General features: G+C 35.3%; 1 long non-coding RNA gene across 1 annotated transcript; it reads right to left on the reverse strand.

The window, feature by feature from the left end:
* Nucleotides 1–18,766: 18,766 nt before the first annotated feature.
* Nucleotides 18,767–95,732, reverse strand: LOC141514419 (uncharacterized). Its single transcript, XR_012476028.1, has 4 exons — nucleotides 95,602–95,732; nucleotides 93,633–93,739; nucleotides 24,731–25,066; nucleotides 18,767–18,925 (listed from the first exon to the last, which is right to left on the reverse strand). It is a non-coding gene; the product is annotated as an uncharacterized LOC141514419 (long non-coding RNA).
* Between the last annotated feature and the right edge of the window lie 48,447 nt (nucleotides 95,733–144,179).

Here is a 144,179-nt window from a genome sequence, read left to right on the forward strand (position 1 = left end):
TGATCATCACCCCCATGTTGCTGTTAGGGAGTAAAATGTTTTACTGCTTCTGCTCATCTTGCAGCATCAGTTCATTCATGCAAATCCTTTCAGGCTTCTCTGAATTCCCATCCCTCCTGGTTTCTAATAGAACAATAGTGTTCTGTAGTATACATATTCCATATGCCATTTCCCATTCACTCAATTTACAATTCTTTGTTATCACAAAGAGAGCTTCTGTGAATATCTTTGTACTATGAGGTTTTTACCATTTTTCGTGAGGATGAAATCTTTTAACTATTAGGTCTATGGGTTTAACTTTGATTTCTGGGGGAAATTGTGAAACTTACTATTAAAGAGACATTCTGTGAACATTTTGAAATGCAAACAGTGATCACTAAAAATCATCATTGATTCATCATGTATAGATTATGTCAGACTGTTTGTTTTAACAGGGTTAGTAGATTAAGGTAATGATACAAATGTAGTATAATTACTCAATTAGGTGGCAAAATGGAGAGAAGACCTGACCTAGAGATAGACATTTAACCTCTGTCTGTCTCAGTTTTCTTACCTGAAATAAGGGAATAACAATAATAGCACTTGACTCTCAGAGCTGTTGCCAGGATATAATAAGACAATATTTGTAAAGCACTTTGTAAATCTTAGTGTTCTAAATAAATGCTACTTGTTATAATATCTATATATTTACAAAATATTATCTTTTAATTTTAAAAATAGTATTTGCAAGGTATTTGACAGAAGCTTTAGCTATATTCTTATAGATAAGTTAGCTGATCTTTATAGCAAGTTGAATTTGGAACAGCTCAAGTTGTTATTCATTTTTTTGTTCTCCAAAAGGTCATCAGGAGGATGATGACTTGCAAATGAATTGGATCTAAGGGAGGCAGAGCTATGCAAAGTCATTAGTCTTACTCTGTCCTCCAAAGTAAATGGAATCCAGTGGCAAGACAAGGTCAAGAGGACTAGAGATGGCCCAGAGTAGCTAAATGATTAGAATTACCAAGGAGGTAGATGAAAAAAGTTGAGAAAGAAGAATATTGATAATGAGAGATACATTGACAGAGTACATAGAGAGTCAGCTTCAAGACAAGAAGGCTTGGTTTCTATTACTTCTCAAACCAACTAGCCTTGTGGCCATTAGTCCCTTCACTCTATATTGTACCAGGCAAGTCCTTAAGACTTTAATTTGCAAATTTACATGAGTATTGAAGGTTTCTTCATTACTATTTTTCTACAACTAAGAAATAACATAGGGGCAGCTAGGTGGTACAGTGGATAGAGAACTGGCCCTGGAGTCAGGAGAACCTGAGTTTAAATCCGGTCTCAGAAATATAATAATTACCTAGCTGTGTGACCTTGAGCAAGTCATTTATCCCCACTGCCTTGTAAAAGCTAAAAAAAAAAATCACAGGATTGGACCAATAATATTGAGAACATTTATATATCACTTTATGTTTTACAAGTTCTTTCTTCACAACAACCCTATGAGTTGTATAGTACAAATCTGATTCATTTTAACCAAGAGTAACCTAAAGATCTAAGAAGTTAAGTGAGTGACTTGCAGTAGTCAGATAACTAATAAAGATCATATACTTCATTACAAGGCAATTATCATTTAGTTAATATAAATCTAAGAATATTAATCTAGTTGAGTGACCCTATACCAAGGTAACAGTTGGGTGAAGAGGGATTATACATAGAAGATTCTGTGAAGACAAAAACAGTCAATGTGGCAAATGATTAAATATGTAAGGTAAAGGAGATTGAGAAGTCTAGAAAAATGACCAGATTACACAATTGAAGTTGGAAGAATGGCAATGTTTTTGAAAGAAATAGGGAAGTTTGGAGGGGAAGAGCATTTGAGGGAAAATATCAAGAGGTCAATTTTGGACATGTTGATTTTTAGATGTCACCTTGACATGCAGGTTGAAATGACTACTAGTCAATTGGTAATGTACAACTGAAGCTCAGGGGAAAGAATAGGGCTGGTTATAGATGACAGGTAGATAGATAAAAAGACAGCTAGATAGACAGATAGACAGATAAACAGATATATATATATATTTATAGCTATATAAATATACATATGTACACATGTATATATATGGAAATAATTACATACACATATATGTAGATATACATGTAGAAATCATCTTCATAGAGATGATGGTTAAATTCTTGGGAGCTGATAAGGTCACTATGAGAAGGTATAGGGGTAGGAGAGAATTTTGAGGAACTCATATTCTTAGAGGGTATGATATGGGTGACGAATCAGCAAAGGAGACTGATAAAAAGTCAAACAGGAAAATCAGGGGAAATGGTATTATAAAAACTTAAGGAAAAATTATATAGGAGAGTGATTAACAAAATAAGATGCTCAGATAGCTTAAGGAGGTTGAGAACTGAGAAAAGACCTTTAGCTTCATGAGAAAATGATCATTGGTAAATGTAGATACAGTGGTTTAACAAAAATGTTTTTAGAAGACAAATACAAAAAGGTGAAAAAGAATTGAGAGATAAATTACAGATAGTAAGTGTAGACAATATTTTCATACATAAATATTTTTTACAACTACATACAATGGTAGTTTTACCAATCATTTTTGCAAGTTTTTGAGTTTTTGAATTTTTCTCCCTCCCTCCCTCTCTTCCCTTCTCTCTCCCCCCAATAGAAAGCAATCTGATATAGGCTCTACATTTGTAATAATGATAAACATACATCAATATTGAATGTGCTATGAGAAAAGAATCAGATCCAAAAGAAAGAAGGAAAACATTAGAAATAAAAAAATTATATAATACATTAGACAACTTTTAAAAATTGAAGATAATAAGCTTTGGTCTTCATTTAAACTCCATAGCTCCTTCTCTGGATATGGATCATATTTTCCATCACAAGTTCCTTAAAATTGTCTTTGATTATTGTACTGTTGAAATGAACAAGTCCATCATGTTGAACATCACCCCATGCTATTGTTAATGTGTAAAATGTTCTTCTGGTTCTGCTCATCTCATTCCACAGCAATTCATTCAAGTCTTTCCAGGCTTTTCTGAAATTCCATCCCTAAAGATTTATTACAGAACAGTAGTGTTCCATCATATACATATACCACAATTTGTTCAGTCATTCCCCAGACATCCCTTGAATTTTCAATTCTTTGCTACTATAAAAAGAGCTGCAATGAATATTTTTGTATATGAAGGAATTTTACCCTTTTTCATGATCTTTTCAAGATATAGATCCATTAAGTGGTATTGCTGAATCAAAGGGTATGCATATTTTTATTGCCCTTTAGGAATAATTCCAAATTGATGCCAGAAAGGTTAGATCAGTTCACAACTTTTTGCTAGCTATTTTAAGGAATTTGTCTGAGAACTGGATGAGAAATTCAGGATGAAAGTTTGAAGGACTGATAAGGTCTAGTGAAAGTGTGTTAATAACAGGGAGATTTTTATTATGCTTGTAGGCATTAAAAAGAAAAAAAGGTAGAGAATGATTAACAATTAAGGAGATTAAGGATGCAATCTCTTGGAGAAAATGGGAAGGGATGGGATTAAGGATACATATACATACAAATACATATATGTAGAGAGAGAGAGAAGTGGGGGGGGGTTGGCCTTGACAAGGACAAGGATCACTTCTATACAAGAGACTGACAGAAAGATGAAATTGGTAGATGATGTTATGGGGTTTTGAGATGAGAATAGTAGAAAAAAGCTCACAATAAATGACTTCAATTTTATTAGTAAAATAAGAGTCAAGGGTTTTAGTTAAGAGAAGGAGATTGTGTGAGAACAGAAGGGGGAAGAGAAGGATTGGAAAAGCTTCAATGATTACCGGGATTAGGGATCAATTAGGGAGAAATAAAAGAACTTTTTTTTAACTGTAATGGACTCCAAGTTGAGACTGGATAACATAAATTTATAATGCACCTAGTTAGCATGGTCTTGGAGATTTTCAACAGTTCTGTTCAATAGTTCACGAGTAAGACAAGAGGAGGCAGATGGTGCTAATAATCCACAGCTGAGGTTTTTGCAAGATATTTGTGGAAATAATGATGTTTATCTTTCATTCTTGAAGAAGATCATGTCAATGGGAAGTGATGCCATGACAAGTACATGAATTAGATCTTAGTGAGGGAGAGACTGTGCTAAGTTATTAGTCTCACTTTCTCCTCCAGAGTCATCTGAGTCCAGTTGCCAGATGTGAATTGGGGCAACTGGAGATTGTTCTGGATGTGAGGCAATCAGATTTAAGTGATTTGCCCAAGCGTCACACAACTGCTAAGTTTCAAGTGTCTGAGACTGGATTTGAACTCCATTCCTCCTGGCTCCAAGGTCAGTGGTCTATCCATTGTGTCACCTAGGTGCTCATGTGAAAATAGGATAAGGGAATAAGGGAGAAAAATCTGAGAATAGTACAGAGCTGAAATATCTTACTATTGGATTGGATTGAGGTTGGAGAGAGAGAGAGAGAGAGAGAGGGAGGGAGGGAGGGAGGGAGAGAGAGAGAGAGAGAGAGAGAGAGAGAGAGAGAGAGAGAGAAGAATATGAAGATATGAAGTCAAGGTTTGTGTAATGGCTTGAGAAAGTACTAAAGGGTTGAGAGATTTGAAATCTGGTAAGGTCAAATGACAGGTTTAGAGGGCGGAGCCAAGATGGTAACAAGAAGGGATCAAGTCTTAGGAGCTCTCTGATAAAACTCATGGGCTAAGGACTCTAACTAAACTTTCAAGAGACAGAACCCACATAGGGACCGAGTGAGGCAGTTCTCCTACTCAAGGTAACCTGGAAAAGAGCAGAAAGGCTCTGCTCCCCAGGGTTGGAGGGGTGGCCCACCAGAGCGAAAGAGTTTCAGCCTCCCAGAGGCAGCCCCAGGGCACTGGAAGCCATGGCTCACAGCAGCGGGGGAGTCTCCTGAGCTGCACCCTGGGGAGCACCGGCACAAAGTGTGGGAACAGCTGGGAACCCCTGCCAGAGCGAGCACGTGGAGCCCAGCCCTCAGGGCACACAGCTAGCAGCTTGGTCTTTTAGCAGCCCAGACCTGGAAACAGAAGCAGGCGGAGCCAGTAAGCAGGAGCCCCCAGGGCATGAGTCCATTGAACCTAGGAAGGGGAGTGAAGAGAGACTGCAGAGCTCTGTCCTCTGCCTCTGGAACAGGACTCTGGGGCTCTGACCACATTCAGATCCTGGTCGCAGTCTAGGGCCCTCCATAGAACAGGAGGGCCCCCCCACCTCAGCCCCGTGGCAGAGGGAGGTGCTTATGGTCATTCACAGACCAGGAGGGAGGACAGAGCCTCACACACTGAGAACCTTGTGGGAGTGTCCCAAAAGCTCAGGAAGCAACCCAAAACCATGCCCAGGCTGGGAAAATGAGCAAGCAGGGAAATAAGAGGAAGACTATTGAGAAATATTTTGCAAATGAGCCCAAGAAGGATCAAAATACTCAGTCTGAAGATGAGGAAGCACAAGCTCCTGCATCTAAAGACTCCAAGAAAAACAGAAATTAGGCTCAGGCTATGACAGAGCTCAAAAAAGACTTTGAAAATCAAATGAGGGAGTTGGAAGAAAAACTGGGAAAAGAAAGGAGAGAGATGCAGGAAAAACATGAAAATGAAGTCAGCAGCTTAGTCAAGGAAAATCCAAAAAAATGCTGAAGAAAATAGCATGCTAAAAACCAGCTTAGGTCAAATGGATGAAACAGTTCAAAAAGTTATTGAGGAGAAGAATGCTTTAAAAAGAAAAATTGGCCAGATGGAAAAAGAGATAAGAAAACTCTCTGAGGAGAACACATCCTTCAGACAAAGAATAGAATTCAGGGAGATTGATGAATTTACCAGAAATCAGGAATCAATACTTCAAAAACCCCCAAAAATGAAAAATTAGAAGAAAATGTGAAATATCTCATTGAAAAAACAACTCATATGGAAAACAGACTTAGGAAAGATAATTTAAAAATTATTGGAATACCTGAAAGTCATGATCAGGAAAAGAGCCTTGACATCATTTTCAAAGAATTACTACAGGAAAATTTCCCTGATATTCTAGAAGCAGAGGGCAAAATAGAAATAGAGAGAATCCACCGATCCCCCAGAGAAAGAGATCCCAAAAAACCAACCCCTAGGAATATTATAGCCAAATTCCAGAACTCCCAAGTCAAAGAGAAAATATTACAAGCATCCAGAAGGACACAGTTCAAATTTCATGGAGTTGCAGTCAGGATCACACAGGACTTAGCAGCAACTACATCAAAAGCTCATAGGGCTTGGAATATAATATAGCGGAAGGCAAAAGAGCTTAGAATGCAGCCAAGAATGAACTACCCAGCAAGGCTGAATGTCCTCTTCCAGGGAAAAAGATAGACTTTCAATGAACCAGGGGAATTTCAAATGTTCCTGTTGGAATGGCCAGAGCTGAACAGAAGGTTTGATCTTCAGATACAGGACTCAGGTGAAGCATGGAGATTGGAGGAGAGGGGGGAAATATGAGGGACTTAATGAGGATGAACTGCATGTATAGGAAAATGATACTGATAATATTCATATGAACCTTCTCAGTTAATAGAGCAGGTAGAGGGAGCTTTGATAGTTGAAGCACAGGAGAAAGCTGAATTCGAAGATAAAATATGGTGTAAAAATGGAGTCAATAGGAAAAAAGGGAAGTGGAATGGGAGAAAGAAAAAAGGAGAGGGGGAATAGTCCAAGATATTTCACATAATAAGATTTTTTTTATTACAATGAGCTATTGCAATGATATGGAAGGGGGGAGGCAAGGGGGAATGAGGGAACCTTTGCTGTCATCAGAGATGGCTAGGAGAGGAAACAGCAAATATACTCAATGGGGTATAGACATCTGGAGTAAGAAGGAGGGGGGAGCAGGGGGAAGGGGTGGGGATGTGAATCAAGGAGGAGAGGATGGACCATGGGGGGACAGTGGTCAGATATATCACATTTTCTTTTTTACTTCTTGCAAGGGGCTGGGATTGGAAGGCACACCCAGGGCCAGGTGGATTCTGGGCCTAAGGGGTGGTATGGGGGCTCGGGGACTCTTGGCCCCAGGGCCGGGGATCTGTCTGATGCTCCACTCAGCAACCCTACAGCAGAGTCAGAGTGAAAGGAGAAAGAAAATATAGTACATGGTAGTGGAGAAATAAGAAAGGAGGGAGTTGTGATCAGCAATGGCAATGTTGGAAAAATATGGAAGTAACTCTTGTGATGGACTTATCATAAAGAATGTGATCCACCCGTGACAGAGTTGTTGGTATTGGAACAAAGACTGAAGCACATTTTTTGTTATTATTATTTGGGGGATGGTGCAGGGCAAGTGGGGCTGGGTGGCCTGCCTGGGGCCACCATAGCAGGGTGATCTTTGGGTGTCTGGGGCCAGATTTGGACCCAGGTGCTCCTGGTTCAAGGGCCAATGCTCTGTCTGCCACCCAGCCACCCCTACCATTATTACTATTTTATTTTATTTTGGGTCTTTTATTTTTCTTCTTTTTGGTTTTTGCAGGGTAGTGGGGATCGGGTGGCTTGCATGTCACACGGCTGGGTGTTTGTTGGGTTACGAGGCTGGGTATGGACTTGGGTGCTCTTGGCTCCAGGGCTGGTGCCTTGTCCATTGCGCCACCTGGCCACACCTACAATTATTACTATTATTTTTTTAATTTTAATTTTTTTCTCTCCCCTTTACTTTTTTCCCCCAAGCAAGTCTATCTATATTCATGGGGTGGAGGGGTATTTTGTTTACTTGTAAACAAGAATATTTTATCAATGTAAAAAAACATTTGTACAAAATGAGAATAAAAAATAAATTTAAAAAAATGACAGGTTTAGGAGGGATGAAGCACAGAGAGATGAAATAAAAGGAAGTTATGGTCAGATAGGGAAAAGCAAGAGTATCTAAATAGGGAAGTGTAACATCTATGGGTAATATTGACATCCAACCTGTGACCATCCCCATGGGTGACTAAGGTAGAGGGAAAGAATTGGTGCTAGAATTCAAGAAGATGGAGGAAACTGGAGGTGAGGGAATTTGAAGGAGTATCTATATGGATACTAAAGTTCTCTAAGAGCAAGAGTTGAATTCAACAAAAAGTTAGTTGCTGAACTCCTTGGATAAAAGGTAGAATGATCCAGGGGCCATTATATAAAAACCAGCATAATTTGAATTGAGTAGAAATTTTTGCTTACATGGATCCCCAAAAGAGAAAAGGTTGCTGATTGAAAGAGGGAAATGAAATTTTTTAAATGAAAGAAATGTTTAATTTAAGTGATCAAGCAGATGAGGAAACTTGAAATTCATAAAGAAAAAGAAATTAGGGAGATAGAGAATAAGAAGGTGAGGGTGTCCCTGAAGATAGGGGAGAAAAATGCCTCCAGGAGGAGGGAATCCTTGATATTGTCAAATTCTACAGAGTAGTTAGGTGAAGGAGGAAGAAAGACTATAAGGAAATGTAGGGAAAAGAAGGAAGAGAAGGAAGAGGACAAAAATGTGAAGAATACACATACTACTACTTCTACTTCTAGTAGTAGTAGCAATAGATGACATAATTCATATATCTTATCATTTCAGTTATCCTGTAAGCTTTTTGATGTCAGAGACCATTTTTTTTACAAGGCAATGGGGTTAAGTGGCTTGCCCAAGGCCACACAGTAGGTAATTATTAAGTATCTGAGGCCGGATTTGAACTCAGGTACTCCTGACTCCAGGGCTGGTGCTCTATCCACTGCACCACCTAGCCACCCCCAGAGACCATGTTGAATAGTCAGTCTCTTAGAAATTGTAGGATACTAACTCTAGAGTCTGTCTTATGATTTTTGAAAATGGGCATTGCCCTGCACCGGAATATTTCCTATGCAGTTCAGTTATTTCTTGAGAAGGAGCATTTTGTTCTTCCCCATGTTACCCACCATGTTGCACACACTGGCACTGCAGAGCAGAGTGACTTCAATTGGAATTTTGATGAACATCACTAGGGCATCTGCCACTGCAAGTCCACATCAGTAATAAAATCCCTATTGTCTTTACAAATTCAGTTTCACAGAAATGTACACTCCAAGAAAGCACCTTTGAGAACTATATAGATCTGGTTATAGACGTAAATATTTTAATAGATCTCTGAATTTGTAGTGTGGATACTCCCTTTGCCAGCTCAGGTCAAAATCCCACTTGCAGACAGTTTTCTTGCAGACAGTTCATCATGAGTTGCTATGGATTTTTTTTAAGTGCAGCCAACTTTCTGAAGAGCCTCTTGGAACCTGACTGGATAGGTCTTCAGATGACAGAGGGAATGATGGATAGGATCATTGTTATCTCTCTTGTAAAGTCTGACTTAAAGCTAACTCAGCTAGTGGTACAGAAGGTAAAGTGCTGGGCCCAGAGTTGGGAAGACTTAAGTTTAAATTCAGTCTCAGACACTATTATTTATTTGTCACTAAGCAAATCTGTTTGTCTGCTTCCTCATCTGTAAAATGGAGAATATCAATAACACATGCCTCCCTGGATGGTTGTAAGGAGTAAATGAGTTAAAGCACATAGTACAGTACACACACACACACACACACACATACACACACACACACACACACACACACACACACAGACACATAAATGTTAGGTAGTAGTAGTAGTAGTAGTAGTAATAGTAGTAGAAGTAGTAGAAGTAGTAATAGTATGTCTTAGGGTTTGTGCTCTGCTGGTTTAATCTTTAATAACATCTTAATGTTCTTACCTTAATAACACATGAGAGGAGAACTCTAGTAAAATATAAGTATATATTTATATGTTTGTAAAACCATATCTATATATATATGTGTATGTATGCATTATTTTAACATATACTCATTAAACTTATATATATATATATATATATATATATATATACACACTTATGTAGAGAGATATTTAAATACGGTTATTTTTGTGTGAGTAAAGCAGTGTGCTATGGTGGAGAAAGATCTGGTCTCAAAACCAAGGAGATCAAATTTCAAGTCTCACATTCAGGCTGTGCTACCTGAATAAGTCATTTTATCACTCATTGCTGTAGATAACTCTCCAAGATTATAAGTTGTAGAGAGAATACTTGCCTACCTTGATAGATGGAGTGTGTTCATCTGGGAGTTACTATTACCAATGAAATCATAAGATTGCCTATCCTTATTGCGTTAAACTTCAGGTCAAATCATGTCCCTTGCATACACAGCAAAAAGCCTTTCCCTTTCTTCTCTGGCAATCTAAAACTTAAGCAGAATTCATCATTAGAATGCAAGTTTACTGAGGACAGGGAATGTCTCACTTTTGTATTTATACTCCTAAGTTTTTAGCTCAGTATTTGATACATAGTAATTGTTTTTAATATATATGTATATGTGTATGTGTATGTATATGCATATGTATATGTATGTATATATGTATGTGTATATGTATATGTATATATGTGTTGATTGTTGATTTATTCAATGTACAGTTCAGTTTCTACCCACTCCCCCAAATTCTTCCCAAGAAATTAGAATCCATAACATTTCAGGAATTACTTAATTCACATAAACACATGGAACATAAAGTTTCAGAACTGGATGACTTCTCTCTCAGAGGCCATTACATTCATAGGGTTACTGTCAAAGGATCAAAGAATTTCAGAGAAGGAAAGGGACTTAGTGACATGATCAAAATTTTATGTTCTGGGTTCTTCCCAGAATCCTTTTCCCTTCTTGGACTTGAAGAAATACAGAAATCACCTATCTGTCTTGATGCTGGAAGCCAAAGAACCCATATTCTCTCTTCTTTGCTACTTTCACCAACTCTTTCTGCTCTTCACACTGGCTTAGGTCATTAAGAACTATCCACCAATGAGGAAAGAGCCCCTTGCAATTTGTTAGATATCAACTGTAAAGACTAGCAGCTTCAGGTATTATTGGAAAAATCCTCTTCTCAGTCCTAGTATAATCAACCCTTTACTTCAAACTAGCACATCTTATAGCTAAAGCAGGTCTAGAAAGGACTCTGTAGTCCAGAACAGGCACTGATGAAAAAGAACCCTGTTTTGTTTTTTCCATTTTGTGTGAGACACAATTAATTGAACAGAATAGGTAGACATTTGTGACAAGAGTATCACCATCCTTAGGGGTGGCTAGGTGGCGTAGTGGATAAAGCACTGGCCCTGGAGTCAGGAGTACCTGGGTTCAAATCCGGTCTCAGACACTTCATAATGACTTAGCTGTGTGGCCTTGGGCAAGCCACTTAACCCCGTTTGCCTTGCAAAAACCTAAAAAAAAGAGTATCACCATCCTTCTAATAAGTCAAGCTTACAGCCTTGGAGTCATTCTCAATTTCTAGGTTTGAAGGTGGCACCACAGAGACTTCACCTGGACCTGTAGTCAGGAAGACCAGAGTCTGGCTTCAGAAATCTGACTTCAGAAAATTACTAGCTGTGAGACCCTGGCCAAAATACTTAACTTCTATTTGTCTCAGTCACCCCATCTATAAGACAGACTCAATAATAGCAAATGTTTCATAAGGATATTATAAGTAACAAATAACAAAACATTGGTGAAGTATTTGACACAGTGAATGGTATATAGTCGAAGTTTAGTAAATGCTTGTTCCCTTCTCACTCAATCTATCCATGTTCTTCTTTCTACTTGAAGAGCCAGTACTGTAATTCAGGACTTCCTCATCTTCCATGGAGACTACAGCAATAACTTCCTGATAGACTAACAAAGTGATTTTCTTAAAGGATAGGACAGAATGTCACTCTCCTACTCTATAAATTCCACTGATTTCCCATTTAACCTAGGTTCAAATATTATTTGTTCTCCATAATATCCTTTAAAAAGGTCTATTCTTGTGTTTTATCAAATGCATAAGTATTACTCCAGTAGTAATAGAATCAAAGAATTTAAATGTTGAATAAAAATCTCAACAGTTAACTGCACAAAAGGAATTCTTATTATAACATACTTGACAAATGAGGAACCCACCATTTCTTGAGGAAGCCAATTCTACTTTTGGACAATTCCAGCTATTGTTTTTTTTTTTTTTTTAGGTTTTTGCAAGGCAAACGGGGTTAAGTGGCTTGCCCAAGGCCACACAGCTAGGTAATTATTAAGTGTCTGAGACCGGATTTGAACCCAGGTACTCCTGACTCCAAGGCCGTTGTTTTATCTACTACGCCACCTAGCCGCCCTGACAATTCCAGTTATTAAGGAGTTTTTCCTGGACATCAAGCTTAACTTCACCTCTTTGCAATGTCCCTCATTGTTCTTGATTATAAACTCTGGAATCAAACAAAAAAACCTAATCCCTATTATATATGATAGCCCTTCAAATACTTAGAGGCAGTAATTATGTCCCCCTGAGTATTCTTTTCTCCAGGCTGAGCATTCCAAGTTCTTTGACCTTATCTTCATAAGTCATCAATTGAGGCCCTTCCACCATCTTGATTGTCTACTTCCAGATTATTAATTTTTTTAAAACTATGTTGCTCAGAACTGAACACAATACTATAAATATGGTCTAATAAGGGCTTAGTAGATTTGGACCTCTCTATGTTTGGACTTCCCCATTGCCTTCTGTTAGAAAACTCTATTTACAAGAAAGTTTCAAAGCAGAAGTTTTGCTTCTTTCTCTCCTTGCCCTTCCTTCTCTTTCTTCTCTCTCCTCTTCCTTTTTTTTTTCCCACATGGGATAAGGATAGCTACTCTTTCCACTCCCTGCCAATAATTTCATTTTGGGTGAAGGCATTCTACATTCTTTATAAGTCATTTTCTGCTATCCTTAGTAACAACTCTCCATAGTTTTTAGAGAACCACAAGGGCAGTCAACAATATCCCAAGATTCCCACATCACAGAACAGCTACTCACTCCTTCAAGAGGGAATTTCAAACAGCTCTTCCCAAGACCTCTTATGAACAGTATAGTTTCTCTTGGCCCTTTTCCCAGACATCCCCAAACCCAGGACTGCTACTCCTGCTATGTCTGTTAACCTCACTGATGTATGGCTAAGTCTCCAGGAGGAAGAGATCCATATTCTTAAACTGAGCTGCCCCAGTAGTGGGATATTATAAACTCTCCAAACCAATTGCATTTTACAAATGAGCCATTAGTGGGCTATATGGAACATTGCATTCAACAAGCCTTGAGGGAGCTCACCTTAAATGAGATATTCATTGTGGGCCACGTGTCCCACAGATGGCTCTGTGCTAATTTTAATTCAATTTCCCTCATACTTCTCCATTCTTTTTTCCCCCCTTCCTTCTCCCACTGAACACGTTAATGTAAAATGCAGCCAGTGTTCCATTCTCTTCACTGCACTAATGTGGAAAATATATATATATATATATATATACACATATATATAGACATTTGAGGGAAAATAGAGAAGGATTGACAGCAAGAGATAAGGGGCCTTTCTCTGAACTACAAGGTCAAAAATCTCACCTTTATCATCAGTTAGATTTAAAAGAGAGGAGTCAGTAGTTGAACTGTTCTCTTCATTGTCTTGGCAGGAATTTTTCTACAACCACTAGCTACAATCACAGATGCTCCTAATACATATACACTGGTTCTAGGAAACAAGAAAAGATCCCTAGATTTAGAGGCAGTATGGTAGGGTGAGAAAGTCACTGGACCAGGAAAAGAAATCTTAATGGGTTCTCTTTAGGATAGTGTGACCTTGGCCTAGGTGCTTAATCTCTTTAGGCTTAACTCACCTATGAAAGACATAATAAATCTTGCCCTTTGGTACTTTGTGATGATAAAATAAGAGCATAGATGCAAAAGAGCTTTGAAATTTAAAAGGTGCTAGACTGCTGAGGAATTTTCATTGGAAAAATTATTTTTGGCTATGTTTAAAATGATATGTTATCAGATGACAGGAAGAAAGCAGAGTTTGATCGACTTATAGTTTACTTGTGTATTCAACAAGAAGAAGCTTCATTGTGCAAAGGACAGAACAACTATCAATTGAAGCTCAAGAATGGAGGGAAAATGGTAAGAACATCTTGCAATTTTGAATGAGTCTTCAGTCTTCAGTCCCAGATAAATGGCATTCTAGTGTTAAAATAGCTTAGACATGATCTTTGAGCTATTGCCTAGACTCTTAGCACTCCTGGGCGATTGCAAAGGACACAAAAGACTGGAAAATGTCAAATGTTCTAATTTTTGAAAAAGAGACTGCTATTTTACCAAAGAGTCAATCTTTGGTAAAATTCAGTAATAGATTACTGAATAAGTGATTCATGAGTACTTAGACCAAAAAAATGGAATGATTGCCAGGAAGTAGGATGGATTCTCTAAGAACAACTCATGTCAAATATATCCATAATCATTTTAAACAATGCAGCTTTGGAGAAGAAAAGAGGCTTACATATTGTAGGCATAACATGTTTGACTGTGTTTCATTTTATTATAGTGCTCTACTTGTAAATGAATGTAATGCTGTAGATATAATGTATATAGAGTTGATAAAGTTTTTGACAAAATTTCTCATAATTCTCTCAAAATTCTCTTATAATCTAAATAACATTATACTTAGGCATATTGATAGTTATTCATACCCAGAGTCTGTTAGTACATCATCAACTGCTCTTAGGAGGATTCCTAGCACTCTTTTATTCAATGTGTTTATCAACAATTTTGCAAGCTATGATTTAAATAAACACTAGATTTAATAAAGGAAAAGGACTTGGGATTCAAGTGTTATATGAATACTTACTAAGTAATTTTTTTTGCAACTTATTTTGTCTTTCTTGACTACAATTTGTAAAATTTGTAATTTGTAAAATTAGAGAACTAAAATTTTGATTAACCGTAAAATTCTAAATTCTATGATCCTCAGAAAACATAGAAGGCATGTTCATCATAATTGTGGGTGCCATGAAACCAAGAGGGAATAGATTAGTAGGGGTAAAATTGATATTTAAAATTATCTTGGTTGACCATGGTCAAATGGATCCAAGCTGATGAAGTGAAGTTTTACTGAGAAGGTAAAGTAGGAGAAAACAGCAATAATTTCTATATATGTATAAGATACAAAATAATCCGGAGTTTTTACTTGCTATAATTTCAAAATGAGTCAAAGTCTTAGTGTTATAAAAAATCTAATACAATTAATATATATATATATATATATAGAGAGAGAGAGATAAATGCATATATACATGTATACATACAAACATATTTGCATATATTTCAAGTAAATCTTATCATCAGCCTGCCTCTTTGATCTTGGCTAAGTTTAGAGATTTAAAACACATTCAGCCCCCCACACACACACACATACATACCATATATATGTAAAAAAAATCATGATTAATCTAATGATGACTCAAAAACAGACAATGAAGACCAGGAGGAAAATTCTATGAAAATTCCATGTAATTTAATAAGGCAGAACTATGATTGGGTCCAAATGTGGCCATTCTATTGTCATTAGTGGAGACAATAGCTAGATCTAGAAATTTTGAAAATGGTTTTCTATTTTGTTGGTTTCTTTTGTTTGTTTTTGGTCTTTTTAACTTCTTTAATTTCATCCTTAAATGTTCCTTGGAGGGATTTCCCTTAATTGTGTCATTTGTCAAATTTTCTATAAACTATTTTTCCCACCTCTCTAATAAAGTGATTCCTCACAATCTTCTATCACCTTCTTCTGCAAGATTTGTAAATGAATTAAGTTTATAGTCCAAGCTTCTATTTCCCTTGACTGCCATGTCTTTCCCTTTAATTTGCAAATCAACTACTAAGATAATTTCCAGGCTCTTTTGGTATTTTCCTTGTGATGATTACTTGATATCAGTTCAGTTTCCCTACTAAAAAGTAACAGTATGTGTTGATTTTTATTATATGGTTTCATTTTCAGATGGGTAGGGAAGCAGTGGATTGCTTATATAGTTCCTATGAAAGTTTCTTTAACTGCATATCAATATCTTCTCATTTTTATTCTTCTAATTTGGTATTGATTTTAATATTTGTTCTAACAGCTTGATCTGACAGCTGATTTTGGAAATGATTCCCGCTTTAATAAGCAACCTAGTCTTATCTTTTAAAATATAATCAAATTCATTTGGCATGCATATCTGCATATATATATATGTGTGTGTGTGTGTGTGTGTGTGTGTGTGTGTGTGTGTGTGATTCCATTTGTTGTCTTTTATATCAAGAGTATAACCATATTATAGGAATAAGTATTTCAGAAAATAATATACAAATCCAGGAATGATGCATCAAGAGCTTACTGTGTACTAGAGTAGTCGAAGAAAGATCTCTGAAGGAGATGGGGACTGTATCTTACAAAAAATTCCCAACTTCCCCTTACCATGAGAAGAATATGAGGAACCTGATCCTCAGCTATTCTTGGCTTTCCTCTGGGACTGGCAGCTTTCTCAGAGAAATGAGCTGTTTGGAGAAGGAGCGTCATTTCCTCATACATTTTGGTGTGTAGGCTATGCCAAAGCACTTAAAATAAGAGTTGCCAAGATGTTCTGTGGGTGAAGTGAACATCAACATCACCAGTTCTGTTATTAATAGGTATAGATTTTTTTAAGGTTAGTGGAAGCTGCTGTTCTATAAAAATGAAATCCTGACTCACAGGTACTCAGACTTGCAGGCCTTGCTTCAGAATGTATTTGAGATTCTTTAAATTTTAGTTTGTTTCATAGTTAGAGAGGGAAGTAGAGGTGTGTGCAAACAATGCAAGCCTAGAGGTGGATGTCTCCTTTTATCCTGTAGTGGTCCCTCAACAGCTCTTATCTGTCACACAGTGTCACTTGTATTTGACAGGGGAGCAATTAAACCAAGAGGGAAAATATATGAGTAATTTATTACTTCAGTGCTTTTTTTAAGGAATCAAAACTCCATGAATAATAGTGTTAATTGGCAGGGTCGGTCTTAACTGTAATCAGATAGATATGACCCTAGGGCATATGATAGGAGAGATCCAGAGTTATTTTATTCCCAGATTCCACTAGTTGCTCTCACTGAATTGAGAGATTTTTGATTTTGCAATGAATCAGTTTGATGGGAGTATGTTGACACAAGTGGAAGTGGAATTGTTCAAGATATTATAGACCACAGGGGGACCAAGCTCCAGAGATAAAGCAAAAAGGAATCAGTCTGTGATAGCTCAATTGGTCAGCTCCTTGATTTTTGTTTGGGGTAAATGATCAGAGAAGTCACTGATTCCTCTCTACCACAAGACTCCAAAGGCAGAGGTTTTCTAGGTGACCACCTTACAATTAATGTCTATTCTTTTGTATGAATGTTTGTGATTGATTTAGTTTAATGATATGTAATACTTTACCAATGGGGCCAGATATCAAGGGCTTCACTCTTAAGCAGGACCTTTAATTTCATTGTTAGACTTTGAAATTATGCTTTGACAAAAGTATAAGACTTGTCACATGATTGAACTGAAGAAAAATGTAAACAACTTAGTCTCACTCCTAGAAAATTACTAAAAGCCCATGTTCTACTGAGCAATAAATATATCTTCATATAATAAAAGCAACACATGATATTTCCATTACTGATAGATTTAAGGATAACTAAATATTCCCTTTCATAGGTGAAACACAATCCTAGGTCTTGTGGGGTTATACTTTATAAAAGAATGAATGAAAGAATGATAGAAACAAACAAATGGACAAGCAATCCTTGCCTTCTAGGACATTAAGTCTTTTAAAGAAGATGGAACATAAAATCAAAGAGCCAGCATTCTTCACTGATTTAAATATATATATATATATATATATATACATATATATATATAATATACATATATATACACATGAACAGACACACATGGACACACACACACACACACACACACACACATATATATATATATACATGTATATATTTATATATATATATAGATAGATAGATATGTAAAATCAATGTGATACTAGGCCAGAGTTTATAATACAAAGCAAGTGAAACAGGCCAATTTGGCTCTGTCTTTCCTTGAAAAAAAAATCTTCTTTCCTCTTAGGGTCTTAAGGCTTCACAAAAATTAAATTTGATTGAGAAACTGATATGCACACATCACTAACAGAAAATCATCTTTTAACCTTTTACTGACAAATCAGGATTGGCGTCCTGGAGGAGTTAGACTTCAAGGAAAGTATTGATCTTTGAATGAGGGAATCCTCTGAAATAAGGAATAGTGAACTAGCTGCTCTTGCTTGTATTTCCATGTATGCTTAGCCTTTTTTCTTTATTGATAATTGAAAAGAGATGACTAGCAAATGACCTTCATGGCAAAAATTATCAAATTTCTAAATGGGGGGGGGGGGGCGGAATCCCACCCAAAAGTTCATTAATATTGAATCAAGCTCTTATCATCTCTGCAAGGGCCAGCCTTATTGCTGGCACGACACTGTGTTCCTCCTCTATGTCGCCATTCTGGACATGTCTCAGGGAAATTGACACTCTATTCTTTTTTTAATATATAGTCACCTAATATTACCTTTCAGGAGGCTCACATACCTTGAGAGGAGGACAAACCCTGTCTAATGTCAAAGGGGCAAAGCAAGAGAGATAGCAATCCCATCAAGTCAACTGGGCTGAAAGAGGATAATCATCATGGCCAATTGTATCCTAACCTACCTCTGCATTACCTCTCTGCTATCTTAAGAACTGCTTAGGTCTTTATCCACAATAAAGTTATATTTTGCTTTGCTTTGCTATGCATTGTTTTGACTCATTTTGTGACCTGTTTCCATTCAAAATTGTGTCTGGTCTTGAAGTAATAGATGGATTGCCCAGAGAAGCCAGCTCTTTAATGTAAATTATTTAGCTTAATAAATAAGTTAATGTCTACAGTGTCTTCTTCTTCTCTGGCAGCTCATTCATCTCCTGTCTCCTCAGTCTGTCAAGTTGAACTGCTGCTGCCAAGGCTTCTTGGGGCTGATGGCCTTTTCCTGTCCTGTCACAACAAACAGAATTTTGTTAAAGAGAAGCATTTCAAGTAGTTCCTCCAAGTCTTTGCAATCACTCAGCAGAATCATTGGAACAAGCAACCAATTTGTGAAGCAGGGTCAGGGGGCATGGTAGCATAGCTGGAGACTGCCTTAGAGACAACTCCTTTGCTCTCAGCTTTAAAATGGGGAAGGTATCTGGGAGAATGGAAAGGGAAGGAGATTAGAGCAGCTTCCAACCCAAATTAAAAGCAGAAAAGCTTATGGAAAATTTGTAGGAGAAAAGAGATACAAAGAGCAGAGAGTATCATGGAAGTCAAGAATTTTAGAGTTGGAAGGGATATTAGTGGCCATCTAGTCCAAACCACATTAAAAGAAAATCCCAATATCCCTGGCAAGTGATTATTCACACTCTGCTTGAAGACCTTTAATGACGGAGAGTCCAAAACCAACTTCCAGAGATAATCTATCCAGTTTGCAATAGATAAGTTTGTATTAGGAAGATTTTTTGTTTGTTTTGATTTTTTATTTGATTTTTCCCTTAACATCAATATAAATTTATTTCTTTCCATTTTTTAGGATAGGATTATCACCATCTTATCAAAGTCCTTCCTAACCTGTGACATTTATAATTGAACATATTGCTCCAGATGAATGAAAGCACATACATCTGACCATGTCATTCTCTATCTCTCCTATCCCACCTCCAATAATAAAGTCCAGAAACTCCCTAAAACCTTTAGAATCAAATATAAACTCTACTGTTCTGTCATAGAAAATACTTGGAAAGGTGGCACCATCCTAACTTTTCAGGCTTATTGAATCTCACTCCCCTATTCACATAATAATGTCTAGCCAGACTGGTCTTCCTCATCCCTACCATTCCACCTTTTATTCTGCTTCTTTTGTGCTGACTGTTCTCCATGACTGGAGTGTACTCTCTCCCCATCTTCATCTCTTGAAAACTACTTTCCTTTATAATTCAGCTTAAGAAATACCTGAAAACTTCCTGGTTCTTTCAACTACTAGAGCCTTCCTAGGATCAATTTCTGCTTACACTGTAGATGGCTTTATATACATCTATATATATATATATATATATATATATATATATATATATATATATATATATATCCAATTAGAATGTAAGTTCTCTGAGGACAGAGACTGTTTCCCTTCCATCTTTCTATCTCTGTCCCTTATGTCAGTATCTATAACATAAGTAGCTCTTAAATAAACATTTGCTTGATCAGATATGATTTGAACAAGACACCTCCTTATTTCTAGAAATGGTGCCTTCCTCAATGGAGTTCAAAGGTACATCAGCTATTTTTACTTTTGGTACCGCATCACACTGTTGATTCATGGGCTTAAAATCCACTAAAATTTCATCTTTTTCAGACAAACTGAGTTTTAACCACAACCCTCCTCCCACATCCTATATGTATGAAGTTTACTTTTTGAACTCAACTGTAAGATTTCACTTATTCTCTTGAATTTAGTGCTCTAGACTAATAAGATTTATCCACAGTCTGACTCATGCTTTCTTAGTGTTCTCATCTAGTTCTCCATTATCTATAGATTTAAGAAGGATGACATTAATGCTTTTATGTAAATCATCAAGAAAAATGTTAAACATCATAGGAACAAGCATAGATTCCTCAGACCCTCCACTAAAGACCTCCTGCCAATATAATATTTACCAGTAAATCAGTTCTCTAGCTATCTGATTATAGTATACTTTACTCAGATGTTATCAAACTCAAATAGAAATGGATTCCTACAGGTTATATTGACTTAGAAAATCATATTATCTAAGTTTCATTGTATTTTATTTTGTTTTGTTAAATTCAATTTTATTTTCATGTAGTTCTGTTATATTGGAGAGTTTTGCCTACCACCATAGCCCATTAGCTGCATTTGAAACCTCTGCTCTCATCATTTTCATAAAAATTACATGAGATTTTTGGTTAAAAACCCCTTGGATAAATTCTAGTTTAAGCTTACCAACATTATCTTGATTTACTTCTTTAGTAATCTGATCAGAAAGGGAATTAGGTTAGTCATGCCCCATTTGATGAAGCCATTTTGGTTCTATTTAACCACCACCTCCTTTTCTTGATGTTCCTTAACTATCTCTTTAATGATTCATTCAAAAATTTGCCCAGGAATTAAAGTGAAACTAACTGAACTATAGATTTCAAACTCCAGTTTCTTTCCTCGCATCAGCCCCCTCCCCCAATTGGGAAAATATGTGCCTTTTCCTGTCTAACAGTGCTGTTCTTATTCTCCATAAGTTTTCAAATATCATTGATAGTGGCTCAGTGACCTATCTTCCAGTTCTTTAAGTAACTAGAATGTAGTTTAAAATTGGGGCAGATGACTTGAATTCATCAGGGACAGATGAGCGTTGGATCAATTCTCCATTAGCTATTTCTGTTTTCTTCTTTCTAATGACTTCTGGAGGGTGTAGTTTGAAATAATGGATAGTTATCAAGCCTTGAAACTAGGAAAGCTTGGGTTTATGACTTGCCTCTGACAAAGACTAGCTATGAGAAGCCGGGCAGATCATTTAACTCTCAGTGCTAGAAGTCAGGAAGCAAACATGAGATCAGAAGTTTCATCAAACAACATCCATCAGTGCATAAAACTAAATTAAAATATAATTGACCTCACCAAAAAAATCAAAAGGCAATGTAACAAAATTATAAAGGTCAAGTGTTACTCAAATGAAGATATATGAGAAGACATCTCTAATTTACTACTTCTTGGAGGTGGAAGATTCACAGGTATTACACATTTTTGCACATATTTGCAGATTTTTTTTCAAAGTAACAATTGTTTATGATTTTTTTCCTCTCTAAAAATTGTTATCTGTAATTTGTGATGACACTCTGGAAGGGAAGAAGAAGAAGGAAATATGAGTTACTATAGTGATATAAAAAAACAGAAGATAGCAATAAAATAATTTAATTGAAAAATAGTTAACAAAATAAAGTAAAATAGAACATATATGCTATAAAATACATGCTTTTCTATGTAATTATGTAAGTCACAAGGATCCTTGGGTATGATTTATGACTTCTACTTCTATTTGAGTTTGACAGCACTACTGAAAGCATCTCTCCTTAAGATGAAGTTGTAAAGAGTATGCTGATTTTCATTTGTTTGTGGGGTTTTATCACTTAACAGTTTTCCTATACCAATGAAATCACAAGTCCCCCTTTCCATATCCTTCTTCCTAGTGCAAAGGCCATTCTCCTTGGTAGGACAAAGAAGAAACAAACTAAAAATAAAGCAATTTCTTCATCTTCTCTCTTCTTATTTGTCACTGTACCATCCACCTCAAGTGGCTGTAATATCCTTTTGAGCCTCCTCTTCAGTTTAATATGACATCCTAAGCTTTTCTTACCAGTCTTACATTATTTAGGGTTTTTGTTCTTCTGATACTATTATTACAGAGCTCTGTCAGGCTCTGGAATTCTCTATTACCTATCCTTGCTTTAAGCATCTGCACATATCTTTCATATCTTTTAATAATCTAAATTACTTGCTGAATCCCCTCTGTATCCTCATTGGTCTCTTCAGATAACTTTGATTATTCCTTTCCTTTGTAATTATTTCCCTTTGTATCTTCAGAATGTCATTTTTGAGAGTGTTCTGTCCTTTCTACTCTGGTTTCCTCTATAAAATTTTAGACCAGGATAATCTACTTATCATTATGTCAAAATCTGCTTTCAAACAAACTAAAGAAGTTCACATCAGACACCCTTTCCTCTGACCTATTACATTCTTTAGGAGGAAATAGTCACTTCCTATCAAAAGTTTCCTTGTTTCATCTCAGTAAATTTTTTCCTCCCTGTTGGGGAGAATTAGATGCAAAAAAAAAAAATCCCCTTGTTAGTTCTTGTCTTTTAAAGGCTGAAATCAAAATTAAGGTAAGTCAGAAAGCTTTTTGTTGTTCCTGATTCTGACAGAAAAGTACAAGTTCTAGCAAATGTCTGAATAATTTAATCCCTGCCAGAATTGTGATATTTCCTATGTTCCTCATCTATTTCCTCTTTCTGACCAGGTGGACTATAAATATACCAAATGACAAATTGTTTGTTTCTTTCTCCACTGACTGAACTTGACAGAACTGTTTTCCACCATGCTTTCCCCATGTGACTCCTAAAGTTCTTTAGAAATATCAAATTAAATGCTACCATCTCCAGCCTATGATCTTTCATGTAGCCTATTTCTTATTAAGAAGATATACCTATCATACCTGTTATCTTAGTGATATATATAATCTATATCTATCTATTTATATATCTATCTAAAGTTAAAATTCCTTCTATATTAGACCCATTACTTCTTGCCTATACTTTTTACATGTATATATTTATATACACTTATATACATACATTCTGCATTTTTATACAGAGATTAGAGACCATGATTTGTATTATTGTCTTCTTTCTTTGATCTTTTGCTCCATTAGCTATTTTAGGTTTCAAATGCCTTCCTTTCTATAGTGTAACTATTCTCTGGTATATGACTTAGTGGGTATATATAGATAGCTATCTCCTGTCTTCATTCTTTTTGTTCAGATTTGCAGAGCAGTAGTCAAATATTACATAAAAATGAGTTCTAGAGTTGGAGTTGGGGTAAGATGTGGAAGAAAAAGATAAGGAGAGAATTATAACACATTGACATTGAATCTATCTCCCCTAAAGTAGGTAGGTGAAGTAAATGTAAGGAAAACCTGTCAAGACAATGACAAATATATACATATATTCCTTTAAAAAAGAGACATTCATAGTTTCCTGTTATTTCTGTGACTATATTTGGAATTCAAATTCCTTACTTTACATTAGCTAATTTTGCCCCAATATACTCCCTTTCTCCTTTTGGATTTAGCTGGTAACAGCTAAATCCACAATTTAAAAATTACTTTTGCTCATTTTATTAAGTATTTCACAATTACATGTACATCATTTTTAAATTTTGAAGTCCATTCCTCTTTCTTCCTTGAGAGGGTAAGCAATTTGATATTGACTATATAAACACATTAGTTTTTAAGAAAATTTTATTATCTTAATCAGCAAAGTTCTGTTTTTCTGTATCACAACACCTATCCCCATCTGAGAAAAAGGAAAACAAAATCTCTATTATAAACACAAATAGTATTGGTAAATTGTAAGAACAAAACATAACAAAACAAAACATTGACTATGTCCCTTCAAAATGTCTCATTCTGCATTTTAAATCTTTTACCTGTCTCTTATGTGATAACATGTTTCATCATGAGTCCTTTGATTGTGATAGGTGGTCACTGCACAGATCAGAAGTCTTAAGTCATTCAAAGTTCTTTGTCCTTATAATATTGTTATCATTAGAGAAATCTTTCTCCAGATTCTTCTCATAAAAAGAGCTGTCAGTTTGGACAAATTTCTGCACCCTCTACAGCTTTAAGTTCCTCTCTGCTTGTTCTAGTATACAATTTCTTCCTGGGGTGCAATGCTCTTCTCAGACCATTCTTGGTTAGACTCCTTTCTCATTGTCTATTGGCCTCTCTAGTTTTTTTTCTAGGGTGATGTACACTGAATAAAAAGATACTATGTGATATTTTTTCCCTGGATAGCCCAATGAGAACTGGGTTAGGCGAGTTTTCTATATTGATTTGGAGGAGTTTGAGGGTAGAACTCAGTTTTATGTTTTTTGAAACCTCTTTTTTTGTTAATATATTTTAATTCTAATAATGTAGAAACTGATGTAATTTAGGAAAATCTGGTGTAATGGGAATAATGAGAAGTCTTGTAATTACTTACGATTTCTCCATGAATGCCCTTGATATCATCCTTCTCCTAGTAGTCATCTTCTCTGAGAAGACATTGCAGAGATTACCTCCTCTAAGTACCTGGACCTGAGAGTTCCCGATGAATCAAACTCATGAGATTGCTACCAAGTCTAGAAACACCCAACTCAGAATCTGTCTTCAGTCATATATGTTCAAGGGAAGAAACAAGTAGCAGTCAGAGACTTAAGAGCCATTCTCAGGCTCCCTCAGATTAGCATATGTTCCTGCTGACATTCTTATGTAGTCACCATAGTTCCTTGAAGAAAGAGGAGAGATGGGGAGACTTCCCTCCCACTTTCTTGAAAATCTGAGGAAGAATTCATAGGATTCCATCATACTCAACAAAAAGAAAGAGAAATAGTAAATATCTCTTTTTTAAAAAATCTATGAAATGGGTAGTTCTGTCTGCTTAGCAACTAATTCTCTTTTACCACTGCCACAAAGCCCTCACTGAAGGGACCAACTTAAAAATTTTCATGAATTTATTTCAGTAAGAGGCAAGGTGATTTGAAACAAGAAGTGACCTAGGGTTAGAGAGCTTATTCAACTCCATAAGAAGTAACTCAATCAACGCAGATTGGGTAGTGGGGTTCCTGTTTATCTTCATTAAATATTGACCACATGATGCAGGAGCCGACAAGTAGCACAATATACAATAAACACAGGGAGCTTAAAATTTGCAGCAGGCACCATGACCTTCCATAATCAAGGCTTATCTTCCTATACCCATATCTGATATTGGAACAATGGGTTGTAGTTAGACTAGATCCCTGTATTCAGTCTACTATCCAAGCACTGTAAATCTTGGGAAAAGTCAAGGAACAGAGTAAAAATTTTCACAAATGTTCTGAGTTGGTTTTGCCCCTTGAGTTCTAGATGGTCCTATTGTAACTACATTTTTTTCAGACAGTAAAAATTTTGACTGAGAGGAAGAATATAGATTATTCTTGCTACATATGATAGATCTATAGTCTCATATTGCTGAATCTGACATTGCTTGAAAAAGGTGAGTTTCCTAATTGGGCTGTTCAGCCTGTAGCAGAAATGGGAGGAATCAGTTTTATTACTCCTCCTGGTCTAGGGGTATGCTGTTCATGCAATGATTACAAATTAGAGGAAGTTTTGTGGCTTTCTCTACCATTTTCTGTCTGTTACTCTTTTCCTTGCCCCCTCTTTTTTACCCATTCTATCTTTTTAATAGTCCTGTAGGTAGCAATGTTGACATATGCTTTGTTCATCTTCTAGGCATGTCAGTTTTAGTATCCTCTCCCAATAATGTATATTCTGCCATACAAAACCTTTTGGGAGACATAGTACAGAAAAAGAAAGTCATTGCTTTATCATACATAGGTCTTTCTCAAAGATTTATATTCTCAAATGTGATTCTTCCATTTTTTTCTTTTTTAGTATTTTCTTTTCCCCAATTATATTTAAATACATTTTTTAACATTCATTTACTCAAAATTTTGAATTCCAAATTCTTCCTCTTCCTCTCTGGCACCATCCCCCACCCCCAGAGATGGTAAGCAATTTTAGTTAGGATATACAAGTGCAGAAAGCAAGACAAATCTCCATATTAGTGATGTTGTGAAAGAAAACACAGGGAAAAAACCCCACAAAAATTAAGAAAGTGAATGATATTTTGCTTTGATCTACATTCATACTTAATCAGTTGTTGCTATGCATATGGATATCATTTTTCATCATGAGTCCTTTGGAAATGTTTTTAATCATTGTATTATTGAGAATGTCATTTCACAGCTGATCATCATATAATATTACTATTAATGTGTATAATCTTCTTCTGGTTCTACTCACTTCACTATCTATCAGTTCATGTAAGTCTTTCCAACCATTTTCTAATAAACCAGACCCTTTCAAAGTGGTAGTTCAATGCAGGGAACTTGAACATAATCCTTGGAGGTCCCGCTAGATAAAGGAAAAGTAGAAGGGACTAGACGGAAAGCGCACTCACTTTATCCATGATAGTTCTTAGCTGGTCTATTCTACCCAGAGAAGCAGAATAAATTCCACAATCAAATGAAAGTAACTGTGAGAATTAACCAAAGAGAAACAGGGGAAGAGGTGGAGAGAGGGCTGGACAGAATTCTTCAAAGAAATTGTTTCACTTTGAAAATGCAAGAAACAATTTCTCATGGAGGAAAATGAATGCAATGAATCTGAGTACTGCAGGAAATCTTATGAGAAAATAAGACTTTGGGAGGATTTATTGAAAGACATAATTGCAACAAGTATATTGATTTTACATAGATAAGAAAATAAATGTTGGCAGGGATTGAATTTGGTTGATTACATTTATTTCCCCACAGAGTTAATGCATTTAAAGACATGGTTTATTTTTCAAAAGGAGAAACATTGTTATCCAAGACCTTTACTAGGTTCTTTTCATTTCACTCTCCAAGAAAACTGGTTTGCATGGGATGACTGAGAAACTGCATTTTTTTGGCATGCCATTGGACCTTCCCAGGTGAATGAGAGGCAGCCTCAATGAGGATGAGCCTAAAGAAATAAAAATAAAGGAGATAACAATAACAAGATTTATTCATTCATTAGCTCTTCCCATTTTGTTTTTATTAGTAGAAACAGAGGTCTAGGAAGGTATGAACTTTTGTCTAGGGCCAGGAGTACTCAACCATTTTTATGTGTTGGTGCCCATTAGCAATCCAGTGAAACCTATGGTTTCTTCTCAGAATAATGTTTTTTAAATGTATAAAATAAAATACATAGAATTAAAAAAGAAGCCAGCTATATTGATTTCACATCTATTAAAATAAAATAAAATAAAATTCATATACCTCTTCTATTCAAAGAGATTCATGAGTCACAGATTAAGAAACTCTAGTCTTGTCTACCTAATGACTCAAGGACAAACAAGAAAGCAACTCTCATATCACTCCCAGTCTTTTCTTTGCTTCTTCTGGGTCTGAATAGAATGAGGTTTCAAAGGTCTCCATTGTTACAAAGAGATTCATTTCCTCCCAGGTTGTTCCTTGAGAATGTGAATGGGGATAGATAATGTATCTGAGGAAGACTCTATGCCATCCTAGCCTCCAGTTGACCAACTGGACTTGCCATAAGCTCTTTAATTGATTTTAAAAAAAGGAAGAAGGAGGCAGGGAAGAAGGAATTCAAGGAGACAGACTATTGACTCCAGTCAATGAGTGTCCAATTATCCTTCCCCCATCCAAAAACAATTGTAAGTTTTTCTTCCTTTCTAGTAAAGATTTAGGAACCTGATGCTTCATTTGGACCATCTTTATATGCTAAGGAACATGCCACCCCCACATTTAATCCACTACATCCAAGGTGTTGAGATGTCATCCCCTGGCTTTGGGTCCATCCTCAAAATGCACAGATGCACAAACCAGAGTCAATCTTTAATGCCCATAACCAAACAATTTCCCCCACTGATTCTTGTCCATCTTTTCCTTCACTGTGCACAAAGAAAAGAGGACATAAAACATTTTTATCCCCCGGTGTGATGGCTTTGGTCATGTAAATTATTCAGAATTAATCCCTCTGCTCCTAAATCTCCTGGCAGCTTTTCACAAGTAACTAATACTTGTCTTAATCACCTCCCCGGCAAGGCTTTATATGCCACTAGCAACAATACGTTCAATTATGATTGATTGGAATTTAAGTTCTGATTTCTCTTAGAACATAATCAGTCCTGAATGGAAATTTTTTACAGTGACAATTAAAATAATGAAAGTGAACTTTAAATGACATTCATACAGTGTCACCTGAGAATAGTTCCACAGTGCTGGCCTTCCTTGCTGCATTGGGGGAACTCAGCAATTTCAATAGGGAGGCTGTTGTGGTGTCACTGTTGATGTGTTTGGTATGGCAGGAGGACTGGGTTTAACCCCTCTGGAGCAGCCCTTTTATAAACCTCTGCAGGTTGACTCCTACTTAATCATGGGTTTCCAGCTGCTGATTTATATTTACATTTAAAAGGCATGCTAATTGTGCAAATTAGTAAACAGTAGCCTAATAACTTGATAAAGGGCAACTTTTGAAAGTGCTGTTCCTTGTTTCTTCTGAATCAGGTAGGGAGGGATCTCTGAAGGTAAAGATGTAAAGGGAAGGAAGAGAGGGAAGTGACCACATAAACTGCCATTGGTTATAATAAATGTGGGGACACAGAGCAGTTGATAATTTTATAGTTCTAGAAGGTTTAATGTAAGATAAAGCAGACTAGGAATCTGATCTTTTGTTCCCAGTTTTCCTGGGACCTGTTGGGTGAACTTTGATTTCTATTGACAGATTGGACAGAAAGGATAAGACTTCTTAACTATGTGAGGGTAAAGAGAAAGTAGGTCATGTGGGCAGGCTATTTGATGCATAGCAACTCTACTACCTGTGCAGTACAGTAAGTAGTTCTCTCTGCTCCTGTGGCTCAAGTTTTGCCTTCTTCAAGATGACAAGAAGACAGGATGTAATCATATTAATTATCCAGAAAGGGAGTGCAGTCTCTGAGATGCCCACCAACTGGCACTCTTCTTCTCTCCATACTACTGGTTTTATCAGTTTCTATCAGCTAGCTCAATGTTGGGGGAAGGTTTATCAAAAGCTACAATATTCCTACTAGTCACCAGAGGATATTCATCAGTTTGCTTTAGTCTTTGCAACTTGACACCAGAATTAATCTAGGATATGAATGGATATAGTAAAATATTAGAAGTTTACCTTATGACATGTTCATTCATTCTGGGGTCTCCTTTATCGGTTCTCAAGAAGCCATATTCATAGATTTAAAGATTTAATGTACCATAATCATGTAATTTGTTGCTTAGTTAAAAAAATCAAAGGAAATAGATCAAGACCTCATTTGGAGTCATATGCCATAGCCTAAGAGATTCTCCTGCTTAAACTTCTACATCTTTATATGAGGTTAGGGAAATTTCCAAACCACAAGTACCCACAACTTTTATTTTTTATTTTTTATGTTTTTTGCAAGGCAAATGGGGTTAAGTAGCTTGCCCAAGGCCACACAGCTAGGTAATTATTAAATGTCTGAGACTGGATTTGAACCCAGGTACTCCTGACTCCAGGGCCAGTGCTTTATCCACTGGGCCACCTAGCCGCCCCTACCCACAACTTTTAAAAAGAAATCAAAAGTGTATGTGTGTGTATGTGTGTGTGTGTGTGGGGGGGCATACCTCAAACCTTGTTTCAGGATCATAGACCATAAAACATCAAGGAAAAAGTATAAGAAAAATCAGTCTTCCCTTCTAGTTCTCTGACCCAACCAGATTGTCAATAGTTGAACATCCTCATGATTTTTCTTTTATCATGCTTCCCATTGCCATTGCCATTCTCAAATCAGAATCTCTCCCATGGAGAGCTATTTGAGTTATTTATTCACCCACCAGTATCATGTATGACTGCAGAGGCAGCAGCGACTGTTGGAGTCTAACTACTCCTGCCTACTTCATGGTTCCTACTTCTTTCATGTTGTCTCAGCTAAAATCTCATCTTTTGCAAAAAGCCTTTCCTAGTCTTCCTTAATCTTAGCACCTTCTCTTCTACATTATGTCCAAATTTATCCTTTTGATATCTTTATTGTACATAGGTTGCTTGCATGTTGTCTCCTCCATTAAAGTATAAACACCTTTGAACAAGGATTATGTTTTGCCCTTCTTTGTATGTCCAGCATTTAATGTAGTGCCTGGAACACAGTAGATACTTAATAAATGATACTCATAGAGATCTAGCCTTAGGATCTACTGCTGGTGACCATTTGTCTCAAAGGTCCTCATGAATTCCAATTCCAAAGTCAATGGAAGGAAGGAAAGAAGACAACCCTGGATACTGTAACAAATGGACAACATGCTCCTCTTTCCAATTATAAGGCTTCTTGCCCATTGGAAGCACTTATTCTGTGAACTCCATCTCCCCCTATGAGCTGAGAGGGTAAATCATGCTCTTTTAAAAAAAAAACACATTCTTAAGTGCCAAGATTATCCCAGACTTCTCTGTCAGTCTCTCCTTAATTAAATCATCATCACCCGAAAGGCAAGAGGTAACCAATAATCCAAAGATTTAAGGCAGAGAAGGGATATATGCCACAGACAAAGTGATCACTTATTTGAGAGTTGTAGAGAAAATTCCTGGTTGGTATGACTTGGACTGTATGTCCTCTGAAGACCCTTCTAAAAATTACATTTTGTGATTCAATGAAATTTTTGACTTGCAAAAACTTGTCTACCAGTATTATCTTCCTTATTAGGTGTCCATCCATCCTTCCTTCCTTCCTTCCTTCCTTCCTTTTTTTCCTTCTTTCCTTCCCCCTTCCCTCACTCTTACCCTCCCTCCCTCCCTTCCTTCCTTCCTTCCTTCCTTCCTTCCTTCTTTCTTTCTTTTCTCCATTCCTCCTCTTCCTTCCCTCTCCCTTCATTCCTCCCTCCACACAGCACCCAAAGTCTGCCAATATATAGCATGTGTAGGAAGCATGAAATGTTTAAAGAGTGATGAACTTGTCAAGAGACTCACATACAAATTCCACCCAACACGTGATTCATCTCTGTGAGATTCACACATAAAATAGGGGAAAGAAATCTGATCATATTATCCTCTACAATTATGTTTCTCAAATGAGATAAATTGTATAAATCAAATTTTCAAAATTTGAAGTGTTATATAAATGATACCTATTATTATTGTCCTCACAACTTTCCCAATTCATTGGTGAGAGAAAGGATGATGAGGAATAGGTGGGACATGTTCAAATAATGACAGGTGCAGAGATTTTTATCAAGCTACAAATAAGCAGAGTTATTAATGAATTGACTGATTAATACATGTCCAGGGCTGCTCTAGGAAGAGAAGTCACATAAACATTGATGTTGTCTCCTTAAAGAAAGAACCATGGTTTCTGCAAGAAAGTTTAGATCTGAGGATAGAATGAGGAAATATCCATGAATAAAATCAGTAGAGTTAGTTACCTGACCTGAGAAATCAGGATCCCTGGTTATGGCATCCACTCCCTGATTGTCCAGTTGTTGAGAATGGTGGAGGAGATGGGGCATTTGTGTCTAGTGACAGCTGGGTGGCACAGCGGATAGAACACTGGGTCTTTAGTCAGGAAGGCTTGAGTTCAAATCCTAATTCAGATAATTACTAGTGTGTGAGACCCTGAACAATTCACTTTTGTCTGCCCTAGTTTTATCAGCTGTAAAATAAAAAATGAAAATAGCACTTATCTCACAGGATTGTTATGGGGATAATTTGAAATATTTGCAAAGAAATTAGCTGAGTGCCTGGTACATAGTAGATTCTTAAAAAATGCTTACTCCCTCCTCAACCAGAATATTGGAAGTCAGAATGTCTGACTTTAGAAAGGATTATAGTTAGTGACAGGACTTACATTGTTCATCCTTAAGAAAACTCACTTGAGGGCATGGCTAGATGGTGCAGTGGATAGATCACTGGCCCTGGAGTCAGGAGGACCTGAGTTCAAATCCGACCTCAGACACTTGATCATTACCTAACTGTGTGGCCTTGGGCAAGCCATTTAACCCCATTTGCCTTGCTAAAACCTAAAGAAGAAAGAAAACTCACTTGATATGTATTCCCTTCCTGTGAAAGGGATCTGACCACCAAAAAATCAGTATATAGACACTATAAATAAAAATAATAGTGATCCTGTCATTCTTGAACATTTATTATGTACACATGTACTTTAGTCAATTGAACATATAGCATTTAATGTTTTCTTTGATCCCATCAATGGTTTGCACCAAATAATAACAATAACTATGTTTATATAATAAAATGCTTTAACAGTTAATCAAAAAAAAAATTTAGATCTTTTTTTTTGCAAGGCAATGGGGTTAACAGTGACTCACCCAAAGTGATATAGCTAGGTAATTAGTGTCTGAGGCCAGATTTGAAGTCAGGTCCTCCTGACTCCAGGTCCAGTGTTATATCCACTGAGCTACTTAGCTGCCCTACTGACCAAAATTTTAATGTGCTATCTCATTTGATCTCCACAATATCACTGAAAAATAAGTATCATTTTGATCACCCTTTTAGAAAATAATAGTCATTAGGATAACTGAAAGGAATATACTTAGGCAGAGGGTGTGAGTATAAGTCAACAAATTGTATTTCTATTAGGAAAGTTGAAAAGAACACACTTGGAGAGAAGATATAAATTGATTATGATGTGATGACACTTAAAACCCTTGAGAATTGAATTTTTATTTGGACAGTTGAAAGAATTATACTTAGATTGAGGGTGTGAGTGCAATGCAGGTATAAAACAACTAAGACATAGGAAAAAAAAGAGAATTATACTAGGAGAAGAAGACTGAGGAATAGGAGGATAAATAACACCACATGAAAAGGTTCAAAAAGCCTATTATAGTAGAAAGAGAAAAGAATGGGTATGAGCACTGAGTAAATCTTACTCTCATCATATTTTGCTCAATGAGGGAATAACACATTTGTCCTACCATAGAGGGAAATAGGAGGGGAAAGGGGAAAGAAAGAGGAAGGAAGATCATAAATAATAATAATATTAATATTCATTAAATATTAAATTAATTAAACATTAATAATATAATAAATAATAATGATGATAAAAGGGAGGAAAAAAGTAAAAGGGAAAAGGGAAAAAGAAAAGAAGGGGAATTATTAGAAGGAAGGGCAGATTGAGGGAGGCAGCAGTCAGAAAGGGGAAAGATAAGGTAAAAGGAGAGAGAAAAGAGGAGGAAAACAGGATAGAGGGAAATATGGAGCTAGCAATCATAGTTATGAATGTGAATGGAATGAACTCTCCCATAAAATGGAAGTAGATAACAGTGGACTAAAGACCAGAATCCTAAAATATGATGTTTGCAAGAATCAGAGAGATACACACCTAGTAAAGGTAAAATTATGTTTCAACAGAAATTAAAAAAAACAAACCAAAGCAGGAGAGCAATCCTGATCTGAGATAAAAAAGGCAAAATCAGATCTAATTAAAATGGATAAGAATGGAAACCACATCTTCCTAAAAGATACTATAGGAAATGAATTAATATAAATATTAAATATATACATGTATATACACCAAGGGGTATAGCCTCCAAATTCTTAAGGTAGAAGCTAAATGAGTTACAGGAAGAAATAGACAGCAAAACCATATTAACCTCAACATCCCTCTGTCTGAATTAGAGAAATCTGACCACAAAATAAACAAGAAAAAAGTTAAGAAAGTGAATAGACTCTTAAGTCTATCCTTAGAAAACTTAGATATAATAGACTTCCAGAAAAAATTAAAAAGGGATAGAAAGGAATATGCTTTCTTCCCTGTAGTTCATACCACCTCTACAAAAATTAACCATGTATTAGAATTTAAAAACCCCACAATCAAATGTAGAAAGGCAGAGATATTAAATACATCTTTTTCAGATCATGATATAATTAAAAATTATATGTAGTAAAGGGTCATAAATGAGAAACTAAAAATTATTTGTAAACTGAATATCCTAATTTTAAATAGTGAATCAAGCAACAAATTACAGAAATAATTAACAATTTTATCCAAGACAGTGACAATGATTAGATATCTTACAAAAATTTGTGGGAAAATTTTATGTTTCTAAATGCTTACATGGAAAAAAATGGAGAAAGAGGAGATCAATTAATTGGTCATGCAACTAAAAAAAGCTAGGAAAAAGAACAAATTAAAATCCCCAATTAAATACCAAATTAAAAACTCTGTAAATTAAAGAGAAATTAATAGAATTGAAAGTAAGAATTTCAACTGTGTTAGTTTTATGAAAAAAAGTAAAATAGATAAACTTTTGATTAATTTGATTTTATAAAAACAAGAAAATCAAAATTCCAGTATCAAAAATGAAAAGGGTAAACCTGATATCCAAGAGAAGGAAATTAAAGTAAGAACTAGAGCTTTTTTTTGTCCAACTGTATGTCAATAAATCTGAGAATCAAAGTGAAACAGAGGAATATTTTTAAAAATATAATTTAATTATATATTTATATTTATATATTAATAGAAGAGGAAATAAAATATTTAATTACCCCATTTCAGAGAAATAAATTAAATGTCATCATTTAATTCCCTAAGGAAACAAATTTCAGGACCAGACATTTACAAGTGAATTCTATCAAACATGTAAACAACAATTAATTCCAATTCTATACAATTTTTTTAAATTAGTGGAGTTCTGCTAAATTGCTTTTATAATACCCATTATGCTTATATTTAAACCAAGAAGAATCTAAATCAAGAAAGAAAATTATAGACCAATTTCCCAAATGAATATTGTTGTAAAAAATTTTAATACAATATTAGCAAAGAGATTACAGCAAGTTATTACTGGCAAAATACACTATGATCAGTTCAGATTCATGCCTGGTATGCAGGGTTAGTTTATTATTAGGAAAACAATCACATAATTGAGCATATCAATTCCCAAACCAACAGAAACCATGATTATCTCATTGGATGATGAAAAAATATTTAAGAAAATGCAACCCCTATTACTATAAAAACAATAGAGAGCATAGGATTAAATGAAGTTTTCCTTAAGAAATAGAGTATTTATCTAAAACTTTGAGCAAGCATTATATGTAATGGGGATAAGCTAGAAGTATTTCCAATAAAATCAAGTGGTACAAGGAAGTCCATTATCACCACTATTATTCAATATTGTATTAGAAATCTTAGCTTTAGCAATAAGAGGAGAAGAAGAAATTCATGGGATTAGAATAGGCAATGAGAAAACAAAACTCATTCTATGGATGATATAATGGTATACTTAGAGAGCCCTAGAAAAACTAATTGAAACAACAACTTTGGCAAAGTAGTAGGATATAAAATAAATCCATGTAAATCATCAGCATGTCTATATATAAAACCAATAAAAGCAGGAGAAAGAGAAAGGAAGAGAAATCCCATTTAAAGTAACTGTAGAAAACATAAAATAGGGTCAGCTAGGTGGTGCAGTGTATAGAGCACCAGCCCTGGAGTCAGGAGGACCCTTGTTCCAATCTAGCCTCAGACACTTAATAATTGCCTAGCTGTGTGACCTTGGGCAAGTCACTTAAACCACCCTGCCTTAAATAAATAAACCTTAAATAAATAAAAAAAAAATTTTAAAGTAGAAAACATAAAATATTTGGGAATCTACTTCCCAAGACAACTAACAACATGAATACAATTAACAAATGCTTTTCACACAGATAAAGTCAGATCCAAATAATTGGAAAAATGTCAATTGCTCATGAGTAGGCTAAGCTAATATAACAAAAATGACTCCTATCTAACTACATTATTTACTTCATGCCACATTGATCAAATCAGAAAAAATAGTAACAAAATTCATCTTAATGAACAAAAGACAAAAAAAATATTGAGGGAATTAATGAAAAAAATGTAAAGGAAGGTGACCTAGTCATATCAGATCTCAAACTGTATTATAAAGTGTCAGTCATCAAAACTGTCTACTACTGGTTAAGAAATGGAAAAGTGGATCAGTAGAATAGATTAGAAACTAAAGAAGAAGTAGAAAGTGACTATTTGAAATCTACTGATTCCACAGACAAGATTCTTGGATCAGAACTCATTATTTGACTAAAACTGCTATGAAAACTGAAAAATAGTATAGCAGAAACTAGACAGATCATCATCTTTTTGACCAATATAAGGTCAAAATGACTACTGGATTTAGACATAAAAGGAGAACAAGGAATAGCCTCTCTGTCAGATCTATGGAGAGGGAGGAGTTTATGAGCAAACATGAGAAAGAGAACATTATAAAATGTAAAATGGATGATTTTGACATTAAAGAGGTTTTGTACAAATAAAATCAGTGCAATCAAGATTAAAAAAATGCAGAAAGTTGGGGGATGCAATCTTCACTGCTAGTGTTCCTAATAAAGGACTCATTTCTAAAATATATAGAGAACTGAATCAAATTTATGAGACTTCAAGTCACTCTCCAGTTAATAATTGGTTAAAGGATATGAACAGGCAGTTTTCAGATGAAGAAATTAAAGCTATTGAGTGGTTATATGAAAAATGCTCTAAATCATTATTGATTAGACAATGCAAATTAAAGCAACTCTGATGTACCACTTAGTACCTTTCAGATAAGGTAAAATGACAAAAAGGAAAATGATCAATGATGGAGAGGTATGTGGGAAAATTGAGACATCATGCACTGTTGGTAGAGTTGTGAATTAATCCAGTCTTTCTAGAGAGCAATTTGGAATTATGGACAAAGGTCAATAAAACTGAGCATACTTTGTGATCCAGCAGTACCATTACTAGGTCTTCTTCCCAAAGAGATCATAAAAAGTAGGAAAAGACTCACATGTTCAAAAATATTTATAGCAGTTCTTTCCATACAAGCAATGAACTGGAAATTGAGGGGATGATCATCAACTGGGGAATGGTTGAACAAATTATGGTATATGAGTGTTACGGAGTATTATTTTTCTATAAGAAATCATGAGAGTCCAGACTTCATAAAAGCAGAGAAAGACTTGCATAAACTAATGCTGAGGGAAGTCAGCAGAACCAGAAAATATTGTACACAATAACAGCAATATTATGGGATGATCATCTATGATGGATACAGCTCCTCTCAGCACTTCAGTGATCAAGGAAAATCCTAAAAGACCTGCTATGGAAAATGACATCCAGATAAAAAGAAAAATCTATGAAGTCTAAATAAAGTGCAAAGCAAATACTATGTTGACTTTTAAAAACTTTTTCTCTTTTTTTCTCATGTTTTTTCCCTATTAGTTCTGATTCTTCCAAGACAACATGATTTCTATGGACTCCACAACTCTTTCAATGTTAAATATGATTGTACAACAACCTGTATCAGACTGCTTGCTGCCATGGGTAGGGGTGAAGGAAGGGAGGATGGTAGAAAAATGTGGAACTCAACAGCATGCAAAGGATGAGTGTTGAAAACAATCTATCCATTTAATACAAATAATAATAAATAAAAAAGGAAAAGTAAAAAATAATAGTCAAAGGCAGTTAGACTTAAGATTCAAGAGGGCCTAAATTCAAATTCAGTCTGTATGATCCAGATTTAAGTCACTTAATCTCTTTTTGCCTCAATTTCCTCCTATAATATTTCTAATAATAGTATCTCCCTCATGGGGTTGTTGTGAGGATCAAATGAGATAACATATGTAATGGACTTTGAAACCTTAAATCACTATATAAATACTTTCTTGATTTTACAAATAAGAAAAATGAGACTGACAGAGGATAAGTGTCATGCCTGGGGGTCCCATAACTAGTAACAATCTGAAGTTAGATTTGAACTTACATCCTTTTAACTCCTAGTTCAGCACTCTAGCCAATGATTCATTTGGTTACCAGAAGTTCTCTATAAGACATCATTCATGATGGGTAGAAGCTGAAAAGGAGCTATGCATGTCAAGTAGCAAGGGGAAGATCAGGTGTCATTCTGCTATAAACAAATCCTTCAAAGATCAGAGAGAAGTCCTGTTTATTGGGTAGATTGATAAGGGAGGATTTATGAAAGAGTTGATAAAAATAACACAGGATGGTCAGGCATGGATGGGTAATGACCTGAAACTAGATTGGAAACCTGGCATAGGTGAGCAATATCATGGGGATGGGGGCTTCAACTATCAGAATATCTGTTGAAACTCTATGTCTGTCAGAACAGAACAGCCAAAAAATGCCTGACTTATCTTAATTGTAATTTTATCCTCGAAAAAGGTAGAGGAAGCAATGAGGCAACCTATCATTCTGTCCTGGATTCTGACCTACAAAGAAGGATTGGGTGTTGAAATAGAAATGACAGAAACCTTGTGGACAAATGATCATCCCATTGTAGAGTTTAAGATAAAGAAGGGGAAGAAAACTGGGCATAATCTACTGTGCACTTCAAATAATAGAAAAGCAAAATTTAAAGGGTCTGAAAAATGGATAGGTAACAGAAGATAGGGAAGAAAAAAGAAATGTATATGCTAATTTTGTGGTATATTTGAAAAGAATAGCAAGTTGTGCATAGTAGATTTGCAGTTTCATGTACAATCATCTTTTTTATTGTACTTCATTATGGAAATACTTCTTTCATTTCATAAATTAAAAAATAAAATTTAAAAAAGTCAATGGCTTAATATTCTGCAGGCAATGACAATAGAAGCTAGAAACTCTTGAAAATGAAATTGTGAAGACACTACCAAGCAATGATTTCTATGATCTGGGAAAGGGGAAGTTGTGTAAAAAGACAGATGTGGGATGCATAGGAAAAGCAAGAAAATCAATTTTAAAAATGTGTAGAAAATATAACCAAAGGCAGCTTTGTGCTTGGCACATAATAAATATTTAATAAATTTTCATTTACTCTTCATTGACTATATGACCAAATTAAATTCAATACAAAAAATTTGTTGAACACCTACTAATTACAAGACTTAATACTAGGTCCTGAACATATAAATGCAACATGAAAGATAATTCTTGATCTCAAGGAGCCTATATTATAGTGGGATGATTAAACATTCAAAGAATAAATAAAAGATACTCAGGGGAAGGAGTTTGCAAGATTTCCTGCAGGCCACCTGATTTTCACTTTGAAGAAAAGTAAGGATTTAAAACAAAATAGAGATAAGTTATGACTGTAGTATAGGCATTGGAGGAGAGCCTATGTAAAGACTCATGGACAGGAGATGGAATATTGACTTTGAGCCATAGCAAGTAGCCCAGTTTGGCCAACATGTGAAATGTTTGAAGGGGAAAGATGTAAAATAAATCTGAAAAAGTAATTTGGAGATGGACTTTGAAGGGTCTTAAGTATCAAAGAGTTTATATTTTATCCTATAGATAATAGGGAGTCACTGCAACTTTTTGAACAAGAGAGTGCCATGATCAGAGCTTTGCTTTTAAAAAGGTTTTTCTGGCAACTCTATGGGTGATGAAATGGAAAAGAAAGAAAATTATGATAGTGAAGGTTCAAAGTGATAAAGAATGGCATATTTTGGTGTAGTAGTGAGTAGAGAGTGAGTAGAGAGAGAAAAAGATTGTGGGAACAGAATTAACAAGACTTGATACCTGAGCATGAAGGGAGAAGAAACTCTAAATCTGTGATCCTGGATAACATGAAATGTGATCATATCCTTAACAAAAATTGGAAATTAAACCAACAGATAATATCTGTTCTTTGATGAATCATGTATGTCTTTGTTTGCAAGCACAAAATCCTGTACATAGAGGGTTCTTGAAAGTATTTATTGAACTGAATTTCTAATGAGTTTTTTCTTAGTATATTGGGTTTGAGATGCCTAAGGAACTTACAGGTTTGATTAATCAGGAAGTTGATTAATCAAGATTGAAGCTCACCAGAGGTAGATATATATGACTGACCATATAGAAATCATGAGTCATCTGCACAGAGATAATAATTAATAATATATAACAATAAGACAGTTGAACTACTTGACTATAATCTATGGCCCCAAACCATAGTTTGAAATTTTCAATGACCAGGTTCAGTCTTAGGAAATCCACATTAAGAGCCAGGATTCAAACTCAGGTGTTCTTGACTTTCAGTACTGTATTCTATCCACTGCATAGTCCCCTAATTTAATGCTAATTTTGGCTTATGCCCTCTTGGTGTGATGAAGTCCCCTTGGAACATCATGATGTGATTCATGGATAAATCTCAAAAAAAAAGAGGAACTCACAATCCTTCAAATATTTATGCACTTATAATCCTTGTGAGTTATAGAGAGGCTTTGGATTAGGACCATTCTTCTTGAGAAAAGACTTACTGAGGAATCCAAGTCCTCTCCTTTTACCAGACTTATATTATTCTATTCACATTATCAATGAAGGGCAAAGTTCAGATTTTCTCAACGTCATGGTTCTGTCCATTCCTGCTTCTTGGCTCCATTTCTTATTTGATCCAGGAATCTCTTCCACTCTGAACGTAAAGCATAGATAAAGCAATCCTCTGCTTTATCCAGGAACCTAGTGTTGACTAGAATTGCTATACTATTCTTCTGTTGCCACCATTTTTGGAAATACTTTACAGATGGGCAGATTTACCTTTGTAAAACTCATCTTTTTTTTTGCTTCTATTTCAGCTCTTGTTCTCTCTATCTTTTTTGAATCTGCTTAAGTTTTAAAAACTAAAATCCAAGGGAATAAATTTCAGTAGAAAAATTGTTCATGAATCAGTAGGAATTCCTTAATAAGATGTTAATAGGGCAAAGAGTATTGGGGTCATATGAGTTAATACTTTAGTACAGAACTGGGCTTGTCCACAGAGTTAACAGATTTTCAAGGATACTTAAAAGGAATCTAAGATAGCCTCACCAGGGCCTAGTTAGGGACAGAACTTTTAGTCAATGTCAACCATCTAGTGTTCACTCAAATGGCCTATAGACATTAATTTTCTATTATGTGCCAGTGACTATATGGCCTTGCAACTATACTGACAAAAGTGAATTGTTCCTTCCTTTAAATGATCAATCAATCAATGAATACTTATTAAATACCTTAGCTATGTACTAAGCCCTGTGAATGCAAAAAGAGGCAAAAATCAGTCTCTGCTTTCAAGGAACTTCCCAAAAATGATGAATTGAATTCTATTGGGTGAAATAACATGCAAACATATACAATATATGAAATGTATTCAAAATAAGGGAGATAATAATAGGGGCAATCACTAACAGCTGGAGGGAGATGTCAGGAAAGGTGGTGGTATGTTGATCTCAGTTTTGAAGGAAGCTACAGATTCTAAATATAATGGAGCTGAGAATAAAGTGTAGTCTGACTTTGGAGAACAATCTGAACAAAAGTACTCTGAGATAAAAGATGGAAAGTCATTGTGACTAAGCTAGAAGGCTAGTTGGACTGGATAGAAGTATTTAAAGTTTAAAGTCAGGTTTTGAATGACTCTAAATGTCAAGCAAAATTAATGGAATTTCCTACTTTTTGATCTTCTCTTTTCCCAGATCTCAGATAGATAATTAGCATTTTTATGGACATTGTATCATTTATTCAAATATACACAGTAGAGTCAAGTTCCTGTTACCTATTGTTATTGCACCATCCCATTACTTTATGGAACAGATTTCATATTCTCATCTTCTGCTCCCTGTCTCTCATAAAATCACTCCAGATAATTGGCTGCTTATTTTTTCCAAAATTCTCCTGTTCACCAGATCAGGTGCTGGTGTTCTGGTTACCTCCTTCAGAATTCTGAGCCTTCTTCTTATAAGGCCCTCTATCATAGAAATATCCTACTTATCAATTTATTTCTTCATTTAAGCAGTCCCCAAAATTCTACCTCTTCCACAAAACTGCCTCCCATACAAAAATGCAAAAGTTCAACATTTCTTAGTGTCCTATGGAATCCAGGGTTTCCATAAATGAGTCAAAGAGCTTACACAAAGAAAAAAAACTTTAATGATGGACATGCAATATATCCATCCATATTGCCAGTAGAAAGGTTTCAAATCTCTTCAAAGAGTCAGCCATCAGGGGTGGCTAGGTGTCACAGTGGATAGAGCACCAACCCTGGAGTCAGGTGTACCTGAGCTCAAATCCAGCCTCAGACACTTAATAATTTCCTAGCTGTATGGCCTTGGGCAAGCCACTTAACCCCATTTGCCTTGCAAAAAAAAAAAACCTAAATAAAATAGTCAGCCATCTTCTTGGGAATGAAGATTTGGAGAATTCTTATAAGGAAATGATGCCAAGCTAGATAGTTAAGTATTAAATCTATCACAAAGAATATTTTCTGCAGATATAGAAGCTCATAAAAAATTACATGACTAAAAAGTTGACTTCTTATTAGTCTAAAATCAATCATAGGTCATGCCTAATAATGCATGTCAGTTGATAATATATCAGATGATTCTGATGTACTATCAGAGCCAAATATTTATAAAATAATTGACATCAATTTGTGTTCTTAATCTGGAATTATTTTTATTTTTTTTACTTTTAATTACCCCCATTATGAACAATTGGGAAAAAATCAAGAAATGCAAAGAGACAAGAGTAAAAGTATTATTCACTAAATTTATGGTGATGAAACAAATATTCACAAGTTTTATGTGACAGATGCCACATACAGAAGAGTGAATTTGCAGAGGCAATTAGGTGGAACAGAGAATAGAGTGCTGAACCTATAGTTAAGGCAAGTTCAAATTCTGATTTAGGCACTTATCCTGTCTGCCTCAGTTTCCATCTATGTTCCAAAGTTATTGTCAAGATAAAATGAGATGTCCGAAAAATGCTTTGCAAATTATTAATCACTATGTAAATATTAGGTATTATTATTAACAATGCTTATTCATAAACATGTGTATGTTGTTATAATACAAATATGTGTTATAGAATATCTCATGGAGGTATTAGGATCAAAAGTTATCTTGTGAAATGAAAATCAGGCATACTTAAAATTATCCCTTCTCTTAGTCCCTTGAATAGTCCATTAAAATGGTATATGCTATTGACTTTCCTTGGCTCTGGTACTACACCCACTGGACCTTACCACTTGAACCCACACATAGTCCTCCAGAGACATGGAAGGAAAGGCAGTAATAGGGGCCCTGGCAGAGAATAGGAGTACCTCACTCAGCCTTGGCACCTTCTGGGCTCCAGTTTAGCCCTTGTTCAATTGGTCCAGCCCTGAAGAGTCAAACCCCAGCTTGCCCACTTCCCTTACATTCCAACATGGCAGAAAAGCTACTTGCTTCACAGGCCTGCTTCAGATTCAAAGCAAGAAAGTGTAGGGATGCCTTGGACTCTAGTAGAGGAAGACATTAAGTAGGGGGTTGGGGTCTACAGGCCCAGCAAAGAACTAGTTGAGATTTTTTTTTACTGACTCTACAATTTGGAAATCCTAAATCCCTTTAGGATTCAGTTCAATTGCTACCTTCTCCATGAGCCTTTTCCTAATTGTCCTGGTCACTAGTGCCCTTCCCACAGAAATTACCTTGAATTTACTCAATATATTTTGTATTATTTTATCTGACTGCATATAGTTTCTCTTCAGCAGAATGAAAGTTCCCTGATGGTAGGGACTATTGTCTATTGGATTTTTATCTCCCTGCCTGGGGATAAAATGTGTCTGGCACATAGCAGAGTTTAATAAATGCATGTAGAATTAAATTGAATTGAATTTCTTAAGTGAAAATATGATAAACTGAAACTATCTGCCGAAATACCAGTTTGTGTTAAGTAAAAGGGGAAATGGAAATTGTTGTGAAGCTTTTTGAAAGACATGCTATTGTTACCAACATTGTTTCTAATTCTAAAATACTTACTGAAAGCAAATAATTACATAAAGTAAGATATTTATAATATTGTTGTATTTAGAATAAGACTGATCAGAAATATAAGATTTGAAAAATAAATCATTGCTAGTAGGGTTAGTAGTCCATTTTTTTAAAAACAAAGTTATTGAAAAATATTTTATTACAAGAGTTCCAACTAAATTTTGTTTAGAGGGGGTGGTGGTAGGAGGGAAATGTGCTGGCAAATGATTAATGACAGGTTCTCCAGGGGAAAAAATGAATGCAAAATATTTAAAAATTTAACATGTATTTTTAATATTTTCTCCATCATGTCCTAAAGTCTAAACTCTCAATAAAAAATGCATTTAGTTCTGATTTTGCTGATTTTTCAAGATATAGGTGTCTATACTGAAGATTTAATAATCAGCTCTCAAGATCCAAAGACACATGACTCCAGCATATTCCTGAGGAAGGTCATTAGTGTGAAACATCTGAAAACCACAAGAGAATGAGAAACTTCTCCCATACCAACACCAATTAAATGAATGCCCAAAAATGTTGTAGGGGATATTTTCTAGGTCTCCACATGGACCATATTAAGTAAAGATGGGGTTGAGAATCCATAGAATTTGGAAAAAAGTCTGGAATTGCAAACATTGACTGAATCAAGGCCAGGCATTAGCTCCTTTTGGAATAGTTAAACAAGAAAAAGATTTTGAAATGAAGGTCCTTAAGGCTAAATTCCTCATTTTACTGAGGAAATAGAAACCCAGGTATAATTAGAATGATTTGAACCCAGACCTTTAGTTTAGGACACTATGAGGGGAAGACTAGGTGGAGCAAACATATAAGGGATCAGATTCCAAAATAATCCCAGGATCCCAAAAGGTCATTCCATTATGTGTAGAGAGCGTAGTTAGCAGAGGTGAAGGCAATAGATGGTACTTGGGCTTCTAGAGCAGTAAATGGGTGAAGCATAGACTAAGTTAAAAGTATAGTAGATGTTGTGTTAAGTATATTGTGGGGGTGGAGAAGGAGGAGCGTATTAAAACAACTCAGAAAAACTCACAGTCCTCCCAATAGACCATGTATCCCATAACGACTTCTTTCCTGAATTCCTGAATCACTCACCCTAGATAATTCAGCCTTTGTTTGGTTTTTTTGACTTTGACTTTGGATGACTGAACAAATATATGTTTTGATGTTTAAAAACATTCTTTAGAACTTTTGTTCTAGTATAAGCTGACATTCTCCAAGTCACTAAAACCCAAATGTAAGATACATCTGTGAAAAAGAGATTGGTTAAACCTGACCCATAGAATTTCAAAGGCCAGAAATGCTTATCAACAATAAAATGATGCTGACATGAAAGGTTCTCTGGATCCAAAATAATATTTAATTTGATCATTGTTCACAAACTTTGGAAAGGTAGGCATCAAATGCCTTTGGTACCAGCTTTCCCCACTATTCTGTATAGCTCTACTTGTCAGTCAATGAACATTTATTAAACATCTGCTGTGTTTCAGATACTGTGACAAAGTGCTGGGGTTTCAAAGAAAGGCAAAAGACAATTCCTGCCCTCAGTGAGCTCCCACTCTAATGGGGAAGACAACATGCCAATAACAATGCCCAAGCAAGTTATATAGAGATAAATAGGAAATAATGAATAGATGAAAGTAACTAGAATTAAGAAGGGTTAAGAAAAGCCTTCCTGCAGAAAGTAGGATCCTAACTAGAAGCCAGGGAATTCACAAGGCAGAAATGAGAAGAGAGAACATTCCAGGAATGAGAGACAGCCAGGGCAAATGTCCAGAAATAGGAGACATAAAGGGTCTTCTAGAAATAGCAAGGAGGCCAGTGTCACTGTATGGAATGTAGAGAGTATGGCAAGAATGGAGATAGAGATGGAGAGAGTGTAAAGTAAAAGACTAGAAAAGTTTGTTTGAAAGCAATTAGGTTTTGTGATGCTTTGGACACTAAACAGAGGATTCTATATTTGAACCACTGGAATCTCTATAGTTATACTGAGTAGGGAGTGATGAGCAGTAAATAGGTGAAGCATCGACTATCTAAGTCAAAAGTATAGTAGTTGTGTTAAGTATATTGTGGGGATGGAGAAGGAGGAGTGTATAAAAAGACTCAGAAAAACTCACAGTCCTCCCAATAGACCATGCATCCCATAACAACTTCTTTCCTGAATTCCTGAATTCAGTTTGTAAAGTTGCTTTAGGAAAATCACTTTGTTGGCTGAGTAGATGATGGCCCAACTTGGAAGAAACTTTGTACCAACTCTCAAGGAGTCAAGTTTAGTCTTACATATTAGAATGACAGGCAAATAATTCAATAACTTGTCCCTTTAAAATTCTGCCCTGTAAAATTCATTATAATGATCCACACTTACGTCACAGGCAAATAATGACTGCCCCTTTTCTCCCATTTTCTCTGGGATTACATGAACAAGAAGGTAGCTGATTATGAACTTGAAGGGAAATAAGGAGTCCAATGGGTAAAAGAGGATGACAGAGACAATGTCACACTGACCAAGCAAACAAACCAGCAGATGAAGAAAGAGCATATTACACAGATCTAGAGAGAAACAACTAAGGACCATATGGATGAAGAACCTATAGATTATATATGCACAATCCCTTGGTATAGATAAGGAACTTTGATAGGAAGGAAAAGGCAAAGGAGATATAGCTGCAGCAAGGGAGTCTGGCAGAATGAGAGAGACAAGTGCATTGGAGAATCACATATACCTAGAAGCTATGGACTCTCTAGTTAAGAACTACTAGTGAGGAAAAGTGAATTGGCTCCATAGCAACCCCAAGTAAAGTACTATTCAAGTAAAGATTGTTTAGATCTTTGTGGAAAGAGGGGGAACATTTTCTTGGCTGTCATAGAAGTAAGTATATTTGTTCTGTGCTTTGTAATAAATAAATGAAATCAGTACTATATGTAGTCAATATCTTGTTAACCTGAAAACTTGTAAGAGGTTTCTGAAAAGCATCCTTTTCAAAAGAACAAAATAAACCAGATACCTGAAGTTTGCAAGTCAGAGGCATGAGCCTGAGAAATTTTGTGAAGTGCTCATAAAATTATCTAAAATCCACTGTGGTTGGGAACAGTGTCTAATTGACAAGTTATGCTCTACTTTCAAGTGTCTAGTAAATTGAGTCTAGCCTAGAAAGTGTTTGTGCTAAATCTCTTCACCAGTTGTTTTCCTCTAATTCTTGCTTATACTTACATTGTCATCCTTAGGCCACACATAACTTAGCAGCCTATAACCAGAAGTAAGTACATCTCAACATTTGGCATGGTCAGACCAGGCCTCCTCATAAATCGAAGTCCATGCATATTTTTTTAATGACACCATACTTCTGATTGCTGGTCATAGACAAAAGAAATAATAGAATCAGAGGATTTGGATATCATGAAATCAAGCCCTCCAGACCCTGAAAAAAAGATCTTGAATGTAGTAAGAAAATAGACAAAGTGGTCAACCAATAAGACCTGAAATTCATAGTTTAGTCAGCCACTAATCACTCCAATGATCAATAAAGAGAGATTATCATTCCATACCAACTTCTCCATTGATCTTTTCTTTTTTTTTCTAATTGAATTCAGTACAAAGGTTCTTTAAAATTCCTTACATATTATAAGATATGTAAGAGTCTTCTAATAGCGATATGAGGGCAAAAGGAAATCCAGTCTATGCTTATAAGGAATTTACATTGTACTAGAGAATAAGTATTAGTGCCCTGGCTTCGAATGCCTCATGGGTCATAATGGGCTTCATGTTCATAGTATTATCCTAGAAGTAGGGTGATAGGGAAGGTTAATGAACCTGAACCATGGATAAGAAAATAAGAAAACATATCTTTGTGCTCCTATCTCTCCTTTAGCTGCTCGGAAATTACTCTGAGGGTGCTGGAATCATCTCCAGGGGCTGGAAGATTCTGTGAGAGGGGGTAGGAAGAAAGCCTTTTTGATGGACAGAGGGGACTGAAGGAGCAGAGGAGGGAGTCTGTCTCCCAGGGAAACAGTCCTGATACCTCCTCCTCCTTGTTATACTCCATTGTTCAGAAATGAATGCTTCATTTTCTTCTATGGTTTGCACTCCACCTCTCCTTACTCCCCGCCTCTTCTTGTATCTTTCTTATCTCTATATCCAGACACCTAAGACCTACTCACAAATTCAGACCTGGGGTAGATGGAGGAAGTTTAAATGTCTTGTCTTGCTGGAATGAAAGGAGTGGTATGAGGAATTTCAGTAAATCCATGGTAGATTCCTGGATAATATTGCCACTCAAAGAGGGACATCACTTTTCCAAGAATCTAATCTATTATTTGATCTAATGATATAATAACTGAGGATCAGTGGACACAGTGAGATGGAACTTATTTCAACTCAAGTATGTGTCTGAATTCTGATGGATTTTAAGTATGATTCCCCTTTCTGTTGACTTTTCAAAGATAATATTAGTCTCTCTCCCCAACTCCAAACTTCTGCCATCCTTTGCTCTTACTTTTCCAGAGTCAAGACATCACCTAATACTGCTAAATTTTCCTTCAAAATATTCAGATTTGTCCCTTCTCTATTCTTTTTCATTGCTGAATAGCCAACACAGCTTCCAGTGTTATGGACAAACTTATGGTTCTTTTTCAATAGAAACTTTTCTTCTCATCATTGCTAGATTAATATTATGATATTCTACCTCAGTGGTGATTACCCTTTCCTTTACTCAACATTCTACAATGGTTCACTATTTCCTACTGCAAAAGATGTCTGATGTTCAAGACCATTCATATTTTCACCCTAATCTCTGTATTCAATTTAATAATCTCCAATGTCTGTCCAAAATTCCTTTTTTAAATTTTTATTTATCTAAGGCAATGGGGGTAATTGATTTGCCCAAGGTCACACAGCTAGGTAATTATTGTCTGAGGCTGGATTTGAACTCAGGTCCTCCTGACTCCACAACTTAGGGAAAGAAACACAGATAAAAATACTGAAGAGAATAACATCTTAAAAACCAGACTGGGCCAAATAGAAAAAGAGATCCAAAAAAAAGCCAATGAGGAGATAAATGCCTTAAAAAGCAGAATTGGACAAGTGGAAAAGAAGAAACAAAAGTTTTCACTGAAGAAAATGATTCCTTAAAATACAGAATGGAGCAAAGGGAAGCTGATGACCTTCTGAGAAATCAAGAAACAATAAAACAGAACCAAAAGAATGAAAATCTAGAAGAAAAGGTGAAATGAATAATTTAAAAAACCATCTCTCCAGGAAAACTGATCCAGAAGAGATAATTTAAAAATTATTGGACTACCTGAAAGCCATGATCAAAAGAAGAACCTAGACATAATTTTTCAAGAAATTATCCAGGAAAACTGCCCTATCATTCTAGAAGCATAGGGTAAAATAGAAATTCAAAGAATCCACTATTTGCCTCCTGAAAGAGATCCCAAAATGAAAACTGCCAGGAATATTATAGCCAAATTTCAGAACAGCCAGGTTCTGCAGAAAAAAATTTGCAAGCAGTTAGAAAGAAGCAACTTAATTATCATGGAGTCACAGACAGGATAATGCAAGATTTAGTACCTTCTACATTAAGGGACCATAAGGTTTGGAACATGAAATTCTGGAAGACAGAAGAGCTCAGATTACAGTCAAGAATCAATTACCTAGCAAAACTGAACATACTCTTTCAGGGGAGAAAAATTAACCTTCAAATGAAATAGGGAACTTTCAAGCTTTCCTGAAGAACATTTTAGAGTTGAATACAAAATTTGATCTTCAAATATGAGACTCAAGTGAAACATAAAAAGTTAAAGAGGAAAGGCAAATTGTAAGGGGCATGATGGTGTTGAATTCTTTTTATTTCTTCATGGAAATATGATGCTGATAACTCATATATGAACTTGAGAAAGTTATTTTATTACAATTACCATATTATAATATTGCATATAAAAGTGATATTGAAGTATTTGCTCTTGTGATTGTGATTGTGAATGGTGATAAGATAGCATCATGACTGGGCAATCATTGGAAAGGTGGTATGCACTTCTGGCAGCCAACAAGGCTGTTAGTTCCAGGAATTTCTTTTTAATTTAGAGCTGAAGATAAAATAGCAGTAAAAACAAATGACCAGAACTATAAAAATTACACGGGAAGATTTTGTTATCTAATCATGGACTAAAAATGAAAATTACATTCTTAAAAGGAAAAAACATTAACAGATTCCCACACTTCCAGGACAGAAATAGAAATCAGTACCTACAATGTAGGTCCTAGACCTTTTCTTTCATCCAAGTTTTCAGAGACATTTTTAGTGTTTCAGTAGCCACTTTTTTTTCTTTCTGATTTTTAATATAAGGCACAAAATTTATAATGAGAGATATATGACTTTTAAAAAAAGAAATATTAAGAATCATTTAGTACCCTAAGCAAAACATCCATGACCTTGAAATATAAGAATGAGTCACCTTTGAAATTACTATTGAACTAAGAAAAAACATTGTACTGCATAACATGGAGCTAGTCACTTAATTTGGTCTAATTCAGTATTTCCATATCTCAAATGAGTTGTACTAGATCATCTGTAAGGTCCCCTATATTGCTAAATCTTAATAAAACCACAAATGGTGGGTTATCTGGGAAAAATTATTTAATCTCCCTGAGCCTTAATTTTTTCTTCTGTAAAATGGGATTACTCTGAGTTAACACATTGTGAACTCTAAAGAATTGTAGACATTGAAAGCAGTTATTGTCATTGCTATACTGTGAATACCGTTAAGCATTTTGTGACCTACAACTGAAGCATATTCCTTGTATAGGCCTGAAATTTATGAGGACATTCGGTCAATGTTTCTTCCCAGATACAGACTTTGGCTTGCTATTCACTATCCTTTCACCAGACTAATCAGAGAAATCATAACTTTTATGTAGGGAAGTTAGGGATCTTCAGCAAAGGAGAGGAGACTCTAGAGAATTTAAATAAATTAGTTATTTTGTATAAAGTCGAGTATGAGGTTCAGTCATTATACTTTACTAGAGTAGCAAAATCTTTTGGTTGGGTTGGGTTGTTTTCCCTTAATTTTGTCTTGGAGCCTTCTTTTCTATTCTATCTCTGGTCTTTCTAAATCTCAAGATTTATAAGGACCAGATGAGCTGCTCTGTTGATTTATTTGGATATTCTTTTCCAGATGTCCTCCTCTTTTCCTTTCAAGTTTAGATCTCATTCATTGCTTCCCAGGACCTTTTTACTTTCCAGTAAAAAAAATAAAAAAGAGTTAGTTATGAAGGGTAGTTGACCAAAACCTAGCACAACAGACTAGAATGCAATCACAAACACTTATTAATCACCTGCTACTCTCTTCTTGGAACTGTACTTAGAGTTTTATAATTTTTATCTCATTAAATCATCACAACAACCCTGGGAGATGGGTGATATTTTCATCCACATTTTTCAGAGGAAACTGAGGTAAACAGAATTTAAGAGACTTGCTAATGATTATATATCTAGTAAGTGTCTGAGAATAGATTTGAACTCAAATCTTCCTGATTCCAGGCCCAGCACTATAATTATGGTATTCTCTTGGTACATCTAACAGGAGGAATGAATACCATGAATATATAATTAATTTGCTGTTTCAAGGAGATAAGAAATTTGAAATATTTACATCTAAATATCTATTTCTTAGTTCAGTGCTCACAAATATGGAAGACCTGTGCTGTTGCCACTAGGAGTGTTGATCTTGATAGGGTGCATCTCACAGTTTCCTAGTGTCCTTGTCTTTCAGGGTCTATACTGTATGCAGTCACATACAGATTCCTGATGTGTTTACTAACCTCATATCACTTTTACAGTTAGTGGAAGAGAACTAAACAATAGAAAAAGGCTTTTCCAAGTTCAAAGTCTTCCATACTCATTGTTGTGATGGGTATTGGGGATGCTGGCATTTGTGTGTGTGTGTGTGTGTGTGTGTGTGTGTGTGTGTGTGTGTGCTTGATTTAGTCCCACAAAAGGTTTCCTGAGTCTCAAAATATAAGATGTAAATTAGCTCTCTGTGACACAAATTCATCAACCAAATTTTCCTTATAACTTACACTTTGGTGCACATACACTACTGAAACACTATGACTGTTCATTTGTTTCCTACTTATCATCATTGTACTTTAGACTTCCCTGCAGTCACACTCCTCTCCTCCAATCATTTCTCTTTTCTTCTGCTCCCCTCCCCTTCCTCCTTTCTCCTTTTTTCTCCTCCCTTCTCTTTTTCTTTTCCTCACTTCCCCTCTCCTTCTCTCCTCCCTTCTCTTTTCCACTCTTCTCCTCTCCTCTCTTCTCCTCATTTCTCCCTCCCTCTTCTCCTTTCTTCTCATTTTTCTTTTCCTCTCTTCTCCCTTTTCTTCCCCTCATTTCCTCTCCTCCCCCTTTCTCCCATCTTCTCTCTTCTATCACTATCCTCTCCTCATCTCCCTTATCCTCTCCTTTTTTGCTCTCTTTTCCTCTCTCTCTCTCTCCCCTGTTCTCTCTCTCCTGCTCTCTTCATCCACTTCAGTGAAAAATCACAATGGTTGTGTTGGACTTCATTATTAATAAAGGCACTTAACATTTCTACAGTATTTGATGTTGTACAATGGTTTTCCCTCATAACAATCCTGAGAATTATGCAATATAAATAGTATCATTTTCATTTGAGAGATGGAAAAATTGATGTTAATAGATATATTTTTTCTATTGTCACACAATTGGCAAATTTCAGAACTAAATGATGTCTTGAGGATGTCTTGAGACATCAAGCCCAGTATTCTTTCTGGGTACTAAATATCATATCAGGAGATAGAGGAAGATGCACACACATCTGCTCCCCCATATATGTATATATGTATATGTATATATATATAAATATATATATATATATATGTATATACATACATTTCATATTTAAGAGGGAATCCTAATAACCAAAACTATTGAGTCTGGGGACAGGGAATAAGAACTAGCCATTGAGTGAGCTGCCAATACTCTTTCCAATCAGGGCTGCCCCTAGTGATCCCTGGTCCTTCAGTGGCAAATTTATTTATTTATAATTTTTCCATTTTTGGGGGGAGGGGGGACTCAGGTCCTCCTGAATCCAGGGCTAGTCCCACCTGTGCCACCTATCTGCCCCTTTCAGAGGTAAATTTAGATGAAGTAAGTAGCTGAAAGTCATTCTCTTGGTCTTGTTCAAGAGGAAGACTGATTTTGGCAATTCTTACATTCAACTGTTATTCTCATTCATTTAACTGAGAGGGTAACAAGAATTCTATTTTTAAACTCTTTGTCATTATTGTGGATTTACCCAATCATCTAGCTTCCAGTCTCCTATTTATTACAAACCCTGTCTCTAGTCTGAACTTGCTTGATTATGCTGAGTCTTCATCAGGTGACCTTTGCATAATGGAGTTGACTTTCCCACATGAACCGATAGCACAAGCTTAGTCATAGAAAAAATCTACTTTTGGCACTGTCAATCCAAATAATGAACAATATACAGAAACATTTGAATGTTTCAATGATGCCATTCTCCTTTCCCTTAGCAGACCTCACACACTACCTAAGACATTCCATTTCTACCAGTGCTCAGTAAAGTACAACTTGAGTTTTGTTTTATTTTGACTGTTGTTGCTGCTGATTTTAGTTTGTCATGCACACTTCTGTTATGTTTGAACTAACAAATCAACAAATGTGCTTCAAAACTGAGGGTTGATTTACATATCCCTTAAGCCTATGCACCAAGTGATTACACAGGAACTTTGAACTTAACATCTTGTTCAGCATGGACTTCATATGCTTTGAAACTCCTTCTGAAGGCAGATTCTTTCCCATTCAAAATTCTAGAGTGGCAAGAATCTTTGATTGCCTCTGGGTCCAGCCATCATGGAGCAGTGAGAGCAGACTCAGCCATAGTATGAGGCAAGGGAAAGACTTCCATTCTACACTCATGTCCCTCTGACTTTTGGATACTTAACTCTGCCCCACCATATCTATGGCTCAATATATCCTGTTGCCACCTTTCCTCTCCATCAAAAGCCCAGTGTTCTGTGATGACAAAACAATTAATAATCAATGAACATTTATTAAGCACCTACTATGTGCCTCTGAATACTAAAGGAATAGAATGAGAGAAACTACATAAAGAAATACTTTCCTACAGTTAAAGTGCAAAGCTGCAGTGAAATGCCTGAGGAAATCATATATCTAAAGAAGGAAGCCCTTTCAGAATTAGTCTTTTTACAGATGAGAAAACTACTGTCCAGGAAAGATAATTGGATTGTTCAAGATCACATAGGTAGTAGGGTCAGTGAGGTCATACAGTGGATAGAGTGATGGACCTAGAATTGGGAGGGTCTGAGTTCAAATCCAGCCTCAGATACTTACTAGTTATGCAATCCTCGGCATGACACTAGACCGTTTGCCAGTTTCTAATCTGCAAAGTGAGCTACAGAAGGGAATGACAAATCACTCCAATGTCTTTGCCAAGAAATCTCAAATGGGGTCACAGAGCCAAACATACATGACTGAAATGAGTCAACAATAATTATAACAATGACATAGGTATTATGATTCTAGTCATACAATTATGTATTATATATTATGCCTACTTGATACATACATATGTGTAGGTGAGTTGGAGGGAGGGATCATTAATCATTGGAGAACATCAAGCAAAGGCTGAATGATCCTTTGTTACCTATCCTATAATGGCATAGACAACAAGATTCTGTTTTTTTTTAAATTTATATCTCCATCACTTGGCATTGTATGCATTGTATGTATTGCCCCAGGCAGGCCACCCATCCCCACTTGCCCTGCACCCTCCCCCAAATAATAATAACAAAAATGTGTTTCAGTCTTTGTTACAACACCATCAACTCTGTCGTGAGTGGGTCACATTCTTTATGATAAGTCCATCACAAAAGTTACTTCCATATTTTTCCAACGTTGCCATTGCTGATCGCAACTCCCTCCTTTCTTATTTCTCCACTACCATGTACTATATTTTCTCTCTCCTTTCACTCTGACTCTGCTGTAGGGTTGCTGAGTGTCGCAGCAGACAGATCCCTGGTCCTGGGGCCAAGAAGCCCTGAGCCCCCATACCACCCCTTAGGCCCAGAATCCACCTGGTCCTATGGTCCTGGGCAGGCCATCCAATCCCAGCCCCTTGCAAAAAGTAAAAAAAGAAAATGTGTTATATTTGACCACTGTCCCTCCATGGTCCATCCTCTCCTCCTTGATTCAAATCCCCGTCCCTTCCCTCTGCTCCCCCCTCCTTCTTATTCCAGTTGTCTATACCCCACTGAGTATATATGCTGTTTCCTCTCCTAGCCATCTCTGATGAGAGCAAAGGTTCCCTCATTCCCCCTTGCCTCCCCACTTCCATATCATTGCAACAGCTCATTGTAATAAAAAAAATCTTACATGAAATATCTTGGATTATTCCTCCTCTCCTTTTTCTTTCTCCCATTCCATTTCCCTTTTTTTTCCTATTGACTCCATTTTTACCCCATATTTTATCTTCAAATTCAGCTTTCTCCTGTGCTTCAACTATAAAAGTTCTCTCTACCTGCTCTATTAACTGAGAAGGTTCATATGAGTATTATCAGTGTCATTTTTCTATGCAGGAATACATGCAGTTCATCATCATTAAATCCCTCATATTTTCCCCCTCTCTTCCAATCTCCATGCTTCACCTGAGTCCTGGATCTGAAGATCAAACCTTCTGTTTAGCTCTGGCCATTCCAACAGGAACATTTGAAATTCCCCTGGTTCATTGAAAGTTCATCTTTTTCCCTGGAAGAGGACATTCAGCCTTGCTGGGTAGTTCATTCTTGGCTGCATTCTAAGCTCTTTTGCCTTCCGCTATATTATATTCCAAGCCCTATGAGCTTTTGATGTAGTTGCTGCTAAGTCCTGTGTGATCCTGACTGCAGCTCCATGAAATTTGAACTGTGTCCTTCTGGATGCTTGTAATATTTTCTCTTTGACTTGGGAGTTCTGGAATTTGGCTATAATATTTCTAGGGGTTGGTTTTTGGGGATCTCTTTCTCTGGGGGATCGGTGGATTCTCTCTATTTCTATTTTGCCCTCTGCTTCTAGAATATCAGGGAAATTTTCCTGTAGTAATTCTTTGAAAATGATGTCAAGGCTCTTTTCCTGATCATGACTTTCAGGTATTCCAATAATTTTTAAATTATCTTTCCTAAGTCTGTTTTCCATATGAGTTGTTTTTTCAATGAGATATTTCACATTTTCTTCTAATTTTTCATTTTTTTGGTTTTGAAATATTGATTCCTGATTTCTGTTAAATTCATCAATCTCCCTGAATTCTATTCTTTGTCTAAAGGATTTGTTCTCCTCAGAGAGTTTTCTTATCTCTTTTTCCATCTGGCCAATTTTTCTTTTTAAAGCATTCTTCTCCTCAATAACTTTTTGAACTGTTTCATCCATTTGACCTAAGCTGGTTTTTAGCATGCTATTTTCTTAAGCATATTTTTGGATTTCCTTGACTAAGCTGCTGACTTCATTTTCATGTTTTTCCTGCATCTCTCTCCTTTCTTTTCCCAGTTTTTCTTCCAACTCCCTCATTTGATTTTCAAAGTCTTTTTTGAGCTCTGTCATAGCCTGAGCCTAATTTCTGTTTTTCTTGGAGTCTTTAGATGCAGGAGCTTGTGCTTCCTCATCTTCAGACTGAGTATTTTGATCCTTCTTGGGCTCATTTGCAAAATATTTCTCAATAGTTTTCCTCTTATTTCTCTGCTTGCTCATTTTCCCAGCCTGGGCCTGGTTCTGGGGTGCTTCCTGAGCTTTTGGGACACTCCCACAAGGCTCTCAGTGTGTGAGGCTCTGTCCTCCCTCCTGGTCTGTGAATGACCATAAGCACCTCCCTCTGCTACGGGGCTGACGTGGGGGGGGGGGGGCCCTGCTGTTCTATGGGGGGGCCTAGACTGGGATCAGGATCTGAATGTGGTCAGAGCCCCAGAGTCCTGTTCCAGAGGCAGAGGACAGAGCTCTGCAGTCTCTCTTCCCTCAGCTCCCTCAGCTCAATGGGCTCATGCCCTGGGGGCTCCCGCTTACCAGCTCAGCCTGCTTCTGTTTCCTGGATCAGGGTTGGGGAAAGACCATGTTGCTTGCTGTGTGCCCTGAGGGGCTGGGCTCCACGTGCTCACTCCGGCAGAGGTCCCCCGCTGTTCCCCCACTTTGTGCCCGGTGCTCCTTGGGGTACAGCTCAGGAGACTCCGCTGCTGCTGTGAGCTGAGACTCCCAGTGCCCTGGGGCTGCCTCCAGGAGGCTGAAGTTCTTTGGCTCTGGCGGGCCACCCCTCTGGCAGGCCACCTCTCCGATCCTGGGGAGCAGAGCCTTTCTGCTCTTTTCCAGGTTACTTTGAGTAGGAGAACTGCCTCACTGGGTCCCTTTGTGAGTTCTGTCTCTCGAAAGTTTAGTTAGAGTCCTTAGCTGATGAATTTTATCAGAGAGCTCCTAAGACTGGATCCCTTCTTGTTGCCATCTTGGCTCCACCCCCTCTCTGATGGACTTATGATAAAATGTGATCCATTCCAGAGACAGAACTGATGGTATCTGAACACAGATTGAAGCACATTTTTTTCTCTTTCTTTCATCTATTTCTCATGAGGTTTTTTTTTATATTTTTATAGGTCAAAGGGAATTAGGTTTACTCTTAAAACAAATCTATTTTTAGTAATTGTAAATAAATAAAATCTAAATTAAAAATAAATAAAATCATTTCAAGAAAAAATGGAAGCAGATAGCATAGGAGATTAAAAACTAGAATCCTACAGTATGTTATTTAAAAGAAATCTATTTCAGAGGGGCAGCTGGGTGGCATAGTGGATAGAGCACCAGATCTGGAATCAGAAGCACCTGGTTCAACTCTGACCTCAGACACTTAGTAATTACCTAGCTGTGTTACCTTGGGCAAGTCACTTAATCCCACTGCCTTGCAAAAACCAAAAAAAAAAAAGAAAAAAAGAAAAAAAGGAAAGGAAAGGAAAGGAAAGGAAAGGGAAAAGGAAAAGGAAAAGGAAAAGGAAAAGGAAAAGGAAAAGGAAAAGGAAAAGGAAAAGGAAAAGGAAAAGGAAAAGGAAAAGGAAAAGGAAAGGGAAAAGAAATACATTTGAATTAGAGGGATACATATAGAGTAAAAGTAAAAGACTGAAGCAAAATATGTTATACTTTAGCTGAAGTCAAAAAAATGAAGCAGTAGTGGCTCTCATAGAAAGCATACAAAGCAAAAACTCACTTCATACAAAGCAAAAATTAAAATTTATCTAATTAAAAGAAATAAAGATGGAAACAAATCTTACTAAAAGTTACCATAAACAATTAAATAACAATAGCACTAAACCGAGTGGTATAGCATACAAATTCTTAAAGAAGTTAAATGAGTTACAAGAAGAAACAAACAGCAACACTATACTGGATGGGGTGGGAGGAATCTCAACTTCCCAGTATCATATCTAGATAAATATAACCAAAAAAATTAATGAGAAAGAAGTTAAGGAGTTGAATAGAATTTTAGAAACTTTGGATATGATAAATTACTTGAGAAATTGAGTGGTGATAGAAAAGGATATACCTTTTTCTCAGCTGTACATGGGCCCCTACAGAAAAACTGACTTTTATTTTAGGACTTAAAAAACACAAAATCAAATGTAGCAAGAAAGAAATAATAATGCCTCATTTTCAGATCATGATTCAAAGAAATCACATAATAAAGATCCCTGGAAAGATAGATCTAAAATTAATTGTAAACTTACTAACCTAATCCTATAGAATGAATGGGTCAAATAAATCACAGAAACAATAAGTTCATCAAAGAGAAGGACAATAATAAGATTTAATATCTCTAAATGCTTACATGAATAAAATAGTGAAAGAGGAGAGCAATGAATTGACATACAATGAAAAAAGCTAGAAAAAAAGATCTAATTAAAATTCCTCAATTAGATACCAAATTAGAAATTCTGAATATCAAAGGAGAGATTAATAAAATGGAAAGTAAAAAAAAACCCTATTGAACTAATAAATAAAGCTAGAAACTGGTTTTATGGAGGAAAAAGAAACAGACAAACCTTTGGTTAATTTGATTAAAGGAGGAAAAAAGATAATCAAATTAACAATATCAAAAATAATAAAGGGAATTATCCACCATTTAAGAGAAGAATATTAAAGTAATAATTAAGAGGTATTTTGTCCAACTAGATGCCAACAAATCTGACAATCTAAATGGAAAAGATGAATATTTATAAAAATATAAATTGCCTAGATTAACAGAAGAGGAAATAAAATACATAATTCATTTTGAAAAAAGAAATTAAACAAGTCATCAATGAGCTTCCAAAGAAAAAAATCTTAAGGGCTTTATGGATTTAAAAGTGGATTCTAGGGGCAGCTAGGTGGCAGAGCACCGGCCCTGGAGTCAGGAGTATCTGAGTTCAAATCCAGCCTCAGACATTTAATAATTACCTAGCTGTGTGGCCTTGAGCAAGCCACTTAACCCCATTGCCTTGCAAAAAAAAAACTAAAAAAAGTGAATTCTACCAAATATTTAAAGAAAAATTAGTTGCAATCCCATATAACCTACTTGGAAAAAATAGGCAAAGAAAGAGCTCCTACCAAATTCTTTTTATGGCACAAATATGATACTGATACCTAGACCAGGAAGAGTCACAGTAGAGAAAGAAAATTGTAGAGTAATTTCTCTAATGAATATTGATGCAAAAATTTTAAATTAAATATGAACAAAGAGATTATAGCAATTTATCATGATAAAATGTACTATTCCCAAGTAGAATTTATATTAGGGTGACTGGGCTGGTTTAATTATTAGCAAAACTATCAACCTAGTTGACAATATCAATAGCTAAACTTACAAAAACCATATGATAATTTCAATAGATGTAGAAAAAGGTTTTGACAAAATATACCACGTCTTCCTATTAAAAACATCAGGGAGCATAGGAATAAAAGGAGTTTTCCTTAAAATCTATCTAATATAGGTAAGCATTATATTGTTATAATTGCTGTAATCTAGATTATTGTTATAAGCTAGAAGGATGCCTGTTATCATCACTATTATTCAGTATGGTAATAGAAATGTTAACTTTAGCAATAAGAGAAAAAAAGAATTTGAAGGAATTAGAATAGGTATTGAGGAAATAAAACTCTTACTCTTTGTAGAAGATATGATAGTATACTTAGACAATCCTAGAGAATCAACTAAAAAAAAGACTACTTCAAGCACTTAACAACTTTTGCGAAGTTGAAGAATATAAAATAAACCCACATAAATTATCAACACATTTCTTTATATATTATATATATATATATATTCTTTATATATTTCTTTATATAATCACCAAAATTTACATAAAATTAAAAAGGATTTAAACAGAGAAGACCACTGCAATTGAAGAAATGCAATTAGAAGAAAACCAGAAAGCTGGGAGACAATTTTTATAGCCAGTGTTTTTGATAAAGGACTCATATCAAATGTATAGATAACTGAATCTAATTTAAAAGAATACAAGTCATTACTCAATAGTTCAATAATCAAAGTTATGTAAGCAGGCAGATTTCAGATGAAACAATTAAAGATATCCATAGTGATATGCAAAAAATGCTCTAAATCACTTAATTAGAGAAATGCACATTATAACAACTCTGAGTTACCACTTCACAGCTATCAGATTAATTCATGTGACAGATTAAAAAAATAATAAATTTGGGGATATAGAAAAACTGGTATATTAATGCATTGTTGGTGGAATTGCAGATTGATTCAACCATTCTGGAGAGCAATTTGAAACTATATCCTAAGGGTTATATAACTGTGTAAACTCTTTGATCCAACAATACCACTACTAGGTCTGTATTCTAAAGAGAGCACAAAAAAAGAACCCACATGAACAAAAAATGGTTATGGTAGTTCTTCTTGTCATGGTAAAGAGTTAGAAATTGGGGGATGCCCATCACTCAGAGAATGACTAAATTATTAGTAGTATATGAATGTAATGGAATACTATTTTTCTAAAATCATGAGGGATGGGATTTCAGAAAAGCTTGGAAAGACTTGCATTGACTGATGCAGAAGCATCTAATAATCCACTAAGACATAGTAGCAACAACATTGTGCAAAGATCAACTGTGACAGACTTATCTCTTCTCAGCAATACCATGATCCAAGAAAGTTCTAAATGACTCGTGATGGAAAATGCTATCATGATAATGCTAATGTTAGGTCTGAATACAGACTGAATCATACTATTTTAATTTTTTTGTTGTTGTTTTTTAAATTTGTTTCTCTCTTGTTCTGATTCTTTTTTTCCTAGTAATTCCTCTGCTTCGCATTGCTGTGTGAGCTTGGAAAGTGACTTTTGAAGATTAGAATCTAAGAATTTAGAAGACACTTTAGAGAGAACAAACTCTTCAAAGATAAAACAATTTTTTTAATGTCCTTGAAAAGTTACCATATAGTGTTTATTTGAGCAGCTTCAGTGAGGAACAACTGACTCCCACATAAATATATCTATTCCATTTTTAAATATTTCTCATTTTTAGGAAATTCTTTCTTATACTAAAATACAAATCTACCTCTTTGTCACTTTCATCTATTGCTCCAAGTCTTTATTCCAGAGTTAAATAGAACAAGACTAATTCTCGCCCAGATGGGTCTTTCAAATATGTAAAGACAGCATGCATTAGCACATGTTCCTGGATTCTTCTTTTAGCCATGTTAAAGTATGACAATTTTCTTCATATCATCCTAAAGTGATATGCTTTCATCATGAACATTCCCTGTAATATTCAGTAAGCTTAGGTCTATGGATCTTCCCCTCCCAATCCACCTAACTCCTGTTACTAATGATAATTATCACCTTCTTTGAGACAAAATTTTATCTTAGTGGACTCAAGTAGGAACTAAACTTTGGTTTCTATTCCTATACTAAGGAGAAAAGCCTGCCTCCCATGCTTGGAATGTTTTTCATCCTCATTTCTACCTCTTGGCTACTCTGGCTTCCCCAAACTCTCAATTCTAGAATTTTCCCTCTATTGAGTGATTACAAATTTATCATCCATATAGCTTTTTTATACATAGTTGTTTACCTGTTTTCCTGATTATACTACTGTGAATTTGTCAAGGACAGGAAATGACTTTTTTTCTTTTCTTTGTATTCCCAGAGTTTAGCACCATGCCTGGTTTCATGGTGGGCACTTAATAAATGTTTACTGACTTAATGATTAAGTGAAGTAGTAGAAGCAACAGGAGCAGCAGTGACATCAGTATGGTAGTGCAGGAGCATTTTTAGTAATAATGTTGTTATCTCATGAATACCAAAGTCTGTTTGGTGATATTCTCTATTGGGACCTTAAAAAAGAGATGTAGTTGTTTGAGTGCTCACTTCATTTAATGGTCACTTTTGTAGGATTGGTTCTTTCTAGCTGACATGGACTCTCAATATGTAACAGTGACATTGGGTAGACTGTATCTGCCCTCATGAGCAATCCAGAAATGAGTTCTCTGAGACCATTTCATGAAAGCTACAGGAGTTCCCAAATCACTTCTAGTCTTCCATTTGTATACACTTCCACAGACACCAGGGGAGAAGTTTCCCAAAACCAGCAGGCAAAATAGTTTTTGTCTGTCTACTGGGGAAAAGAAGATTTGATGACTGTAACTGGTTACATAAGTAAATGAAATGAATTGGGAAATGATAAGATAACTTTTTCTTCCTTCCTTTTGTGACTTTCATATGGAGAATGCTTGATAGCCCTTCTTCACAAAAATCTGTGACTATTATCTTTCACCTCATTTCCTCTAAGATCAAAGAGATTTTACCTTACAAAAGGGCAGGAAGATTGTTCTTCACTGTTTTCTGATATTACTTATTACTCTTGTATTTTCTTTGTAATAAATCAATTTCAGCCTATATACTGATTGAATTCTTTAGAAATATGCTAAATTGGAATGAGAGAGTAGAATCCAGGGGATAGGATCATGAACCAAAAAAAATGTGACTTAATTTTCCTATTCATCTATTAGATTTTAAATATAAAGTGGGAGTTTGGGAGACAATAGTAGAGAATTAGATGCTCTCTGAATACGTAAAGTTCAAGGGAAACTAGAATAACAAGATTTGACCTTTAACTATTGGTTTGTGAAAGCATAACACACTGAGAAGTTCCTCAAAACTACATTCATTTATGCTTGTAAACACACTCTTCTTGTAGGGTGAACAGCAAATGTCCCTGGTTAGGAGCAAAAAACATTTCACTAACTTTGTCTGAGGTATCTACTATTTTGTAAAGGAATGACACATTCTGCTTCCTATGCCTACCTCCTCCTGGTAGGGAGAACAACAACAATGAACCTAGCCCCACAAGAAAGAAACAGGGCAACTAGGGCAGGGGGGGGGAAATCCAGTAACAAAAAAATAACCAGAGTGGAGGAACTTTTTATGGGGGAAAAGTTATAATCTTATTCATATTTGTATAGTATGTATAACATAATAGTTAAATAAGCTTTCCTTAAATATTTAAAAAAGCAACTACCAACACCACCAGAAACAACACAATTTCATGAGAGCCAGTCTTTCCACCACGTTGTAATTCTATACCCTTTCAGTCTTCTAGAGTCACCTTGAAATTTCTTTGACATATCCTTCTCCCTTACTCTTATCAGCAATTTATTGCCAAGATTTATTGTTCTTACCTTTAATTATAAAGGTAAGAACTCACACACCTTCCCTCTTATTTTTGCTCACACGTCTTCTATCATAATTCAATCCCTTATTACCTTTGTCTGAATTACTGCAATAGTCTCCTAATTATTTTTCCAATAGTCTCCTAATTATTTTTCCAGTCATTGTTCTTTCTGCTCAATTTTTCTACCACACAACTGCCCAATTGATATTCCTAAGAAAAAGTAATATAATCTATTCTTCTCCTGCTGTTTAATTCTGCTCTCATCTCATTGTCCCTTCTGTTCAATGTGTCTGAAATATCCATACTGCTGGAAAAGGTTTATAGGTTGTCCATCTAACTTCATATTTTAATCTGGACAGAAGAAATTCTTCAACCCCTTGGTCTTTCTTGTGTGCATGGTCAGACCAAACTTTTTGAGGAGTTTTATATCTCATCCATAAGATCTTTCTGTGTTCTGGGGCTGTATATAATGATCACCATGTCATATGCAGACACTCTGGAATATCTCATTATCCTTAGGAAATCTCTTTTCAACTCAATTTCTGGAAATTGTAAATTTTCTTTAAAGTCTGCCAATATCTCTGAAAAAAAGTATATTACAAAGAAAAAAATAGCACAATATGAGTATGAGCAGACTACAACATTCAAACCATGAGGAATTTGAAGAATAGAAATAAAAGATGAAATCAAGGAAATAAAAGACAGGAGAAGGAAATTGAGTGGATATGTGGTAGTAGGGCCTTTTGGTATCCTTATGATGTTAGAAGAAAGGGAGGAAGGTTTCCAGTTTGTTGAACAGAGTTATAATGGTAGACTTGGGTATAACATAGACAAGAGATGCACAGGATTAGGTTTAGTCCTATTCATCACCTCAATTGGTTTCTTTTAAGGTTTTTTGCAAGGCAATGGGGTTAAGTGGGTTGCCCGAGGCCACACAGCAAGGTAATTATGAAGTGTCTGAAGCTGTATTTGAACTCAGGTACTCCTGACTCCAGGGCCGGTGCTCTATCCACTGTGCCACCTAGCCACCCCCAATTGGGGTTTTCTTGACAAAGATATTATAATGGCTTGACATTTCCTTTTCCAGTTCATTTTACATTTGAAGAAACTGAGGCAGATAGGACTAAAAGAGAAGCCTTTGGTCACTCAGTAAGCATCTAAGATTAGATTTGAACTCATGAAGATGAATACCCTTACTTCAAGCCTAGAAATCTGTCTGCATCTAACTGTCCTTGCATAGGATAGGCAAGCATGAATAGTTTACAATACATATTACTGGTAAAAATATCAAATTTACTGTTTGCATTTCTGTCACCAATATATTTTTGTGAATATAGATATGACTGTCACTCGAAAATCTTTAGTGTGTGTGTCTCTATTACTTCTAAGCTTAAATATAAAATCTTCAGCTAGGCATTTAAAGCCTTCAGTAGTCTGTTTCTCTTTACAAACTTATTTTATATGATTTCACTTCACATCTTCTCCCTTCCATTCATTCTCACCTACAAACTGTCCCTGTAAATTGCAATTCATCTATCACCTCTAAGTCTTTTAGTAAGTGACCTCCCATGTCTGGATTAAATATTCACCTTGATGTCCATCAGGTGGTATTTTCTACACAAAAATCCTTCCCAATTGTCATAAGTTGTTTGTATTCTCTAAATAGCAGAATTGTTTTGTATATGTCAATTTATGTATATATTATAATTTCTCAATAGAATGTAAGTTCCTTGAGGGCCATAACTATTATATTTGTGTCTTTGTTTCTGCATTTTTTCTACTAGTACAAATGAGCAATTATTAAGTCTATTAAATTTAATTGTTTCACTATGAAGTTTACAAATGGCAGAGATCTAACTGGATCTACTCAATGATAGCAAAATGAGATAGTCAAAGATTTCTAGCCCCAGTGATCAGCAAAATAGAAAAAGGTGGTAATGTATGGGAGAAAAACCATGAAGGGGAGCCCAATACAGACTTACCTAGGAAAAAAAAGGGGAAATGATGGAAAACATGAAACCCAAGAAAGAAAAGTTGACAATAAACCAGCTGTCAAAAAAAAACCCATCAGAGAGACATAAAGAGAGAAATGAAAAAAGACAATCAAGAAAATCCTGTAGCATAATATATATTGATGGAGTATGACCTAAAACCTCCCCTGCCAAAAAAAAAGCTGAAAAGAAAGACAATGAATTCTATGGGACTCTAGAAATAATGTAACTAATAAAAGCTCTGGAATAGTTGAGAAGAGAAATAAAAGATTTTAAAAATGATATAATTAAGAACAATATTTCATGTCTCTCAAAATAGAAATTTATGAAAAAGAAAAAGAGTATAAGATTTGTGGTTGTTGTTCAGTCATGAATGATTCTTCATGACCCCACTGGGGTTTTCTTTATACAAGGGAAAACTGGGGCAAAAAAAGTTAAGTGGCTTGCTTAGGGACACTCAGTTTCTAAGTGTCTGAGGTCAGATTTGAACTCAGAAAGATGAGTCTTGCTGATTCCATACCCAACACTCTATCCACTTAGTTACCTATCTGCCTTAGAAGATTTAGAACACATGACTGAATACCAAAATGATACTAATTCTAAAAAAGAGAATGGAAGATTTGCAACTCAGGAATGAAGGAAAATTTGACAGAATGGAATCAAAAGATAACATTACTGGAGGAACACGTGAGTTTCTGTAGAAACTAAAGCAATTAATTTTGAAAATAAGATTTGTGGGCATAATTAAAGGGTCACAAAGATCTCCAAAAACTGTGGTGAATACTATACTGTCAATACATTGCTCAGAAGTATTAGAAACAAAATGCAAATGACAGAACAATATAATATACATTTACTTTTAGAAATAACTTGAAGTTTAAATTATCAAGAATTATAGTGCTTAAACTCAAAAATTTCCACACCAAGTATTAAATAATCCAGATATCCAAGAAAAGGTAAATCAATGAAAGGCACCAAAGATTTTTGAGAATGAATAAAGTGGTAAAAAAAAATTATATTCATTAGCATATATCATATCATCATGTATCAAGCACTGTGTGTGATAAGCTTAGGAGATCAAATAGAGCCAATCATGCCAGCTCCTGTCCTGGATCTTACACTGAACTTTTATGTCTCTGGAGGAGTGAATAAAACTGATGGCTGTACAGCTCTGCAACACTTAAATCTGATTCATAGTAAGTGAAAACATTGCCCTCATGGTGTCATAATGGTTTCATTCTCTTCAAGAATGCACAGCAAACAACTTCTAACCAAGATGGCAGCTTGAAACTAGGCATTATTTTATGCTCTCCTGACTTTTCCTCAGAATCAACATGAATCAAACCTCAACAGATTTTGGATCAATAGAATCCACAAAAGAGCCAAGAGGAAGATTTTCTAGCAAGATCTATTATCATATGTGTGTGTGTGGGGGGGGGGGGTGAGTGTAAGTGAGCCCAGAGCAGAGAGCAAAGGTCCAAAGCATCAGTAGTAGGGTGAGGTTGGGGACTTACCTAAGCAATAGTAGGAAGAGAAGCCTTGGCAGTGAGAGAACTCCAGGAGAGTTGCCTAAGACAACCATTCAGCCAGCTTGAAGAAACAAACATCTAGCCCCCAGTATCCCCAGTAGAGCCCCTGACATTCCTGTGAGAGGGCCTGACTTTCTCCACTGCAGACAGAGAAATAGCCCCAGGTGTTAGCACCTCTCCTCAAGGCTCAGGTGTGGATGGGGAACTTCTGCAGCATTGATTTCACAAAAAGATCCTCTGGTATTTCTAGCCCTTACTGCCTAACCCAAGCCTAAGTTGAGTGAGGACAGTCCCAGGTGTAGGAAGGAAAAGGCTGACATCCCCAAACACAGAAAATTTAGAGAAAGCTCCTAGTGTTCCTTACTTTTTGGTCCACAGAGTAATTCCCTGGAATTCCTAACTCTAGTGGGAAAAGCCTCTAGGGTTCTCAACACTAAAGTTCTGTTAAACAATTCCTCCCTCAACACAAGATTCTAAAGAAAGATGACATGCCAAAATTAAAAAAAGGCCAGTGCAAAGTAGAGTCTTTTGAATGTTACCTTGGAGATAAGGATACTAGCTTAGAAAAGGATGAACAGAATGGATGCTATACGTGAAGTTTCAAAAAGGATATCAATTGGTCTCCAGTCCAAAGATATTTCTTAGAATAAATCAGAATGGAGTTTAAAAATCAAATGGAAAAATTGGGGAAAGAAATGTAATAGATAATTAACATCTTACAATAAAAAAATGACAAGAAAACAAATCCTTTAGAAATACAATTGGACAAATGGAAAAAAGAAAATAATTCCCTCAAAAACACAAGTGAGCAAATAAAAAAAAGAACTCCTTTTAAAAGCAGAATTGACAAATAGAAAAGGAGATGCAAAAACTCAATGCAGTAAATTCTGCTCTGAGTATTTGATTGGAATTTGTGAAAACTAATGACTTCATAAGACACCAAGAATCTGTTAAACAAAATAAAAAAATTTTAAAAATATAAGAAAAAGTAAAATATTTTAGTGATAAGACATCTGACCTGGAGAATAGATACAGGAGAAACAATTTAAGAATCACAGGATTTCTTGAAAATCTTGATCAAATACAAAAAAGTCTGGACTCCATACTTCACGGTATAGTTCAGGAGAACTTCTCTGATATCCTGGAAACAGAGGGCTAAATAGTCATTGAAAGAGTCCATTGATGTCCTCCTGAAAAGGATTGTAAAATGAGAACACTAGGAAATATTGTATCTAAACTCCAGAATTATCAAATCAAGTAGAAAATCCTGCAAGTGGACAGAAAGAAGCAATTCAAATATCAAGGAGCCATAATCAGCATTGCACAGGACCTAGCTACATTAAGGGAATGGAAGGGCCTAGAATATGATATTCCAGAGAGCAAAGGAGCTTGAATTACAATTAAGAATCTACTATCCAGCAAAATTGAACCATCTCTAGAAATAAATTGAGTTTTCCTTAAAATAATAAATAGTATCTATCTCAAGCCCTCAACAAATATTATAATGGGAATAATCTTGGAGCAATTCCAATAAAATCAGGGGTGAAACAAGAATGCCCATTGTCACCATTACTATTCAATATAGTATTAGAAATGCTAATTGTAGCAACAACAACAAAAGGAAAAGAAATTAAAAGAATCAGAACTGGCAATGAGGAAGCAAAGCTTTCACTCTTTGTAGATGAAATGATGATGTACTAAGAGAACCCAAGAAACATTTAACAAATTTAGCCAAGAAATAGAATAAATCATAAATCATCAGCATTGCTATACATGAACAACAAAGCCCAAGAGCAAGAGATAGAAAAAAGAAATTCCATTTAAAGTAACTATAAACAACATTAAATGCATGGAAATCTACCTCTCAAGACAAACCCAGAGACTGTATGAACACAATTATAAATCACTTCTCACCCAAATAAAATCAGATCTAAATAATTGGTAAAATGTCAATTGCTCATGTTTAGGTCGAGCTAATATAATCAAAATGACAATTCTACCGAAGTTAAATTACTTATTCAATATCATATAATCAAACTACCAAATAGCTTCTTTACCAACCTAGAAAAATAGTAACAAAATTTATCTGGAGCAACAAAAGGTCAAGAATAGCAAAGGAACTGATATAAAGAAAAATGTAAAGAAAGGTGGTCTAGCTCTACCAGATCTAAAACCATACTATAAAGCAGCAATCATCAAAACTGCATGGTACTGGTTAAGAACTGGAGTAATGGATCAGTGGATTAGAATAGGTTCAAAAGAAGCTGCAGCAAATGACTACAGCAATCTATTATTTAATAAAAACCAAAGACATCAACTTCTGGAATAAGAACTCACTATTTGTCAAAAATTGATTGGAAAACTGGAAAATAATATGACAAAAACTAGGCATTGACCCATTCTCACACTCTATATCAAAAAAGTCAAAATGGGTACAGGATTTAGACATAAAGAGTGACACCATAGATAAATTAGATCTATGGAAAGGGGATAAATTTGTGATCAAACAAAAATTAGAGTACATTATAAACTGCAAAATGAATTATTTTGACTATTTTAAATGAAAATTGTTTTGCACTAATAAAATCAATGCTGGCAGAATTAGAAACAATCTTCACAAATAGGACTTCTGATAGAGGTGTCTCATTTCTAAAATCTGTTAAGAATTGCATTAAATTTTTAAGGTTACAAGTCATTCTCCAGTTGATAAATGGCCAAAGAATATGAACAGAGAGTTTTCAAATGAAGAAATTAAAACTATACATAATCATAGGAAAAATCGCTCCAAATCACTATTGATTAGAGAAGTGCAAATTAAAACAACAATGAGTTATCACCTCACATCTATCATATTGGAAAGATGAGAAAAAGGGAAAAGGTTCAATTTTGGAGAGGTTGTGGGAAGATTCTGACACTGATGCATTGCTGATGGAGTTGTGAATGAATCCAACCATTCTGGGGAGCAATATGGAACTATGCCCAAAGAGCAATGAGACTGTTCAGACCCTTTGACCCAGCAATTCCAATTCTATTTTTATCAAATAATAGATTGCTATAGATATCCAGAAGAAATTACAAAAAAATGGAAAAGTTCTACATGTTCCAAAATATTCATAACACCTCCTTCTGTATTAGCAAAGAACTGGAAATTGAGGGGAATGCCCATCCATTAGGGAATGTCTAAACAAGTTATAGTACATTAATACTATGGAATATTATTGTTCTGACTATCCTAAATGATCAGAATCTAGAGAAACATGGAATGACTTACAGGATCTGATGCTGAGCAAAGGGAGCAGAAACAAGAGAACAATGTATACATTAACAACATTGTGAGATGATTAATCTTAATGAAAGCAGCTCCTCTCAGCAGTTCAGAAAGCTGTCCAACTCTATTGGACTGGCCATGGACAATGTTATCCCCATCCTGAGACAGAAAAAACAAACAAAACAACAACAAAAAATCAACCCTTCAGAATCAGATGAACACTTAATAAAAATTATCTTTTATGTATCTCTTTCCCTTAATCCTAAGGGAAAATGACAAATATTTAAATATTTAAATTGAATTGAATTTAAATAAATATTAATAAATATTTAAATAAATATTAAACATTCATCAAAAATATGACTTTTGCCACTGAAGGGAGGGGAATGTGAAGGGAAGCTAGAAGGAAATTTTGTAACTTAAAAACATGCATGTACATAAGGATGAAAAATAAATAAATAAAATATAAATATGAATAAATAAATAAGTAAAAGATATTAAAAACCCAATGATTGAACCATCAGGGGAAAACATGGACATTATGAGGTTAGGATATTATGCTCTGAATTCAAATCCAGCCCCACACCCTTAATAATTATCTAGCTGTATGACCTTGGGCAAGTCACTAAACCCCAATGCTTTGCAAATGCTCTGCCCCTGGAACAGGACTCTGAGGTTTTGACCACATTCAGATCCTGATTGCAGTCTAGGCCCCCCCAATAGAACAGTAGAGCCCCCCCACCTCAGCCCTGTGGCAGAGGGTGATGTTTATGGTCATTCACAGACCAGGAGGGAGGACAGAGCCTCACACACTGAGATCCTTGTGGGAGTGTTCCAAAAGCTCAAGAAGAACCCCCAAAACAGGCTTAGGCTGGGAAAATAAGCAAGCAGAGAAATAAGAGGAACATCACTGAGAAATATTTTACCTGTGAGTCCAAGAAGGATCAAAACACTTAATCAGAAGATGAGGAAGCACAAGCTCCTGCATCTAAAGACTCCAAGAAAAACAGAAATTGGGCTCAGGCTATGACAGAGCTCAAAAAAAGACTTTGAAAATCAAATGAGGGAGTTAGAAGAAAAACTGGGGAAAGAAATGAGACAAATGTAGGAAAAACATGAAAATGAAGTCAGCAGCTTAGTCAAGGAAATCCAAAAAAATGCTGAAGAAAATAGCATGCTAAAAACCAACATAGGTCAAATGGATAAAACAGTTCAAAAAATTATTGAGGAGAAGAATGCTTTAAAAAGCAGAATTGGCCAGATGGAAAAAGAAATAAGAAAGCTCTCTGGGGAAAACAAATCCTTTGGACAAAGAATAGAACTCAGGGAGATTGATGAATTTACGAGAAATCAGGACTCAATATTTCAAAAGCAAAAGAATGAAAAATTAGAATAAAATGTGAAACATCTCATTGAAAAAACAACTGATATGGAAAACAGATTTAGGAAAGATAATTTGAAAGTTATTGGAATACCTGAAAGTCATTATCAGGAAAAGAGCCTTGACATCATTTTCAAAGAATTAGTACAGGAAAATTGCCCTAATATCCTAAAAGCAAAGGGCAAAATAGAAATGGAGAGAATCCACCGATTCCCCACCCCAAGAAAGAGATCCCAAAAAACCAACCCCCAGCAATATTATAGCCAAGTTCCAGAACTCCCAAGTCAGAGAGAAAATATTGCAAGCAGCCAGAAGGACACAATTCACATACCGTGGAGCTGCAATCAGGATTGCACAGGACTTAGCAGCAACTACATTAAAAGCTCGTAGGGATTGGAATATAATATACCAAAGGCAAAAGAGCTTAGAATGCAACCAAGAATCAACTACCCAGCAAAACCGAATGTCCTCTTCCAGGGATAAAGATGGACTTTCAATGAGCCAGGGGAATTCCAAATGTTCTTGTTGGAATGGCCAGAGGTGAACAGAAAGTTTGATCTTCAAATTCAGGACTCAGGTGAAGCATAGAGATTGGAGGAGAAGGGGAAGATATGAGGGACTTAATGATGATGAACTGCATGTATTCCTGTATAGAAAAATGACACTGATAATACTCATTATGAACCTTCTCAGTTAACAGAGCAGGTAGAAGGAGCTTTTATAGATGAAGCACAGGAGAAAGCTGAATTTGAAGATAAAATATGGTGTAAAATGGAGTCAACAGACAAAAGGGAAATGTAATGGGAGAAAGAAAAAGGAGAGGGTGAATAGGCCAAGATATTTCATATGATAAGATTTTTCTTTATTACAATGAGCTATTGCAATGATATGGAAGGGGGGGGAAGGCAAGGGGGAATGAGGGAATCTTCGCTCTCATCAGAGGTGGCTAGGAGAGGAAACAGCATATATACTCAGTGGGGTATAGACATCTGGAGTAAGAAGGGGGGACAGGGGGATGGGGTGGTGAATGAAGGAGGATAGGATGTACTATGGGGGGAGAATGGTCAGATATAACATATTTTCTTTTTTACTTCTTGCAAGTGGCTGGGATTGGATGGCCTGTCCAGGACCATAAGGCCAGGTGGATGCTGGGCCTAAGGAGTGGTATGGGGGCTCAGGGCCTCTTGGCCCCAGGGCCAGGGATGTGTCTGCTGCACCACTCAGCTACCCTACAGCAGAGTCAGAGTGAAAGGAGAGAGAAAATATAGTACATGGTAGTGGAGAAATACGAAAGGAGGGATTTGCGATCGGCAATGGCAATGGTGGAAAAATATGGAAGTAACTTTTGTGATGGACTTATCATGAAGAATGTGATCCACCCACAACAGAGTTGGTGGTGTTGGACCACAGACTGAAGCACATTTTTTATTATTATTATTATTATTTGGGGTGGGGTACAGGGCAAATGGGGCTGGGTAACCTGCCTGGGGCCACATAGCAAGGTAATTGTTGGATGTCTGAGGCGGAATTTGGTCCTTGGTGCTCCTGGCTCAAGGGTCGGTGCTCTGTCCACCACCCAGCTGCCTCTACTATTATTACTATTTTATTTTATTTTGGGTCTTTTTTTTCTTTTTGGGGGGTTTTGCAGGGCAGTCTAGTTGGGGTGGCTTGCATGTCACACAGCTGGGTGACTGTTGGGTGTATGGGGCTAGATATGGGCTCGGGTGTTCCTGGCTCCAGGGCTGGTGCTCCTTCCACTGTGCCACCTGCCCATACCTACAATTATTACTATTTTTTTAAATTTAAATTAAAATTTTTTTCTCCCCTTTACTTTATTGCTCAGGCAAATCTATATTTTTTGGGGGGAGGGGGTATTTTGTTTACTCTTAAACAAAAATATTTTATTAATGTATAAAAAACATTTGTACAAAATGAGAATAAATAAATATTAAATAAAAATAAAATAATTGTTTCTGCTGCTCAAAAAAAAGAAGAAAACCAAATTACTGATATCAAAAATGAAAAAAAGGTGAATTCATGAGCAATGAAGGAAATCAAAGCAGTAATTTGGACCTATTTTGCCCAACTGTATGCCCATAGATTTGATAATCTACATGAAATGGAGGAATATTTTCAAAAATACAAATTGTTCAAGTTAAAATAAGATTAAATTCTTAAATAATCTTAACTTAGGAAAATAAATCAACAAGCCATCGATGAATTCCCTAAGAAAAAAAATTTCCATGGCCAGATGGTTTCACAAGTAAATTCTACCAGAGATTCTAATTCTATATAAATTATTTGACAATTAAATGAAGAAGGTGGTCTACTAAATTCATTTTTACAACAATGATGGATCTGTTCATTTCAGCAGCACAATAATCAAAAACAATTTTATTTTTTAATTTTTTAAAATTTTTTTAGGTTTTTGCAAGGCAATGGGGTTAAAGTTACTTGTCCAAAGCCACACAGGTAGGTAATTATTAAATGTCTGAAGCCAGATTTGAAGCCAGGTACTCTTGACTCCAGGGCTGGTGCTCTATCCACTGTGCCATTTAGCCGCTCCTTAAAGACAATTTTAAAAGACTTGTGATAAAAAATATTATCCATATCCTGAGAAGGAACTGTGGAGTTTGAATGAAGACCAAAGCCTATTATCTTCAATGTTTAAAAGATGTCTTATGTATTATCTCTTTTTTTCTCTAATATTTTCTTTCTTCTTTTTGGATATGATTCTTCTCTCGCAACATTTTTCTTTTTAGGTTTATGCAAGGCAAATAGGGTTAAGTGGCTTGCCCAAGGCACCACAGCTAGGCAATTATTTAGTGTCTGAGGCCGGATTTGAACTCAGGTACTCCTGACTCCAGCGCTGGTTCTCTATCCACTGTGCTGCCTAGCCGCCCCTTCTCACAACATTTTCAATATTGATCTTTGTTTAGTATGGTTATAAATATAGATTTTATCAGATTGACTTCTCTCAGGAGAAGGGGGGAGGAAGGGAAAGAAAGAGAGAAAAATTGTAAAATTAAAAATCTTGTAAAAAATGATTTGTAAAATCTATTATTGCATATGGTTGGAAAAACAGATAAAGAAAAACTTTTTTTTGCAAGGCAATGGGGTTAAGTGGCTTGCCCAAGGCCACATAGCTAGGTAATTATTAAGTGTCCGAGGCCGGATTTGAATTCAGGTACTCCTGACTCCAGGGCCGGTGCTCTATCCACTGTGCCATCTAGCCTCCCTGAAATAAAATATTTTTAAAAAATGAGGAGTAAGCATCATTAGAGAGGGGGAAGGCAGTACATGTAAAGATATAATTGTTAGGGTGGTATAAAACTTCTTGGCCAGAACCGTGACTTAGTTACTGTTCTTGAAGGCAGATTAGAAAATGAGGAGACCCCCCACCCACCCAGAAAGCATCCTCTGGGGTGGCAAGAAGTAGCATTGTTCCAGATCCGGAGTATATTTTGTCAGTGCTCACCAACTGGAAGCTTAGTTTCAATGGGATTGCTTGCTTTTCAGATCAAAGGAAAGGGGTGGGGCAGCTTGAAGATGAGAAGGAATAATAAAAAGATGATATGGTCAGGTCTATTCTCATTCAAATAACCCAATATCACTCCTGATCTATAGCAATTTAAAGAAGATATATGAATCTGACATTCACTAAAGTAAAGGTAATCAATAAGGTTATGCCCAGAATGACATATCCTGCATAACTGAGCTTCATCATCAAAAAAGAAAAGATTTTTAACTATAAAAAAGGACTAAGACTCATCTTTAAAAAAAAAAAGAAAGAATAAGCAAAAAGACCATGAGAGAATTATTTGTCCCCACCCTCAAGAAAATAAACCAAAGTGGATGCCTTGTACAAGTGAAATCACAAATCTACTCCATTTCTTTGTCCTACAAACCCCAAATGAGTTACAAATAAACAAAGTAAATAAAGCCAGAGATGAACAATCTATTTGAGTCTACAGTAAACTAAAAGACTATTCAAGTTACCAAAATCTGGAAAATGTTAATTGGGAAATAAAAATTCTACTTAGTTATTTTTTAATAGTTATTTTAAAATGTTTTTCCCCAAGCTACACACAAAAGCAAGTTTCAGCATTTACTTCCAAAACCTTGAGTTCCAAATCCTCTCCCTTCTTCCCACCCCATTTCCCCCATTGAAAAAAGCAAGTTCCTTGGTATAAGTTAAAAGCGTGTAGACATGAAAAACATTTCTACAATAGTCATATTGTATAAGTAAAGATACTCCCCACATACAAAGAAAGAGAAATGTCAAGAAAAATAGTGAGGAAAAAAAAAGTACTTTCAGTCTAAATTCAGACCAATGGCTTTGTCTCTGAGAGAGCATTTATTATAAGTTCATCAGAGAAATTGTTTCAATATTTTTCCCACAGTTGTTATTGCTAACTGTATTTCACTTCATCCTATTCCTTCTACCATCATTTATTCTAATTTTTAAATTTTTTTTTGGTTTTTGCAAGGCAATGAAGTTGGGACTTGCCCAAGGTCACACAGCTAGGTATTAAGTTTCTGAGGCCCATTTTGAACTTGGATCCTGACTCCAGGGCTGATATTCTATCCACTGAGCCACCAAGCTACTCTGACCACCATTTATTCTATTCTCTCTCCTTTCACCCTGTCCATCCTTATAACTATGTTGTATCTGATCACCTCTCCCACAATCTTCTATCTTTTCTTTCACCTCCAACATCCCCCTCCCCCTGTTCTCTTTCTCTCAACCCTTTCCTCTCCTATTTTTTTCTAGGGTAAGATAGATTTGTATATCCAACTGAGTGTGTATGTTATTCCCTCTCTGAGTCACTTCTGATGAGAGTAAGTCTCACTCACTTCCCATCTCACCTAATCCCTCTTCCACTTCACTGCAAATCCTTTTTCTTGATTCTTTTATGTGAAATAATTTACCCTGTTCTACCTCTCCTTTTCATTTCTCCCTATATATTCCTTTCTCCCACATTGACTCCATCTTTTTAGTAAATTATACCTTCAAATCCAATTTCCTCCTGTGCCTTGTCTATACATGCTCCTTCTAACTGCCCTAATACATGAGAAGGTTAATATGAGTTATCAGAGTATCGTGTAGGATTATAAGCAGTATAGCATCATTAAGTCCTTAATAATTTGCCCTTCCTGTCCACCATCTCTATGCTTCTCTTGATTCTTGTACTTGAAGATCAAATTTTCTGTTAAGCTCTGATCATTTCATAAGAAAAGTTTGAAAATTCCCTATTTCATTGAATGTCCATCTTTGTCTTGTTCAGTTTTGTTGGGTAGTTGAAATTTGTAACTACTAAATCTCAGGTTATCTTGACTGTAACTCCACAATATTTGAATTGTTTTTCTCTGACTGCTTGTAATATTTTCTCCTTGAGTTGGGAGTTTTGACATTTGATTATAATATTTCTGGCAGCTTTCATTTTGATTGCTTTCAGGAGGAGATTGATGAATTGTTTCAATTTCTATTTTACCCTCTACTTCTAGGCTATCAGGGCAGTTCTCTTGGATTACTTCTTGAAACATCAAGTCTATGCTTTTATTTTGTTCATGTCTTTCAAGTAGTCTAATCATTTTTAAATTATGTCTTCTGGATCTGTTTTCCAGGTCATTTGTTTTTCCAATGAGATATTTCACAATTTCTTCTAGTTTTTCATTCTTTTGGTTCTGTTTTATTGTTTCTTGATTTCTTACAAATTTCTCACTGATTTCTCATTAGTTTTCCATTGCTCCATTCTACCTCTTAAGGAATTATTTTCTTCAGAGAACTTTTGTATCTTCTTTTTCATCTGACCAATGCTGCCTTTTCCTCATTGACCATTTGGACTGCCTTTTCCATTTGACCCAAACTAGTTTTTAAAATGTTTTTTTATTCATCCATTTTTTTGTATCTTCTTCACCAAGCTGCTAACTTGTTTTCATGATTTTCCTGTATCACTCCCATTTCTCTTCCTAATTTTTCCTCTATCTCCCTTATTTTTTTGAGCTCTTCCATAGTCTGAGACCAATTTATAATTTTCTTAGAGGCTTTGAATCCAGAAGCTTTGACTTTATTATTCTGAGTATATATTTTGATTCTCCTTAAGAACAAAGTAATTGTCTGACGTCAAATTTTTTTTATTCTGTTGTTTGTTCATTTACCCAACTCTTTGTTTAGATTGGACTGTGCTTTAATGGTGGAGGACAAATTGTCCCAAAATTCTGAGGGTATTTTGGTAGCTGTTTTGGGGACACCCATTGGGATTTCAAATTCTCAATTCTTCTAAGTCTTATGAGAGGTTATGACTGCTCTCTTAGCCTTGTGCTTTGATCTGTGGATGGTCACAAACACTCTCTCTGCCCTGGAACTGTCAGGAGAGAACCTGCTTCACTTCAGGCTGTAAGAACTGTTGCACTTCTGCTTCTTATCCTCAGACAGGACCTGTATATGAGTATGGACATAGCAACAAAGTCCTGCCTCAGGGATAGCAAAGAGAATGCTGCAATCTCCCTGGCCCCTGTATTGTCCATAGGAAGCAGCTACTGGGTAGCTTCCCAGGACTGCTCCCAGTCCCATGGGGCTAGGTCTGCATTGAGTCTTGCATTGGATTTGGTTCCTCTCTCATTGCAGTGTGGCAGAGTTTTTGTGATGAGTTTCCCAATTGTCCTTGGCAATCCCTGGGATGAGAGGTCTGGAAACCACCTCTACTACCAGGGACTCAGGCCCCCTGAAATCTTTTGCCGGATGGTTAGATCCAGTTTATTCTGGTGCAGTGGGTTGAACTGCAGGCCCTTTCAAACCCCAATGTAACAGTCCCCTTCCTGTGAATCTTCCAAGTTGTCTTGGGCTGGAAAATTGTTTCATTCAGTCTTTCTATGGGTTCTGCCACTCTAAAATTTGGTTAGAGTCATTATTTAAAGGTATTTGGAATGGTTTAGGAGAAAGCCCATGGGAACCCCTGCCTTCACTCTACCATCTTGGCTCCATCTTTGTTTTGGAAAAAAGGGTATTGCTTATCTGAATATTGCTGTTTATGTTTGAAGAGATGACACTGTGACCTTTTGTAAGAAAAAAGAAAGTCAACAATATATTCTCTCAGGCTGGATAAGATGAAAAAGAGAATTTAAGTCATCAGCCTGCATAAATTAATGGGGGGAGTAGGCAATGAAAATGCATAAAACAGATGCAACACAAGCTCCAGAAATCTTTGAACTCAATTTATTATACCGTTGAAGACATAATTTGATTTTTTCCCCTGAAATAAGTTCTACTTTTCTGTATAAATCAAAATCTATTTTATACAAAGTTTATATATATATATATATATATATATATATATATATATATATGTATATGTGTACATGTGTATACATGCATGCATATATAAATACACATATACATATATCTTAAAGAGCAATTAGATTGAATTGAAATATGTATAGCTAGCTGTTTTTGTTGTAGACAAGGTCTTTGATGTAGTTTGTACTTACACATACATTATATATGTATACTGGAAGAGTCTATTGAACTCTTCATTATGAAAAAAAAATCAATATGAGGCCCCTGGAGGAAAGTATGTATAACTTCAAATTCATACTGCACAAAACTGCTTTGCTCTGTGACTATGTTTATTTTATATGCTTATTCCTTTGTCTTCTGATTTTACAGGGTATCTTAAAAGTCTTCATGCAGTTTTAAATTTTAATAGCATCAGTAGCTTAAAGCTTCATGAGAACTGTTGCTACTATATATCACACATATCAAGATAAACAAAGGATTAAATTAAATAAAAATATCAGTTATTTTACTGAACAACAAAAGGACACAATCAAGAATGCTTAATTATAGATTATAGTGTAATTATCTTTTAGATTCGAAGGTTATTATAAATGTCATCAGCCTCTTTTATCTTGCAAAGGAAGAATTTCAGTTTGAAAGAAGAAAAGTAATTTGCTCAAAGTCATGAAGGTAGTAAATAATAGAATATGGACCATAACATTTTACTCTAATGCCGGCCTTTTTGATAAAAAATGGAATAATATCAATTTAGTATATGTTGTGTTCAAAGATGTTATATAATAAGGAAGGGGAAAGGAAAAGGCAACTAACATTTTTTAAGTACCTACTATATGACAGACTGCCTAAGTTCTTTACAAATGCCATCTCTCTGGATCATCACAGCAACCCTCTGAGGCAGATATTATTATTATTATCATTATTATTATTATTATTATTATTATCATTATCATTATCATTATCATTATTATTCCCATTTTACCATTGGAGAAACTAAGTCAGGGTCTAAGTGAGTTGCCATGCCACATAGACAATAAGTGTTCAAAGCGAGTTTGAACTCAGGTCTTCCTAACTCAAGGCTGAGTACTCAATCCATTGTATCCCTTTACTACTTCCAATAGGAATTATTTCTATTAAATAATGCTTATCCTGTGAATTGTGGATTTTGGATATAATATTCCTGGTAGTTTTCATTTGAGGGTTCTTTTAGATGACTGATGGATTCTTTCAATTTCTACTTTGCCCTTGGATTCTAAGATGTCTGGGAAGTTTTCTTTTGTGTTTTCTTGAAATATGATGTCTAATCATATTTTTGTTATTCCTGGGTTTCAGGTATTCCAATGATTCTCGATCTGTTCTCCAAGTCAATTGTTTTTCCTATGCTATATCTCATAGGATATGAAATACATTTGTGTTTTTTCAGATATTTGATATTTTTTTATTATTTCTAGATGTCTCATGGTGTCATTAATTTCCCTCTAGTAATTCTACTTTTCAAGGAGTTATTTTCTTTAGTAAGATTTTTAATTTTTTCTCAGTCTGTTGATTTTCTTTTCATATTTTTCTTTCTTAGCTCTTGTTTCTTTTCTCATTGCTATCATTTGGTTTTTAATTTTTTTATTTCTTTTTTTGAGCTCTTACTTTAAGCCTTTTATGAATTTTTGTTGTACTGATGTTCAAACTTCATTTTTTATTGGAGACTTTGATGGGAGATAATTAGAAATAATTCTCTTTTGTGTTTGTGTCTTGCCAAGTCAGTCTAGTAGTTCCTTATGGGCAGGCTCTGTTTGCGAATTTTTACAATCTGCTTTTTGACTTTGGAGTATGTTACTTTGGGCTTGATGAACTTCTTGGTAGGGGGTCACCTCAACTTCCCTTCCTTTATTTCCTTCTATTGCTTTCAAAATTTAGTCTGAAACACTGAAAGTTTTCAATGTTCTTAAATTAATAGTATCTGTAGAAATACAATTCATCTTTCTCCTGATCTAAGTTTAGAAATCTACTGATTCTTGGTTATTTGACTCAATTCCTCTTTGCCCACTGGGTGGCTCTGAAGATTCAGAATGTTTTTCAATGCAAAAAGGAAAATAAAATAAACTACATAGGATTACAAATGAAACAAATTATATTGAAGCATATATATATATATATATTTATATATGCATCTATACAATATATGTGTATATATATATGTATTGTATTTGCAAACACACCTATACACATACGTAATTCATAGACCCCTGCCTTAAAAAGTCAAATAAAAAAAGTTGATAGAATCAATATGTATTATAGATTGTAAAGTAACAACAAATATCATTTCATAGGACACTTTAAAATTTTGTATTGCAATTCTCTAGATTCCCATGTAGTTCAATGCACCAAAATCAATTATAGAGAATAAAGTGGTAAAGAATTTCCAATCAATAATACATTCCAATTTAATGTATCAATATTAATTTGAATCCAAAGATAATGAGAAAAAAATTATTGGGAAAGACTATACAGTAAAACAAATTGAGGAATACTCTTTTATCAAGAAGAATTAAAATGAGCAGATAAGATGCAATTAGAAGAGTTTAAGTCTAACCTATTTAAAAAAAAGGAAATTGATTCCCAAACATAGAGAATGATAAAGGAACAAACATTATTAGATACCATTCTCAAGGGAATTTAACCCAACTATATCAACTGCGAAATGGAAAAGCCAAACAAAAATTATCTCAGTCAGAAAACATCATCATCTTGCCAAGAAGAGAGAAATAATAGCCAATGGCTATGTTGTTTGAGAATATAAACTCATTTTCCAAATCTTTTAGAAGATAATTATGCATAAATATTAGGGATATTGCTTTATAAAATCAAGAAAAATAGTACAGGAAAAAAATAAGCTTACAGGAAGCATAGTGTGAGAGTTAATATTGAGTGTATTTATTGCTAAATCTGGAAGAAGGACCAAAAATAAAAGAAAGCCTCAAAATCATCCTTTACTCTTTTGTCTTCTAACCCCTACCATTTCCAAATAGTATTATTTGCTGATTTTATCGCCTATCTTTCTTGTACCTGTCTTCCTCTCTTCATGATATGTTAATCACTCTAACTCAGACTTTTACCACCCATTATCTGGGCAAGTAAAATAAAATACTAGCAGGAATCATTGCTATTCTTCCTAAAACTGCCAAATTAATAAACATATTTTTAAAAGTATGTGATGCCTATATCTCTTTCACTTAGTAACTCCCTATTATCACTAAAATGAAATAGAAGGTCCCAAGACTGGCAAAACTTTACTCAGTCTGTCTCTTCTCATTGCATATTATTCCCCTTCACAAAATTTGTCTTCCAGCCAAGCTTCAGACTTAAAATTTGATCTCCCCTCTCTATACCAAGCATATATTTTCCTCATATCTTTAAAGTACTTCCTCCTTCCCTTGACCATTTGGTAATTTTAATTTCCTCTGAATTTGAATCTATATAACATCTCTTATATGAAACCTTACCCAATATTCCAGGATATTAGTTTTCTCACTTTTTAAATGAAATGTTTTTTTGTTTATCTGTGTATAAGTTGTAATCATCTCCAAGAATATACTTTCTTCGGAGGTGGAAACTATTTCATTTGTTTTGTTTTTCTCTTCCCATTACTTAGCATGGTGCCTTGTACATAGTAGGTACTTAATAAATATTTGTTGAATTTCATTTATAACTAGAAAATATTTTCTTCTTTTTTTAACAAGGCAATGGAGTTAAGTGACTTGCCCAAGGTCACACAGCTAGATAATTTTGTCTGAGTCCATATTTGAACTCAGGTCCTCCTAAATCCCATGCTACCAGCTGTCCTGAAAAGATTTTCAAGAATTTAGATAATAACACTTTTCCCCATCAATGACAGTTTAGACCCTACATTTAGACTATAGCATTACAGTAGTACAGAAACAGAAGCTTTACATAAGGAAGAAGAGATAACATTAAAGAAAACAAAGTGGGGAAAGAAAGTTTACCTAGACTAAACACAAACAAGGCCTATGTTGAAGCAAGACAGTTTTGAGGGTATTAGGAAATTGATATTCAAGATAGGTGAATGATTGGTGGTTAACAAAAGCTTGAAAAAGTCACAAATTAAAATACTACTCAAATAAAAAAATCATAACAAGTCATTTATTTTCTGCTTCATTTCTTCAAAAACCAATATTAAAAGGAATTATTATTATATCAAGGACATCCTTGATAAAGGTGTGAGAAAAAAACAGGCAGGATTTCATAAACAGTACTTTACAGAAAACCACATCTTTTTAGTCAAACAATTGACTAAGAGAAGAAGAGAGTATAAGATTTCAACTGTGTTTATTGTTAGTTGACAATTAAAATCTAAGCATTTTTCCCAGTGGAGAACAATATTGCCTTAAAAGACTTTTCTCCAAAAAGGTGTATCCTATGCAGTGTATTAAAAAAAAAATTACTGCTTGAAAGATGGAGCCAAATTGGGGGAGAAAAGGCAGTGACTCTCCTGAATTTTATACCCAACCCCTCCAAATACATTTAAATAATGCCTCAATACAGATTCTAGATCACCAAAACCTAAAAAAAAGAATAGGATGAAATAATTTTACAGCAGAAGACTACCTAGAAAGTTGACAGGAAAAATCTATTGCACCATGATGTGAATGAATCATAGTTAAAATGAGGCCATCCTCAGCAAACCAAAAGTAGACCTTGGGGGTCATTGAATCAGTGTATGTAATAATGGTTTCTAGAGCTCTTGGTCCACATACAGTGAGGGAGTTGGGCAACTGGTCAGAAGGAGATTACCGAGTTCTCTTTGCTGGTATGGGGGCAGGACACCAATGTATCTTGGAAATGGGCCAAAAATCTAAGTCTCAGTTCAAACTGAAAGCATCTGCACAAAAACCTGAAGTCTGAGATAATGTCTTCTCCACTATGGAAGGAGAGCCCCCCTTTCACATAGAGTTAAAAAGTCAAGAAACATCTGGAAAATGATCAATTAGCAGGAAAAAATATCCTGACTATAGAAAGTTACTATGACAGGAAAGTTAAAGTGAAAGGAAAAATCAAAGCACAAACTCAGAGGACAACAATATGAAAACTCCTAAATCTAAAGCCTCAAAAAAAATACAAAATGACCCCAGGCCTTAGAAGAACTTAAAAAGGAATTTTAAAATCAAGTAAGAGAGGTAGAGAGGAAAAAATGGAAAGAGAAATAAGAGACATGCAAGAAAATCATGGAAAAAAATCAATAGCTTGGTTATAGGAAGTACAAAAAATACTTATGAAAACACCACCTTAAGAAACAGAATAAGTCAAAGAAATGGTAAAAGAGGAACAAAAGACCAATGAAGTGACAAATATCTTAAAAAGCAGAATTGGTCAAATGGAAAAGGAGACACAAAAGCTCACTGAAGTAAACAATCCTTAAAAATTAAAACTGGACAAATGGAAGCAATGAAAAAAATCAAAAGAATGAAAAATAGAAGAAAATGTGAAATTTTCAATGGAAAAATAACTGGAAGAGAGGAGAGACAATTTATGAAATACTGGACTATCTGAAAGTCATGATAAAAAGAAAAAACTTGACATAACCATTCAAGAAATTATCAGGAAAACTTCCCTGGTATTCCTGAACCAGAGGGTAAAATAGAAATTGAAAAAATCCATTGATCACTTACTGAAAGAGATTCGAAAATAAAAACTCCTAGGAATAATATAGGCAAATGTCACAGCCCCCAACTCAAGGAGAAAATATTGTAAAGATCCAAAAAGACACAATTCAATTATCATGGAGCCACAGTTAGTATAATACAAGATTCAGAAATTTCTACATTAAAGGAGCAGAAGGGTTGGAATGTGATATTTTTCAGGGTAAAAGAATAAGAATTATAACCAAGAATCACCTATCCAGCAAAACTGAGTATAATCTTTCAGGGAGAAAAATTGACACTTAATAAAATAGAAAACTTACAACCATTCCTAATGAAAAGACCAGAACTGGGGTAGGTAGGTGGCACAGTGTATAGAGTACTGGACCTGGAGTCAGAAGGACTTGTGTTCAAATCCTACCTTAGACATTTAAAAATTACCTAGTTGTGTGATCTTGTGCAAGTCACTTAACCCCATTGCCTTGCAAAAAAAAAAGACTGAACATGAATAGAAAATTTTACTGTCAAATACAAGACTCAAAAGAAGTATATAAAAAGGTAGACAGAAAAAAAATCATAAGGGATTAAGGTTAAACTGTTTGCATTTCTACATCAAAAAATACAGGTAACTCCTAAAACCTTTTTCATAATTAGGACAATCAGAAGGAGTATACATAGATAGGAAATACAGGTGTTAGCTGAATATGAGGGGATGATTATCTAAAAAAAATAAAATTGAGGGATAAGGAAAAAATGTATTGGGAGAAAGGGAAAGGGAGAAGCAGGATGAGATAAATTATTTGGCATAAAAAAGGACTGAACGATTTCAGTAGAGGGGAAAATGGAGGAAGGGGAGGGAGGAGGCTTACTCTTATCTGAATTCTCTCAAAGAGAGAATAACATACACACTCAATGGAACATAGAAGTCTATCATACCATGCAGGAAAAGTAGGATGGGAAAGAGATAAGGGGCTGGGGGGGCGGCTAAAAGAAGGGAGTTAAAATTAGAAGTAAAATACTTTTGAGAATGGACAGACTAAAAGGAGATAGAAAGTAGAATAAACAGGGAGGACATAGGATGGAGGTAAATACATAGCTGGCAATAATTAGTATAAAAACTTAGTTTTCCTGATCAAAATTTCTTTTCTCAAGAACACAGAAAAGTGAGTCAAATTGATAAAAATAAAAGTCATTCCTCAATTGATAAATGATCAAAGAATATGAACAAGCAGTTTTCAAATGAAATAATCACAGTTGCCTCTAGTCAGCAACAATGCTCTGAATCCTTATTGATTAGAGAAATACAAATTAAACTCTTAGCTACCACCACATACTTATCAGATGGGCTAATATTGTTTTTGGTTTTTTTGGTTTTTGGTTTTTGCAAGGCAATAGGGTCAAATGACATGCCCAGATTTGCACAGCTAGGTTATTATTAAGTATCTAAGGTTGGATTTGAACTCAGGTCCTCCTGACTCCAGAGACAGTGCTCTATCCACTGTGCCACCTAGCTTTCCCAGATGGGCTAATATAAAAGAAAAAGAAAATGGCAAATGTTTGAGGAGTTGCGGGAAAATTAAAACACAAACACACTGAGTATGAAACTGATTCAACCATTATGAGTACAATTTGGAACAATGCTTAAGGGGCTAAAAAACCATGCATACTCTTTGTCCAAGAAATACCACTATTAGGTCTGTATCCTAAAGAGATTTTAAACAAAAGGAAAAGGACCTAAATACCCAAAAATATTTATATTAGCTTTTTTAGTGGCAAAAAATTGGTAATAGAGGGGAACTGGACAAGCTGTGTTATATAGCTATGACGGAATATTATTGTGCTATAAGAAATGATAAAAAGGATGCTCTCAGAAATAAAAACATGGGTAGCTTTATATGAATTGGTGCAAAATGAAATGAGCAGAACTGGATGAACAATGTACATAATAACAGCATTATTGCATTGATGATCTATTGTGAACAAGTCAGATATTCTCAGCAATACATGATCTAAGATAATTCTCAAGAACTTATGATAAAAGGTGCTATCCATCTCCAGATAAAGAATTGGTAGAGCCTGAAAGCAGATCAAAGATACTTTTTCTTTATTTTTTCTTTTTTGTGTCTGTGCTTTTTTCAATGCAAAATGTATATGGAAATGTGTTTTGCATGACTACACATATATAACCTATGTTAAATTGCTTGCTTTCTAAATTAGGAGAAGGAAGAGAATTTGGAACTCAAAATTTGAAAAGAGAAAGTTAAAATTGCTTTTTACATATAATTGAGAATATATTATTTTTTTAAAAAATGCTTCATGTAACTGTCATGGGGATAAGGCAGAGACCTTTCCTAGTAAGAAGAGGGGTGAAGCAAAGATGTACATTATCACCTCTTTTTTTCAATATTGCACTAGAAATGTTAACCATAGAAATAAGAAAAGAAAAACAAATGGGAAGATTAGAATAGTCAATAAGGAAATAAAACTATTTCTATTTGCAGATCATACAATTGCATACTTAAAGAATGCTAGAGAATTAATGGAAAAACTAGTTGAAATAATTAACAACATTAGGAAAGATGAGTATAGAAACTAAACCCACACAATTCATCTGAATTTCTATATATTATCAACGAAGTATAAGATAGAGGAGTAAAGGTAGGGCCTCACCTGAGAACTCCCCTAAATCACTCTACCTTTAAAATATTGATTCTAAATAAATTCTAGAATGGCAGAACTCACAAAAAAGACTGAGTGAAATAATTTTCCAATCCAAGCTAACTTGGAAGATCTGCAGGAAGGGTCTGCTGCACCTGTGTGAGAGAGGACAGTGCAGTGTAGGTCATGTGGGAGTTAACTTGCCCCAGGAATCCATGAACAGACAGTGGGAGCAGTTGGGTCTTTGGCAGCAGTGGCAGTTTCCAAATCAGCTCAGAGCTTTCTAAGAACAGCTTGGATGGTCTGGAGGAAAAGTCAAGTTGAGAGTGGAGCACAGTACAGTATAGGTTTCAGCAGTGCAGACCTAACCCTAATGAAACAGAAACAGTCCTTGAGAGACAGCTGCTTCAGGACTCTCTTGGTTGACAGATGCTAAGAGAATTGGAAAGCGATTATAAGAGATTATAGGGGTCACTGCTATCAATGAGGCAGAATTCCATTGCTTTGCCCATACTCAGATCTGGGACATAGTACTGGGTCACAGTCTTAGGAAGAGAAGGTGCAAGAAGGCAATAGACCTTGCTACCTCAGGGGAGACAAGGGACTCTACTCACAGTTCGAGGGAAGGAAAGAGTACTAGTGGTAATTCAAAGACAAGAGCACAGGCCAGGAGTAGTGAAGATGTATCCTTAGGTCATACCATCTTAGAAGAACTTGCAAGTGCCTAGAAGTATCTTTGAAAAACAGCTGCAAAAAACTCCCAAATCTTAGGACCATGTGCTCTTCACCCTGGAAGCAGGTGAAGCATAACAAAGTATTAAAATTAAGTCATAGGCTTGAGAAATGAACAAACAGTAGTAGAAGAAGAAAAAAAATCTTACCATAGACAGATACTATGGTGATAAAGAATGTTAAAATATACAGAAGATAAAAAAAGTCAAAGCTTCTACATGCAAAGTTTCCAGAAAATATATGAATTGGTTTCAGTCCATGGAAGAGTTCAAAAAGGATTCTGGAAATCAAGTAAGGGAGACAGATTAAAAAGTGGAAAGAGAAATGAGACTGATGCAGGAAAATCATGAAAAATGAGTCAGTAGCTTAGTGAAGGAGACAAAAAATACTGAAATGATAACATCTTAAAAATCAGATTGTGTCAAATGGAAAAAGAGGGGAAGAAGAATGCCTTAAAAAGCAGAAAAGATAAAGGAGATACAAAAGCTCACTGAAGAAATAATTCCTTAAAATCCAGAATGGAGCAACAGGAAATTGATGACTTTATGAGAAGTCAAGAAACAATAACAAAACCAAAAGAATGAAAAACTAGAAGAAAATGTCAAATATCTCATTTGAAATACAACTGACCTTGAAAAAAGATCCAGAAGAGATAATATAAAAATTATTTGACTACCTGAAAGCTGGATCAAAAAAAAAAAGCCTAGACAGCATTTTTCAAGACATTATCAAGGAAAGCAGTCCTGGTATTCTAGAAGCAGAGGGTAAAATAGAAATTGAAAGAATCCACTAATCCCCTACTGAAAGAGATACCAAAATGAAAACTTCCAGGAATATTATAAGCAAATTTCACTGCTCACATGTCAAGAGAAAATATTGCAAATAAATTATCCTGGAACCACAATCAGGATAATACAAGATTAAGCAGCTTCTACATTAAGGAATCATAGGGCTTGGTATATGATATTCTGGAAGGTAAAAGAGTGTGAATTACAACCAAGAACCTAGCAAACATGAGCAAACTCTTTCAAGAGAAATGATAAATTCATTCATCTATTCAATGAAATATGGAACTTTCAAACTTTCCAGATGAAAAGACCAGACCTGAATTGAAATTTGAATCTTCAAATTTAAGATTCAAGTTAAGCATAAAATGGTAAACAGGAAATAAAAATCATATGAGACTTAATAACATTGAATTGCTTATATTACTGAATGGGAAGATGCTATTATTAACATAACTTTCTCACTTATTAGGGTACTTAGAAGGAAAATTATATATATATATATGTATATGGAGAGAGAAAGAGAGAGAGAGAGAGAGAGAGAGAGAGAGAGAGAGAGAGAGAGAGAGAGAGAGAGAGAGAGAGAGAGAGAGAGAAGGCTTAGGTAGGACTTGAATTTGATTTGATAATATATTTAAAAAGATGAAGTTAATAAATGAAAAAGTAATGTACTGAGTGAAAAAAAAAGGGAGAGGTAGAATGGGGTAAGTTAATTCACATAAAGAAGTCAACCAAAAGCTTTTACAGTGGAGTGGTAGAAGGGGGACTTGAAGGGGAGTAAGCCTTACTCTCATGAAAATTGACTCATAGAGGGATACACACTCAATTGGGAATAGAAATCTATATTACCCTAAGGGAACGTAGGAGGGAGATAAAATGCAAGAAAGGGGTGGGGGAGGTTATAAAATGGAGGGAAGATTGTGGGAAGGGGTTGTAAGATGTGGGGGAAAATATTAAACAAGTTTCTCTGATAAAGACCTCATTTCTGACACATAGACAACTGACTTAGATTTAGAGAAAGTAAAAATCATTTCCCAATTGATAAATGATCAAAAGATATGAACAGTTTTTAGATGACATTATCAATGCTATCTTTGATCACATTAAAAAATATCCTTACTTAGTTATTATTAAAAATGAAAATTAGTACAATTCTGACGTACAACTTTACACCTATTAGATTGGCTAATAGAACTAAAAGAGAAAATGACAAATGTTGGAGGGGATGTAGGGAAAATAAGACATTAATACATTCTTGAAGGAGTTGTTTTATTCTGTAGAGCTACTTTTTAACTATGCTCAAAGGGCAATAAAACCATACCTACCCTTTGACCTAGTAATGTCACAGGTCTATCTATATTACAGAAGAGATGAAAAACAGGAAGGAAAAGGACATGTATGTATAAGGATATTTATAGTAGCTTTTTTCTAGTAACTTGGAATTGGAAATTGAGAGGATACCCTTTAATTGGGAAATAACTGAATAAATTGTGATATGTGATAAGTTGAAATGTTGTTCTGCTATAAGAAATGACCAAGATGCTTTCAGTAAAACCTCAAAAGAGTTACATGAGAAGATACAATGGAAAATATACAAAGTGCCAGCAATATTGTAGGATAATCAGCTGTGAATGACTAAGTCTTTCTCAGCAGTACTGTGACCCAAAACAACTCTGAAGGAATTATGATAAAGAATATTGTCCAGCCATCCATCTACAAAGACAAAGCTGATGGTCTCTGAATACAGATTGAAGCAATTCTATATAACTACAGAAGTGACACAGGGGATAGAGAACTAGCCTTGGTGTTAGGAGGACAGGAGTTCGAATCCAGCCTCAGACTGTGTGACCTTGGGCAAATCACTTAACCCTGATTACCTCACATCCTGGGCCAACTCCAGCTGGAATATGATATTCTAGAAGGTAAAAGAGTGTGAATTACAACCAACAATCATTATTTGACCACTGGATCTTAGAGGGCTCTGGAGGAGAAAGTAAGACTGGTGACTTAGCATAGTACTTCCTAACTGAAATCCAAATCATTTGCTTTTCATGGCATCACCTCCCTGATATCATGGTTTTCTTCAAGAATAAAGGACAAAAAACCCATACTTTACTTGGTTGGGGGTTGTTTATGTTTTCTTCTACAATATGACAGTTATGGAAGTATTTTGCATGACTATACATTTTTAGCCTATATCATATAACTTACTTTCTCAATTATGGAGAACAAGGATTAGAAGAAGGGAGAGAATTCAGAACTGAGAGTTTTAAAAATGAATGTTAAAATGGGGGAAAATAAAATAAAATATAATAAAAAACAAAAAAATGAAACAAAACCAAAAAAAACCCCAAACCGGATCTCAAACTTTATTACGAGTGATAATTGAAATAATCTGGTACTGACCAAGAAATAGAGGAGTAGAACCATGCAACAAATTAGGCACCCAAGACAAAATAGTAAATGACCATAATAAACCACTTTTTGATAAATTCTAAAATCCAACATCTTGAGACACAACCTCACTATTTTACAAAAAATTGCTGAGAAAACTACAAAGCAATCTGGCAGAAACTTGGTATATGCCTATATCTCACACTATATAACTAGAGAAGGTCAAAATAGATGCATGACTTATACAAAAAAAAAGTAATGACATAAGCAATTAGGGAAGCATGGGATATTTTTGCTGTTACATCTATGAATTAGGGAAGATTTTTTGACCAAAATAAATAAAAAGTTTTACAGTATATAAAATAGATAATCTTTATTATATACAATTTAAAGGTTTTGTACAAAACCAAGATTATAAGAAAAGTAGGTGTACAAAAATATTTCTAGCAGCCCTGTTTGTGGTGGCAAAAATTTGGAAATTAAATGAATGCCCTTCAATTGGGGAATGGTTTAGCAAACTGTGGTATACATATGTCATGGAACACTATTCTTCTATTAGAAACCAGGAGGGATGGGAATTCAGGGAAGACTGGAAAGATATGCATGAATTGATGCTGAGTGAGATGAGCAGAACCAGAAAAACACTGTACACCCTAACAACAACATGGGGGTGGTGATCAACCTTGATGGACTTGCTTATCCCTCCAGTGTAACAATCAGGGACAATTTTGGGCTATCTGCAATGGAGAATACCATCTGTATCCAGAGAAAGAATTATGGACTTTGAACAAAGACCAAAGACTATTACCGTCATATTAGAAAAAAAAGTGTTACATCATTATGTAATTTTACTGTCTCATACTTTATTTTTCTTTCTTAAGGATATGATCTCTCTGTCATCACATTCAACTTAGATCAATGTATAACATGGAACCAATGTAAAAAACTAAAGTCTTCCTTTAAAAAAAATAAAAAATAAGAAAGGTAGGAAACTGAAAAAATTATAGTGAGTTTCTCTAACAAAGGCCTTATTTCTCAAAATATAGGTTAACCAGGTCAAATTAATAAGAATATAAATCATCCTCCAGTTCATAAATGATCAAGAGATAGGACTAGGCAGTTTTCAGAAGAAGAAATCAAAACTCTCTGTAACTATATGAAAAATTATTGATGAGAAAAATTAAAATTAAAGCAACTCTAAGGTGTCATGTCATAACTATTGAATTGGTTAACATGATCAAAAAGGAAAACAACAAATATTGGAGGAGATGTGGAAAAATAGGAACAATAATGCAGTGTTGGTGGAGTTCTGAACCAATCCAACCATTCTGGAGACAATTTTGTATTATAGCCAAAGGATTATAAAATTGTTCATACCTTTGACTCAGCAATGTCGCTAATAGATATGTATCATTAAAGAGATCAACAAAAAAAGGGGGAAAGAACTATATGAAGAGAAACTACACACACACACACACACACACACACACCCCTAAATATATATGTCTATATATATATATATATATATATATTAATCCTTTGTAATGGTAATGAATTGGAAATTGAAAGGATACCTATCAGTTGGAGAATGGCTGAAAAAGTAGATTGTTGATTATGATAGAATACTATTATGCTATATAAGAAATGATGACTAGGAAGCTTTCAGAAAAAAAAAACAAGCAAAACTGGTTAGACTTACATGAATTGTTGCAAAGTTAAGTGAACAGAATCGGGAGAACATTTTACACAGCAGCAACAATCTTATACAATAATTAGCTATGACTAATCTAACAACTCTGAGTAATGAAATGATCTAAGACAATTTTGAAGTATTATAAAGAAAAATGTTATGGACCACCAGAGAAGAAACTGATGGAGTCTGAATGAAGCTTTTAAAAAATTTTTTTCTTTATGTTTCTTGTGCATTTTTTTGGTCTGTTTCCTATGCAACACACTAACAATAAAAATACTTTTTTGTGTTATTCTACTTATGTAATCTATAACAAATCACTTACCTTCTCAAGGAAAGAGAGACCAAAGAGGAAGAAACAAGTTTTACATGTAGTTAGTTACAATTAAATTTGTGCACTAGACATTCAATTAAATCTTACAGTTAAAAACACATACATACATGTTTGTTGCAGTGGAAACTAATGAATTTGGATTTAAGCAACTTGGTTCCAATCCTTGCTTTGTCACTACCTACATATATATTGCTATAACATTTCAGGCTGCAATCTGTAAAATGAAAAGGAAAGAAGCCCATTGAATTCCTTTCCTTTTACAAATCTATGATCCTAATATTACTTGAAAGATGAAGCATTAGAGGGAACTTTGTGGAATTGGGAAAGTGCAGAATGAAAATGGAAGGGGTTTCTCTGTAGATGTTGAGATCCTCCAGCTATTCCTGTCTGCAGAAGATGATATTCCCATTGCTTGAGGCTCAGGATTATTGCACATTTAAGGGCTGGATCCAACTACACACTGAGGATACGTCAAGAGTTTGAATGATGTCTGTCTTTCAGACTACGATAAGTAATTTGGATGAATATCCAGAACTGGTCCATTGGTCCACATATATTGACTAGATGCTATAAATGAATGTTAAACTGAGATGAGAATTAACTAGGAGAGCAGATGGATTGTCTTTTGAAAACTTCACTCCATTTTAACGACCTTCACTTCTCTCTGAAACAAAAATCCACCTTTTTAACATTAAGAATTTTTTGATGATACTAAGTAGCACAAATCTGGGAATATTACACTCTACAAAGAATTAAAATTATGGGTCATATAAAAAAGCAATAAAGTGGCAAATGGTGGATGTAAATAAGCAATACCAACAAATCATTATGCATAAGAAACTATATAAAAAGACTACAGACAGAAAAAAAGTGGGTTGGCCAAGCAAAGAGATTAACAAATAGCAAATGAATAATCCATTTTTAAGGTGGAAGATTATTTTTTAACAACTGCTCTTATTATATCACTTTAGTAAATATCCCTTTCTAAAAGCCAGTCCACTCTGGCTAGCTAATTAATAACAACTGATAAACACTGAGAATCCCATTGGTTGAGGCCTCACTAGTGACTATTATAATCCCATTACCCTGAAGTTACCACTATAATCCAAAAGGGATATAACTTGCCACTGTGAGCTAGAGCTCAAAGACTAAATTTAGAAGGGATGCAATATAGGCATCAGGTCAAATATTGATTATTAATATTGCACCTCTCCATGAAACATTTATCCTGATGAAGTATAAAGGATATGCCAGATTCTTAAATTTTACTAATGAATTTTCCTAACTTTCTGCATGCACCATGAATTGTGAGAGCTGGAAGGTACCTTAGAGAACCATTCAGTCCAAATTTCATTTTAGAGAAAAAAGGAAGAGAATATCACTTGACACAATAAAGCATAGTAAAATAATTAAATGACAGATCTAAGACTAGAATCTAGACTTCATGTAAGGAAGTACCAATCTTTTTGTACCTACCATTCTCCCTACTTTGCAACAGTAAGAATACACAGTCTGTATCCATTTCTACCCCAGTCCTTTCAAAAGCTCAGGGATGACTTTTCCACCATGAGTACCATTTCTTTCACTCTGCTATTTGTATTGTGCCCGAGAAACCCATTTAATCGATGATCTAAGTTTCATTATTTTATTGGTTAGAGTTCCAATGATGGTAAATGAATCAGGAATCTTGATTTGGGAACCAAGTTTTAGATCTCTCTGTGAAATTATTTGATCTTGTTCATAATTTAGCAGTACTTTGCTTATTAAAGATGCTTAAGACATATTAAATATTTCTGTTCCTCAGTTTCTTCATTTGTTCCATCATCTCCATCCCAACCTACCAACTGCCAGATCAATGACTGAGAGGAGCAACTTTTAAAGCTCATAGAGGGAGAGAGTAGAGTCAAGGCTCTTCACTTCCTTATTCATCAGTGAATCACAGGAGAGAACAACAGCACCTGCTGTAACTGATATGGAAGAGTCAGACTTATTCCTTTCCCAAACACACACAGTACCCCATAACAGGGTGAGGACACAAGACTGTTGACAGTTGAATCCTGATCCCCACATTCCTACCTCTGTTGGAGATTCTCCAGAACTCTACTCTACCCCAACCCTAGAACTCTTGGATCCAGTCAGATCTAACTTTCAGTGTTGCCTAATAGAGTTCCAACCTCCATAGAAACTCCAAACAATGCAAAATCTCACCCTAGTGAACCCCCAAACAAAACACATCCTCCACAGAGACCCCAATAGCTACCAGTCCCTATAGAAACCATATCATCTTGCCTCCTTTATCCGATACCCTATCAAAAAGACTTGCTCTACCCACTGCTCTCTGCTGGAGTCTGTTTGCATCAGCCTGACAGTCCCTCCTTCAATAAATAGTTTCACATTCACTTCCATTTATAGTGTCATCTTTCTTTTTACTGAGGGATCAGCTTTTGACCTTTCATCTGGTGCTGAAACCTGGGAGTTTGCTCACCTCTTCTCTCTCTACCTTAATATATATTTGAGAGCAGATGATATCTTCTTCTTCTGTGGGAATGCTGCATTACCTATGTCTTCCCCTTACCTGGGCAGGTATTTTTTCCCTGGTCTACCTCTTATCCCACAATGAGGTAACCCCTAACAACCAATCCCTTCCTGTCAATCTCAAGACATGTGCAAGATACTGAAGACCCTCTGCTCTCATTTCTTTCTTAGAGGCTGTAGGCATCCTTTCTGGCATGGGCACAGGAGTAGGAGCCATCACAGATTCTCTGCATTACTTTCAGCAGTTATCACAAGAACTTCAGGAAAGTCTTGATGATAAGGCCAAAAATATTCTACAAATTCAAGATCAACTGGGTTCCCTAGCTCTTTAACCTTATAAACAGAGTAGGACTCTGAACCTATTGACAGAGGCGTCTAGGTGGCGCAGTGGATAAAGCACTGGCCTTGGAGTCAGGAGTACCTGGGATCAAATCTGTCCTCAGACACTTAATAATTACCTAGCTGTGTGGCCTTGGGCAAGCCACTTAACCCCATTTGCCTTGCCAAAAAAAATAAGTAAAATTGAGCCTACTGACAGCCAAGAAGGGTGACCTCTGTTTGTTCCTGTACAAAGAATATTGTTTCAATGTTAATCAGTCTGGATAGGTTCAGAATGCTGTTAAAAAATTGACTGATAGAGTCTCATGTTTTAGGGGAAAATCAGTTGACACCTGATCCATTTGGTTTCAGTCTTCCCATATACTCCCTTGAGTCCTTCCCATGTTAACCCCACTAAGCATGTTCTTTTTGGCACTCTTCTTAGGTCCTCCTTTGTTTTGGATGCTTCCATCCTTCATCCACAAAACAATGAACACCGCAACATCACAGATGGTCAAATCCATGATGGTACTTTGGACCCAAGGACACCAACAATTCTATCCTTTACTCTTTGTTGTACCTGATGATATCATCGCCCACACACAGTTAGAAGTAGTACTGGAAGAAGTGATCTCTAACTCCAGTTCCCCTTAGTAAATTAAAACAAAAAGCTTGAATGTTGGATCCAGGCCTGAGATTCTTTGTGAAGTCCCATTGATTATCCTTTCCTGAGGACACAAATCCTAACTTCACAGAAACTCCAATCAATGCACAATCTCACCTTGATAAACCCCCAAACAAAACACATTCTTCATGGAGACCCCAATGGCTACCAGTCCCTACAGAAATTATAGCACCTTCCTATATCCAATACCCAATAACAAGACTTGCTCTTCCAACTACCATTGCTAGAGACTGCTTGAACCCAGCCCACCATCCTTCCTTCAAAAAACAGTTTTGCATTTACTTCCATTTATAGCACCATCTTCCTTTTCACTGAGAGTTTACCTTTTGACCTTTCAAAACCCACTATCCTTCTGCTAAGGAACCATCTGTCCTTCCATTGCTCCCCAGGATCCTATGGGATTTTCCATCTGTCCTTCTATTTTAACTGCCACAGTAATATTTGGCCATTCCATTTTGTCCTATACTGAACATAAAATGGACCCTCCTTTGTGAATTTTCTTCCCCAAATCTAATGAATCAGGGCACAGGAAATGGCTATGTTGAACTTGAAGACCATGCCCTTTGGGATAGAAAAGACTAGTATGTAGAACAACACCCATGCACATTGAGTATTGTTGTAAATCATTCCTTGGAGGGCTGCCCCTGGTGTATATGTATTGGAAAATACCTGGAGTCAGGTACTAAACTACTCCCCATGCACCACTCTTGTCCACAGCACTATGATAATCCATTTAAGCAAGGTCTTCTGGAGTGGAATTTCTCTCTCTCTCCCCTCTCTTCTTTGCAGGTGGCCACTTTCTCTTAGTTAAAATCACATGATCCTAGTCTTTGCCCCTGGAGAACTAGATAGAACTCCAGAAAACCTTGCATAAATGCATTGAATGTTGGATCCAGACCTGAGTTGATTATTCTTTGTGAAGCCCCATTGATTATCCTTCCCTAAGGACACAAATCCTAACTTCCATAGAAACTCCAATCAATGTACAATCTCAGCCCCAGGTATTCTACAATACATATACCACAGGGATGGTCCTGGAAGGAAAGATTAAGATAGAACTCATTGTGATGTCTACAAACTAATCTTTCCTGTCTCAAAGGGCATGACCTTTGTTGTTCTCAAACTTGGGAATTCTGGACCCTTTACAATTCTTGAAGATGCCCCCTCTCCAATAGCTTTTGTTTAAGTGAGTTATGTCTAATGTTTGTCACATTCAAAATTAAAATACCTAATTTTTATAAAAATTGTTTTGACCTTAAAACCTGAAAAAGATTTAGGGGATCTTAGAACTCACTTTGAGAATGTCTGTGGAATCAGAGGCCCTGACTTGGAATCCCAATTATGCTACTTGCTATCATTTATGTCATCTTGGGTACCCTCTCTGGGAGTCCCTTTTCTAAGCTGTACATCCAACTCCAAAATCTAGAAGCCTATCAGTGTGATTTGGAAGAAGTGAGGTTGCCTCTCTGAAACTCAGTTTCTTCATAAGTGGAAAAAAATATAAAGGAAGTTAGATAAATGATCTCTAAGGGACTTTCTAGCTGTAAATCCTATGATCCTAAGAGCTCTACAAATGCAAGCTACCATATATCAAAGGGAACAAGGAATCTGTCCTGTAGTCTCTAAAGAATCCAATTCTGAGCAGCAGTCTGAATTTGGCCACAGGGGAGGACTCTAGAAGCCTTCATTTCCAATTCCCCTTAGATAATGAATGACTACAATGGTAAATGTTATTAGAATAATTTACTGTTCATTAAGAACAAGGGACAATTAGAATAATTCCCTATTAGTATTCATACATCTCCTAGTGGAGGCTCCTACCATCTACTCCCAGGGCTCCCATTAGGAGAAGAGGTTCACCCCTTTGCAACACCCCAGCATCTAGCAGGATTATTAGGCAAGAGAAGTTATTGGCTATGTAATTAACTATGTAATTAACTCTGAAGGACTAAAGCAATCAGTGTCTAATCTAATGGAAATGTGTAATTAAATTGTGTCTTTAATCCCTGAAAAAAAACCTTGGGATTTGGGTGTGGAAATCAACCTGGCAGGGTGCCCCTAGGTCTCCATTATCTTCAATTAGACAATTAATTGATATTCAAGTTACCTTTCTCATTCAAATCTAATTGAATTTCTCCCTACTCCCAGTGAGGTGTAATGTGTTTATAAAGATGCAGTTCTCCATGCACTTCCTAAAGACCCATATTAAACTGGTCACCACCTATCTCCAGTTAGTACTTATCCATATATTAGAAGCCAGCAAGTGGTCCTTTTAAGAGATTCATTGGGGTTTTTTTTCTTCTTGGTATATATGTGTTTAAACTGTAGTAACTGGCTGAAGAGAGGCTTAATCTGTCATTAATAAATTCTCCCTTTTTGTAGCCTCCAAAGTCAGCCTCTGCCAATATTATTCTCCATTTTGTTTGACTTTTATTTTCTCTGTCCCTCTCCAGAGTGCAACCTGACTACCCTCTTCCTTCTCCCTTCCCCTGATCCTACTTCCCCCCTCCATCATTAACCCCAATTCTACTCCCTCCCACTTCTCCCTAGATAGCCTCTGCATCTGGATGGTCACAGGCATGCCAATTTGAGTGATTGTTTAATTCTGTCCTTTTCTCTTTTCTTTTCCTCTCCAGAACTGCTGTTGAAACACTTGGGGTGAAATCTGTGGAAGGCCATTCCAACAGCCATACTGAGAAACCCTTCGCAGCCTGTTTCCATGTCTGAGAGGAAGAGGAAGGAAACTAGGGGATAGAGGAGAGAGGAATAAGAGAGGAAAGATCAAAACGGAGAAAGAAGAGGCGAGTAGGAGAATGAAAGAAGAGTAGGAAGAGGGAAAGCAAGGAGAAAGGGAAAGAAAAGAGATGTGGATGAATGCAAAAGAAAAGTTAGAGGGAGGAGGAGGGAGGGGAGGAAAGAAGAGAGAAAAAACAGAGGAGAAGAAAAGGGGGAAGGAAGGATGGGGACAGGAGAGGAAATTAGGGAAGAGAGAGGACTGGAAGAGAAGAATAAAGAATCACAGAATGGGGGGGAAAGAGAGAGAGAGAGAGAGAGAGAGAGAGAGAGAGAGAGAGAGAGAGAGAGAGAGAGAGAGAGAGAGAGATCCTGCCTATTTAATAGAGCTATCCTCAAGGACACTGAGCAGCCAACCATTTGGGAAAGATCACATGAAAGGCTTGAATATCAAACAGAGGCTCTGACAGTGGCAGAAGCAAAAGCCTGCTTGCACTATATGCCTGATATCCTAATCTGAAATGAGAATCTCTGGGGAGGTGCAGCCACTCTCAGAAGGGTAAGATATACTTGCATACACACACACACACACACACACACACACACACACACACACACACATACACATGCAGAGGTCTATGTGTATGTTTCTGAGTGCATATATATTTACCTATACATGTTTGTATAATGTAGCTATTGCATATAAATATATATGTATGGATTTCTATACATTACCAGGAAGGAAAAAAAACCCAACTAACTTTCCCTACTGCCTTCAGAAGTGTGCATCCATTCAAAGCAATCATTTATCTCCAGTGGCAATCAGCTTAAATATGTCCCATTATCAAACTGCCTGCTCCTGTACATCAACGGCTGTTGTACCAACACACAGTCAAGTGTGGATAACACACTCATAATTGCTTGTCTATTCAAAGCAACTTAGGCTTCCAAAGAAAGGAGAGAGAGAACTGCTGCCAGTCAAAACTGGGCATGTGCAATAGATGGGGGCCTCTAAGATAAAGGAAAGATCAAGAAGAAAAGAGGTCTCTATTTCCTGATCTGGGTTGGCAAATTTACATGTAGGAAAGAATGTGGGGTGCTGACAATCAGGGATTTCTATATATTGTGATAGGGAGTTTTCTTCTTTTGGGACATTAAGACCAGGGCTAGAAGGCTGCAGACAAAAGCAGCTTCACTTCCCCCTCCATTTCTCCTTCCTTTGCCCTCATTTTCTCTATAGAAAAGCTTACTGGGAAAAGATCTGAATATGACTCAAAAGATCCCCTATCTCCAAATATTTCCTACACTTCCCACAACTTACCTGGCTGGAACTTTAAATTCCATTATTGTACATTTATTCCTTTGAGCTAAGCATTTCTCTGATCCCTATTATACTTTTATAATTTTTAAGCTGTATTAATATTTAAACTTTTTATTTTATTTCTGAATATATGTCTTCATTTCCTTACTCAGAGAACCACCCCTAATAATAAAGATTTTTTTAAATGAAAAAAGAAGCAGTCTGCAAAAATGTATGTAATAAGGATGATGGAATTGTGGATGATCCTTGGCTCCTTCTTCAAGGAAATGCACAACCAACCAGTGACAACTGGTTTGTCCTGCATGTCCTCCTGACTGGGGACTGTGTCAAAGATGATTGGCAAGTGAGTCTCAAAGAATTACACATTCAGTAGTGCATAAGAGGAAATGAGCAGGAAAAAAAATATTATGTCTACCTCCTCTTTTGAGAGCATTGCTTTGGGATTCTGCCAACTCTCCTTCAGATTTCCTGCAATTGAAGAAGGGAATCTCTTCTTTCCATAGCAACTGTGGTGGTTATGAGAACATTACAGATCACTGCATGTGTGAACAAATGATTTTTTTTATAGTTGATCAAAAAGTATTAGAATGTAAGTTTATAATCTGTAAAATCACTGAAAACCTCCAGTTAATTTCAGTAGCAGAAAGAACAAAGGAGATGATATATATCTCATCCAAACATGATTTTTATTTCTTCTGTTAGGTCTCTATATCTTATTTTTTTTCTCTGAATAGTTTGGAGATAATGTTTAGCTTGGAAACATATATTAAACATTTTATTTTAAAATTTTTATGTGTCAATGTTATGTTCAGGCAATTATGGACAACTGTTCAATCAGTATTGGTAATACAGCTATTGATATTGTTCAGTCATCTCAGTTGTGTCCGACTTTTCATGACTGCATTTGAAGTTTTCTTGGCAAAGATACTGAATTGATTTGCCATTTGTTTCTCCAGATCATTTTATAAATGGGGAAATTGAAGCAAATAGGATTAAGTGACTTGCTTAGTGTCAAACAGCTAGTAATTTAAATTAGTGATTCCAAGTTTAGTGCTGTGTCTACTGTCATCTAGCTGTGGAATAATAGTACAATTCAGTTTTTTTGTTTAATTCTTAAGGATATTTGAGTTATGTGTTAGGATTTTGTCATTTTATGAAAGAGGGTGAGGTTCAACTCCCTAAAAATAGTCAATCAATAAATGTTAAGTGTATATGTGCTGTGGAACAAAGAAAGGCTGGAGATATTGAATATTCAATAGTGTACAACCAAATTTGATAGGAGAGAAATTGAAAATAACCAATAGAGAGACAGCACTAGAATTAAGTCTAATCTAGAAAGGTTTCCTATAAAGTGTGGGATTTTATCTAGAACTTGAAAGATTCAAAGAGCTAGAGATGAGGAGGAAGGCATTCCAGGAGTGGAGGGTAGCCAATGAAAATACCTAGAGTAGGGAGATGAGGAGTGTCCTATTCACAAAACAGCAAGAAAACCAGAGGGCTGGTAGAGCATAAAAGCTCTGGGCTTGAAATCAGGAAGATTCATCTGCATGAAATTATATCCGACTTCAGGCACTTACTGACTGTGTACCCTGGGCAATTCACATAATCCTATTTGACTCAATTTCCCCATCTGGAGAAGGAAATGGCAATCCATTCCAGTATCTTTACTGAGAAAACTCTAAATAAGGTCATGAAGATGTTAAACAAAACTGAAAAATGACTGAACTGAACTGAAAGGAGGTCAGAAACTTTGGATTACACAGTACATGACAAGGATAAAGTGTAAAATATTTTGCTAGATAGTTAATCAAATCTTAATACATTTCTGTAGCCTAGAATATTGGCAAAATATTTGTTGAGTGGATACTACTTATGGAATTGCATTTCTTAGACTCCATGAAGATTCTACTCCAGGTAGATTCAGCAAATCTAATGACATATACTTAGTAACAGTCTTGACTACTGCTTGTAATATCTGCTTCTTTCAGAAATATCACTGTAGATTCTTAATATGTATATTATGAGCCTTGAAAACATCTAACCATTTTCTTCTCCTTGTAAATGGGGAACTATTGCACTTTCCATAGCTACCTTAGGGCAATGAGTCCTATGTCCATTTAATATTGTTTTAGACTTTATAAGAAGTATTTTTGCATCCCATTATGGTCCATTTCTTAGTTTCTCAAGTATATTTTATAATTGGTTATTGTGTCTGTCTTGATTGCTTTAAAAATGTGACCTGCCTTTCCCTGAGAACAGCTTCAGGGTCACTGGTCATTTTGGAGAAAGTAGTTCAAGTTAAGTGATGAGGTCAAGAGTTTAGAGGAGAGTGTGAAGAGAAGGATGGAGTCACTGAGGAAAGATTACTTTGTTCAAGAAGTCTGACTAAGAAATAGAGGAGAAAAAAAGGATCATTTATGATGAAATTTTTTTAAGAATGAAGGAGACTTGGAAGTGGTAGTAGGTATCCTAAAAGGAACAAATAGGAAAGAAATATTTAAAATTAGAGAGGATGGTAAAGATTGTGAAACAAAATGCTACAGAAGATAGGAATGGGATTGAGAGGAGCTTAGTTAATGAAAGGACCGCATTTTCATCACAGATTGGGGTAAAGCAAGAAATAATGGAAGAAGATATCCAGGATTGGTAAAATGAGAAAGGGGGGGGAGAGAACTCACCAATAATAGCTATGATTTTTTCAGTAAAATCCTGAGGGGGAGAGAGAGAGCCAAAGAAAGACAACAAGAGAACACTTTGGGAGAACTGAGGATAGAAGAATTTTGGAATAGTTACTGTGTTAGTGGGACAGAGAATCAGTGCACAAGAGATGATATGAAATCATTTTTTAAATGAAGATAAAGCAATAAAGATTATAGCACTGTATAGTAGAAACAGCAATGGATTTAGAATCAGAAGATTTACTCCAGTTCTAAGAGAAATGATTCTTAATAACTAATGATTTGGGGAAATCCAAAGTTCCTCCTTTTTCTAAATTCTTCATTTTGAAGTTTAGTTTTGAAAGGATAAGATTGATGATAGCAGATAGGATTAACATTCTCCTCATTCAAGGCATTGCTACCCCACCCATCTTTATGAGGAATTTAATCTAAGATGAAACTCTTGGTCTATTGTCTTTTGCTCAGGTTGGGTAGAAATATAGATTCTTTGTCTAGATTTCCTAGAGGCTGGGCATGATTTGGAAGTAAATGACATTAAAAAAAATCTATATATTTCATTAGAATAAGTATGTCTCTCATTTAATATTCATTCTTTTTCATTAATTGTTAACCAATTAGAATTGATTGCCACCCTAAGGAACATCCACTCTTCCAAGGGCATATAAAACTATAAAGTCCACTGCCATGATTTGTCTTTGACATTCAAGGATGTTACTGACCCTTTTATTAATAAAATACTAGCATTAATGATAAAAGCATGGCTCCCTATTGTCTCCAGTGCCATATACACAATGCTCTGTTTGGCATTCAAAATCATTTATAATCTAGCCCTTCTTTCTTCCTTACATCTTATTTCCTTACAATTTGAACAACTGACACTAACTTTACATCTCTCAGTGCTGGGAATTTTCTCTGACTGACTTACATGCCTGGAATGTTCTTCTTCCTCAACTCTACTTACTGTCCTCCCTGGCTTTTTTAAAGTTTTAACTAAAATCCTACCTTCTCAGGTTAATATATCTCAACTTTTCCTTCTCTTAAATATTTCCTATTTATCCTTTATATAGCGAGCTTTGTACATTTTTGTTTGCATGTTGTCTTCCCCATTAGATTATTAGCTCCTTGATGGCAGGGACTACCCTCATTCTGCATCCCCCCAGATAGACAGCTCCCAGTCACATAGTAGATGCTTAATAAATGTTTACTAAATTCAAATGAATCCAATTGAGTTGAATTAAATATCTTCGGAACTCAGTTCCTTCATCTGTTCAGTTGACTTCTGAGGTCTCTTCTACATCTAAATCTTTGATCTTGTAATGTGGGCAGTCACTTCTCTTTTCTAGGCCTACTTTTGTATTCTATATATGGAGAAACCTAGAAAAAAAATGATCTCTAAAGTGTCTTCTATATATAGCTTTTTATTATTCTGGTTATATTTGTGGAATTAGCTTTCCAAAGGGCTTTCAACAAGTTACTCAATATTATTGTATCTTTATAGTTCCATCTCTAAAATGAATATAATAATGCCTGTTGGACTAAACAGATCATATATTGAATAATGCTTTTAGAATTATTAAAAGATACATGTTTATCTGACATAGTGGGTTTGAAGGAAGACATGAGAAGCAGGTATCTTTCCCAACCATGGACAAATAATTTATTCTCTTTCTTCATTTTTGTTTTTTTTAATTATTTAATTTTATTGCTTTTTTTGTTTTTACTTAACTTCATTTCTGAATCTGATCCAGATCATTAATTTTTTTTGTAAATAAAAAATAATTAAAAAAGAGGGGGAAAAGTGAGTCAGTGAAACCAACTAACATCAAATTGATCTTTGTGAACAGTTGATAATCCACTTCTAGAGCCTTCCATCTCTGCCATGATTTTCTCATAATTTCTAAGAGATTTAGAACTGGAAGGGACCTTAGAAATTATCAATTTTGTTCCTTCTCATTTTACAGACAAGGAATCAGAAGCCCTTGTCTGTAAAATGAGTCCAATCCTCTGACTTCAAATCTTTCCCCTAGTCCTCTCTACTATGCTATCACTTTTCTCCTGTGCTGAACATGTTATTACAATAAAGTTTTTATTGTTATTCCAATTTAGATTCTTGTTATGATTATAGTCACCACTTCCATGGAAGCCACAATCTTCTCCACAAATACAGCTATTGAGGATGCAGAGAAGAAAATCATTGTAAGGCTAGAATCCTTGGCACTGTCAAATGGGTCATAATCAGAAAAAAGATGTGACTTTGTCTGTGAAGTGTATTTCTGCTTTTGCCACTTCACTCTAAGGACTGTAGAACCCTTCCATAGGATTAGTGACTGATATTTCTGTATATGTCATCTTCTCTATCAAGATGTGAGCTCCTTAAGATCAAGAACTTTTTGATTTTCTATTTATATCTCCAGCATTTAGTATACTGTTTTATAGTGTTCTTAATAAATTTTTGTTCATTTATTCATTCAGGATATACAGTTTTCCTAATTGTAATTTATTTTACTTCACATCAGTGCATGCTTTCCTATAGGGTTGCTAGGTGGAACAGATGTTGGAGCACTAATTCTAGAATCCAGAAGACTTATTTATCTTCCTGATTTCAAATCTTCAAACACTTACTGACTTTATGACCCTGGGCAAGTCACTTAACCCTGTTTATCTCAGTTTCTTCATCTCTAAAATGAATTAGAGAAGGAAATGGCAAAGTACTACAGTATCTTTGTTAAGAAACACTCAAATGGGGTAATAATGTGATAGATATGACAAACAACTGAAAAACAACATCTATATTTATACCTATACATACATATATAAATATATAAAAAGTCTATGTGCCCATATACATATATAAACACATATATATAGTTATAGATTGATATCAACATGGCATTGTTGATAGAGAATTGGTCCCAGAGTCAAAAGACCTTCATTCAAGTATGGTCTCTGGCAAATATTGACTGTATAATCATTCCTAGGCAGATTATTTTAGCTCTCAATGTCCCCAGGTATTACCTTTTAATTTTGTATTCTTAGCATGTGAAAGGTACCTAACAAATAAATAAACAAACAAACAAACAAATAAATAAATAAATAAATGAGGTGCCTTGTTGATTGATAAGTTGCAAAACTGAATTATTAGAGGGAGTACCCAATTGGAGTATTTTCCCATGCTTATAAAATCACAAACACAAATACATATATTCCTTATAAATAAAGACTACAACCAAACAGTATATGACAACCAACTGGAAAGAAAAAGATGACCATTTGCATATTTTCAGCAAAAGAATAGATCTTGGGGCAGTTAGATGGCTCAGTGGATAAAGCACCAGCCCTGGAGTCAGGAGTACCTGAGTTGAAATCTGGTCTCAGACACTTAATTACCTAGCTGTGTGGCCTTGGGCAAGCCACTTAACCCCATTTGCCTTGCAAAAAAAAAAAAAAAAACCCTAAAAAAAAAAAGAATAGATCTTCATTATAGATTTGTTGATTATCTTGAAATTAAAATTTGCTTCAAATGATCATAAATTTGTTTTAATTTCCCTCCAGGGAGCCAAAATCACTTTCATGTTCTCATACCTTCAATCAAAACAAGGAGCTCCTATTAAACTAATCTATGATTATTCTTCATAAAATGTATATAAACAGAATCTTGATTTGGTAATTTAGTAATTGTTTTTCCCCTGTTCCATTTTTAATTATAGCATAAGAAATTAAAATAATGGAATCTCAGAATTGGAAAGGACTTTAACATCCATTACTCTAATCCCCTACCCAAATGATGGGTTCCTTCTACAACATCCAAGATAACTGCTCATTCATTGTTTGAATATAAACTTTTAAACAATCAATCATTCAGTAAATATTCTAAGTTCTTGCTCTATTCCAAGAACTATACTGAGAATCAGGGATAAAAAGCAAAAAAAGCAACAAAAAATTTCTGCTCTCAAGGAACTTATTGTCTTAAGAAAGATTTGACATGCATTTAAGTTGGTTACATAGAGTACATAAATGGGCAGCTAGGTAGCTCAGCTGATAAGATCACTATCAGGCAGACTCATTTTCATGAATTCAAATATAGCCTCAGAAAGGTACTAGCAACATGGTTCTAGATAAGGCATTAACTGTTTTTGTCTCAGTTTCCTCAAATGTAAAATGAAGTGGAGAAGGAAATGGCAAATTATTCCATTATGCTTGCCATGAAAACCCCCAAATTGGGTCACAAAGAGTCTGACAATGGAAATGACTGAACAGCAGCAGGAGACCAGAGAAGATGAAAGGGAACCTAAGAGAAGGGTCTAGTGACAGTGGTAAGGGGAGAGGTGACCAGAGAAGACATCCTGAAGAATGTAGTGCATGAGCTGAGTTTTAAAGATTAGAGTACAGAAGAGAGTACATTGAAAGCATGGAGACAGCCAGAGGGAAAAGTGTGGAGATGGAAGATGGAGACAGAAAAAGTTAACAGACTAGTATATTCGGATAGTTGAATGAATGATAGGGAGTAATATATATAAGATTGAAAGGATACAAAAGGTATGAGGAGTTTTCAGTGCTAAGCTAAGTTTATATTTGATCCTAGAGGTAATAGAGACCTATTGTAATCTATAGAAAAGGGGAATTGATATGGTCCGATTTTTACTTTAGGCAATTCACTTTTGGCAACTGAGTGGAAGATGAATTGGAGGAAAAAGACTAGTGAGTCAGTAAGTTCAATTAGACAGACATTGCAATGGTTCATTTGAGAAGTGATAAGAGCCTAAAGTAGTTTGGTGGCTACACTCAGTGAAGAGAAGTAGATCCATGAAAGAGATGGTGGGGCACATGAAATTATAAGATTTGGCAAGTGATTTACATGTAGAATAAGAGTAAGGAGTTGATGAAGATGTCTAGGATATGATCCAGGTAGATTAGAAGATTGGGTGGTGATATATCTGACAGTAATAAGGAAGTCCAGAAGAAGGATGAGCTGAAAGTGAAATAGAATGAATTCTATTTTAGTGTGCTGAGTTTGAGATTCCTGTAAGATCTCGAGTTCAAACTTGGAGGTATGCAATGTGAGATTGGAGCTTAAAAAAGGACAGAATATATAAATCTGAGTCATCTGAACAGAGTTGATAATTGAATCCATTCCCTTTGATAAGATCAAAGTATGGAGAGTGTTTGAGTATGGAGAGAAAAGGGAAAAGACCCTGGTCAGAGTTTTAGAGGGCACCTGAAGACAGTGGGCATGATGAGGACAAAGGGCCAGTAAGGGTGAAATTTTTGAATAAAAAAAGAACAGAATCCTGCAAACCCAGAGAGGAAAAAAGTATCCTAAATGAGGAAGTGATCAGCAGTACAAATAATGTAGGAAGGTCAAGAAAACAGGATTAAAAATTGATTATTTTAGTTGGCAATTAAAATTAAATTATAGAGTCCACTAGTGGTAAAGTTAGTAGAATCCTGGGATGGGAATCAGGTAAATGTCAGTTCAAATCCAATCTCAGACAATTCTGTGGGACTCTTGGCTAATATTTTTTTTTCTGTCTCAGTTTCTTTAACTGCAAAATGAGACTAATAATAGCACCTATCTTGTAGGATTATTGTTAAGATTAAATCAGATATTTGTAATACATGTAGTATAGTGCCTGGCACTTAGTAGATATTTAATAAAATCTTCTTCTCTCCCTCTCACTAATTTAAATTCTGATGGTTTATATCCTCTAGTCTAGTGATGGAAAACTTATCATCCCAGAATAATAAACATAACATGACATCATAGAATGGGAATCTAGATATTCAATAATATCCTACATCAGTCAGGTACTAGTAGTGTAGCATTAATAAGTCTACTATAATGGCTTATAAAATGCTTGGGTTAGAGGAGATGAGCTCTTAGAGATTGTGTAGTACTAAGTCTCTCTGTGTGAAAAGGATGCATTGTTAACATATTTTATAGTTTTTATTCAGTCATTATCTAGTTATGTCTGAGTCTTTTTACCTTTTTATCTCCAGCTCATTTTACAGATGAGGAAACTGAGGCAAACTGAGTTAAATAACTTGCCCAGAGTCATATAGTTAGTTAGTGTCTAAGGCCAGATTTGAACTCATGAAGATGTGTTTTCCTGACTTCAGGCCTGGTTCTGTATCCAATGTACCACTTAGTTGCCATGTTAACATATGCTACAAGTTACCTTTTTATTTGAGAGAACCACCTTCTCTGGAGATGGTGTAAAGGCATAAGCCACAGAGAACATTTGTAAAATAGGAAAAGTGATTGGAAACAACTAGGTAATAGCAGAGATAATAAGACCCCCAAAACAACGAGGATTTTTATTTCTTCTCAATGGTCAGTCTGGAAGTGAAAAGTTTGGTGAAGCCTTCTACCTGGAGAACAGAAATGTGATTTTTTTTTAATAAAGTGTTTGATGGAAATGTTTGCTACAAATTCAATTCTATAATGACTGTGTTTTAAAAGATGAGGAACCACAGTCTGCCAAAGGCTTTTTTTTCCCCTTTGGGAGAAATGTTTGTTTGTTCTAGGAGCTATTTGCCACAAGTGGGACATCAATGGTAGCAAGAACAGAAAGGAGCAAGGGCCAATTTGTTGTGGTTCCAGGTTTAATGTCTTTTTTTTCTTTTCTTTTCTTTTTTTTTTGCAGCTTGACAAACAAACTTTAGCTAAGGAACAAAGCCTCAGACTTTGCAGATAACAAGTACTCTTTAGAGGAGTTGAAAGAGGAATGATTTCTTTTTTGCTTTTCTATTAACTAGGAGGTAATGCAGCAACAGTCCCCACCTATGTGATTAAAAGGAATGTTCTATTGAGATTAAATTTCTGTTTAAATTTTGTTGGTTTTATCTCTCTTATTTCCAAATTTGGGATTCAGTGAAATAGTGGAGAGGTGAGCAGGAAAGGAGCCATGTACAGCATCCTCAGAAGAGGAGAATGATTGGAATCAATAACAAATCTGGGATAGTGTCCATTGTTTATGGGTTCAAAGGAGAACCTATTCTCTCAGTTCAGTCAATTACAGGAAAGTTGGAACCAGGCCATAAAGGGTAACAGGGTCTAAAGCAGAAAGAACTAGGGAAGTTTAGTATGTTTTACATATTAACTTAAGCTCTTGTTGAATCAATCAAAATTTGTAGTTATTTAGTTGTTTAGTCATGTCTGACTCTGTGACCCCTTTGAGCTTTTCTTGGCAATAGCATGGATTTGTCAAGCAATTAATATGTATTTAGCACTCTACTAGATATTTGGAATCCAAGAACAAAAGTGAAATAATCCCTGCCCTTAAAATATATATGTTGGCAAGTGAGTGAATAAAACCATAATGAGGGAACGAAGTATTCTGGAGTCTAGTCTCTTGAACTCCTGACCTTAGACGTTTTTATTGGGGGGTTGTTTTTGAGCCAGATAGAATCCATTTTAAAGGCAAAGTACAGAAACAAATATTCTCTCTCTCTCTCTCTCTCTCTCTCTCTCTCTCTCTCTCTCTCTCTCTCTCTCCTTTTAAAATATCTGTACAGAAGAGGATATGTTGTATGTAGTACTTCTTAGAAAGGAAGAAGGAAATATGTTTTCTAATTTCAACCAGTACTCATTGTAGGATGCTAAGTGCACCATTACATGGAGACTTCAAAATGGAAGATTAGTCAGTTCCTAGAACCTCTAAATAACAGAGCACTAGAAACCAAGACAACTTAGTTACAAGTGTCTCTCAATATCATCTCCTCTCCATTTTTAATACCAGCAAGTCTAGATTTTCTGTGGTCCTAGGTAACATCAGCTGTACCTTTCTCTCACATTGGCATTTCTTTAGTGCCTGCAGCAGCACAACCCCTTATTTTCCAGACTAACTTAAAGTTGGCACTCAAAGTATCTACTACTCTCAGGTCTATTACCTGACTTATAGGGTAGAGAACAAAGTTTCTCTTTCTGCTTTTCAGAGATGGATGTTACAAAGTTGACCATGTCAGATTGCAAGAAGATGGCCAAAGGCTTGGAGAGCAGATGGTATCCATTGACCTTAGACCTTATAGGATGGGTATGTGTGTGTATGTGTGTATATAGTGTATGTGTGTATATATGGCTATGTTTATTTGTATATGTGTAGTGGGGGAAGGTATCTTGCAATCCTTCTTTAGATACTTCAAGGATCTCTTATTTCATTCACAACCATAGTCATAATCATTCTGTAATTTAATTGATTGTCTTCAAAAGTTGCTATATCTAAAAAACTCAAAAAATTTCCTCTTCCCAAAAATTCCCTACATTAATCATGATAAAATCTTTAACATTTGTTGGTTCTAGTTCTCTAATACAAGAAATATATTTCATCCTTAGTTTGACAGGATTCGTCAGAGCTTATATATTTACTAGCATGGTCTTTGAAAATTCTAAGGTATCCAGGTCAGAATCAGCAAGAAACACAAGAGTAGGACTTCTATTAAAAGAATCAAGTAATACATGGGGGGGGGGGGACTGGGCAGAAATAATGTTAATTAAGACTTGCAGCAAAACCAATCTAAAGGTGGAGATATGGAAAGGGTGGAGTCAATACAAGGCACAGGCTTAAGAAACTCTAATTATTTGTCTCTTTTTATGATGGAAATATCCTTATTCTTTCCTTCCTTAACTGACAACACTACCTTTGTGGATTAGGACAGTAGGGGAAATGTGTGACACTGAGATCAGAACTACCTGCCCCCATCTTTTAAATGGAAATTTGCTTGACATATATACTAACTTGGAGTAAAGAAGAAAGGACAAGGGAAAGAGAGAGAATGTCCAGGGATCAGAACATCAATGACTTTAAAAAGAAGACTTTAAAAATTGTCAGAGGCAGGAACCATATGAGGAGAGACTGAACTAGGATGGAGGAGAGGGAGGAAGGTGGCAAAAGAGGAATGCTCACTCGTCAGCAGGTTCTTGTATATGGATCTGAAAAAAAAAAGATTTTGTAAGCCTGAGATGTCAACCACCTCATCAAACCAGATCCACAAATTAGAGGAAAAAAAATGGAAATTCTGGTGAGAATTAAAGGGGGGGGTCATTTTTAAAGAGACTAATATATATTCACAGAGAAATAATCAGTTGACTTTGATCTTAAAATTCTAAAGGAAAAATTAAGGACAGGTAAAAGAAAAGTAAATACAAAGGTATATTAAGGATAATATCTAAAGTTGAGTTGGGACTGGTAAATACTGCTAAGGAAAACAAGAAAGGAATTTTAAAGCTATTGGAGGAAAGGACATGGAAGGAGAAGGAAGATGAAAGAAAAGATGGGACCATTGCTTAGATTGGATAGGATAATGACAATGGAAAACAGAGAGAAGAAAGAACTACTTAATGTTTATTTTGATTTTGTTTTCTTTGCCAAAGGGAATAATCTTTAGATGGAAAGACACAGAATAAAAATGTTTGTTATTTTTAATCATATCTAACTCTTGGTGATGCCATTTGGGGGATTTCTTAGCAAAAATACTTAAGTAGTTTGCCATTCTCTTCTTTGGATCATTTTACAGATGAGGAAACTGAGGCAAAGAGGGTTAAATGACTTGTCCAGGGTCCCACAGTTAGTATCCAAGTTCATCTTTTAACTCAGATCTAACTGATACCAGTCCAGCAATCTATTATGCCACCTAGGTGCCCCCAAAATATTTAGTAGAGAATTGAAACTCAAAAGTTAAGTCATTAAAACAAGAGAAATGTAGCAGCCTAGGAAACTGAAAAAGCTGTCACAGAGGAATGCCAAACCACTGTCAATGATCTTTATCAGGTCATGGAGAATGGAAGAGAGACTGGATTAAAGATGAGCAACTTGATTTTTATTTGAAGGGGAAAAAATGATGTTGGCAAACTCTAAGTTAAAATAATAGATTTTGATTATTGAAAAAATTTTAGAATATGTGTGTTGGGGCAGCTAGATGGTACAGTGACTAGAATTCCAGTCTTGAAGTCAGGAGGACCTGAATTCAAATCTGGATGCAGACACTTACTTTCTGTGTGACCTCACATAAATAAGTTAATTCTGAAAGTCCTCCAAAAAAAAAAACTAAATTAAAAAGAGGATATGGCACAAGAGGGAAAATACCCTGGATCCAGAACTGAAAGACTTGGTGTCAAACTATGTATAAAAACTGGAATGAACTAATTTAACATCTCTGCTCAATCAGTTTGCTCATCTGTAAAATGCTTGGTTTGAATGAGGTATCCTCTAAACTTATACTTATAGCTGTGCTGCTAGGATGCTACCAGTGATGCTCAGTGAACATCTAGAAAGGAATATGTTGGTTGACAAAAGTCAGCTAGCATTCATCGACTCATGTAGGTTTATTTCCTTTTTTTTTTTTTTTATTAAACAGAGTTAATAGTAAGTAGATGAGGGAAGTGACACAACTGCATTTTAATGTTATTTTAGTCAAGTTGTGAACCAGGTGATAGCACATTTATATGAATTTAGGAGCTAGTTAAAAAAATACAAATCTTAAAAGTCATCATTAATAACTCACTGGAAATCTTGGAGGGAGGTCTCAGATATTCTTTCCCAAGGGAGCAGTGCCTGGCCCTGTGTTATTTAATATTTCTTATTAATGACTTGGATGAAGGCCTAGGTGGCAGCTTTATTAAATTTGCAGGTGACATGAAGCTGAGAGGAATAACTCACATCTTGCATAACTGTCAGGATCCAAAAATGATCTTAACAGGCTAGAACATTGGGTTGAATACTATAAGATTAAATTTGATATAGATAAATGTAAAGTCTTATACTTGGATCCAAAGATCAGATTCACAAAAAAAACATAGGAAAGGCAGTGTTTGATGGCAGCTCAAAGAAATTCTGATGATTTCAGTGGCCTATAAATTTTAATGTGAGTTAATGACACAAAATAGAAGCCAAAAGAGCAAACCTATGCTATTTTAAAAGAGGGTTAGTGTCCAAATCGGGGAGGTGATAGAAAGTCCCATTGTGTCTGACATTGGTCAGATTTCTACTATATTGATTAGTTCTTTCCTAAGTACCATGTCTATACAACACCTTGTGAAATGGAGGGCTCATAACAGAAATATGATAGAGACTGGGAAATGAAATGCCTCAAGATCACACCATATAATGCTCCATACAAGTAACTGGGGACATAAAGTCTGTAGGATAGAAGGTATAGGGAAGGTATAATAGATGCCTTCAAGTATTTGAAGGATTGATGTGTGGATGAGGATTAGTATGGTCCCAAAGGACAGAAATAAGAGTAATAATTAGAGGATATAGAGAACAAGGGATAGACTTTATATTACCTTAAAAGATAATGAGGGGCAGCTAGGCAGTGCAGTGGATGGAGCACTAGCCCTGGAGTCAGGAGTACCTGAGTTCAAATCCAGCCTCAGACACTTAATAATTATCTTAGTTGTGTCGCCTTGGGCAAGCCACTTAACCCCATTGCCTTGCAAAAATTTAAAAAAAAATAGATTTTTCCTCAATGAAAGTCTTCAGTTGAAGTCTGGATGATCATTTACTTGGGTGGGGGACATGATGTGGAGAGTAGTCTTGGGTAAAGAGGGGTTGAATTTGCCCCCATGTTTTCCAGAATTGCAATACTATCTGATGGCAATAGCTTGAGGAAGGGAATGAGTTAATAAGAGGGAGAGAAACATATATATGGAAGCTGGTTGGTTGGTTTGTTCTTGTCCTTTCTTATAGAAGAAAACCAAAATGACATCACTACGTTTGAGACAAATTACAGTATTGTTCAACTGTGGTTGATCAGATCAATATGATCTTGGGATGCTCTACCACATGTGAACACCTGGGGTGGGTTCTCTAAACTTACATATGTCACATTTCCTTTGAGCTGCTCCAATTCTGCCTTCCTCATAGAGCACAGCACCCTCACTGATGAGGGCATGTCATGCTTGGCAGAACTGTGTCTGTGTCTCCCATGCTGGACAATCAATTCTGAAGTTCTTCAATTATTCCTTCAAGGTGTCATGGTATTGCTTCTTCTGATCTCCCCATTAGTACTTGCCCTGGTTATGAGAGATGCCTTTTGTTGCATGCATAAATTGGATTTAAGTGAGGAGAGCTGCACAAAGTCATCTGCCTCACTCTCTCTCTCTTCCAAAGTTTTCATGATCCAGCATAGTAAGACAGAGTCAAGACAATTGGTGATGGCTCTAGATGCAATGGATGACCTTTTGTCTAAACTCTAAGCACTCCAGAGCACCTGCTTCAGTTGGCTTTGTGGCCCTTGGTATGAATTGTTCTCTTCCTACCAATACATCAGTAGAAGATTTCACATACTTGGGGTAGCCCCCACCCCCTACACACCAATGAGTTTGAGACTCACTTACCTTCAAACTGGTTTAGCCTACCTGCCAAAATGGTTAGCAGGGTGTGGCTGCTGTGCATGCTATACCTTCTTGGAACCAAGGGGAGAGTTATGTGACTCAGCAGCCCTGAAGAGGGCATAGTAATCCTCACATCAAGGTATTAGTTTTACTTAAACAAGTCACTTAACCACAATGGCCCCACATCGAAAACCATCTCCAGTCATCCTGATTCACATCTGGCCACTGAACCCAGATGGCTCTGGAGGAGAAAGTGAGGCTGGGGACTTAGCACAGCATGACTCTCCCTCAAATCCCATTCACCTGCTTGTCATGACATCACCTCTCTGATGTCAGTCTTCTTTAAAAATGAAGGACATTCTGAAAATCAAGGGAGAGATTAATAAAATGGAAAGCAAGAAAACCATTGATCTAATAAAACTAAGAGTTGGGTTTTTGAAAAAGCCAATAAAATAGATAAATTTTTGGTTAATCTGATTAAAAAAAGAAAGAAAACAACCAAATTACTAGTATCAAAAGTGAAAAGGATGAACATCAATGAGGAGGAAATTAAAGAGATAATTAGGAGCTACTTTGAAAAACTGAATGAAAAATAAATTTGATAACCTGAATGAAATGAATGAATATTTACAAAAATACAAACTTCCCAGATTAACAGAAGAGTAAATAACACATTTAAATAGCCCCATTTCAGAAAAAGAAATTGAAGAAACCATCAATAAACTCCCTAAAAATGTATCTTTGTCCAGATGAATTTACAAGTGAGTTCTATCAAACACTTAAGGAACAATTAATTCCTATTCCACATAAATTAATTCCTATTCTACATAAAATAGGAGGAGGAGTTCTACCAAATTCTTTCTATAACACCAACATGGTGCTGATATTTAAATCAGAAAGAAACAAATCAAAGAAAACAAGACCAATTTCCCTAATGAACACTGATGCAAAAATCTTAAATAAAATTTTAGAAATGGGATGACAGCAAAATATTATTAAGACAATACACCATGATCAAGTAGGATTTATACCAGGTATGCAGGGATGGTTCTATATTAAGAAAACACTCAATATAATTGAACATATCAATGCAAAAACCAACAAATCATATGATTATCTCACTAGATACTGAAAAAAAACCTTTGATAAAATAACACATTCATTCCTATTAAAACCACTAGAAAGTTTAGGAATAAATGGAGTTTTCTTTAAAATAATAGGTAATATCTAAAACCATCAACAAATATTTAATATAATGGGGATAAACTCAGAGCATATCCTTATACTCTTTTTAAAAAAATTATTTATTAAGGCAATGGGGTTAAGTGACTGGCCCAAAGTCACACAGTTAAGCAATTATTAAAAGTCTAAGTCTGGATTCAAACTCATCCTCCTGACTCCAGGGCTGTTGCTCTATATTGTGCCACCTAGCTGCCCCAATCTTGGAGCGTTTCCAATAAGATCAGGGGTGAAACAAGGATGCACATTATCACCATTATTATTCAAAATAGTTTTAGAAATGTTAGCTTGAACAATAAGAGAAGAAAAAGAAATTGAAGGAATCAGAATGGCAATGAAGAAGCAAAATTTTCACTCTTTGTAGATGATGTGATGGTATACTTAGAGAACCTGAGAAAATCATCTAAAAACTCCTTGAAATAATTAACAAATTCAGCAAAGTAGCAGGATATAAAATAAACCTACATAATCATCACATGAAGAGCAAGAAATAGAGAAATTCCTTTTAAAGTAACTGTAGACAACATTAAATACTTGGTAATCTACCTCCTAAGACAAAGAAACTATATGAACACAATTATTACGTTCTTCTCATCCAAATAATGTCAGATCTAAATAATTGAAAAAAATGTCAATTACTCATAGTTAAGTTGAATTAATAAGAAAAATGACAATTCTACCCAAATTAAATTATTCATTGCCATACTGATCAAACTACCAAATAACTACTTTACTGAGCTAGAAAAAATAATAACAAAATTCATATGCAACAAAAAGGTAAAATAGCAAGAGAACTTATAGCAAAATGTAAACGAAGGTGGCCTAGCTCTACCAAATCTAAAACTACACTATAAAGCAGCAGTTATGAAAACTGCCTAGTATTGGTTAAGAAACAGAGTAAATATTATTTAAGTAAATGGCTATAGTAATCTACAGTTTGACAGATCCAAAGACATTAGTTTCTGGGATAAGAACTCACTATTTGACAAAAATTGTTAGGAAAACTGGAAAACTGGAAAATGGTATGGCAAAAACTAGTCATAGACCCACATCTCACACCCTATACCAAAATCAGGTCAAAATAGGTATAGGATTTAGGCATAAAGGGTGATACCATAGATACATTCATTTAATAGACTAAGAAAGACTCTGTGAAAAATTGCTCTAAATCATTACTTATTAGAGAAATACAAATTAATACTTCTCTGAGACATCAACTCACATCTCTCAGACTGGCCAATATGAAAAGAAAGGACAATGATCATTGTTGGAAGGTTTGTGAGAAATCTGGGACACTATTACACTGTTGGTGGAGCTGTGAACTCATCCAACCCTTCTGGAGAGCTATTTGGAACTATGCCCAAAGGGCAACAAAAATGTGCATACCCTTTGACCCAGCAATACCACTACTGGGGCTATACCCTGAAGAGATGATGAAAAAGGGTAAAAACATCACTTGTACAAAAATATTCATAGCAGCCCTGTTTGTGGTGGCAAAGAATTGGAAATCAAGTAAATGTCCTTCAATTGGGGAATGGCTTACCAAACTGTGGTATATGTATGTCATGGAACACTATTGTTCTATTAGAAACCAGGAGGTATGGGAATTCAGGGAAACCTGGAGGGATTTGCATGAACCTATGCTGAGTGAGATAAGCAGAACCAGAAAAACACTGTACATCTTAACAGAAACATGGGGACAATGATCAACTTTGATGTACTCACTCATTCCATTAGTGTAACAATCAGGGACAATTTGGGGCTCTCTGCAATGGAGAATACCATCTGTATCCAGAGAAAGAACTGTGGAGTTTGAACAAAGACCAAGGACTATTACCCCTTAATTTAGGGGGAAAAAAACATGATATCTTATTGTCTGATCTTGCTATCTTTTATACTTTATGTTTCTTCCTTAAGGATATGATTTCTCTCTCATTACACTCAATTTGGATCAATGTATACCATGGAAACAATGTAAAGAATAACAAATTGCCTTCTGTAGGGGGTGGGGGGAGGGAAGTAAGATTAGGGGGAAAAATGTAAAACTCAAAATAAATAAAATCTTTACTTAAATAAAGAAATACTCTATCAGTTCTATCAAAAGGGACAAATTTATGACCAAACAAGAAAATATTATAAACTTCAAAATGAATGATTATAACTACATTAAATTAAAAAGCTTTTGCACCAATAAAATCAATGCTGCTGAAATCAGAAGGAAAGCAGAAAGCTGGGAAACAATCTTCACAACTGGGAGTTCTGATAAAATTCTAAAATATATAGAGAATTGCATCAAAGTTATAAGGTTACAAGTCATTGCCCAATTGATCAATGGTCAAAAAATATGAATGGACAGTTTTCAAATGAAGAAATTAAAGCTATTATATGATCATATAAATAATTTCTCCAAATCATTATTGATTAGAAAAATGCAAATTAAAACAATACTGAGGTATCTCATACCTATCAGATTGGCTAAGATGACAAAAAGGGAAAATGATCAATATTGGAGAGGTTGTGGGAAGACTGGGATATTAATGCATTGCTAATGGAGTTGTGAAATGATCCAACCATTCTGGAGAGCAATATGGAATTATGTCCAAAGAATAATAAAACTGTTCATTTCATTTGACCCAACAATTCCAATTCTAGGATTATATCCAGAAGTTATAAAAAAAATGGGAAAAGTTCCACATGTTCCAAAATATTTATAGCAGTTCTTTCTCTAGTGTCAAAGAATTGGAAATTGAGGGGATGCCTGCCCCCTTAGGGGGAATGGTTAAACATGTTATGATACATGAATATTATGGAATACTATTGTTCTATAAGAAACAATAAATGGTGGGACTCTAGAGAAGCATGAAAGGAATTACAGGATCTAATGCTGAGTGAAGGGAGCAGAAACAACATACACATTAACAACAACATTGTGAGATGATCAATCTTGATGGAAGTAGCTGCTCACAGCAGTTCAGAGAGCTAGGACAACCTTAATAGACAGCTATGGATAATGCTATCCCCATGCAGAGGAAAAGAAAGAAAAAAAATAACAAAATTAAAATCCTTCAGAATCTGAGGAATAACACTTCATTTTTTTAAAAAAAGATCTCTTATGTATTTCTTTTCTTTAATCCTAATTCCTCATAACCAAAATGGCTAACCTGTGAACATGATTAATACAAATGTGCAAGTACAATATTACTCTGATTGCTTGCATTTGAGGGGAAAGGAATAGGAAGGGGAGGATGGAAGGAAATTTTATAACTTAGAAATATGCATAGGCATATGGGTGAAATGTTAAAAAGAACTTTCTTAAGTATTTCAGAAAGAAAAACATCAATAAAAAAGAAAATGAAGTACAAACATCATCATCATCATCATCATCATCATTATTATAATATAGAAGCTACGACTATATTCAAAGGTGATGGTTTTTGAGGGCATGTACTAATGTAATATTTGTGAAAATAGAGAATTTAAAGACAGATATAAGGAACATTCTGCTGAGAATTCTGTAGAATTCAGAGCACCTAAGTAATCAGTTATGTGTGAGAGGTAAAGCAAAAAGTCAAAACTAACACCAAAGATGTGAACATGGCAGAATAAGTAAGTGGAGGCATCACTGACAGAAATATTGAAATCAGAAGGAAAAGGTTTGAGTTGGAAGATAATGAGACTCCTTTTGGATACATTGAGCTCGAGGATTCATTGTGGAGTGAGGTGCCAGTGAATTCAGGAAGCATTGTCTTGTAGGTGATGGGAAATGAAGTTCTGGTACTTGGAAGAGATGATAAGACTTTATACAGGGAAGGAAGAATCTTCTGTTTTTCAAATAAGGTACTCCATCTCCAGACTCTACAGTCTTTTCCAAGCTGTCCCCTATCTGTAAAATGCTCTCTTTTTTTGCTTTTCTTTACCTAGTGACTTCTTCCAAGTCCCATTTAAGATTCTATAGGAAACTTTGCTCAATCCCTTTTAATACTATTGTTCTGATTATTTCCATTTATTTTATATATAGATATAGATATATCTATCTTTATCTATATTATATCTTGTTTCCTGCATTGACTCTTATGAGGCAGGGTCTAATTCCTCCAATAATTCACCTATTTAATTCTCCCTTATTATTTTATATTATTTTTATGGCTTAGTTAAAAGTATCCAGATTGGGTAAAGTCCACGGGTCTTGGTTACATAAAGCAAGTCAAATAAAATGTTTTTTTAATTAAAAAACCTCAAAGATAAATAAAAAGCTATTTGATGTTTTTTGGATAAGAACTCAGTTCTCTTATTTCTTCCTTTCAGCTTTGTGTCAATATATTAAAGCTTAAAACTGCATTAAGACTTTTGGTACATCACATATATAGAGAAGAACCATACCAGAGATGATATAATTGTGATGTCATGGAAAGACCTCTTTATAGCTTATAGAAAGAAGGGAAAGATAACAATGATGTATGAAAAAAATTCTGACTTTATTGAGGTAAAATAAATGACCAAGAAACTAGCAACCTATATGCCTATTCATAATCACCTAAGCATAATCTATATAAAAAATTAAATGATCCTTAATGACATCATTAGTAGGGAATAAGCATACTTTTGCAAATGATATTTAAAAAGATCATATCATTCCTATTCCATAACTTATTAAAATATAGAAAATATAAGATTCCATTGTTTTTATTGCTTGTTGATTATAAAAGAAAGCATTAAAAATTGTAGAAAAACATTTACCTATTTTCAGTCTTCTACAAGATGTTTCCCATCAATAGACCAAGATCATTCATGATTCTTTAGGAGCTATAATAAGATCATTTTTGAGGTATAAAATTATGATAGATGATCATCAAAAGTATTCATCACTGATGGAAGAGATATAGGAAGCCTAGAGCTTAGCTAAATTTGTGAGGTTCTCCAGAGGTTCTTGTTTGTGAATACATTATTTTGATTTCATCAGATCTTAGGACATTACAGAGTCTCCTGGAAGAGATCTATGATCCCTTAAATTAGTTTAATGTCTCTATCCATACAAAAAAAGATCAAATGGATGAAGAATTACTATTACCCATAATTCAATATGCATATGAAAATATCCTATGATTCCCCAAATTATGATCATCTGAAGCAGTCAATACATATAGACAATGAACTAAGCATAAAGCTGAAAGGAAGAAATAAGGGAGCTGAACTCTTATCCAAAAATATCAAATAATTTTTTATTTATCCTTGAGTTGTTTTTTTTTTTTTACATAAAAAACACTTGACTTGCTCTATGGAAGCAAGACCTGGAACAATACAATCTATAAAAAATTAAAAATGAGCATCACATAAAGGGCAATGGAAAGTCATATGGTAAATTTGAGGAGGCTGTGATCTATAACCAATGAGGACCTCTAAAGCACAAGAAAAATAGATGCCACTGAGTAATTGTAAGACAAAAATTGATCATGTGATGAGAGCTAAGGATGACACATGAATAGCCATAGTTCTCTGCTGATATTCCTTCAACATCAAGAGAAATTGAGGTTCCCAGCATTTTAGCTTGAACTTCTCTATGGGAAACTTCAGAAAGATTATAGATGTAAGTCACAGCAAATGAGTAAGCATTAAAAGATTAAGATATACATTGTTGAGCAGAACTCTTGAATCAATAAGAATCAAAGATTTATCTGAATATTTGATTATATAATTACTATTGGATTTACCAATCTTTTATGGTCTGTAAAATGGAGTATTTCATGTATGGACATATGAGATAAGATTTTAATATCTTATTAACTAAAACAATCCCAAAGAATCTAGAAAAAGTAGAAACATATTCAAGAAGTAGATTTAGGAAAATTTAATAATCCCAATTTTACAAGTGATGTAAAAGGCAGGAAGAATTCAGCAATGTATACTATTCCAAATCGATATAAGTGAAGATATCCAGTCAAAGGGGAAAGTTACATCATAAGATACAAAGAGGTAAAGGAGGATAAATACAAAGAAAACAAAACTGCACGTGATTTGTTCTAAGGAAAGAGTCATTGGTGGACATTAATGATCTTGGAGAGAGTCCTTCTAATAAAAGGATGGGGGAAGAAATCCTATCATAAAAGATTGAAGGAGAGACTGAATAGGGAGGAGGTAAAGATATCAGATAAACAAAACTTCTTTGGGGAGATAGAGCCAAGAATGGAAAAACAGAGATACAATGATAGCTAGATAATCTGGAAAAGTCAAATGTAATATATAAATTTGTGCAGTAACTTAAGAATTGGAGAGAACTAAGTTTGCTTATAGGCAGATAGGACAGAGTTGTTATTGAGAAGGAAGTTGAAGGTGGATTAGAAATGAGATAACTGCAAGAGCAAAGCTCTGAAGGAAACAGGAAAGACTGGAATAAGGGAAGAGAGGGATTGTTTAGGAAATGTAGGACATGGGTTTAGAGAGCTTATGTTGGCCTAAATCTTCTCAGTGATGTACAAGACTAGGTCATCTACCATAAGGGTGAACAATATGAGAAGAATTGGGAGTGGAGAGAACAAAAAGATTGGAGGAGACATTGTAGAAGAGACAAGGAATTAATAAGCATGGAAACAATGAGCCATCATGATAAAATTTTATTATCAATTCTTAACCTGGTGTCTATTAACTTATTTATAAAAAATTTTGATGACTAATCAATAAAATATTTTCCTTTGTAAACCTATGTATTTTGTTATATGCATTTAAAAACTTTATTCTCTAAAAAGTTCCATAGATTTTACTAGAATAATAAAGGAATTCATGACACAAAAAATTTAAGAATCTCTGCTGTCATATTATGAATTTGTATATAATAAAGGAACTTAATAGATCACAATCTATTTAAAGACAGGAATTATATTGTATTTCATTTTTGCAATGATTTTGTAGATATAAAAATGACATGTACAACCATATATTCCATATTGTTTGGAAACATAAAACAATCACTCATTTAGGAAAATTCCAGGGACCTCATATACCAAGAGACTGCATTTGCCTATAGTTCATGATGATTATGTCATAAAGTATGAACTTTGATTGGTGTGAGAAATTGCATGGGGAGATAAGTATGGTGTCGGTTAGGAACTCAAGATTTCTGACATGTTCCTGGGACTCCATTGTTCATAAAAATCTGAGCAAGATGGACACAGAGACAGTGACAAAGAGTTAGAGAAAAGAGAGACACAGAGAGAGTGACAGAGACAAAGAAAGAAAGAGACAGGAATATACAGAGAGAAAGAGACAGAAACAAAAAGATGACAGAGACAGAAAGACACAGAGAGAGAGAGAGAGAGAGAGAGAGAGAGAGAGAGAGACAGAGAGACAGAGAGACAGAGAGACAGAGAGACAGAGAGACAGAGAGAGACAGAGAGGCAGAGAGGCAGAGAAAGAGAGAGAGGCAGAGAAAGAGAGAGATAGCAGACAGATAGAGTCAGACAGAGACAAGGAGCCAGAGAGAAACAGAGACAAAGAGAAAATAGAAACAGCAGAGACAAAGACAGACACACAGAGAGACACACACACACAAAGACAGGCAAAAGGGAGAGAGACAGTGAAAAAAAGACAGAGAGAGAGAGAGAGAGAGAGAGAGAGAGAGAGAGAGAGAGAGAGAGAGAGAGGAGAGATCCCCATTTAGGGAACTCAGTCTCAGATTGTTTCCCATACAATTTACTCAGAGATGAGACTTCAATCTCCAGTGTATATACAGAGATTATTTTCTCTATTCCTTTACTAATTGCTAAAGTCCTAATAAAATGCTTTAGTTTTATAATGCATGATTCTTGTCTGATCTGATAAGACTGCTACAAACTGAGTTTAGATGACCTTAGATGTTCCAAATTGAGCTGAAATGTTGACTTGAATCAAATAATGCACAATCTCTCTAAAGACCCCATGGGAAACCTGGCAATCTATGTGATTCTGGAGAAAAATGATAAGATAGGCATAATGGAAGATGATCAAATATTGATCATTGAATATCCTTAAGAATACAATGAGTACACATACATTGGTCCAATTCCAGTAACACACCTTCAAGTCAATCTCCAGAAAGCCAGCTTTTGGTGTATCTGTTGAATAGCAGGTTTAACTTACACTGGTCCTAATGTAATTCCAGCTGTCATGTGATATACCTTTCTACATTGTAGGGTATAATGGTACATTTCCCAATTGTGAAATGGGAGTACACTGGTCAAGTTACACCTATATACCATTATAATAGCTTTCTTTCCCCTGAACATGTGGAGCAATAATTAAAATCTCATTGTTTTATCTTTTTGGTATACTGAACCCATAAACTGAATTATATTATTATTGTTGTTGTTATTGTTGTGATTATTATTATTACCAAGTGGGGACTATCTTTTGCCTTTCTTTGGATGCTCAAAACAGCATAGTATCTGGCACATATTTGGTACATATTTCTTATACTTGCTGACTGTTGAAGGGTAATATTTAAAGAATATATAAATAGGGTGGCACAGAAGATAGTATGCTGAACCTAATGTTATGAAAGAACTGAGTTCAAATTCTATCTCAGGTACTAGTTTGCTCAGTCACTTTACAGCCTCAGTTTTCTCAGCTGTAAAATGAGGATGAGTATATCACCTACCTTGAAGGTGGTTGTGAAGATCAAATGAGATCATATCTGTAAATTGCTTTGTAACCTTAAAGCCCTCTGTAAATATTGTAATTCTCATTCAAATTCTAGTGTTTTATAAATCTTAACATATTCTATAAGTGCCATGATTGCTCCTCCCTTACCACTGTAAATTTTACAATATGTTTCACACCCCTCTCATTCTGGTCTTACAGGTTTATTGTTCCCATATAGCACTAGTAACTTCAATGAAGAGGAAAAGGAAATGTAGTTGGCCTTATGCTTGTTTAAAAAAAAGGTAGCAGCACATCAGATGCATCCTAAATGTGCTATCAAGTGATAACGTGCAAAATACATTTAAAATACAGGGGCACGTAAACTCATCTCAACTCATACATCATCATGTTAGAAATAAATTGCATTGCACCAAGCTGCTTGCTATTTGAAAGCAATATTTACAGACCTCAATAGGTGGTGCTTTCATTACAGCTCACTGTTGCTTTGTCAGGCTACTGAAGTCACAGAAATGTGGAATTTCTAGCCTGGGTTTATGCACCTTTTCCATCCCATACAAGGTGAAATGACTTGTCCATCAAAATCTCTTTTTCATAGAAGGGCTGAGAATTGACAAAGACAACTAGGTTTCTAAGTAGAGAGAGTCCTTGACTTGGAGACAAGGACACCTGCATTTGAATCCTGCTTCAGATACTTATGAGCTGTGTTACTGGGGATAGCCACCTAATGTTTCTAAGCCTCCATTTTCTTAATGGCAAAATGAGGTTAAATAACAACACTTATTTCAAAAAATAGTTGTGAGGTTCAAATGAGATAATATATATATAAAGTGTTTTGCAATTCATGAAAATACTGTGTAAATACTAGTCAAGATCATCTTTATTTTTATATCATATTGTAGATGGGACAAGAGAAAACTAGAGTGATCAATCTATTATTCAACAAACCTTTGCTGTACACTATTTCCTAATATGGATAATTCAAAGTAAAAGAGTTTCATGGCATTCCCAATCTTCAAGAACCTCTACTATGTTGTTGAGGAATCAAAACTAATATACGAAATATATAAAAACTAATATTTGCTCAGAGATAGCAGCAGAGACAATGAGTGCTCTAGGATTTTACAGAATGGAAAACAATCAGTGTGGGCTGAAGAAGTCAGGGAAATGTTGAACTTTAAACTAGACTTGTGAAGGATGGGTAGAGCTGGGTCTATGGATGACAAGACATTTTAGAGAAGAACCTAACAACTAGGTTACCTTGGTCTCAAGGCAAGAATGTGCTGATTATATGAAAAGAATGAGGATATAGACCTTATTAAGACAAATATGATGTTGAGGAGTAATGAAAGATATGGATGTATTTTGGAGTATTAAAAAGTAAATTTTACAGAACACCAAAAGCCAAATATATGGATTTAGATTTTATATATAGTCAGGAGCCAATGAAGTTTCTTGAGCAGCAAAATGACATGATCAAAGTATTTTTTAAGAAAGATTAGTTTTGGGGCAGCTAGGTGGCACAGTGGATAGAGCACGAGCCCTGAAGTCAGGAGTACCTGAGTTCAAGTACCGCCTCAGACACTTATAATTGCCTAGCTGTGTGGCCTTGGGCAAGCTGAGTTCAAATCCGGCCTCAGAAACTTATAATTACCTAGCTGTGTGGCCTTGGGCAAGCCACTAAATTATAAAAAATAAAAAAAAAAGATTAGTTTTGTAGTAGTGTTTTTTTTTTTGTTGTTTTTGGCAAGGCAATGGGGTTAAGTGTCTTGCCCAAGGTCACACAGCTAGGTAATTATAAGTGTCTGAGATTGGATTTGAACTCAGTCCTCCTGACTCCAGGGTCAGTGCTCTATCCATTATGCCACCTAGCCTCCCCCAGTAGTAGTGTTTAGGTGGAATTAGCAGAAGAAAGACTGAAGGTGGAGAGGCTATCAGGGTAGAAGGCTGCTTTAGTTATTCAGACTAGAAGAAATAACAGACTTTTCCATGGAGTAAAAGGAAAAGTATAAATGTAGAAGTTGACCTCCAGGGGTAGAGTCAATAGAGTGCATCCAGTAGGCTGTTTGGCCTGTAAATGGGACCCTTACATCAGTCTTCCCTCCTAAGTCTCCTTTCTTAGTCAACAAATATGTAGTATTAGAAAGGGGTATCCTTTGAAAAAGGAACAAGGAACTGGAAATTAATAGTTATGAACCTTTCTGGCCATTTTCAGAGCAAAGACCACTAATAAAAGGGGGAGCAGTCAGGATGTAGGACCCTAGTCTTCTGTACTATCAGAATCACAATCAATTGGTTTATGTGAATGTTTAATTTTCCCCTTCTCCTGACTAGGGAAGCCTTATCATTTGCACAATAGTCTTATTAATATCTAAGACTTAGAAAAACAAAAGGGTTGTTTAAACCTCAGACTTTTAAATCCACCAATTTGTAGCACTCTCTGCCTTGCTAAATTTTCCACATTTGAGATTGTTTGATGTTCAGCAAGTCTCCCCCCATCTCTCTGTTCCTCCTGATAAAACATTAAATCAGTAGGTTCCCCCCACCTTCTCTCTCCAAAGACATTTTTGCTGGTAACTGAAATTCTCTTTAAATATGTAGAGTTCTGAAGGGAATGTCGACTACGGTGGTGATATTTCAAATTGTTAGACTTTGTAACTTTGGGCTGTAAAATACAAGCCTATTAAAGTCTGTAATTCAAAAAGCCACCATCATGTGGATGGGGAGCAGAGACAGACAACCAAGTAGATTACCAAGGGCCAAAAAGTCAGGGCTAATTCCTTGTTTGGGTCACTGACAGATGACCTTTGGGGCAGTTGCTAAGTTTAGAGCTTTGCCTACATGATCAAGTTGTCAGAGACCAATCCTTTATAAGATCTGTTCTTTTTCATCTTAGAAAGTACTTGGAGATCCTGGGGTCAGAGTAGCCATGGAGGAAGAGATATATTTGTGTTCTTGTACTGCTTTGAAGGAGAAAGAGCAAGACGGAAGCCTGCTTAGGGGCCATAATTTTTGGGGAGACAAAAAAAAGGTGATTAGATACAATGGAATAAAGTTTAAAATGCTGTTTCTAGCCAATGACTATCTGGAAAGTTCTGTGCAGAAGCAGGTTCAGTCTGACTCATAAGGGTAATAGAAAATAGTGGGATCTCATGACCAGAATCACCTGCTACAGACTAGAAGTCTTCCTTAACCATTTTCGTTTGTTGATTAAACCACAGCAGGACAGAGATAGAGAGTAGACCTATGATTTCATTGAGCTGAGAATTCCTTCTACCAATGTGGGTCAGCACTTTCTCTGTAATTTATAATCTGAGAGGTTAGCTGATTAATTTCTCCAAGGTAACATAACTAGCATGTGTGAGAATTGGTACTTCAGCTTAGGTCTTCCTAACTTGAAGAATGACTATATCTACTACACCCATGTTATTTGAAGAGAAGGTGACTATCACCCATCATGCCCCCTCCTCATTAGTTTAACAGTCTACCTCTTGTAATCTAGGGTTTGTAGGCTGAATATTGCCAAGTTCTGGTTGGGGGAAAAGGTGGGTCAAGAAAAATCTAATAGGGACAGCTAGATGGTGCAGTGAGTAGAGCACTGGCCCTGGAGTCAGGAGGACCTGAATTCAAATCCATCCTCAGACACTTAATAATTATCTACCTGTATCACCTTGGGCAAATCACTTAACCCCATTGCCTTAAATAAACTTTTTAAAAAAATCTATAATAGAAGGTCCAGATGGAGGAAGACACTCTAAGGGCTAGTCAATATGATTGGGGAGAGGAGAAAGATTCCATAGGAATCTTAGTGGAAGGACAGAGGCAAAAGAGAAAAGAAAGAATGTGATAGGGAGGGAGGGAGGTTTAGATCTATTAATCAGGTTTTTCAAGAATTTTTTAGTCCTTGGTTGTCAGAGCTCTGATGTAAAGAAGTGCATCATTGAGTTAAGATGTGATGATGTTTAACCTTTTTTATCAATATTGTTATTACTTGAGCTCTTTTCTCATCTTCATTACTATTCTCAAAAAGATTGAGTTCTACTGATGCTTCAGTTATTTCACAATTAATTTTCATCTCAATCCTTGGAAGTTCTCTTTCTATCACCATATTTTACTTCAAAAGTTATCTATCACCTATTAGTTGCCAAATTCACTATCTTTTTCCCTCTCCTCCTATTTGACTCTGTTGACTGACTAACCCTTCTCCTTGAATGTTCTTTCTTTTCTCAGATTCAGAGGCTCTACTAAGTTTGAAAATCTTGTTCTATCTCTGAAACACCCCCTCTTGCATATGTTTCTCCCAGAAATTAAATGTATTCTGTGGGTCACTACCTATTCATAACCATGGCTCATGAAACCCCACTAATGTTTTTAATTTTACTAGAAGATACATTATAACAAATAAAAATTAAATCAAATAACATAGTTAAGTGACAAAGATCCTCTTCTATGTAAATATGGAATGTACTATCCCATAAGTTACAGACACCAATTAGGGGAAACACATGTGTAGAGATCATGTGTGACTTAGTACCTTGCATGGAAGATACATATAGAGAACTTCTATGGTCAGGGGAAAAGTATAGGCAGGGTAGGGCCATACCTGTCTTGTTACAAGATGGTTAATATCTACCTATCTACAAATCTTTATCTATCAATGAGATTTATTTCATGCCTACTATGTTTAAAACACTATACATTGGGAAAGCAAAGGAAAAGAAAAGGAAGCAATTCCTACCCTCAAGGAAACTACATTCTATTTTAGAATGTGATTATGTTTTATAAAATTGAAGCATAAGCAAATACACATGCATCTGAGGAGGCAGTGAAGACCAAAATCACAGGAATGAGTAGAGGATTCCTGGAGGGGATGGTTTTTGAACAGAGTTTTGAAAAAGGATAATGAATGTTAGGTATGAGGAAGAGATTTGTTTGGTATAGTTATTTTATTTGCATTTTAATTTCCAAATTCTTTTTTTTCCTCCATCCCTCCCTCATCTATTAAGAAAACAAGAAATATGATACCCATTATGTATATGTATATGTATCTATCAAAGGCTCTAACTTTGTAATCCTTTGGGCATATTCAAGATTGTTCTCCAGAATAGTTAGGCAAGTTCACGATTATAGCTCTAGTATACCAGTGTATCTAATTTTCTCATTTCCTCTATCATTTGTCATTTTTGTTTCTTTTCTTTTTTCTTGTTATTTTAGTCATTCTGATGATGGGAGTATCTTAGAGTTGTTTTAATTTGCATTTCTTTTATTAGTTATTTAGAGCATTTTTTCATGTGACTTCTTATAGTTTTGATTTCTTTCTTTGAAAATTATTTATAACCATTAAGCATTTATCAACTAGAGAACATTGTTATTTTATATAGATTTTGACTCAATTTTATATATATTTGAGAAATCAGACCATTATCAGAGAAACTATCCAAACCTCTAATTTCCTGCTTCCCTTCAAATTTTGACTTCATTGCTTTTGTTTGTGTAAAAACTTTTTAAATTTATATTCAAAATCATGCATTTTATGTTTCATAAATTACTCTCTCTTCTCCTGTCCATAATTCTGATAAGTAATTTCCTCTGCTCTCTTCTAATTTGCTAATGATATCATCCTTTATGTTTAATGCATGTACTCATTCTGATCCTATCTTGGTATATACAGTGTAAGATGTTGGTCTGCACTAGATTCTGTCAGACTATTTTCTAGTTTTCCCAATAATTTTTATAAAATAGTGTGTTCTTGCCCTAATTGTTTGGGTCTTTGGGTTTATCAAACACTTGGGAACTATTCTCATTTGCTTCTTTATATTATGAACATTGATAAACATTTTTATATTTTATTCAGTATGAGGTTTTTTTAATGATCACCACTTTGAGATATGGTATTACTAGGATTTCTTTCTTCACTTCCCCCCCATTGATTTCCTTGATAACTGATGTTCTGTTCTTCTAAATAAATTGTTATGATTTTTTTCTCACTCTCTAAAATAATTATTTGGTAGTTTGATTGATATGGTACTCAAATAAGTTAGTTTAGGTAGAATCATCATTTTTATTATATTGACTCATTCTACTAATGAGCAATTAATATTTCTTCAATTATTCAGATCTATCTTTATTTCTGTATAGAATATTTCATAACTGTGTTCATATAGTTCCTGTATGTATCTTGGCACAAGACTCCCAAAGATTTTGAACTGTCTGAAATTATTTTAAATGGAATTTCTTTTCTATCTTTTGCTGTTAGACTTTGCTGATAATTTTTTAAATGCTAATGATTTGTTTTATTTTTATATTCTTCAGCTTTTCTGAAGTTGTTCATTGTTTTGGCTACATTTTTTTTAGTTGACTAGAATTCTAGGGTTCTCTAAGTATACTATCAAATATTCTGAAAAAAGTCATAGTTTTGGTTCCTCATTGCCTATGCTTATTCTTTTAATTATTTTTTCTTTCTTACTGCTAAGAGCTAGAATTTCTACTAAAATACTGAATCATAATTTTTAAAAATTTTTTTATTTATTTAAGGCACTGGGGTTAAGTGACTTGCCCATAATCATTTAGCTAAGCAATTATTAAGTCTCTGAGCCTGGGACCAAGATGGCAGAAAGAAGCCAGGCACCGTGCTAAGTACTCCTTGCTTCCCCTCAGAAATAATATGAAAGAAACCTCTTAACAGAAATTCAATTGACAAAACTCAGAAAAAGAAGCTAAGAGAAGAACATTTCCCAACAAGTTCTGTGTCAGGGGACCATGGGTGAACCAGGAATGGAGAGAAGAAAGCTAGCCAAGGAGCAGTGGCAGAATGAAGCCAGAGGACCAGCCTTAGCTGTGGAGGTTTTGGCTGTGGGATTGGTGGTCTGGGGAATTGCAGCAGGACTGGAAGGTGAGTTCTAGTACTGAGAGTTTCAAGGTGTAGCTGCATATCACTCTGCTCCACTCAAGCCCTGAGCTGCATACTTTCAGGGAGCCCTCTTCCCAGAACAAACACAGTAAAAGTCCCCACCCACCCTCCACCCCCAGAGATGAATAGGGCCCAGCCCACATTGTTCAAGGACATTTAAGACCCTGTTGCTCTCCCCCCCACCCCAGGCCTAGGGAATGGACAACAAATCAAGGTTACAGACACTCCAGAGAAAGCCTCTAGTACCCCCAGTGGTGAGCCAAGCTGGAGTTACTGAACCCAGTGAGCAAACCCTCTAGGATTTTCAAAACCAAACTTTGTGAGTCAGCCCCTCCCTCAATTCAGGATCCTAGGGAAAAGAAGAAAGGCCAGCTGAAAGGGAGGCCCATTGAAAACTACTTTGAAACCAAAGATCCTGACCCAGAGAGATCTAAAACTTCTGAGGGAAATATGAATTGGTCTCCAACCCAGTAAAACTTCCTAGAAGAAATTAGGAAGGAGTTTAAAAAGCAATTGGAAAAATTGGGAAAAGAAACTCAAGAGAAAATTAACACCTTGCAAGAGAAAATTAACATATCCTCCTAAATGGCACTATAGACAATGAAGCAATTTCAACAGTATGCCCATTCTTAGAGGAAAAGTTGAATGACTTACAGGAAGACATAGACAGCAAAACACTACTGGTGGGTGACTTCAACCTTCCACTCTCAGATTCAGATAAATCTAACCACAAAATATACAAGAAGGAAGTTAAGGAGGTAAATATAATCTTAGAAAACCTAGACACGCTAGACCTTTGGAGAAGTCTGAATAAGGATAGAAAGGGATATGCTTATTTTTCTGCAATACATAGCATTTACACAAAAATTGACCATGTACTAGAACATAAAAACCTAATAATCAAATGCAGAAAGGCAAAAATAGTAAACACCTCCTTCTCAGATCATAATGCAATAAAAATGGCATGCAATAATGGGCCAGGGAGAGATAGACCTAAAATTAATTGGAAACTAAATAGCCTCATTTTAAAGAATAAGTGGATCAAAAAACAAATTATAAAGGAATTAATTATTTCATCGTAGATAATGACAATAACAAGTCAACATACCAACACTTATGGGATACAGTTGTCAGGGGATATATTATATCTTTAAATGCTTACATGAATAAATTGGAGAAAGAGGAAATCAATGAACTAAACATGCAACTAAAAAACAAATTTAAAAGCCCCAATTAAATACCAAATTAGAAATTCTAAAAATTAAAGGAGAAATTAATAAAATTGAAAGCAAGAAAACTATTGAACTAATAAATAAAACCAAGGGTTGGTTTTATGAAAAAACCAATAACATTGATAAACCTCTGGTTAATCTGATTAAAAAAAAGAAAGTAGAAAACCAAATTCCCAGGATTATAAACAGAAAAAGGTGAACTCTCTACCAATGAGGAGGAAATTAAAGTAACAATGTATAATTATTTTGCCCAACTGTATGATAATAAATTTGATAATCTAAGTGTAATGAATGAATATTTACAAAAAATATAAATTGCCCCAGTTAGATGGAGAGGAAATTAAATTTCTAAAAAACCCTATCTCAGAAAAAGAAATTCAACAAACCATTATTGAACTACCTAAGGAAAAAATCTCCAGGACCAAATGGATTCACAAGTGAATTCTATCAAATATTTAAGGAAGAATTGGTTCCAATTCTACATAAACTCTATGGTAAAATAGGTGAGAACAGAGCTCTGCCTCTTTCTATGACACCGATATGGTACTGATACCTAAACCAGGAAAAGTCAAAAGAGAGAAAGAAAATTATAGACCTATCTCCCTAATGAATATAGGTGTGAAAATCTTCTATAAAATTTTAGCAAAGCAATTACAGAAAGTTATCTCTAGGATAATACACCATGACCAAGCAGGATTTAAACCAGGAATACAGGATTGGTTCAATATTAGGAAAACTGTTAGTTTAATTAACTATACAATAACAAACCTATCAGGAATCATATGATTATATCAATAGATGCTGAAAAAAACCTTTTCCAAAATACACACCCATTCCTACTAAAGACACCAGATAGCATAGGAATGAATGGATTGTTCCTTAGAATGATAAGCACTATCTATCTTAAACCATCAACAAGCATTATATGCAATGAGGATAACTATAGGCATTCCCAACAAGATCAGGGATGAAACAAGGATGCCCATTATCACCACTACTATTCAGTATTGTATTAGAAATGTTAGCTTCAGCAATAAGAGAAGAAAAAGAAATTGAAGGAAATAGATTTGAGAAGGAAGAAACAAAACTCTCACTCTTTGCAGATGACATGATGGTATACATAGAGAATCATAAAAATTTTAAAAACTATTAGAATTGTCTTATTTTGTAATTCTGCTATATCTCATACTATATGTTTCTTCTTTAAGAATATGATTTCTCTCTCATCATATTCAACTTAGATCAATGAATACTATGGGAATGATGTAAAGACTAACAAACTACCTTCTGTGGTCAGTGGGGGGAAAGAATAAGATTGAGGCAAAAACTGTAAAACTTAAAATAAATAAAATCTTTCTAAAATAAAAAAAAACTACTAGAAACAATTAGCAACTTTAGCAAAAATGCTCTAAATCATTACTGATTAGAGAAACAGAAATTAAAGCATCTCTGAAGTATCACCTCACACCTCTCAGATTGGCTAATATGACCAGAAAAGACAATGGTCAATGTTGGAAAGGATGTAGGAAATCTAGGACACTAATGTATTATTGGTAGAGCTGTGAACTGATCCAACCTTTCTGGAGAGCAATTTGGAATTACACCCCTAGGGAAATGAAAATGTGTATAACCTTTGATCCAGCAATATTACTACTGGGTCCATACCCTGAAGGCATCATGAAAAAGGGTAAAAACATCACTTATTCAAAACTATTCATAGCAGCCCTGTTTGTGGTGGCAAAGAATTGCAAATTGAGTGACTATCTTTCAATTGAGGAATGGCTGAAAAAATTGTGGTATGTGTACTTTATGTAACACTGCTGTTCTATTAGAAACCAAGATGGATGGGAATTCAGAGAAACCTGAAAGAATTTTCATGAAATGATGCTGAGTGAGATGAGCAGAACCAGAAGAACACTGTACATCCCAACAGCAAAATAGGGATGACGGTCAACCTTAATGGATTTACTTATTCCATCAATACAACAGTCAGGGACAATTTTAGGGTATCTGTGATGAAGAATACCATTTGTATCCCAAAGAAAGAATTGTGGAGTTTAAATAAAAGGTATTTTATTATGTAATTTTTCTGTCTTATATTTTATTTTTTTTCCTTAAGGATATAATTTATCTCCCAGCACATTCAATTTTGATCAGTGTATAGTATGGAAATAATATAAAGACTATCAGACTGCCTTCTGTGCTGGGTGGGGGGTGGGAAGTGAGATTGAGGGGAAAATTGTAACATTCAAAATACAATTTTTAAAAAAGTACCTGAATCTGGATTTGAACTCAGGTCCTCCTGACTCCAGGGCTGCTGTTCTACCCACTCTACCACCTAGGTGCCCCTTGAATCATAATTGTGATAATGAACATCCTTGCTTCAAATCTGATCTTATTGGAAAGACTTCTAGTTTATTCACATAATAGATAACATCTCCCTTTGGTTTTAGATAGATAATATTTATCATTTTAAGAAAAAAAACTATATTTATTTCTATACTTTCTTATGTTTTGAGTAGGAATGTGTATTATATTTTAACAAAAGCTTTGTATCTATTGAAATGATGATTTTTGCTTTTGTTATTGATATAGTTAATTATGCAGAGGTTTCCTAAAGCTGAACTAACTCTTCATTTCTGAAATAAATCCAACTTAATCCTAGTGCATAATCTTTATGATGCTTTGCTCAAATTTCCTTGATAGTTTTTTTATTTTAAATGTATGCATCAATATTACAGAAATTGTTTTATAGCTTTATTTCTCTGTCTTTGCTCTCTATATTTAAGAATGCAAACCATATTTGAAGGAACTGGTTAGCTGCTTCTTTACTGATTTTTTTTTAAACAATCTCTTTATAATTTGAATTAATTGTTCTTTAATTATTTGGTAGAATTTCCTTGTAAATCTAGTACTAGGTTGTTTTTTTCTTAGGGAGCTCATTTATGGTTTGTTTAATTTCTTTTATCAAAGATAGGATTATTTAAGTACTCTATTTCTTCTTCTGTTGATCTAGGCCATACATATTTTTGTTAATATTCATTAATTTAATTTATATTGTCAGTTTTATGGTACATAATTTGATAAAATAGTCCTGATAATTGCTTTAATTTCATCTTCATTGTGCATTCATCCTTTTTATTTTTTTATACTAGTAATTTGTTTTTTTTATTTCTTTCCTTTTTAAAATCAAATTAGCCAATTGTTCATCTATTTTATAAGGCTTTTCCATAGTTTTATCTCTAAATTCAATGGACTTTTTTCTTTCCATTTTATTAATCTAATTTTGATTTTCAGGATTTTATTTTGGTGTTTAACTGGGGATTTTTAATTTGTTCCTTTTAGAAATTTTTTAGTTGTGTTCCCAATTTATGGATCTGTACTTTATCTCTTTTGTTAATATAAGTGTCTTAAGATCTAAAATTTCCCTAAGTACTGATCTTCTTGTACCCATAGATTTTGGTAAGGTAGTGTCATTATTGTCACTACATTTAATTAAATTATTGATTGCTTCTTTGATTTATTCTTTGAACGACTCATTCTTTAGAATTAGATTAGGTTAAACTTAATTTTTGATCTATGGTTACATTGCCATTTCTGAATATAATTTTTATTGCATTGTGATCTGAAAAGGACATATTTAATACTTCTGCTTTTCTGCTTTTGGCTGTGAGATTTTTATAATCTAATACATGACTATTTTTTTGTGTAGATGTTATTTACAACAAGGAAAAATATATACTTGTTTCTTTTCTCATTGTATTTTCTCTGGAGTACTATCATATCTTCCCTAAAACTTTATTCATCTTCTCCACTTCTTTCTTGTTTATTTTATGTTTAGATTGATCTGAGAGGAATAAATTGAGGTCTCTCATTAGAATAGATTTTTATATACATACATACATACACACACACACACATATACATATATATATATATATATATTCCAATAATTCATTTGACTTTTGCTTCAAGAATATGGATGTTATATCACCTGGTGTACAAATGTACAAATATTCAGTATTAATATTAATTCATTACTTATGCTGCCTTTTAGTAAAATGCAGTTTCCTTGACTATGCATTTTAATTAAATTTAATTTGCCTTTTGCTTAGTCTGAGATCATGATTGCTACCTATGCCTTTTTTTATTTCACCTGGAATATAATAGATTCTACTCAATTTTTTTAATTCTGTGTATGTCTTTGGGTTTCAAATGTCTCTGTAATCAAAATGTTATTGGATTCTGCATTAAAATTCATTCTACTCTCAGCTTTTATTTTATGGGTGCATTCATCCCATTCACATTCACAGTTATAATTGTTAATTGTGTATATCTTCCCTTCTATTTTCTTCTTTTTTCAACCAATTTCATCTTCAAAAGTCTGTTTTGCTTCTAACCACTTCCTCCCTTAATCTAGCCGCCCTCCTATCACAGTCCACCCTTTTCTCCATCAGGCTCTTCCCCCCTCTCCCATTCCTACTTCCTTGTTGGGGACATAAATTTCAAGTCACAGTTTTATATATAGATATTATCTTCCAACTTTGAAGTGATTCAATTATGAATGAGATTCAACCATTACATACTCACCTGAATCACATTTCTTCCTCCATATAAGAACTTGTTCATTTTTCTTTTGAGATCATCGAAGCATAGTAGACTCACAATCATTTCTTATGGGCCTACTATGTACCAGATATTATGCTAAGTACTTTATAAATATTATTTCATTTTATCCATACAATAACTCTTGGAAGTTATTGGAATCTAATATTATTATCCTCATTTTAAAATTGAGGGAACTGAGGCAGACAAAAATTAAGTTACTTGCCCAGCATCAATATAGCTAATAATTATCTGAAGCTGAATTTGAACTCTGGTCTTTTTTAATCCTGACTCTGCAATATCCTTTAGTTCTTTTCCTTCCTCCCCACTGCCACTCTAATACCAGTCCTTATCTCTAAGCATAGGAACTGTTGGTGTCACCTCCTAATTCATTTTTCTGTCTCTACTCTTTTTCATTTAAAATTTATCCCTCAAGAAATATAAAATTAGTAATATTAACTATAAATGTGAATGGGATGAAGTGTCCCATAAAATACAAGCAGATAGTAGAATGGATTAAAAACCAAAATTCTGCAATATATTATTTATAAGAAACACATTTCAAATAGAGAGATACACAGAGGGTAAAAATAAAGAATGGAGCAAAATGTTTGGTGCTTCAGCTGAAGTGAAAACATCAGGGGTAGCAATACTGATCTCAGATAAAGTAAAAGCAAAAATCAATCTCATTAAAAAGGATAAGGAAGAAAACTACATCAACTTACCATTGGTAATATACTATATCATTACTAAATATGTATGCACCTAGTGACATAACATCTAAATTCCTAGAGGAAAATCTGAGTGAATTACAAGGAGACATAGACAGTAAAATTTTAATAATGGGGGACTTCAGACTCCCTCTCTCAGAAATAAATAAATCTAACCTCAAAATAAGCAAGAAGTAAGTTAAGAAAGTGAATGAAATCTTTTTTTTTGGCAAGGCAATGGGGTTAAGTGACTTGCCCAAGGCCACACAGCTAGGTAATTATTAACTATCTGAGGCCAGATTTGAACTCAGGTACTCCTGACTCCAGGGCTGGTGCTCTATCCACTGTGCCACCTAGCTGCCCCTGGTGAATGAAATCTTAAAAAGCTTAGTTATGATAGATCTCTAGAGAAAATTTAATGGGCAATGTATGGCACTTATACCAAAATTGGACCTGTACTAGAGCATTAAAAACCTTATAATCAAATGCAGAAAGGCAGAAATAGTTAATACAAATTTCTCAGACTATGATGCAATAAAAGTGACATGTGATAAAGGGTCATGGAAAGATAAACCAAAAACTAAATGTAAACAAAATAACTTAATCTTAATAATGGGTAGATCAAACAGAAAATAATAAAAACAACCAATAACTATATCTAAGAAAATGATACTAATGGGACATCTTACCAAAATTTATGGGATGCAGCCAAGTCAGTTTTGAGGGGAAACTTAAATGCCTATATGAGTAAAATAGAGAAAGTAGAATTTCAGTGAATTAAGTATGCAACCAAAAAAGCTAGAAAAAGAACAAATTAAAGATCCCCAAAATTAAATATCAAATCAGAAATTCTAAAAATCAAGGGAGAGATAATAAAATTGAAAGCAAGAAAACCATTCATATAATAAATAAAACTAAGAGTTGGTTTTTTGAAAAAGTCAATAAAATAGATAAACCTTTGTTTAATCTGATTTAAAAAAGAAAAAAGATAACCAAATTACAAGTTTCAAAAATAAAAAAGTAAACTAATTACCAATAAGGAGGAAATTAAAGTGATAATGTGGAGCTACTTTGTTAAACTGTATGCCAATAAATTGGATAATATGAGTGAAATCGATGGATATTTTCAAAAATACAAACTGAACAATTAAATGAAGAGGAAATAATATACCTAAATAATCCCATTTCAGAAAAAGAAATTGAAAAAAACCATCAATAAACTCCCTAAGAAAAAGTCTTCTGGTCCAGATGGATTTACAAGTGAAGACTATCAAACATTTAAGGAACAATTAATTCCTGTTCTATATAAACCATTTATAAAAAAGATAAGAGGAGGAATTCTGCCAAATTCCTTTTATGACACTAACATGGTGCTGATACCTAAACCAGGAAGAACCAAAACAAAGAAATTTATAGGCCAATCTCCCTAATGAATATTGATGCAAAAATCTTAAATAAAATGTTAACAATGAGACTGTAGCAAATTATTACCAGGATAATACACTATGATCAGGTAGGAGATATATACATACATATATATATATATACACTATGTAGGAAGGTATGGTTTAATAATAGAAAAACTCAACATAATTGAACATATAAAAAAGCAAAACCAACAGAAATCATATGATTATCTCAATAAATGCTGAAAAAGCCTTAGATAAAATACAACATCCATGCTTCTTAAAAAAAAAAAAAACTAGAAAGTTAAGGAATAAATGGAGTTTTCCTTAAAATAATAAATAATATCTATCTAAAATATCAACAAATATTATATGTAATAGAGATAAACTCAGAGTATTTCCAGTAAAATCAGGTGTGAAACAAATCACCAGTACTATTCAATATAGTATTAAAAATGCTATATTTGGCAATAAGTGAAGAAAAAGATTTTGAAGGAATCAGAACTGACAATGAGGAAGCAAAATGTTCACTCTTTGCAAATGCTGTGATGGTATACTTAGAGAATCTGAGAAAACCATAAAAAAATTGAAATAATTAAAAAATTCACAAAAATCATCAGCATATATGTATATATACATACATATATATATACATATACATATATACATATATACATATATACATATATATATATATATATATATATATATATATATATATATATGTATATATACAAATCCCAAGGCAATTTAAAGTAACTATAGATAACATTGAATACTTGGCAATCTCCCTCCTAAGACAAACCCAGAAACTAAAGCACTTCCCACCCAAATAAAGTCAAATCTAAATAATTGTAAAATTGTCAATTGCTCATAGTAGGGTTGAGCTAATATAATAAAAATTACAATTCTATCTAAATTAAATTACTTATTCAGTGCTATACCAAATAACCTATCAAATAAATATTTAACTGAAGGAAAAATAGTAACAAAATTCATCTGGGGCAATAAAAGTTCGAGAAAAGCAAGAGAACTGATAAAAGAAATGGAAAGAAAGGTGCCTAGCTCTACCAGATCTAAAACTTTAATTTAAAGCAGAAATCCTCAAAACCACCTGGTATGGCTATAGAAATGAAATAATAGGGGTGGCTAGGTGGTACAGTGGATAGAGCACCAGCCCTGGAATCAGGAGGACCTGAGTTCAAATCTGGCTTCAGACACTTAATAATTATGTAGTTGTGTGGCCTTGGGCAAGTCACTTAACCCCATTGCCTTGCAAAAAAAAGAGAAAAAGAAATAGAATAATGGATCAGTAGATTAGGATAGGCTCAAAAGAAATGGTAATAAATGTCCACAGTAATCTTAGTGTTTGACATACTTAGAGACTTTAGATTCTGGGATAAGAAATCACTATTTGGGAAAACTGCAAAGCAGTATGGCAAAAACTAGGCATAGACCCACATCTCCCACCCTATACCAAAATAAGGTCAAGATGGGTACAGGATTTAGATATAAATACCATAAACACCATAGATAAATTAATAGACCAAGAAATACTCTTATCTGTCATATCTATAGAAAGGGGACAAATTTATGACCAAACAAGAAAATATTATAAACTGCAAAATGAATTACTTTGATTGTATTAAATGAAATTATATTAATTACTTTGATTATATTAAATTAAAACATTTTGCACAATAGAATGAATGCTACCAAAATCAGAAGGAAAGCAGATAGCTGGGAAACAATCTTCACAACTAGGATTTCTGATAAAGGTCTCATTCCTAAACTGCATCAAATTTATAAGGTTACAAGTCATTCCCCAATTGATCAATGGTCAAAGGATAGGAAGAGATAGTTTTCAAATGAAGAAATTAAATCAATATGCAATCATATTAAAAAATGCTCCAAATCATTATTGATAAGAGAAATGCAAATTAAAACAACTATGAGGTATCATCTCACACCTATCAGATTGGCTAAGATGACAAAAAAGGGAAAATAATCAATGTTGGAGAAGTTGTGGGAGGTTTGGGAGATTAAGGCATTGCTGGTGGAATTGTGAGATAATCCAACCATTCTGGAGAGCAATATGGAACTATGTCTAAAGGACAACCAAAAACTATTCATTTCCTTTGACCCAGCAAATCCAATTCTAGTACTATACCCAGAAGAAATCATAAAAAAAAATTGGAAAAGTCCCACATGTTCCAAAATATTCATAGTGGCTCTTTTTGTAGTGGCAAAGAACTGGAAATTGAGGGGATGCCCATCAATTGGGAATGGTTAAAAAAGTTATGGTATGTGAATGCTATGGAATATTATTGTTCTATAAGAAACCATAAATAGTTGGACTCTAGAGAAGCATGGAATGAATTATAGGATCTGATATTGAGCAAAGGGAGCAAAGGGAGCAAAGCCAAGAGAATAATGTACACATAAACAACAATATTGTAAGACAGTCAACCTCAGCAATTCAGAGAGCTAAGATAAACATATTAAACTAGCATTAAACAATGCTATCGGGGGCGGAGCCAAGATGGTGACTAGAGAGGAACTTCTCTTAGAAGCTCTCTCATGAGACCTTGAAACTAAGGACTCTAACTAAGCTTTTGAGGGGCAGAACCCACAGAGGGATCCAATGAGGCAGTTCTCCTACTCAAGGTAACCTGGAAAAGAGCAGAAAGGCTCTGCTCCTGGGGGTTGGAGGGATGGCCCGCCAGAGCAAAAGAACTTCAGCCTCCTGGAGGCAGCCCCAGGGCACTGGGAGCAGTGGCTCACAGCAGCTGGGGAGTCTCCTGAGCTATGCCCCTGGGGAGCACAAGGCACAAATTGGGAGAACAGCGGGGGACCTCTGCCAGAGCACATGAAAACCGGCCCTCAGGGCACACAGAGAGCAAAGTGGTCTTTCCCAGTCCAGATCCAGGAACAGAAGCAAGCAGAACCAGTAAGGAGGAACCCCCAGGGCATGAGCCCATTGAACCTATGGAGGGAGTGAAGAGAGACTGCAGAGCTCTGTCCTCTGCCCCTGGAAAAGGACTCTGGGGCTCTGACCACATTCAGATCCTGACCACAGTCTAGGACCCCCCCATAGAACAGCAGGGCCCCCCCCACCTCAGCCCCATGGCAGAGAGGGGCACATATGGTCATTCACAGACCAGGAGAGAGGACAGAACCTCACACACTGAGACCCTTGTGTGTGGGGGTGTCCCAAAACCTCAGGAAGCACCCCAAAACCAGGCTCAGGCTGGGAAAATGAGCAAGCAGAGAAATAAGAGGAGCACCATCGAGAAATATTTTGCATATGAGCCCAAGAA

The sequence above is a fragment of the Macrotis lagotis genome, chromosome 1, assembly GCF_037893015.1.
Source record: "Macrotis lagotis isolate mMagLag1 chromosome 1, bilby.v1.9.chrom.fasta, whole genome shotgun sequence".
NCBI lineage: Eukaryota > Metazoa > Chordata > Mammalia > Peramelemorphia > Peramelidae > Macrotis > Macrotis lagotis.